At 36.7% G+C, this 131,762-nt stretch overlaps 7 protein-coding genes and 2 long non-coding RNA genes across 17 annotated transcripts; 3 read left to right on the top strand and 6 right to left on the bottom strand.

Annotated features, from left to right (window-relative positions):
- The first annotated feature begins 410 nt into the window (after positions 1 to 410).
- On the top strand, positions 411 to 4,584 carry LOC127801058 (heat shock 70 kDa protein, mitochondrial-like). The gene is made up of 6 exons (XM_052335873.1): positions 411 to 575; positions 1,832 to 1,908; positions 1,986 to 2,064; positions 2,163 to 2,729; positions 2,849 to 3,469; positions 3,709 to 4,584. The coding sequence occupies exons 1-6, from the start codon at positions 513 to 515 to the stop codon at positions 4,333 to 4,335; spliced, it is 2,034 nt and encodes a 677-aa protein (XP_052191833.1). The 5' UTR covers positions 411 to 512; the 3' UTR covers positions 4,336 to 4,584.
- A 2,561-nt stretch (positions 4,585 to 7,145) lies between these two features.
- LOC127801057 (uncharacterized) lies at positions 7,146 to 25,837 on the top strand. 2 transcript variants are annotated; one of them, XM_052335871.1, is made up of 9 exons: positions 7,146 to 7,258; positions 7,733 to 8,321; positions 8,940 to 9,065; positions 9,165 to 9,362; positions 12,513 to 12,740; positions 12,821 to 13,942; positions 14,102 to 14,389; positions 23,584 to 24,028; positions 24,743 to 25,837. In XM_052335871.1, the coding sequence occupies exons 2-9, from the start codon at positions 7,767 to 7,769 to the stop codon at positions 25,600 to 25,602; spliced, it is 3,822 nt and encodes a 1,273-aa protein (XP_052191831.1). In that variant the 5' UTR covers positions 7,146 to 7,258; positions 7,733 to 7,766; the 3' UTR covers positions 25,603 to 25,837. The 2 variants fall into 2 exon arrangements, with proteins under 2 accessions (XP_052191831.1, XP_052191832.1); XM_052335872.1 differs by lacking the exon at positions 7,146 to 7,258 and adding an exon at positions 8,692 to 8,771 and having other exon boundaries at positions 8,204 to 8,321.
- Positions 25,838 to 28,357: 2,520 nt separating this feature from the next.
- On the bottom strand, positions 28,358 to 30,988 carry LOC127802076 (transcription factor GTE7-like). The gene is made up of 3 exons (XM_052337758.1): positions 29,309 to 30,988; positions 29,009 to 29,216; positions 28,358 to 28,909 (listed from the first exon to the last, which is right to left on the bottom strand). The coding sequence occupies exons 1-3, from the start codon at positions 30,758 to 30,760 to the stop codon at positions 28,818 to 28,820; spliced, it is 1,752 nt and encodes a 583-aa protein (XP_052193718.1). The 5' UTR covers positions 30,761 to 30,988; the 3' UTR covers positions 28,358 to 28,817.
- Positions 30,989 to 34,695: 3,707 nt separating this feature from the next.
- On the bottom strand, positions 34,696 to 36,142 carry LOC127800994 (uncharacterized). Its single transcript, XR_008022920.1, has 3 exons — positions 35,981 to 36,142; positions 35,671 to 35,762; positions 34,696 to 34,809 (listed from the first exon to the last, which is right to left on the bottom strand). It is a non-coding gene; the product is annotated as an uncharacterized LOC127800994 (long non-coding RNA).
- Positions 36,143 to 50,791: 14,649 nt separating this feature from the next.
- Positions 50,792 to 52,489, bottom strand: LOC127800993 (uncharacterized). Its single transcript, XR_008022919.1, has 3 exons — positions 52,208 to 52,489; positions 51,898 to 51,988; positions 50,792 to 51,019 (listed from the first exon to the last, which is right to left on the bottom strand). It is a non-coding gene; the product is annotated as an uncharacterized LOC127800993 (long non-coding RNA).
- Positions 52,490 to 59,313: 6,824 nt separating this feature from the next.
- LOC127802614 (uncharacterized) lies at positions 59,314 to 60,985 on the bottom strand. Its single transcript, XM_052338526.1, has one exon. The coding sequence runs from the start codon at positions 60,860 to 60,862 to the stop codon at positions 59,498 to 59,500; it is 1,365 nt and encodes a 454-aa protein (XP_052194486.1). The 5' UTR covers positions 60,863 to 60,985; the 3' UTR covers positions 59,314 to 59,497.
- Positions 60,986 to 71,122: 10,137 nt separating this feature from the next.
- On the bottom strand, positions 71,123 to 85,843 carry LOC127802770 (protein RMD5 homolog). Of its 5 annotated transcripts, none has more exons than XM_052338783.1 (3): positions 85,661 to 85,843; positions 72,965 to 74,192; positions 71,123 to 71,416 (listed from the first exon to the last, which is right to left on the bottom strand). In XM_052338783.1, the coding sequence occupies exon 2, from the start codon at positions 74,166 to 74,168 to the stop codon at positions 73,014 to 73,016; it is 1,155 nt and encodes a 384-aa protein (XP_052194743.1). In that variant the 5' UTR covers positions 74,169 to 74,192; positions 85,661 to 85,843; the 3' UTR covers positions 71,123 to 71,416; positions 72,965 to 73,013. The 5 variants fall into 5 exon arrangements, with proteins under 5 accessions (XP_052194743.1, XP_052194744.1, XP_052194745.1 ...); XM_052338784.1 differs by lacking the exon at positions 71,123 to 71,416 and adding an exon at positions 71,860 to 72,169; XM_052338785.1 differs by lacking the exon at positions 71,123 to 71,416 and having other exon boundaries at positions 72,820 to 74,264.
- A 2,337-nt stretch (positions 85,844 to 88,180) lies between these two features.
- On the bottom strand, positions 88,181 to 91,614 carry LOC127802811 (glutamyl-tRNA reductase 1, chloroplastic-like). The gene is made up of 3 exons (XM_052338843.1): positions 91,173 to 91,614; positions 89,905 to 90,146; positions 88,181 to 89,649 (listed from the first exon to the last, which is right to left on the bottom strand). The coding sequence occupies exons 1-3, from the start codon at positions 91,423 to 91,425 to the stop codon at positions 88,519 to 88,521; spliced, it is 1,626 nt and encodes a 541-aa protein (XP_052194803.1). The 5' UTR covers positions 91,426 to 91,614; the 3' UTR covers positions 88,181 to 88,518.
- Positions 91,615 to 96,066: 4,452 nt separating this feature from the next.
- LOC127801974 (probable sphingolipid transporter spinster homolog 2) lies at positions 96,067 to 131,134 on the top strand. Of its 4 annotated transcripts, none has more exons than XM_052337558.1 (16): positions 96,067 to 96,435; positions 97,184 to 97,315; positions 98,318 to 98,419; positions 119,814 to 119,918; positions 120,026 to 120,101; positions 120,755 to 120,829; positions 121,074 to 121,176; positions 121,316 to 121,351; positions 122,292 to 122,367; positions 122,566 to 122,663; positions 122,899 to 122,975; positions 123,087 to 123,200; positions 127,822 to 127,941; positions 129,480 to 129,608; positions 130,209 to 130,287; positions 130,453 to 131,134. In XM_052337558.1, exons 1-16 carry the CDS (start codon positions 96,320 to 96,322, stop codon positions 130,581 to 130,583), a joined length of 1,569 nt encoding a protein of 522 aa, XP_052193518.1. In that variant the 5' UTR covers positions 96,067 to 96,319; the 3' UTR covers positions 130,584 to 131,134. The 4 variants fall into 4 exon arrangements, with proteins under 4 accessions (XP_052193518.1, XP_052193517.1, XP_052193519.1 ...); XM_052337557.1 differs by having other exon boundaries at positions 121,316 to 121,381; XM_052337559.1 differs by lacking the exon at positions 119,814 to 119,918 and having other exon boundaries at positions 121,316 to 121,381.
- The last annotated feature ends 628 nt before the right edge of the window (positions 131,135 to 131,762 follow it).

Here is a 131,762-nt window from a genome sequence, read left to right as displayed (position 1 = left end):
AGCCATGCGGTCGGTTGAGCGGGCTTGCGGCACATTGCCACGAGCTTGGGTCAAAAACTTATTTAATTTATTCCTCTCATTTCTTTGGCACAACACTTTGCTATTTTTAAAAACAACAAAGAGAATGTGTTTTTATTATTTTAAAAAATTAAAAATAAAAAATAATTTAAAAATAACAAAGACAATGCAGTCTAAATTATACAAACTTACTAAATTAATTTTAAAGTACCAAAAATTTCCTTCAAAACGTGTCAATCAGGCAAGGGCGAATAAGTAATTTAAAATTTTGTTTATAGAAAGTAAAGTAAAATGGGTTTTGGCAATCAGAATAGAACTCAACCCAGAGTTCCTCTAGAAGCTTCAACTTCGGCCCAAAAGTTTCTGCCACGCAGCCGCTCTTATGGCCTCACTCTATAAAAGTCCTCCCTCCCTATATACAGCGCCTCCAAAGTCTTCCTCAAAAACCCTAAACCCTAGCACTTCGCTCTTCCTCTGCTCGATCAATTACTCAAATGGCGACGGCGGCGTTGCTCAGATCTCTTCGTCGGCGCGACCTCACCTCCGCCTGCAAATCTGTATGTACTCATTTCTCACTACCATCGCCACATATAACGAGATCTTGTTGGCGTTGTTCATTTCAGCTACTTCTATGCGTTGATTGCGCACATTCGATACATGCTATGTGTAATTCTTCTGCTTAGGCCATCTCATCGATGTTTGTTTTCCCAGAAATTGTTGATTATCATGAAGGTCTGTTTTCTCCGGAATCCATCTTCTTAGCAACCTAGTAGTACACACTCTTGTTGCTTGTGACGGTTCTCTGTTTTGTTTACACTCATTTTTGCGTCAGTCTGGGTTTTGGTGGCATTTTCTACGTAATCGGAACATATTTTGACGGTCTATCAAAATATGTGTGGGGAAGTACCCCTAGAAATGGTAGTTCTTCGAAAAAGAATATCATTACAGATTGATCTCTTGCTAATTTTTCGTGCTTTCTGATTGTCTGGTAATTGGATGGTCGTAATTTGACCACACCATTCACTCAGACAAGCAGTATGCATAATAATACTGGTCCATGTCAAGGGCTTGAAATATTTGTACCTTTTCTGGATTATACTTACCAAGGTAGTGTTCTTTCTTCTTCCCTTCCTGTGTTTATGCTAGCAATAATTTCCAGTATGTTTTCTCCTATATTGTAATCCCTTGCAATTTTCTCTTCCTGTTAGTTATTCTAATAGAATCCCTCTGATCTGTATGCATAGTTTGGCTACTTGGTCATTTGCGTTCCGCCTCATAACTTTGACTGATTTTGGTATTTATTTTTGTTTTCTTTTCCCATGCAGTCAGATGATGGGAATTTCTTGTATTTGAAATATGGATTTTAGGACTTTTTTTTTACTGCCTTGATCTGTTGGTTCTATTTGTGTATGATACGAAGTATTTTAATTCTATTTTCATGGCTTGTTATGATTGCTGCTAGTAACATTCCCCGTGTCATCAGAATAAAGGTTGGGTGATTTTTACAGCTTTAAATCAAAGCATGGCATGATGCAATCTTTGTATGAATTGATTCCGTGACTTGACAATTTTTCTACAAGTTGTTTCAGGGTCCATCAATGGTTTTCTTATATTTAATTGTACTAAATATTATATTTTTTCCTTCAAATGTGTGGATATTATGAACGTATACATTGATGTCTATTTCTTTTATCGAATCTTGGAGCTCCAATAGTTGATTGGGCCCCTTACATGGGGATTTCTTTTTATCTGGTAGGCTCTTTTGATGCATGAAACCACATATTGAGCATTATATTCTACAACTTCTTTGCAGGTGGTGGGTAATGCCAAGTCACCATGGGCTACCTCACATTTGGGTCATAAATGGGCTTACCTTGCCAGGCCATTCAGGTATATGAGATAAGTACTGTACAGTATGTTTTACCATCTCATTTCTTTTGGTTCTTACCATTTTCCTACTAAAACAGTTCAAAGCCTGCTGGAAATGATGTAATTGGAATTGACTTGGGTACCACAAACTCATGTGTAGCGGTTATGGAGGGCAAGGTTTGATCTAATCTTGGTCTAAAACCTCTGCAACTATTTTTGGTGAGATATTTATTTTTTACATCAGCTACCTGATTTACCCTTGACAATCTCTGTAGAGCCCTAAAGTTATAGAAAATGCTGAGGGAGCTCGGACCACACCTTCAGTGGTAGCTTTCAACCAAAAGGGAGAGCTTCTTGTAGGAACACCTGCCAAACGGCAAGCTGTAACTAATCCTACGAACACCGTTTTTGGGACCAAGCGCCTCATTGGGAGACGTTTTGATGATCCCCAAACACAAAAGGAAATGAAGATGGTCCCATACAAGATTGTCAGGGCTCCCAACGGGGATGCTTGGGTGGAAGCCAATGGGCAACAATATTCCCCAAGCCAAATTGGTGCCTTTGTCCTAACTAAGATGAAAGAAACTGCTGAGTCATACCTCGGGAAGACAGTTACAAAAGCTGTGATCACTGTACCAGCTTATTTCAATGATGCTCAGAGGCAAGCAACAAAGGATGCTGGGCGAATTGCAGGTCTTGATGTTGAGAGAATCATTAATGAGCCTACTGCGGCTGCACTTTCCTATGGTTTGAACAATAAGGAAGGTCTTGTAGCAGTTTTTGATCTTGGTGGCGGAACCTTTGATGTTTCCATTCTTGAAATTTCTAACGGTGTTTTTGAGGTATGCATATTGGTACTAATAGAAGAAGCTTGTTCGTTCACTTTTTGTTTTCGTGTATCCACAATAATTCTTTCATTTGTAGGTCAAAGCAACAAAACAATAATTCTTTCATTTTGTAGGTCAAAGCAACAAATGGTGATACATTCTTGGGAGGGGAGGACTTTGACAATGCTCTATTGGAGTTCTTAGTGAATGAGTTCAAAAGAACTGAGGGAATTGATCTATCGAAGGACAGGCTTGCTCTCCAGAGGCTACGGGAAGCTGCCGAGAAGGCTAAGATTGAATTGTCATCAACATCCCAGACTGAGATCAACCTGCCATTTATCACAGCTGATGCCTCAGGAGCGAAGCATTTGAATATCACATTGACTAGATCGAAGTTTGAAACATTGGTTAATCACTTGATTGAGAGGACAAGGCCCCCATGCAAGAGCTGTTTGAAGGATGCTGGCATAACAACCAAAGATGTGGATGAGGTTCTTCTTGTGGGAGGAATGACCCGTGTTCCTAAAGTGCAGGAAGTGGTATCTGAAATCTTTGGTAAGAGCCCAAGCAAAGGTGTGAACCCCGATGAGGCTGTTGCCATGGGGGCTGCCATCCAGGGTGGTATTCTTCGTGGAGATGTTAAGGAATTGCTCCTGCTAGATGTCACTCCACTCTCACTTGGTATTGAGACACTAGGTGGTATCTTCACCAGGTTGATCAACAGGAACACAACCATTCCAACAAAGAAAAGCCAGGTGACACCTCATTCTCCAATTTGCAACATTATTGTTATCGTTAACTAGAGATTGATTATTGTTTTTTGCTGTGGACAATTAATGCAATAAGTGTCATTCTGTCTCATGGATACCAGACTTGCAAATATTCATTAAATAAACTAGTGCCCGTAACAAAGGAACTATTTGGGAACTAATGGGAGTCTGCCGTACTATTTCCTGAGTATTTCTGCGTTTCTGAATGTTATTCGTTGTGCCAGGTGTTCTCAACGGCAGCTGACAACCAAACGCAAGTGGGTATTAAAGTACTGCAAGGTGAACGTGAGATGGCAGCTGACAACAAGATGCTTGGTGAGTTTGAGCTTGTTGGTATCCCACCGGCTCCTAGAGGCCTTCCTCAAATAGAAGTGACATTTGATATCGACGCCAATGGTATTGTTACCGTCTCTGCCAGAGACAAGACCACCGGCAAAGAACAACAAATCACCATCCGTTCTTCTGGAGGCCTCTCAGAAGATGAGATCGAGAAGATGGTGAAAGAAGCTGAGATGCATGCTCTGAAGGATCAAGAAAGGAAAGCTTTGATTGATCTCAAGAACAGTGCAGATACCACCATTTACAGTATTGAAAAGAGCGTTAGCGAGTACAAGGATAAGGTTCCAGCTGAGGTCATTTCAGAGATCGAGTCTGCTGTTGCAGACTTGAGGAATGCGATGGGGAAAGACGACATTGAGGAGATCAAAGCCAAGCTTGATGCTGCAAACAAGGCTGTTTCAAAGATTGGACAGCACATGACAGGAGGCGCCGCCGGCAGTTCTGGCTCTGGAAACTCAGAGGGCGGTGAGCAACCTTCTGAGGCAGAGTATGAGGAGGTAAAAAAGAAGTAGATGCCTATACCAAGGCTGTTAGAAATTGAAAGTGAATTTCTCCTACGAGATGAGGTTCAAATTTTTTCTTAATGTTCCATTGATAGAATGTTTTGTATCTAAAACTTGGAGCATTGTTTTAGCGGAAGGTCCTAGTTTATGGGGTGGTCCTACTACACTCAATGCTTTTTAGAAACTCTTACTGATGGGTTGAAATTTTTGCAGAAGAGATTTCCTGCTGAAATCTGAGTTTACTCTGTTGTTTTCTCATTGCATTCTCAATAATTATTCGATACTAGTTTATACTCATCTTTGAATGGTGCATTGGATCTCGATAGAATTAAATAATTTTTAGGGTCTGGAATTCTTATCATTGTACCCTTATTGTCCAAAATTTTGGACAGAACAGTCTTACTTGGCTTTTTGTCCATTTCACAAATTCTAATTGAAATTCGTCCTCTTATCCTCAGACAATTATAATGTTATCTTAACAAGAACCCTAAACCCACTCATTAAAATAACCCTTCTTTTTTCATTTTACGTTCTTATTTGTTGATTTATTAGTTTAGTACTCTACAACTGAAGAACACTTTGCTTGAATTGATCAATTTGGACAGAGAAAACAGAGGATTTGTATGCTTAATAGAGCGCCCTATGTTTCACCAGCTAATACCTTCAAGCATCTGTCCTTTTTGATGGGTAACATGACACAGCAAATAGAGGCTTCTCTTAAGAAATGTTTAGGTCGTTTAGGGCAGTTACTTTAAACTTAAGAACTCAACAGTCGTTCTTTTTTCTTCTCTGAACAGAATTCTTTAATTCTTTTTTAAATATAATAATATTAATGCATGTTTTGCTCAGAACATAACTCCAGCAGAAATAATTTTTGGATAATGTTATATAATAAATTTAGGTTAAATTTATATTTTTGTCTTTATATTTTTATATATTTTTTACACATAAAAATAAGAGTGTGACGTGTACCTTATTACATCTTTTTATTTTTTTTTACACATAAAAATATATAAATTAAATTAATTCAAAATATATATCTAAAAATGTAAATGAAAAAACAAAAAGTTCAAATTACCATAAAAAATGTCAAAATATACAAATTAAATTGATTCAAAAATTATGTTTATGAGTATAATCAAAATAATAAAAAGTTCGAATAATCATAAAAAAAAAAAAGAATCAAAGTACATAGATAAAAATATTAATTTAGCCATAAATTTATTTCCTGTATTGGATGATGTAATTTATTAGAGCAAACTTAGTTGGTAACGGTAAAAATAATTTTTGTACTTAAAAGGTTGCAAACTTGAATTGTTAAACTAATATTTTAGCAAAGTAAATGTAAAGTACATTTAGAGAAGTCATGACATGATTCACGGGCTTTGTTGCATATGCAAGATGTTATAAGTGTGCATAATTACATATAAAATGAAAAATATGATTATATAATAAAACAAGGATCTATATGTATGTATTTTATGAGCATGATGTAATTTGGTAATCATATATACATATAAATCCTTCACAATTCAAATATATATTGCACGTTAGCCCACTTAGGCCCAATCCAATAATATAATGTATAATGTCTCCATGGGCATAGCTTAGCGGTTGAGACTATACACAAGTTGATCCCAAAAAATTCTAAACTTTAATCATTATATAGCTGATTAAGGTTTTATTCCATGTTCAAATTTCGTTCTTAGATTTTGTGATTAACCTATTATGTACAAATTTTAGAGCTAAACTATGGGACCTTTAAGGTAAGGGATTTCATTTTTTGATCTCAAAAAATATAATATATAATAATTTAATTAAAACAAACATTTAATATATATATATATATATATATATATATCCATGGCCCCGAGAATTGTGGAAGAGTTCATTTGCCTTGTCTGTTCCTATACTTGAAGGGGTGGGTAAAATTTTAGTTTACTAAAAAATGAACAGATTAAAATAATCGATTTAGTTAGGTTCAAATTAAGAATTGGTTCAATTTAATTTTTAAATTTAATAATTTTAATTAATTTAATTTTATATTAAAAGAGTTAAAATAATTAAACTGATTAAAATTGTCAAATAACGTTATTTTTTTCTAACATTATTTTTTACTAACATTTTAGTACAAAAATAGAAGAAGAAACTAAGATGTTTTGTTAGTTTTTTTTATTATTTTTTGAATTTTTTTCGATAGGTTTGATTTTTTATTTTTGGTATTTATTTAATTCTTATATTTATTTAGTCAATTTAATTTAATTTTTAACATAATTTTAATTATTTTATTTTAACGTTATTGAATCAACCAAATGCACACTCCTATATATTTGAGTTTACATAAACTCTAAATCGATAATCAACTTAAATTAAAACGATTAGTATGATTTAATTTTTTTATTAAATTTGTTTAATTTTATAATTTAAATATTAGACTCAATAAAGATTGATTTAGACTTCACTTTAAATTTCTAATGGAGCCAAATCGGTCAATAAAACAAATTAGTAAAATTATTAACGGTTGTCTGTTCTTATTTAGAATAAATTATTAATGGTTATTTAAGTATAAATTATTTATTGAGTATTGATATTATTTTTTAAAAAATTATATAACAAACATTTAAAATTAATAAATTATTATTATATATAATTAAAACTGAAAACCAAATTGTACCATTGGATTTATTATACAGGGATAGCAATAGCACCAATTATGAGTATAATTTTATGAATACAATAAAAAATAATTTAATTTTAAATTAATGTTAAACTCAAACCAACGCCGCCCATATATAATTATAGCATAAATAAGAGTATTGTATAAACCTTGTAAACCCTAGCTCGCTCGCTCGCTCTCTCTCTCTCTCTCAGTTGCTGTCTTTCTCTCTCTCTCTCTCAGTTGCGCGCGCGCTTACGCTCTGTAATTGTGCAGGTTAGCTCTTTCTTTGTTTTCATGGACTTTATTTTTTCCAGATGTTTTGTTGCTGAGAGAATCGGGAGGAAGAGGGAAAAATACGGTGCTTTTAATTTGTCTTTATATTTGGTTCTCATAACAATGGAATAAATAGCTGAAGGTCACTGAAGTTATGACGTCTGTATGGTTAATTCATGTTCAGTTTGTTTCTATTTCGCCCAAAATAAATTGATATCCGTTATTCGAATTTTCTGATGCTGCTGTTGTTGTTTGATGTCATAAAGGAAATAGCTGAAGTTATCTGTATTGTGGCATTTGATTTAAATGATTAAATTTTGTTGTCGTTGTCATTGATTTTGTTTGTTGCATTATAGCGGGTGTTTAGTATCCGAAGTGCTATTTGGTTTTATATTTCATGGTATTTTTCCTGCGGTTAATGCTGAATTGTCTGTTTAATAGTAGCTTTTTCTGTGTATTAATTTGGACATTTAGGGCAAGCCTCAACTGCAAATATCGATTGGCACAAATGGGTAGCAAGAAAAGAGAGTCCACTGCAGCAGACAAAGTAGAAAACCAGTTTGATAACGACGCAGGGTTGGAGCCATTGAAAAAGAAAATGAAAAGGGAAAAGAAGAAAGAAGTTGCAGATGGGCTTCATGCCCCATCAACTACACAATCTATTACACCAATGGAGAGAAAGAAGAAAAGAAAAACACTGGACAAAGAGAGGCACCGTGCTGCTTCTGATGATGTGGAAGCAAAGCCGAAAACTTTAAATTTGAAGTCCAATGAGGCTGAAGCACCTATGTCGACTTCAGTGAGTAGTAGTTTACCTGAGTTTCATATTAGTGTTTTCAAGGACCTTGCATCAGCCGATACTTGTGTAAGAGTAGCAGCAGTGGAATCATTGGTAACAGAGTTGCGAGAAGTTCAGACAGCTTATAATAAGCTTGAGAAAAAGGAGCTTGTCAAGGGTGGATTGCAATTGGAAGCAGAAAAGGATGATGGCTTGAACAATTGTGCTCCTTCTTTGAGATATGCTGTTAGGAGACTTATACGTGGTGTTTCTTCATCGAGAGAGGTACATTCTTTCTGTTTGTTTCATGGCCTCGTATACAGGATGTGCTTCTGTGGTGCCTTCGTTTTTTCTCTCTGTGTTTTTTTGTTCTTAGACACCAATAATTGCCCTTTTCAAGATAGAGGTGCCATCTTTACAGCTGTAGTACATGATGGATGAGATCTGCATGGGATGCATTGTTTACTCAGTTACTGGTTTGATACTTGTTTGGAGATTGAAATTATCTGTCCTCAATCAGATTCATTCAGATTTTTTTTCACATCTTTCATCTTTTTATGACTTTTAGATAAGTAAAATATGTCCAGGATGAAGAATTTAATATTATTGTTAGTGATATAGTTGTATATGTAAAGATGTTTTTATCTCAATACAGGTGATTAACTTGATCTTGAATGGGTGTGAGCATACAGACACTCTTATTCTAGATAACTTGCTTAATAAACTTAGTAGTGGGTAAGTTATTTTCTATTCTACTATAAAATCTATATTAGCTATCAGACCTGCTGATAGGCCAGTACTTGTTCTTTAAATTCACTGGTGCTTTTAATTCTGGACTATTGAATATCTTCTTGTGGAATGTTTTTGTCACTGGCCTAAGCATTTTCTACTATGCCTTTACAGTGTGCAAGACAAGGCTTTGCCCTAGGTTTAACTACTTTAATTGGTGCAATTCCTAGCATCAAAGTTGATGCATTGTTGAAACTGATAGTTGAACTGTTGGAGGTTTCTTCTTCAATGAAGGGTCAGGTGGGAAGGATTTCTTCTATTTTTAAAGGGGGCTTTGATGAGTTACCTCTTTTTTCATGTTAATGTGACATTTATAATTTTCTATTTGTTGTGTTGCAGGAAGTGAGGGACTGTCTATTGGGTTGCTTGTTTGCTTATGGAGCCATTGCGCGTTCAGGAAGGCTAACTGAAGAGTGGGTGTCTGATAAAAACTCTCCTTCCGTCAAAGAATTTACCAGTTCTCTTATTTCCCTTGCAGCAAAGAAGCGATACTTGCAAGAGCCTGCCATGTCAGTTATCCTGGACTTGGTGGAAAAGGTAAAACAATAAAGAAAAACATAATTGACAAAGAATGCTACTTTTACTATTTTTCCCTATTTGCTCTAATTCTTTCGTCTGGCAGTAATTGAGTTGCCTTTATTCTTTAATCTGGAAGGGATAGCTAAATATATTCACGGTCTTAAGTGATAATGTTGCTCCGTTGATTTAATTGGAATGTGAGGATAGTGGATTGAATGGAACAAGTTTTTAGTAAAAGTGGTTGAGGAGACTTAAGAAAAATTTGATGTGAGGCTGTTAGGTATGATGAGTTATAAGTGTCTTATATAGAAGATATGGCCATAGATAGAAATGATTGTCAAGTTAGAATTCATTTAGCTGACCCCACATAATGGGATTAAGTCTTGATATGTTGTTGCAAAGAGGGATGTGATTTGTGTAAAAGTTTGTAACAAAGTTGTCTGTTCACACGTTCTTTCTTTTGTAGAAAATAGTATAACTCAACATGTTTGGATATTACAGTGACTTACTCACAATTGCTTCTTTTTGCTTACTTCAATCTGTTACAAGCTTCCAGTATCCTGTTAGCTATTCATATGATTATGCAAGTGTTCAGGTTCTTATAAACCTTATATCCTTCTGTTCTGTTCATCAAATTGGTTTGGAAGCATTCTGGTTTTCATGCTGATCACATGATGTTGTGAAGGAACTTACGGGGCTGTTTAGTTATAGGGAATATTTTCCAGTTTTCTGTTTCCAATTTTCTAGTTTATCTCCAGTTTTTCATTTCCATACAAAATTTGGAAAACACGTTCAATTGTTTATTATGGAAAACTATTTTCTTATCTTGAAACCTTAAAAAAAATCCAAATGGTTATCTAATATGTTTTCAATTATTATAATACAATATATTGTTATTAATAATATTTTTAAAATATTAATGATTATATTATTGTTATTTTAAAATTAATTTTATCAACATAATATTTAAGATAATGCTAATTTTATACTTTTAGGGATATTAATTTATGTTAAGGTTATTATATTAAAATTTTGAATAAATTAGATTGATAATATTATAAAATTAACATCACCAATATATTGATTCATGATATTGTTAATATTACAATATTAATTATAATCATTATTGATATTAGTAATAATTTGTGTTTTTTTTTATTTTAAAAATTTATAAAATTGATTTGTTGTTATTAATATTTTGAGGATTTATTATTAGTCAATTTTAATATTTATTAATGTTTTGACTCTCTATAATACTAATATTTTAATATTATTGATTATTAATCAATTTTAAAGTTATGATCTTGTTGTATAATAACTTCTTTATGATTAATGATTAATCAGATTTTCTATTTATTGATATGTCCATATTATATTATTATTATTATTATAATTATAAATTTTAATATTCTTATTTTTACTACTTATTTTGATAGTAACGTAAATATAATTAATATTGATTTTGATTGAGCTAGAATATCATATTTTCTATATGGAAAATCAGGGGAAAACTCATCCCATTTTTGTGCTGAATATAGCGGAAAACATCCTAACGATATTATCTATTATTCAAAATAAATTTGGAAAGCTGGGTTTTCTGTTTTCAGTTTGAAACCAATTTTTTGCCTTTTTGTGGAAAATTTTTCCAGATGACAGGCATTGTTTTCCACAACTAAGCAGTTCTTGCATCTCTCTAGAACAGCTTGGTTGGAGGAGATGGCAAGTGCTAGCACCTTGTTAGCTAATTATTTTTCTGTTGCACTGAGGTTATTTTTGGGCGTGTATTTCAGATTTTAAAAGACCTAAAAAACCACCAATGTTGATTTTTTTTTTCTGGTCAATCATATTTTATTACCAAAGAAGGAAACCAACAAAGCAAGCTCCAGACTCCATGGACATAAAACCCTAAACTGAAGTTCAATGGACATAAAACCTAAACTGAAGGAGGAAAAAACTAGACTCCAAGCAACCTTCTGATGAGAGAGAAAAGCTATATGACTGCATGGACTTCATTGTGTATGCTTGTACCCTGTGTTCTTGGAACATGAAACCTTGCAAAAAAGCTTTCTATGGTTGGATGATAGTTTGCAAAAGCTTTCTCTTAGACAAGCTTTAAATTCTATTATTTTTCAATGAAGTTCCATTTGTTTTCATTGTGAGATGATGGAATATACTGTCTAAGAAACCTTGAGTGAATGGTGGGGACATCATAACATTTCCTTCGGCGATTGCCTTTGATTGTCGAAAACCACCGGCCACTTTGGCCGGTGGCAATTGCCAATGCGTTTACGCACATTGGGTTTGGCCAGAAGTTTAAGCTTAGATCTACGAAATTTGACCGTTAGATTTTATTGATTTTTGGGTATGTTGGTCGATGAGAATAAGGGTGTCGAGTGGTTGCCTCTGATTACCGAAAATCACCGGTCATGGTAGCTGGTGGTGACTGCTAGTGCTTTTTTCAGTATTAGCCAAAAATTAAAAATAAGATATATGAAAATTTGACCCACTTTTCTTTTGTGTATGTTAATCTCTTTTGATTGTTTCTTTAACTATTTTTAATTAGAGCGATTAATTTTTTTCATTTTTTGTTATAAATTTATCAATTATATATTTGAAACTATGGCAAAAAATATATTTTTTTGTCATGAAGTTTGTCAAGACTCAGCTATATAATTGAATTAGAGATCAATAATTGAATGATAATCTATCATGAAGCTTATCAAGACTCGTCTGCACAATCAAATTGGAGATTAATGATTGAACGATAATTTAGTTGTGTATATTCAAAAATAGATATTATTATGTGACGTTATTAAAATATGAAAATATGTTGATTGTATAATTTATTGATATATATTTTTTAATATTATATTATTTTAATTTTGTTATATTATTTAATTTTAGATTGAGTTTAGAGTTTAGGGTTTAATTTTTGCCCACACTGCCTAAAATTTCTGGCTCCACCACTGCCCCATAGTCATTGATTGGTCTTAAGTTTTTGCTGCTTTAATTTTGCTCATTTTTTCTTTTTCTTTTTTTTTTAAATTGTTTTTTTTTCTTATTATCTGTTCAACTGGGTGCTGACAATAGTTCTTAAATCCAACTTTTGGAAAGAAGAAAAAGTTCTGTAGTCTATGTAAATCATTATTGTTGCTTATGGCATTGCAGTTGCCAGTGGAAGCATTGCTTAACCATTTACTTGAAGCTCCTGGACTTTATGAGTGGTTTGAACAAGCCAATGAAGTTGGAAATCCTGATGCATTGCTTCTAGTTCTTAAAGTACGAGAGAGAGTTTCTGTAGATGGTAAAGTTTTTGGCAAACTTCTGCCTGATCCGTATAGCTCTACTGGGTTTTTTTCAGCTGATCATTTAGCCTCCCTAGCCAATTGCTTTAAGGTGATTTTCAGATTCATGACTGCAGCAACCATTTTTATTGAGGGGTAGATTTTAATTTTTTGCATTTTGGAAAATTGCAGGAATCTACCTTCTGTCAGCCCCGAGTTCATAGCATCTGGCCTGCAATGATAAATATCCTTTTACCTGATTCGTTTTTGCAAGATATAGGTTCAATATCAGGCTTAAATTCTGTTAAGAAGCACAAAAAAAATCGAAAGTGTAGCTCCGAAGAAGAGATTGAGAAAAACCTTAGATGTTTTTGTGAAGTTATTATTGAAGGATGCCTCCTCTTGTCCTCTCATGACCGTAAACATTTGGCCTTTGATATTCTGCTTCTTCTCCAACCAAGGCTTCCTGCTGCATATATTCCAGTTGTGCTGTCATACAAACTTGTTCAGTGTCTGATGGATATTCTTTCCACTAAGGATTCTTGGCTGTACAAAGTTGCACAGTATTTTCTAAAAGAACTGTCTGACTCACTGAAGAATGATGATGTCAGAAGAGTGGCTGTTATTGTGGCCCTGCAGAAGCACAGCAATGGGAAGTTTGATTCTGTAACACGGATGAAAACTGTGAAAGACTTGATGGCAGAATTCAAAACTGAATCTGGCTGCTTGCTGTTTATTCAAAATTTAATGAACATGTTTCTGGATGAAGGCACTGCTTCAGATGAACCTTCTGACCAGAGTCAAACAACAGATGATAATTCAGAGATAGGCTCAATGGAGGATAAAGATTCTGTTGGAACAATGGTGACTTCTGATTTTCTGAAGAGCTGGGTTGTAGATTCCCTCCCCAGCATTTTGAAGCATTTGCAGCTTGATCCTGAAGCAAAGTTTCGGCTGCAAAAGGAAATTTTGAAGTTTTTAGCTGTTCAGGGCATATTTTCTTCTTCTCTTGGCACTGAAGTGACATCTTTTGAATTACAAGAGAAGTTTAGATGGCCAAAATCTGCCACCTCAGGTGCTCTTTGCAGGATGTGCATTGAGCAAGTTCAGTCATTGCTGGCAAATGCTCAAAAGGGAGAGGGGTCCCATATGGGGACAAGTGTCCTTGATACTAATGATCTTGGGTCTTATTTTATGCGTTTCCTTGGTACTTTGTGCAACATTCCCTCAGTTTCACTCTTTAGGACATTGAGCAGTGAGGATGAAAAAGCATTCAAAAAGCTGCAAGCAATGGAAACTAGGCTATCCAGGGAGGTATGTATGCAAATGCCTTACATTTTCCTTAGTAGAAGATGCAAATAGAAGTATGACTACAGTCTACTCAATCATGTTCTGTATAAGTGAAAAGATTCATAATCATTTTTTTAAGCTTACTAAGACTTATAATGTACTAAGATTTATTCTCACTTGCAGGAAAGGAACTGTGGACTCAGTTCAGATGCAAATAAGTTGCATGCTCTGAGGTACTTGCTTATCCAATTGGTGCTGCAGATTCTCCTTCGACCAGGGGAATTCTTTGAAGCTGCCTCGGAACTTATTATTTGCTGTAAGAAAGCTTTTTCCACTCCCGATCTTCTTGACTCTTCTGGAGAAGATGAAACAGATGATGATGGGACGCCTGAGTTAATGGATGTCCTTGTGGATACACTTCTTTCTTTACTGCCGCAGGCATCTGCTCCTATGCGTTTGGCTATTGAACAGGTAAATTCCCGACAGATTTTTATTCTCATCACTTTTGGTACAAGCCAATTATTCCTACTTTTGTGTCTAAGAGACGTATTGATTTTGTGATTTTTTTTTATCATTTGTTGCCTTTCCTCTTGCCATGATGAATCTCCATTCTCAACATCTTAGTTTGTTATCCAAAACAAAATTTCCATCTTGGAAGATTTAGAACTGTGATAAGGATCTGCTAAGCTTCTTTAAGTTAGATTTCTCAGATATTTAAGCTGTCTATTTTCTGATATACATAGATTTTGTAGAATGAAAGAGTGTAATTGAGATGGGACCAATTTACTGGGGGGCTAAAGATGAAATAATGTTAATATTGAGGATCCAACCTGAAAGTTTTGTGGAGAAAGCACAAGCTAAAACATCCAGTACAACAGATTACCATTAACCTAGTGTCTTTTTTTTTTTTGGCAGGGGGCGTAAGTGATGCTTTCTTTCTTTAATTTTTCCTTCTTGTGGTAAATAGATGTTGGTCCTCAGATCTGTGTTAGGCCCCCGGTTCACTTGACTTATCAAAGAAGGTCCAAGGGGGAGCGATCAGGGGCAGAGGTGTAAATAAGCTGGCCAGCATAACAGTCAGCCATGTGCGTAAGGGGTAGAGTGGGGAATCGTTGGTGTGACAACCCAACTATTGCATAACATAATTCGGTTAAGGTGTAGAGTGGGGAATATGTAGAGGAGAGGGGTAGAGAGAGAGAGGTTATGCTTGTATTGAGTCTTAGGGAGATGCTTGTATTGAGTCTTAGGGAGAGTGAAGGGCCTCTCGAATGCCCAGATTTTACTGGTAATCGCATTGAAGTGGGAATTGAATTCAAATTTTAGTGTAATTTTCTTGGGTTCTTATCAATTTGGTATCAGAGTATCACCAATCCTAATGGTGAACCTGATCGACTGAGTGGGTGAATTGGAAGGGATGATGGAAGGCATGCAACGGGGTGTTGATGCTATGAGAGGAGAGGTTCAATCGGTGGAGAAGAATGTAGCGGGCTTGCTGGAACAGTTTGCTTGGATGAGAACAAGATGGGAAGAGCAGGAGAGGGAGAGGAAGAACAAGGAGAAACTGGGAGGCCAGCCGCTGGAATTCGCTCAGGATTCTGAAGCGATACCGGAGGTTGGGGTAAGGCGAGCTGAAGCAGAGGGCTTCCAAGGAGGTTGGCAACCTGAACCTCGCGATCGCCGGCTGGAGATGCCGCTTTTCGATGGAGGTGATCTAGATGGCTAGATTTTCAGGGCTGAGAGGTATTTTTTGGTAAATGGGTTGATGGATATGGAGAAGGTAGATACAACAGCTGTATGTTTGGAGGGACCTGCCCTCTCGTGGTTCTAGTGGGAAGAAAAGCGACAGAGAATGAGGACTTGGGAGGATTTCAAGCTGCTTTTGTGAAGGCGATTCCAACCCACACAAGAAGGGTCGGTAGAAGAGCATTTTTTAGCTCTTCGGCAGAGAGGAGAGGGTCTGTCTCGGATTACCATCAAAGCTTTGAGGCGTTGGCATCGCCTCTGGAAACGGAAACGCAGAAACAGAAACACAGAAACGACATTTTTCTGAAAAGGTAGGAAACAAAAACGTGGGGTAAATTGTAAATTTTAAAAATATAGGGGTTTTTTTTTAAATATAATTTTTAATATAGAAAAAAAAAATTCAATGATGGTAAGAAAGATGCTTGAGGCACAGGTGTTCCAAAAAGAAGAAAGATGGTAAGAAAACAAATCATGCTGAATCCAACTGCTGTTATGACCCCTTGCAACCCCTTTGGCATGATACTGCCATTGTGGCAATCCTCAACCTTTGATATACTTCACTAGAGGTCTGTTCCAATTCCAACCAACAAAATCTCAAATGAGTTTGTGTAAGTCAGGCTACACTGAATCCTCTAGTCATAAGCCACATACCTGAATCTAACCACTGATTTACTCAAGTTTTACACACCATACAAGATACCCCAATAAGCCTTAACTTACAGACCTCAAAATCATGTCTTATACAAAAGGGGGTATATATGTATATATATGTGTGTGTGTGTTGTCCAAAAGCCATAATATCATTACACTATATGCAGATCAAATTTACAGCTCAAAACAGTGGGCATATCATTAGCGTATTTTCTACAACAGGGAAGCTCACTGTTCTTTTCCCTCGCATGCTAACATTTCGTGAACACATTTTAGCACAAATAAATGAGTAATGGTCCTTTTCCCCTTGCCTCAAGCATCTTTCACCAAATACAAAAACACATACAAAATCACAAAAAAACACATACAAAATCACAATAGCCATAAGGGGCTATGGAAGCAGAAGGCGTGGGCAACCGAAACCGAGGGAAGGAAGCAGACGGCGAGGCGTTCTGGAAACAAACGGTGACGAAGTAGATGGCGGCGACGAAGATTGAACTAGAAGAGCGAAGATCGAATTGGAAGAAGAAGAAACCAGACGGTGACGAAGCAGATGGCGGTGACGTAGATCAAACTGGAAGAAGAAAAAGAAGAGGAAAAAGAAGAGAGGGAAGGAGGCAGATTAGAAATTTTTAGGGCAAGCAGCAGATGGTGTGTGCTGGAACTGGAAACGCGTTTCTAGCCAAGAATTTAAAATTATGAAACGGCCCCAATATTTTTAAAAATTACACGGCTCGAAAAACGTTTCGGGCAGTTTTTTCCGTTTCCGAAATGGGAAACGGTTCGGAAACGGCGAAACGACGCCTCCGAGCCGTTTTCGTGCTTCACAATTGACATCACCCCAAACAATGAAGATAAAAAGGGAGATAGAGCTGCAGCCGGTTGTGGTCCTTATTGATGGAGGAGCAACCCATAACTTTATTTCTGTGGAGTTGGTGCAGCTGTTGGGCCTAATCAGGGAGGAAACAGTAGGGTATGGTGTGATTATGGGGATGGGAGTGGCGGTTCAAGGGGCTGGAATTTGCAAGGGAGTGAAGCTTCAGCTCCAAAATTTGCAGATTGTGGAAGATTTCTTGCCCTTGGAGTTGGGAAGCTCGGATGTTATTCTGGGAATGAAGTGGCTAGCAGCAGTGGGCAAGATGAATGTGGATTGGAAAACTTTCACCATGAAGTTTCAAGTAGGAGGCATGGCTGTAACTCTACAGGGGGATCCTAGCTTGAGCAAGACATTGGTATCTTTAAAAGCTATGGTTAAAGCATTCAAGGAGAAGGGGGAAGGGATGTTGCTGGAATTGGGGACAATGGCAGCTGAATTTGAAGAAGAGCAGATAGCAGTTCCAGAATTGTTGAAAGGGGCATTGGCCGAATTTGGAAGGGTGTTTACTGCTATGGAGGGGTTGCCACCTAGCAGGGAAAGGGACCATGCCATAAACCTAATTTCGGGATCCTCACCGGTGAGTGTAAAACCCTATCGTTATCCTTATTTGCAAAAGAATGAGATTGAGAAGTTAGTGAGTGAAATGTTGGCCGCGTGAATCATTCAACCCAGTTCTAACCTATTTTCCAATCCAATATTATTGGTTAAGAAGAAGGATGGGGGGTGGCGTTTTTGTGTCGATTATAGGGTCTTGAACAAGGTAATGGTTCCAAACAAATTTCCCATTCTGGTAATTGATGAGTTGCATGGTACTAGGGCCTTTTCCAAACTTGACTTAAAATCTGGTTACCACTAGGTAATCAGATTTGGGTTAGGCCCGATGATGTTCCAAAGACAGCATTCAGGACTCATGAAGGACATTACAAGTTCCTAGTGATGCCTTTTGGATTGATGAACGCTCCGCCTACATTCCAAGCGTTGATGAATGAAATTTTCAGAGATTATTTGAGGCGTTTTGTGTTGGTGTTTTTCGATGATATCTTGATGTACAACAGTAGTTTGGAATAGCATGAATAACACCTAAGATGTGTGAAAGGTGTTAGCGGACAACCAACTGGTGGCCAACAACAAGAAGTGTGTTTGGGCAGCTGGAAATTGAGTATTTGGGCCATGTTATTTCTTATTTGGGGGTTTCAGCTGATAGCAACAAGGTGCAAGCGATGATAGATTGGCCTACTCCAACAACGGTAAAGGAATTGAGGGGGTTTCTTGGGCTTACGGGGTACTATAGACGCTTTGTGAGAGACTATGGTAAGCTAGCTCGGCCTCTAACGGATAAATTAAAAAAGAACAACTTCTTTTGGGATGTGGCTGCTGAACATGCATTCCAACAACTCAAGGCAAAAATAGTATCCTTACCCGTTTTAGCCTTGCCCGACTTTGAGAAGCCCTTCATCATTGAAGCTGATGCCTCGGGGCATGGAATGTGGGCTGTTTTGATGTGAGAACAGAGGCTGATCGCTTATTTCAGCCAAGCGTTCAATCAGTTGGGGAGGAAGAAATCAGTTTATGAAAGAGAATTCATGGCCATAATGTTTGCGGTGCAAAAATGGAGGCATTACTTGTTAGGCAGAAATTTTTTTATTAGAACGGATCAAAAAAGCCTCAAGTACTTGATGGAGCAGCGGGAGGTAAGTCCTGAATATTTGAAATGGATGGTAAAGTTAATGGGATACCAATTTGAGATACATTATCGAGCTGAGATGGAGAATAAGGCAGCTGATGGGTTGTCCAGAATTTGTCACACAGCAGCTTTGATGGCTTTGACAGTGCCTAGGGTGGTCCAATTGGGGTAGGTGGCAAGTGAGGTAGACACTGATGCAGGGCTGCAAAAAATTATCTAGGAGTTACAAGTTGACCCCTCCTCCCATCCTAATTTTCAGCTGATGGACAAGCATCTCGTCTACAAGGGACGACTTTACTTACCCAAGGGTTCCGCACTAATTCCGTTGATACTCCAGGAAGGGCATGATGGGAGCGTGGGAGGTCATTCGGGGTTTTTAAAAACATACAAAAGGATGTCAGCGAATGTCTATTGGCCAGGTATTAAGAAAGATGTGCATCGGTATGTAAGTGAGTGTTCGAGTTGTCAACAAAACAAATATATAACCTTGTCACCGGGGGGGCTGTTACAACCACTACCAATTCCTAACCAGATTTGGGACGACATCGCCATGGACTTTATTGAAGGACTCCCAAAATCTAACAAGGTGGACTCGATCTTGGTCGTGGTGGATCGACTTAGCAAATATGGTTATTTTATTGGCCTTAAACATCCATTTACAGCTGGGGATGTGGCTGGAACTTTTATTAGAGAAGTGGTGAGGCTCTATGGAGTTCCTAGGTCCATTGTGTCGGATAGAGACAAAATTTTTATGAGCAGATTTTGGGGGGAGATTTTTCGGCTATAGGGTACCAAACTCAAAAGAAGTACAGCTTATCATCCACTAACGGATGGGCAAACTGAGGTACTCAATCGGACTTTGGAGACCTACTTAAGATGTTTTGCTTCCTCCAAACCGAAGACATGGTTCACTTGGTTACGTTGGGTTGAATTATGGTACAATACCTCCTATCACACAGCTGCCAAGTTAACCCCCTTTCAAGTGGTGTATGGGAGGGAACCGCCTCCCTTAGTGCGGTTTGAGAAGGGAACTATCCATGTCTCGATGGTGGAGTAGCAGATGATTGAAAGGGATGCAATCCTAGATGAATTGAAGGCACAACTATTGAGGGCACAAGCAGTAATGAAGAAGAGAGCAGATAGGGAAAGAAGAGAAGTGAAGTTCCAAGTAGGAGACTTAGTTTATTTGAAACTAAGGCCGTACCGACAAAGGTCTTTGGCTGCTCGTGCAAAGAAGAAACTAGCTGCCTGTTATTATGGCCCGTTTGAGATTGAAAAGGAGGTAGGTCCTGTAGCTTACAAACTGAAACTGCCACCACATTGCCAAATCCACCCTACATTTCATGTGTCCCAACTATGGGAGGCTAAGGGTGCAGTGAAGGCTGCTATAGAGCTTCCCCAACAGCTTAATGAAGACCTGGAAATGGTGGTGGAACCCTCAACAGTGCTAGGAGTGCGGTCAGGTGCTGGCAAGAATATGCAAGGAGCAGAAGTGTTGATCCAATGGAAGGAGCTTCCACCATTGGAAGCCACTTGGGAGCCCTACTCAGTGATTCAGCAGTAATTTCCATTTTTCCACCTTGAGGACAAGGTGAAAGTTGGGGGAGGGAGTAATGTTAGGCCCCCGATTCACTTGACTTATCAAAGAAGGTCCGAGGGGCAGCGATCAGGGGCAGAGGTGTAAATAAGCTGGCCGGCATAATAGCCAGCCATGTGCGTAATGGGTAGAGTGGGGAATTTCTGGTGTAACAACTCAGCTATTGCATAACAGAATTCGGTTAAGGTGCAGAGTGGGGAATATGTAGAGGAGGGGGGTAGAGAGAGAGAGAGGTTATGCTTGTATTGAGTCTTAGGGAGAGTGAAGGGCCTCTCAAATGCCCAGATTTTACTGGTAATCGCATTGAAGTGGGAATTGAATTCAGTTTTCAGTGTAATTTTCTTGGGTTCCTATCAATCTGATGGGGAAATTTCTCTGCTAATTGAGAGAATTTAGGGCAGAAATTAGGGAGAAATTGGAGAGAGAATCAGAGAAAGAGAAAGAACAGGATCTGGCAAGAGAGAAACAGGATCGAGAGGGAGAAAGTCAAGAGAGAGACAGAATGTTTTTCAAAATGTACTTTGGTTCCTCTTTCATTCAGCTGGATTAGTTTATATACTAATCCAACATAGGTGGCAGTTAAGGAATTGGTGCCAATGAAGCTGCCATTTCAAATGTACAACCTATAGTAGCTTGCTATCAGTACAACTACTGTAACTACTGAGCCAAAAGTACCAAATAGCCGTAATACAAGTATTAAGTTCCTGACAATAGATTACAATTGAATGAACTCTATGAGGAAGTAGTCTTAGTGAACATCCATATGAACCATCCATGAAAGCTAACCAAGTTCAGTATTGTTCATTACATGGAATGATACTTTTTCTTGTTTTGCTTGTTTTAGTAGGCTTTGGAAGTTAGAACATATAGGAAGTTCACGCAATATTATTCTCCTCTGCCACTTGTCTGTAGTTCCAAAAACCAAAGTCCCATCAATATTTTAGGTTTGGAGGGATATCCACTTGTTTTGTTCATGGAGATCAAGAATAGGTGGAGGCTGAAAAACTTTGAAATGTGTAATGAGAGAAATTTTCCAGGGAGTTAAGAAATGAGTGAGCATAAGAGGATTGTAACTGTGATTAATTATGAGGAGAATACTAGAGGTAAGGGTAAGTAGGTTCTTGGGTTTATTGGATTGCAAGAAGCATGATGTACTGATGTGCATTAATAACATGGTAAAGTTATTATGGGCTTATAGGAGAAGCAAAATTCAGTTTTTGCTGATTTCTTAAGTGTTGAATTGGAATAAGATGATCTAGAATGTTGTCATTGGCAATGAGATGGGAATACTAGGATTTTCTTATAGAATGACTAGTGCTTATGGGAGAAACAACCACATTGGGAGTTATAGTAGTTGAAAGTGAGGACAGGTTTCTAGTGAAGAGGGAATTTCTAGTGCCATTCTTTTTTGTTATTATAACTTTTCATGGCAGATAAAAGGTTGGAGGCTGATTCTTCTGGGTGTGGTTATGGATTCGTGAGTGCATTTCAAGGAGCAAAAGATGCAATGAGAGCTTAAGATAGCATTTATGGAGGTCAAACCTTTATTATCTTTACTTTATAGGGCATGCACAAGTTGGGGACCTGTCACAAACATTTGAATTTGAAATAGTCAATCTGAGTGAATATCACGGCCTCGTGCATTCACACTGAAGCATAACATCGTGCCATCCACTATTTAGTGTGATGTTATGGCCGAGACTCCTAAACCTCCAATTCATAAAATTTATAAGCATAGGACACTAAAACCAAAACTGAATAGGCTTTTTCCTATTCCGGTTTTGATTAAGGTTTAGAGTTATTCTTATTCCTATTGTTGTCAGCTTTTCATTACTACTAGGAGTCCTTGTATTTTAAGGGACTTCAAATTAGTTACTAGCAGTGCCCTAGTTGGAGTGTACTAGGGATTGCTTATAAATATTCTCTTGTAAGTGAATGAAGGCGATCTGAATAATAAATAACTTTTTCTGCATACTTGTGTGCAAGAGATCGAAGGGTTTTCTCTAATGAGCCCTAGCTTCAACATAGGTTGGCAAGGATGGAAGTCTTTGAAGGGATTATCTGCAGATTTAGCTAATTGCCCATTGGCTCGATCCGTTAACACGTGCACACACGTTATTAGCAAAATTGCTCACTGAAGGCGAGGGCCACATAATCTGTTCAACAACACTATGAATTAATGTGCACATCCATGCACAATGGATAGGGAGGGAGGGAGAGAGACTGCCCACTGCAGAGGGGGAATTTGTCTCTTCAGGTTTTTGCTGATCCCCAAGGGTTTTCTTCTTTTTTTTCCCTTTCCTTTCCAAATAGAGTCACTTAGTGTTCTGTATTGGAAAGAAAGGTCCAGTTCCACATTTGTTTCAGACAGGACTCTACAATTTGTGTTATGGAGCCATCTTCTTCTTTTTGTGGTTGAGATAGGACTAGGACTCATCTTTTTCCTCTTCTCTTTTAGAATGTGTGCAGGTATATAAGCATGTTTCAATATGCTGCTTTTTAGGGCACACCCGCCTTTTGTATGGGCTTAGCCCCTTGGTGCCTATGCTTTTTATTATTCTTGGTAACAATAATAGCATATCAAGTCTTAATGTAACTAGGTGAGCTCAGTTACATGAATTCTAGTTGGCTAGTCATCTCTATCTATAGTCATATATTTTGCAAGGCATTCACAACTCATATTATGCTTACGAGTTAACAGTCAAGTTTTTCTTGGTCTTTTTCTTATCTCTTCTGCTAAAACTTCTTTCATTCCACCCACTCTCCTTGCATGGGCCTCTGTCGGTCATCTTCTCAGTTGTCACATGTTCAAACCATGTTAATCGTGCCTTGTGTATCTTCTCTTCAACAAGAACCACATCAACCTTATTATGAATAACTTTATTCTTTATTTATAAAAAACATTTGGCAGAAGATGCCATATGTATTTATGTTATCTGCACAATGTGGCCTAATCTGGAGCCCAACTTTTTTGGCTAGTCGTGAATGTGTTGATACTGACTTCTAGATCTCACAAAAGCAGTATCTTATTTATTTTGCTGCTTATTTTATTTCTAGAAATTCAAATCCTTGCTGTATAGTTATCATTGTTGATTTATGTAATCGTTTTGCAGGTTTTTAAATATTTCTGCAAGGATATTAGGGATGATGGCCTACTACGGATGTTGCGGGTTATTAAGAAAGATCTTAAACCAGCAAGGCATCATGATACTGACAGTGAAGACAATGACAATGATGATGATGAAGATATTCTAGGTATTGAAGAAGCTGAGGACTCGGATGAGGCTGAGACAGGTGAAACCGCTGAGAGTGATGAGCAGACAGATGACTCAGAGGCAGTAGTTGGAGCTGAGGCAGTTGAAAAAGAACTTCCCGAAGCTTCTGATGATTCTGATGGGGGAATGGACGATGATGCAATGTTCCGCATGGATACTTATCTTGTGAAGATTTTTAAGGAGCGCAAGAACCAGGCTGGGGGTGAAACTGCTCAGTCGCAGCTTGTACTCTTTAAACTCCGAGTTCTCTCACTATTGGAGATTTTCTTGCATGAAAATTCAGGCAAGTTTTATTTTTTTACTTCGATGAGAGCTAAATTCATTTCGGAATGCATTAAAATCTGTTGGAAACCACTAAGATCCAAGTGCTATCTTCTTATTTAGAATGGTATGTGCTTTCATTAAAATCCTTGGAAGCCAAGGTATACTAAATACTGGCCTAGTTGAAGTTGTAGGTTCACTATCCAATTCTATGTGTGGAGTTTGGTTGCGTCTAGAGGCTTTCAAAACAAAATTGTAACCATAAATATTGGAATAGATCCTAATATGGTCATGCACTACAAAAGTACGCATCTGCACATGCATGCAGAGCGCCTTTGAAAGTCATCTTAGTAGACTAGCTGCATCACACTTCCAGACAGGGAGAACATTTGAAATCCAAATGTGCCCTTTTGGATCTATGCAGCAATCTTAATTGTGCTTTGGCGTTGGTGGAAGAATGTTTAGCTTTTAAAGATTGCAATATTCCTACTTTTCAGTTGCTACATTATACTTTATGACAACAGAATGTAGTTCATCTTCTATTAACATGAACTTCCAAACCTATCTATCTTTATAAGCATGCATGTGTGGCTAGTGGGCATTTCACATTGTCCCTGTCTTATCTTCTCTTTCTGTGTGTGTATGCCTGTATACTCATGTACACTCTGAAAGTCTTTTGAACAATGTGTGTAATATTTTGAGGGTGGTAATTTCTCAAGTTGGCTTTCTACAACAGGGAAGGTGCAGGTTTTGAAGGTGTACTCTAACCTTGCCCAGGCTTTTGTGAACCCTAATACTACAGAGGGTAGTGAGCAGCTTGGTCAGCGAATTTGGGGGATTCTGCAAAAGAAAATTTTTAAAGCAAAGGACTACCCAAGGGGAGAAGCTGTGCAACTACCTATGCTTGAATCTCTGTTGGAAAAGAACCTGAAGTTGGCATCAAAACCATTTAAGAGAAAGAAATCTGTTATCAGTCAATCAAAGAAGAAGCAGTCAGCTTCGTGGAACAGACACAAGATGATAACATCCCTTGCTCAAAATTCAGTACTTTGGATTTTAAAGATCATTGATGCAAGAAAGTTTCCTGAATCTGAAATGCAGCAGGTTTTTGATATTTTCCGGAATGCTTTGGCGGCATATTTTGATAGCAAAAAGTCTCAAATGAAGCCTGAGTTCTTGAAAGAAATATTTAGGAGGAGACCATGGATTGGTCATCATCTCTTTGAATTCCTTTTAGAGAAATGCCGTTGCTCAAAAGCAGAGTTTCGGCGAGTGGAAGCGCTTGACTTGGTGATTGAAATACTCAAGTCACTGGTCTCTATTAGCGCTGATGAAAGTGCACGGACTGCATCAATTAAAACTTTGAGCAGGCATCTTCCGAAACTGTGTCATCTGATTGGGGAGTTGGTATCACATATGCCAGAAAAGCATTCTAGACGGGCTGAAGTGCGTAAATTCTGCAGCAAGGTCTTCCAGATTATAAGAAGCCTTAACCTGTCTGAATCATTTCTTAAAGCTTTGGACTCCAATGCCCATGCTGCTTGTGAATCTCAACTTGGGGAGTTGTTTCTTACCTTGAAGAAGGCTGAACGGTAGGAAATGAGATTATGTTTACTGGTAAACGAAGGGATATATTCATTTGGATTATTGGAAATAAACTTCAATTACCAAGGATTGACTTACAGTGTGAAACATAATTGTTATCAACAGTAGATTCAGTGGGTTTCTGCCCCTAAGTTTGCTCAGATCGTGTCTGCCTTAGGAAGATCTCATTTTCCTTTGTAAGAATCTCCTATTCTCAACATTTTATTGTTAACATTATCCTTAGTTTTGTGCCATGGTCTTTATACAGGAAGATTTTGATCACTGTTGTCACATCCTGTTTTATATTGATTGATATTTCAATTGACCTCATCCACAGCGAGAGAGAGAGACTAATATAGCTTTTGTTGCCTGCTGCTGATTTTTGATACAGCTTATTGTGGAATTTTCCCGGCTAAATTAAGTGTTGATGATAGATTGTTCTGTATAAAAACCTGTTGACCGTTGGTTACTGATTCGGTTTATGGACATATTCCATGGAAACTTGTTTTCTGACTTAGCAAACTCCGACTTGTATATCATCCTAAAATTGCTATGTTTGTCATTCATTTTCATGTTTTCTATTGTTTATGGATCTAACGTGATATTTGGGCATGACTGTCACTTCTTGGTGAAAAATTCATAACAGGATTCAGCTAATTTTGTGTTAAGCTCCTGCATTCTTTCTTCACATGCAATTGATTTTGGTTACACTGACCTGGTTTGAGGCTTTCATATACGTGGTGGTTTTTGTGCGTACTAATTGTTGGTTAGTTTTTGAATGTTAGCTTGATGGAAATATTGTGTAAGCAGCCCTGTTATTTTGAAACACTTGGAAAGTCCGTCTTTGTAAACTTCATATGGCCGATCCAACCTAGTGGGATTAGTGCCTGTGCTTGTTTTCGTTGTAGTGGGATTGACAAGTAATGAGCCAAGATATCACTGGAATCTTGCTTGCTGCTTTTGGAGTAAAAATGGGGGGAAGCCTGCTGAAATAGGAATATGATGAGCTTATTATAAATGAAGCACAGAATAAAAGGGTGTGCCATCAATGGGGATGAGAAAGGATCGTATCTGTACACAAAAGTTCCTTAAATTGGAAGAATCTTTGTGTTATGAGAATCAAGAAAAGGTAGCATGTGTGTGAGGATCGAGAAAAGTTTGTACATAGAAACATATATATATATATATATATGCGCAATCTACAAGTGGTTTTGCTTGCTAGGATTAAGGAAATGTCGTATTTGTACATAATTGTGCCTTAAAAATGCAAATCTTTTCATTTTACGAGGATTGAGAAAAAGTCGTATATTGTTTTCATTTTATTTTTAACTCTTTTTAAGTCTTTTTACATAACATTGCAAAGGTAAAAGAAATATTTTGATCCATATGCAACAATGCTTGAAGCATAGAAAGCTTAATTTAGTAAAACATTGACGTTTTGCATTTGATGATTGGGAAGTTACAATCCATATTGCATGACGCCATTCATGTGATGGAGGTCTTGCCTGGACATGTTACAGCATCCATATATATATATATATATTTCGCTTTCGACTTTCTAATCGTAATGCGATTTAATTCAATAGCAGTGATGATTCTATTTTAATCTAAGGAACAAATTGCCAAAAGTTTTATCATCTTGAAGAATCTGCGGGTAATGATATATCTTCTCCCTTCTTGGAAAGGTTTTTCAAACTCACATCAAAACTTGGAAGTGAAATTGTGCCGATGAGAGGATGCATCTGGTGGGTGCTTTGTCTCTTGCAGACTCATATTATTTTAAGAAAGTGTCCCTTCTTGATATCAGAAAAGGGCGGCAGCCCAGTGGCCTATTCCTTCACGTCTCCCAGCATATATAAAATATATCGACATCTAGAGATTCCTTTTACAACACAAATTCAAGGCAGAGGTGGAAACCCCGTTGAAGGCACGGCCATTATTTCGTCAACTTCAACCACTCTTCCATTTATAAGATGGTGCTAAGACTTTTGGCCTCAATTACTAATAAGACCCAAAAACGGAGTTCAGAATATGTACTGCTGCGACATTAATGTATGAATTTTGTTTCTAGAAGATAGCAACAGAAACCCCACTAAATTTTGTGAGCAACTGTGATACAGACCCAGTCAACCACAACTTCAAACCATCACCCAAGAAGTTCAAACAATAGGGATTGATTTGCAGAATAGAAATTTGGCCGTAGGGATAGGGGGATTCACTTTCTAGATAGATAGATAGATAGATGGTCTTTTTCAGTGCACCGGGTGGTTGGGAACCTGAGAGAGTCTATCTCTCAATGCCTACTAAAATGGGTCCACCGACGCTTGACCCCCGCGGGGGGGAGGGGAATCTGGGCACCAGATGACCATGGATTGGAGTTTCCCTCTTCCTGGGTGAGTGACATTGTGCAATTCACTTGTATTTTAATTGTTTGCTCTTTTTAACTCTCTTTAGCTGTCTCCCTTCTAAAAAGGGCCAAGTTGAATCAATGCCAACTCGCTGGCAGAGAGGAGAAAAAAAACAAAAAAGCCAAAAGTCTTAAAAAGACTGGTCACGGCGGTTCATTTACACTCCCTACCTTCCAACTCTGTGGAAACAATGAACAGTTCAGATGGTCTGAACTCAAATGGGCCGTGAATGGTTATGACCATTAAATGCCTATTTTCAACTGGGCTTCTGTCCTAAGAATGACAACGCAAGGGAGGGCCGCACCAATCAAGAGAAGAAGAGTACACGAGTGAGTGGGCAGGAAAGGAAAGCAAAGCTCTTCTGCAAGGAAGAAAAATCAGGTGTATTAGTGTTTGTAAACTGTACAAAAGAAGTCTCAACTCTCTACACATCTCTTCTTCTAGCCACTTCTTCTAATTAGGAATTCACCCTCTTCTTTAACTCCAATCACAACTACATTTCTCAAATCTTCTTACAACTACACATGGTTTTCTGCAACTGGGAGGCTCACCCAATTGCTCCCAGCTAACACTCAGCTGCCAATAATACAACCTCCTTCCTGTAGCTGTGACAGCAACCCAAAACCCACAAAGTAATTCAGAACACGCAGGCCAGGCATGGATCATTAATTCAGCTCATTTCAGCATTTCTATGGATCCGCATCCAAGTAGGAAAGAGCGACCTATACCTCAGCAACAGTCACCGCACAACATCGAATCCCCTTCTTCCCGAAGGGGAAGAACTGATTTCACATAATTGATTTATTCATCCATGGCCTCTCAAGTCTTTGAGAATTCCTTGGATTCCAGGCCCCTTGACTGTGCTTCATCTGCGTCTGAATCACTACCTGAAGAGCTCCCCGAATCAGAATCTGCATACAAACCTCGCAGTAATAAGAATTTCTGCCTTTTAACTTGCTGAAACTTCCATTTCAAGAGAGTAACAAATCTAAAGGAATGTAGGAACATACCACTTGATGAGGATGAATCACTGCTAGAGCTGCTAGAACTGCTAGAGCTGCTGGTGGCATGGGCGTTATCATGGCCACCATCATCCTTCTCAATCTCAACTGGTGGGAAGCTGCTCATTGGCATCTCATCGCCAATATCCACATCTTCATCCCCAGCGTCTCCTTTCTTCGGCTTCTTGACAGTATCGGCTTTTTCACTAACAGAGAGCTGCCATTGACCAATAAATCCGTCAGCGAAAACCTACGTTTAGAGTGCCAATTATAGATCAAAGATGGAAGCAAATTTAGCCATGATTTTACCGCATTGTCCTCGCCAGAGGCCGTTCCAGTGGCCATTGCTGAAGCTGAATTGTTCATCATGAGTGCTTGCCTCTTAGTCTTGCTCACCATCTTCTTCCAGTTCGTCACAAATCGATCAAGCTCCCAAAGGGTCTCCGTATCAAGAGCCTCAATGTCGAGCTCGATTTCATCCCCATCTTGCCCCAAATGTTGATTTCTCTTCCTTATGATCTGGACTAACTGAGGCATCTTCTCCTGAGGTAAACTCTGCAATCCAAGACCTAGCTTGTGCTTCTCGTCAATGCTCATTGGCCTCTTGTTGGGATCTTTTGCCTTCGGCTTTGGCAGCTTCCCCGGAATTGGCCTCACCACTGCCGGCTTCACAGGCTGCGCCGGAACTGGTGATGGAGTATGAACTGGAGATTGCACCGAGGGTGGATTTGACGATGTGGCATTTGACACACTGGCAGGCATTTGCATCTTCTCATGTTTTGGTTGAGCAGGAGCAGAACTTGGCCTCGGTTTCTTAGCCTTTTCAGGGGTCGGAATGCGATTCCATGAGCTCCCCTGTAATTCATCGCTGACGACGCCACGTTGCTCTCTCGGTTCGACCTCGTACTTCTCCTGTATCGGTCTATACAACTCCTCAAAACGAGCAAGAAGCTGTTCGGCCAATGAATGTACCTCATCGCCCTTTGGATTGTACAGCAGTGCATTGTTAAAGGTTAATCTCACATCTGCTGCAAAATCGGCCGGCGTAGAGTACAAATTCTTGCCAAATTTCGATTTCACTGTTCCTAGATCCATAGGGTTCTTAATTATCTGATGATAATCATGAAGCCCCAACGCCACAGCATCGACCGGCTTGTTGAAAATCCAACTGTGCTTGTGCTTCAACAACTTCGTTAACACCTGCCTGCTCACCTTCATCAAACTCCCAATCTCGTTGGCATCAAGACCTTTATTATCGGACGTCGATTGGGACGGCTTCTTCGAATCTTTGGAAGGAACAAAAGGAATCGGCCTCTTCTTCCCGGAAAGCTTCTTGCTTTTGCCAAGAGGTTGGGGCTGGAATTTCCCGGACTCGATGCGATCGTTCAACCGCCGGATCTGTTCCAGCTCCGAAACCAGTCGCTTCTGGAGTTCGATTATCTCGCTTCTGGAACACGTAGCGACGTTGAAGCTAATGTACCCGCCGGGATTGAAATCAGCGCGGCTGTTGGATTCGGTGCGGTTGAACGGCAATGCATCGTCAGAGACGGAACGTGTGACGGCCGCCGAATCATTGATCTGCCGCCCATTCGCCTGACCCGGGAGCGCGTGAAATTGCTTCTTCTTCGAAATGGAGTTAGGGTTAGGGTTAGGGTTAGGGTTAGAGTTCAGATGGTTGGTGAAAGGGAGTTTGCCCATAAATCCGCCACCGGATTGGCCCCAGCTCGATTCATTGCGGCTAGCTAGTACGGCGGAAGCCATGAAACGGACCGGCGGCGTTGAACTTCAGCGAATCTCCGGCCAAACACCTCCAATTCCGATGTCACCGAAATCATGAATCAAGAACGGCGTTCCCCCGAATCTCTCACCCTAACCTCCGATCACCGTCCGGGCAGGCGCATACACAAAAATCTGTATGTATATATACACGCATAAAGATAGCCCCAACGATGAAGTCTAGGGTTTGGATTGAGCGAGGAACAAGAGGGGATGAGCATCGCTTCTTAAAGGCGATTAGATCTGCCCGTGCAGACCCCGGGCAGCTCCTCCTCCGTCGATCTTCGTCCGATTTCCAATCCTACGGCCCGCGTTGGTTTCTCTGCTGTCTCGCAGGTGACCGGGTAGCCTGTAAAAGACGGTGGGGATCTTTGTGACTCGATGACGAGGCATCCGCTACACCGTCCGATCTGATGCGTGCTTCGTCGAAAAGGGGTATTGTGAATTTGGGGGTGAATTTGAATGGAATGTGTCGCGAATTTAGGGTTTATTAGCGTGGGCCCCGCAGAGGGTGATGACGTGGACGAGAACGTTACCCCGTGACAGCGAAAGCAACACAGTTCACACGCGTGGGGGGTAGAGTCGTAAATTCAGGCGCACTCCCGGAGGCTGAATTACGGAACTACCCTCCCAAGGACAGATATAAATGATGGTGTCGTGGACTTTGTTTTCACTTTGCTGAGGGAAGGGTTGATTTGGTAAATACCTAACTCATGGATAACGAGTTTATTCCCTAAAATAGGGTGCCCCAACATATCAACAATCCGGATTATTTATAGGAAAATGACATGTTTATAAATTATAACCCCTTTTTTTCCCTAAAATTATTATTGAAAATAAATTTTTAAAATTCTTAATGGGCATTTTTTGTAAAATTAAATATATTTTTTTTATAAATAAGAGTAAATTAACAAAACCTATAAAGCATGTACAAATAATAATATATCTCTTCAACAACCAAAAAAAAAAAAAATCAAAACCAATCTAATAAAAAAAATACGAAAAAAAACAAGACGAACATAAAGCAAATCTAAGTAGAATGATCACAACTAAAAAGAAGAAAACAAGCCTTATCAAGCCAGATAAGAATGAACCAGACCAACTATACTAGAGTTTTTGTTAGTTGCTCAGAGGTGTTTTTCTTTTTCTTTTCTTTAAAATCTATCGTCTTATTAATTTTTATAAATTTATCTATTTATTTCTACTTAAATAAAATGACTATTATCCTTTGTAATACTATTATTATTTTCTTGTCTAAATTTGTAAATCATGTAATGTAAGACAATTTAAATAGTAATATGAAATTAACGATTTAAAACTCATAAATGATGTGCGTACATTGCATACTTATTTTGTCATGATACATAATTATCATACACTTAAGTGATAGACAAAATTAAACTCAAATTGAAACTAAAATATCAAATTTAAGTATTGTACTTTACATAACACATTGTTAGGATTAAATTCAATTACGTAATTGGTATCTGATGAATTGTGGTGATGGTAGAAAGATCACTAAGTACGTTTGAGTTCAAACTATTGCAAAGGTAAGATTATGTACGTTCTTCAATTATAGTCTTCAATAATCAAATTAGTATTTAAAAGTAAGTGAAATAAATAATATCGAACCTTTAGGTGTTAGATGTCTTTATCTATTGAAATCCTACTCTTTATATAGATCGAGTCTAGAATGGGTATCTCTTACTGAAATTTTTAAATTTCGAGAGATATTTTTGTAACATAGATTCTTTTATTAACTAATAGGATATTTGGTTAGTACATATATCATGTTTCGACTAAGATATATGACACGTCATGATAAACTCGTCTCAAACTAAATTTTAAAATTAAATTTATAAATAAATATAATTTCAAAATACCTCTTATCAAATTTGCATTATTAATCTTTAAGTATAAATGAAATTAAGATGAATGATGTCTTAATGAATTTGAGATGAATGATGTCTTAGCATTTTGTGCAACTAAGCTTTCTTTACACTTACAGCTCATACCCTCATAGTGTCTCTACTTCATTCATCACTTCTCCCACGTGCTCCCATTACTATATTTAATCATTTAATTATCTTTTTAAGTATATATATTTTATATAGATTTTGTATTAATTAATTATTAAAAAATAACATTATATTAACATTTTTTAATTACAAATAAAGAAAAAAAGTTATGTTAGGTAGTTGACAATTAACCTAAAAGAATGTCAAATCATATATTATGACTTTTAAATGATTATTTATTAAAATTTTAAAAAATAAAAAATATCACTCTTTAGTGGGTGTTCGTAGGAGGAGAAGTCGATAACCTTTCAGATTATAATTTTTTTTTTAATTAATGTTGAGTAGAATTATTATTTTTTATTTATAGTGTCGAGTGCATATATAAGATAAATGACTAAAACGTCACAAATTAATTAATTTATTTGAAATTTTAAGGACCCTTAGTAATTTTAACTTAGGGTTATTTTGGTAACTTTATGTTTATAAGATTAAAATTTGACTACAATTGTGATGTCACACGTGGCAAGAAGTGTTTCTCAAGTAATTCCCAAAATCTTGTTTCATAGTACAAACTGCAAATATTAATAAATAGAGAAAATAATTCCCATTCTCTATCATGATTCTTTATGACTATTGGTGGGGTGTTAGTTGAATTCTGTAAATTTAATGTAAAATCAAATCACAAAGTTCCTATGATTTTAAAATTACTAATTTATCCCAACTCAACTTTGCATTTATGGGGTCTTATTCAATTTAATTTGTCGTCATTTTGGATGAATAGAAATTGTATTAAAACTAAACGAGTAATTTATATTGGGTTCGGAAAAAATCTAAAAGACCGATAATAATGTTAATTATCGTTTTTAAGGTAATAGTGAAAACGACGATAAGTATATTTTGTTTTAAGATAAAGTATATTTATTAGATCTTATTTGTAATATCAAAACAATTATATCGATGGATGATAAATGTATTATATTTTGAATTACTTAATCAACTCATAAAATTATTTAAATATTAAAAATACTATACAATAAATGAACATTGTTTGAAAACTAAAGGCGTGCAATTTGGTTTGAGAAGTCCTTTCCAAACCAAAGCCTTAATAATGATTTAGCTACTTCTCAAATCATAATCAAACCTCCATGTATTTTAATTAACTTAAATCATAACTTATCGATTTGGATTGTTTGAGTAACGTAAGAAATATAATAATTGAAATTCAAAAATTAGTATATACCTAACAAAATTAAAGCAATTTCATTAAATACTAAAAATCACGATATGTCGTCAATTATGTGACATCTTCTTATTAGAAGAGATATAAAAATCATATAAAACTAAAACTAAAATTAGTACATGTCGATTTACCGAACTATAAAACTGAAACCTACCACCATGGTCGATTTTTCCAACAGTTTTAAATTGTCACTGACTGCCTAAATAAATAAAAATGATTTGGTGGTTTGGATCCGTTCAATATGGGCATTAAATACTTTTTTTTGCACACCCTTACCAAATATAAATTACATTTATTGTTATATAACCATTATTTATAAAATAATGATTAATTTTATCATAATATTATTAAGAGTTTAAAAGATAACATAATCTAAATATCATAATTCAATTTAATTTATTGATACAATCATATACCAGTTTAGAAGGGTGGAATTTTTTTTTTAAATTATTCCCTATCACTAACGCCCCTTGATCCCCTACTCTAAGGGGAAAGGTAAATCAGGACCCGACAGTCCCTTAGTTTTGAGAGGCTGCCAGGTCCTGATTTACCTCCCTCCCTTAGAGTGGAGTACCAGAGGGCGTTAATGAAGGACATAATTTAAAAAAAAAAAAAAAAGAATAGAATGAGTAAAAAAAAAAAAACACAAACAATGTGTCAACAAACCCAAAAAAAAAAAAAAAAAACACTAAAATGGGCAGAATGAGCAGCTAGAACACACAAAAGACTTGAGGGGTCACAGCAGCATTCATCCAGGCGGCAGCAGCAACAGAGGGCTGCAAATTTCACAAAATTACAATCAATTAGAATTTTCAAGCAATTAAACACTAATAACATGATAAAATCCCAAATCCCATTTGGTAAGATTGACTATATACATTATTCAATAATCAATTTTGATATTGCCTATTAGGTATCGAATTGGTATCATTTAATACAAAGTGAAACAAACACACGAAATAAGTTCCATCATGCTCACATGAATAGAAACAAAGAGATATATAAATTTAATGTGATTTGTCAATGTGTGGAATGTGTTAGTGCTCACACAGGCAAATGAGAAACATAAATTCACTATATGAATGAATGATTGGTTCGTAAAAAAGATAAATTATCTCATTATCAATCTCATAACCTCAACACATTTAAATTCACAATTTTATCTATACCCTAATTAGTGTGTCCTCTCATCTTTTAATAATCACATATTTAGTGTATCCTCTCAATTAAATTATTGATTGATTACAAAATACCTACTTGTTATAATATAATATTGTCTAAATTAGAATTCAAGTTAAACTCGAGTTAATTTTAATATATGACCTTATATTCTATAAAATATTCATCATTAATACCTCTTGTCAACTTTTTCACACAAAGACATGTAAATAGTACAAAGTGTAGATGCTAAGAAAAATGATTAATGCCCAAAATCTTGGCCCAAAATGGGGGAAATGATTACTCTACCCCTATTATTGAAATAACTATTTTAACCCTTTTTGAGTGAAAATAATCACTCTGCTCTTGATTTCTGTCTAAGATTTCAAATCAAATATAAAGTTCATGCCCTAATTTTATTCCTTTGTAGGGCACTTTCATATATGTGTGTGTGGGTGTGTGTGTAATGGGTGTATTACCATCCTTCAAGAAAACCAGGCTCTCTTCTTGGAGGTGGGGGAGGAGCAACATACTGGGGGGGGTGCCATCACTGGGGGCCCTAGATAATACCCTGCCCAAATCAAGATCACCACAATTTCAAGATCCAATCATCATGAATCAAAATACCCACTTTGTTTTCTTCTCTTTTAGGGTTCTTTTCGATCTAAAGATGATCAGGCAAGAAGGGAAATTAAGTGATTAAGAACCAAGAAAGAATATTGATCTCTGCTGCAACAGAGAAGGAAGAAGGAGAGATCAGAGAAGATGGGCAGGGAGATGGGACAGTACCTTGAGCTGGGTAGGGATAGCCATACTTGGGATCACTCATCCTTCTATGCCACAAAACCCTAAAACCAGAAGATGAAGATGAAGAAAGAGGGGTGTGTGAGTGTGTGTGTGTGTGTATATATATATATATATATATAGCAGATGATGGATGTATTGAGCCTTTCAATGGGTATGGAAGAAAAGGAAGAAAGCCCTAGAAGAAAGGTATCTCAAGCTTTTCAATCTACCATATAAAATTGATTTGTTGGAATGCCATCCATCTTTCACCCTCCCCCACACACATATATATATGTTAGAAATGTTAACCAGACAGAGAGTTTTGACATTTTGTATTATTAATGGTCAAATAATACCCTTAAACTATTTCCTTACCAAAAAGTAATTATTGACAATATAGTGAATAAGTATCTGACCGTTAATTCTAAATACAATACAAAATGTGAAAACTCCCTGTCGGTGTAACATTTCTTAAGATGTAAGGACACACCTTTTGTCACTCTTTCTTTCTCCTGATTGGGTGGCTGGTTCTGGTTCTAGAGGGAGGGAGGGAACCTGCCCGAGTTGAGTACTCTGTGACTCAGAAAGGTGCCATTGGCATGAGAAGAGGCGTATATTCTACAAAATCCAACACTCAATTCAAATTGGATTCTTCTTCTTCACACAGTTCACAAGCCTTGCCCTTGAAGGATCTGTTTCCACATTTCCCATAGTTTTTCATTTGCTCTTTTTATTTTTTTTAATAACCCAAATTCCGAATTTTGTCAAATTAGTTTGACACACAACCTTCTTCTCAATTCATCCGTCAAATAAATTCAAATATAATCACAGATTATATACACATAAAATAAAATATTTAAATCGTACATTTACATAAAACAAATGCCATCAAAAGAATTTGCTTTTCTTTCTTCTTTAGCCTTTTGTTTAAGGTATTTAACAATCCACACACTTGTCAATTCTACATCAATTTAATAATTTATGAAAAAATTATCTTTTTAACACTTTATGTAACACTCATCATCAATGATTAAAATATTAACGTGATCGAAAATCTACCAAAAAATTTAGTAAATAATGGCCGATAATTCGATATTTGTATATATTCTTTTTATTAGGATGAATATAAATATATTAGTAGTTTATTAGATTTTTTAATTTTCATTATGAGGCTCAAGATATGTCCTAACATAAACTGTTAACGTTTTGCCCCTTTTTTTTTTTAAATAAAATTATTATGTATATTTTTCGATCTACTTTTTATGGGCTGAGCTCAATCCAGCAAGTCGACTCAATCACCTAAAAACCTAGTAGGCCTCAAACCAAGTTCATCGGAGCAAGATCGCACATTGCTAAAACCCGAACTCAGATCACGGGACCAAATAGGCTTTAAACGAGCTCTCAGCAATACCACTAGCGAGCTCCCGACGATGCTTAAAGTGATGATGAGTTTCCAGCAATACTTCCAACTCATTAGCCTAATTGATTAGTTCGCATGACAAGAGGGTCACAGGCTAACCGAAGAACAGTTGTGGGCTAAGGGTTATTCTTGTTTGGCCATTCAGGCCCAATCTAGCCTCACCCTCTCGATCCATTTTCTTGGCTTATGGTGGTCTCATCTTAGTCATGTACCTGCCTGCAACAAAATCATTTCAACTATTTCTGAATTTTCGTGCGCCTATCTCAGATCATATCCCCATTAATGGCAAATTCCATTCCCATTAATAAGGATTCTGTCGGCACCATTCCATTGTTTGGGCGTCTCCGTCGGCACCGGATATTCAGTCCTATCACTTGCAGGCACATGACATGTTCAGAAAGACATTTCTTCCTTTTATATACAGCCAACTCTTTTCAGAAGCAGGTATGCTCTTCTTTGCTAATCTACTTGAATGTCAGAGTACTTGCAAGTGTCAGCCGCCAGAAAACCTACCAAACCACTCAAAATCTTTGTTGTATCTACTCTCCTTCTTGGTTCATTCGATCATCGCGGACCAATAAATTATGGTTGATCAATTTTGAATGTCGACAAAAATACTTATTTATAGAAAAGAAAAGAGTAATCATCGACAATTTTTTTGATAATTAATACTAAAAATTATACAAAACGTTAAAACTTAGTGTTTAAATAATTTTTTTTAATAAACCCCTTTATATTATGATGATGGAAAGAAGGCCATTTTAGTATGTTATTTTTTTAATTTTTTGTGGTAAAAAATTTAAAAGAAGTTACATTCATCATGTATAAATATTTATTAGAAGTGTGGTTCGTGTTATGCACGTATAAATAAAAAATAAAATATTTTAAATAAAATTTTATTAGATGGCTATTGATAGATGTAGTCTAGTTTTTTTATATTTTTAATGTAAAATTTAAATTAAGATTAAAATTAGTAAAATGATAAAATTAAATACTTTATTCTTATAAAGTCATGACATCAAATCTTGGTAATTAAGTTTTTTTTTTATTTTTAAACAAGAAATATAAAATATTCTCTTAGCTTATATAATAATATCGAATAAATTACATAATTTCATAAAAAAAAAAACTCACAACAAGATACATTAATTTTATAAAAGAAATTATTAATTGTTATAATTATAGTCGAAATTCAAATTTAACTATTATTGAGAGACATTTATAATTGAAGATCTATTTTAATCGGAATATAAAGTTATATAAATTCTTTTTTATATATATTTATAAATTAAGTGGTAGATTTATAAATAGATATTTAATATTTTATAATTATTATAACAATATAATCATAATAATATTTTACTCTTTTTACCAATAATTTTTTTAATTTGTGTTTTTCATATAAAAAATTTATATTTATTTATATATTTAATTATTAAATCAAAATTAATCTTCAATCTTAAATTCTTACATTAATGCATTATCTTTCAAACATTTATAATGGTAATTATAATTATAATATTACTTCAGATCACATTATTGGTAATAGCAAAAACAAATGCCTATAATTGGCGGCATCATTTAGCAGCAAAATCAACACGCTTTTCCGACCCCACACGTTAACCAAAAAGATTATTCTACTTTCTTCTTCCTCCCCACCACAAACTTCTCTTTCCACCTCTGAAAAAGTGATTGAAAATCATATATATATATATATATATATTCTTTAAAAAAGTTAGTATAAAAAATATTGTTATTGAAGGATCATGAACGAGGAAACAAAGCATGCAACAGAAGCGTTTTAAAATCAAAAACGTTCCTCGTATTGATAAGAATTTAGGAGACTTACTTTTGCGGCGGATTACCGGACGGAATGGAGCGATGGGAGCTTCTTCGCGTGGTGGAGACGACGGCTGTCCTGCTAGCCTTCGGCTCCGTCGCATCAGAACTCAAACGCACCCTTTCGATCTTCCGGAGTATGACTCGAACTCGTGGCCTCTCTTCGGTGAAGAAGAATGAAAAACGACTTAGATGAAAAAACAACTAAAGAGAGATATATATAGGGAGAACCCTAGGGTTAAAACCCTAGTGGGCCAAACCCTAATGGGCCAAGATCTTTTAATTAATTTTCTAATTGGGTTAGCCCAATTAATTAATTAAAAACCCTAATGAACTATTATTTTATTCTAGCCCAATGGACCATTCTGAATAAAATAATTCTCTCTCAATGTAATTCATCCAACAAGCCAAATGTATTAAAAAATACATGAGTTACATCGAGCTACCCCGGGGACCAAAAGACAAATTATTCACGGCTACTAAAATGACCAAAATATCCCTGCTACCTAGTAGCTATATTTTGTCATTCTAAGTGTTCCAACTATCACCATATGGTAACACTGACCCCACGAATAATTTTGCATATGCCATGTCTTTGACCTACTAGTGTAATGACGAAAATACCCCTCTGCGTAACACCCATCATTTAGAAAGGAATAATGTACTAACACCTTTCTAAATGACTTCTACCATCCTTAGATCACTAGTCCAATAATCCGTGACTACTCGAATGTACTTGCTTATCACTGGGAGCAACCCAGAAGCACACACTCTTAAGTCACGTTCCCAGGGCCCTGGATTATTCGATTATTCTTGGACAATCACAAGGGAGTGAATCACAGAAACTATCTTGTATTAGTCTGTCTTAGCTAATTAGAAACCATACTCCCAACTCAAAAGGATATTGATCTTTGACAGACCTCACCTACAATGAATCTAAGAATATAGCTCTAGGTTCACTAGACCACCAACTAATACTCAAGTATTAGAGTACTCGTCCACGTAGTAGCAGTGATAGACTAGCTCCATGATAATTAGTACTTTGTCATTAGCTTCTATCACAGGTCCACTCTACGCATTCCAAATGCGCTTGTACAATTAGAGTAAACGGACTGTTTACTGGCTAAGGCAAGCCATCCTCCATTAGGATCTATTGCACAATGATCTTATCATGATAGAATGCCCAGTTCTATCAAAAGATCAAGAGTTATATTTTCTTGCTTATTAAGTATTCATGATTCATGCCTAACTGTGAAGAACGACCCTGTAAGCACCCCCGCCCGGATATCCCAGCCGCCCGGACTACCCGAACGGGAGCGCCTACGGGAGGAGAAAAGAATAAGACACCAGACAAAGACCACCCCGGCATGCATACACAAAAAATAAGAACAGCGGAAGCAAAACTCAATACATGCATGCACTATGGGTACCCCGCTAACACAGCGGTCACAAGATAAATAAATAAACACAAACTCCTATGCCGACATACACAAGACTCAAGAAAACACCTGGCACAGTACAAAATAATAGAGCAAATTCTACTTAGACATCAGAGTGGATAGGGATTGACGAGACTGCCTGTACACCACATCGACTCTGCCGTTAAAGCTGACTCCCTTGCCACGGCTCACGCCGCCACTACCTGGAATGATGGAAAGCAAGGTGAGTCGAGAGACTCAGCAAGCATAAAGAAAAGAAAGGCTGTAGGCTGAGTATAACCAAAAAAACTCTTCCCAAAATAAACCCCCAGGTACACACAAGCCATGAGACGCTACAACACAACAGCTCAATAGCATAACAAAATAAAAGCACATACCGGTCCTTGGGGCCCACATAAGACACTTGGCACCCAAGTCCCATACCAACCTGCCGCTGCCCTGAAAGGCAACAAATGTCTCCACAAACCTGCGCGCGCTGTCCCAGGCCGGTACTCCCGTCACCTGTATCCGTCGGTACTCCCGACAACTGAGCCATAGGCTCCCTCGGAACTGTACTCCCGTCCGAGAACTAAATACTACCAGTATCCATGCAATGCACATAGAAATGCAATGGCGTAGTGAGCATCAACGTGATACAAGGCGCCCATACATCCAGGCATCAGGCCATGCTCCGCCCACATAGTAAACCACACGCCATGCATATGCTCGCGCTGGATGCAACCTAACCAAACTAGAATGTCCGTGTCCAAGCATTCTCAATAAATGGATATCCCAATATGCATCCCGTACCCATGCGTATATCAAATCATGAACAGTAATACAATGTATCTAATCATGCAGTAAATCACATACCGGCAGAGCTAATCAGCAGTGCCCGGCACCGGTCAACGGTCAGTGACTAGGAGTGTCCACCCGACGGTCCACATCAGGGCCGTACAATAGTCTACCCCAGCGTCACCAACAACCGACCCCTGCCCTACTGCTCGATAGCTCTAACCAAACCATAAATAAATCCGAGAAAAACTGTAAATAAACCCCATAAAATCATAAATAAACTCGCTCGTCTAGGAACCTAGTTCCCAAGCTGGGTCCGGCATCATTCCCAAAAGGAGTGGGGGCGGTACAAACCCCCATAGGCTCACAACAAATAAAATGCTAGAAGTCTCGGATTTAATTTAATTAAAACAAATGAATAATACTTCAACAGATAAGGCTAAGTGCCAAAACAAAGTAAGGGAGAAGACTAAATACGAGAAATCACGGGGTCTTTCACGGGAATTGAAAAGCACGATGAGAGGGTTAGGAGCTTGCCTTTACACGGCCGTTTTTGACCCTTCTTGCACTCCCGCTGCGAAGTAAAACGTTTCCTGATAATTAATAAAATCATAAGTCCCAATTATATGTTATCAATAAACATATACTCCACTTATATATATTATTAAACCCATTCTCTTACATTCGCGACACCCCACAACTCACTGCTACCTCATCCATAATATATTTATATACATATATAACACTCCTTTGCTTATCACCTCATCAAGTCTAATTCCATCAAGCCCAATTCAATTAATGCCCACACTCCACAACTAAATGGCCGCTAAAACTCACACCTCCACATATATATATATATATATACTTACACACAGTGCTATTCACGCACCCACCCGATTCACTGCGTTTATATTTATATATATATATATATATATCGACACACTCTCACAGCAACACACCCACTCTCACAGACAAAATAATATAAATTCTCACGCACACACTGCCCACTCTTGCACACAGTATAATCATCCAAAATTACTAAAATCAAACTTTTAAATAATTTCTAACCGAACAAAATTGTTTACTCACCCGAGTAATTAATCCGCAATGAAATTTGACTAAATCCTCAACTTCTCCCAATTTTCCTCAAGATTTCCAGCCTTTACGTGCCATTTTCTTCTTCTCCCGAGCTCTCTGCTCTGCTCCAATTTAATCCAAATTTTTTGCTTCAATTTGAAGCATAAAAGGCAGCAAAATCGGTAGAAAAACATGGCCAATTTGGCCTTAAAAAGCGTGCAAACAGTGGGCGTGGGAGAGTGGCAGCGCGGATGCACCAGCGCGCGCCACGTGGCAGCCAAGGGCTGCCCACCGCCTAATCAAAACGGCGTCGTTTTGGCGCTTTATGGCTGATAAAAATCCAAAAGAATTCCTCCAGCGCGCGCAGCCGAGAATCGATCCCGCGTCCCCCCGCATGCACACGCGCACGCATAACCGCTCGGCTGGCACTCACCTTCATACATATATACAGATTTAACTAAATTTAAGGTGACTTATCGCCATTTCCAAAATTTACATTTCAGCTCCCACATTTTCTATTATTTGCATATTGGCCCGAACTTCACTTTCCTTCTTATTACACTCAAACCCCGAATTCTCCAAAAATTCTACCAAAGTAATTTAGTTAACCCTTTTATAAATACTCCCAATAATTTATTTAAATTTCCTACTTCCTCAAAATTACATAAATAAATATTTTTTTTAATACTCCAAATACCCAAATAAATTAATAATCATTTATTTAATTCCCAAATTTTGGGATGTTACAATCCTCCCCTCCTTAAAAGAATTTTGTCCTCGAAATTCGCGCTCAGTCAAACTTCTCAAGATACGCCCACACCTCTCACGATTTTACTCAACATCACCTCTGAAACATTCCATATCATCATTTTTCAGTTCCCACAACTCCCTAATCCATCACTTCTATTGGATCACGTTATGGCCACTGATACCTCAATCGGCGTAAGGATCGTCTTTAATCATAACCCAACATGGTTCGCCTATTACAACATCATAACTCAATCGATCCCCAAAGCTATCTCGACCACATACCAATTTCAATAAAAAAAACCGATTCACAGCCCAAAGCCCAAAGCTATTGTAGCTAACTTTAAGTGCATTCGGTAACGATAGGAGTGGGGCCATCCTCTTGCATGTCGAGAAGCTAATGCTCGCTAACGTGACCTAAACCTGCCACGTACTTATGACGCACTAGAACACGGAAACGATACGACATCCTCAATCAAGGATTCAACAGCAATATCCTTTAGTCTGACTTTTCCAACTGATTCTTAACCAGGTACACAGTATTTTCTCGGCAGTACTTACTCCCACAATTTGTCGCGTATGCTCGGGATCTAAAATGTCACCCGATCTCCCCTCCTAGGAATCGACTTACCCAATTGTGGGTTCCTTCTACGGCTCATTTGATAACTACCAACCCTTCACCTTGTCCTTCAAACCTCTATTCATCAAGCTATGGCGGTTGTTTACAGTTACTCGCTTTGTGCCACTTCCTGGTCAAACCGAAAGCAACGATCGTCGGACGAACAACCGTCCCCAATGTCTGCGGACAATTCATCACATATGGCCCAACTGGCTACACAAATAGCAGATAGATCGATGAAACTGGGACGACCCACAGTGATTCTTCCTCTCATGGTCTGCACTTCAGGAGTCTAACCATAACCTCGCCGATAGCTAAACTCGTACAACATTAACAAGACCAAAGGTAATTTCTAACCAAAGATGCTCGGGACACTCAACCCATACGGTCCATAAGTGCCTCCGTAATGTTAGCCACCTCAAACATCATCAGTTGGACTATTTTACCCAAAACTAAGTAACAAAGTAATGATGGTCTTCCCATTTTATGCACGACTATCCTTGTTCACCTTCAAAACACAAATGCACCCTAAGGAACACCCTTGGTCAAGCTACATCGTTAACGAACCCAAACAACATTCCATTGCTACACATGGCAGATACCGAGCTTCTAGCAAAAAGACCGACAGATAGGAAGAGAACTGGTGTCCGTTGGCCACCGGCCAACAGCTCCCTCACCCACAGTCGACTACCTGCTGTGTCTCGCTACTGCCTCACCCATTTCCTTATAGTTGCTCTTCAGTACACATGCATACACACCTTCCAATAAAAGTGACTTGGCAAGTCACGATAACATCATACATCACGTCCCCTCACACGTGGTCCTGCACCTTAACCTAAAACCAACCTATAAACATAGGATTCCTTATTTAGACTCATATCCGGCCATTAAAGACAAGCTAGACATCTCTCTAACTCTACCCAACAACCTTGGTGTACAGGAACTCGTCCCTCAAAATTGACTCAATGACGCTCTGATACCAACATTGTAAGCACCCCCGCCCGGATATCCCAGCCGCCCGGACTACCCGAACGGGAGCGCCTACGGGAGGAGAAAAGAATAAGACACCAGACAAAGACCACCCCGGCATGCATACACAAAAAATAAGAACAGCGGAAGCAAAACTCAATACATGCATGCACTATGGGTACCCCGCTAACACAGCGGTCACAAGATAAATAAATAAACACAAACTCCTATGCCGACATACACAAGACTCAAGAAAACACCTGGCACAGTACAAAATAATAGAGCAAATTCTACTTAGACATCAGAGTGGATAGGGATTGACGAGACTGCCTGTACACCACATCGACTCTGCCGTTAAAGCTGACTCCCTTGCCACGGCTCACGCCGCCACTACCTGGAATGATGGAAAGCAAGGTGAGTCGAGAGACTCAGCAAGCATAAAGAAAAGAAAGGCTGTAGGCTGAGTATAACCAAAAAAACTCTTCCCAAAATAAACCCCCAGGTACACACAAGCCATGAGACGCTACAACACAACAGCTCAATAGCATAACAAAATAAAAGCACATACCGGTCCTTGGGGCCCACATAAGACACTTGGCACCCAAGTCCCATACCAACCTGCCGCTGCCCTGAAAGGCAACAAATGTCTCCACAAACCTGCGCGCGCTGTCCCAGGCCGGTACTCCCGTCACCTGTATCCGTCGGTACTCCCGACAACTGAGCCATAGGCTCCCTCGGAACTGTACTCCCGTCCGAGAACTAAATACTACCAGTATCCATGCAATGCACATAGAAATGCAATGGCGTAGTGAGCATCAACGTGATACAAGGCGCCCATACATCCAGGCATCAGGCCATGCTCCGCCCACATAGTAAACCACACGCCATGCATATGCTCGCGCTGGATGCAACCTAACCAAACTAGAATGTCCGTGTCCAAGCATTCTCAATAAATGGATATCCCAATATGCATCCCGTACCCATGCGTATATCAAATCATGAACAGTAATACAATGTATCTAATCATGCAGTAAATCACATACCGGCAGAGCTAATCAGCAGTGCCCGGCACCGGTCAACGGTCAGTGACTAGGAGTGTCCACCCGACGGTCCACATCAGGGCCGTACAATAGTCTACCCCAGCGTCACCAACAACCGACCCCTGCCCTACTGCTCGATAGCTCTAACCAAACCATAAATAAATCCGAGAAAAACTGTAAATAAACCCCATAAAATCATAAATAAACTCGCTCGTCTAGGAACCTAGTTCCCAAGCTGGGTCCGGCATCATTCCCAAAAGGAGTGGGGGCGGTACAAACCCCCATAGGCTCACAACAAATAAAATGCTAGAAGTCTCGGATTTAATTTAATTAAAACAAATGAATAATACTTCAACAGATAAGGCTAAGTGCCAAAACAAAGTAAGGGAGAAGACTAAATACGAGAAATCACGGGGTCTTTCACGGGAATTGAAAAGCACGATGAGAGGGTTAGGAGCTTGCCTTTACACGGCCGTTTTTGACCCTTCTTGCACTCCCGCTGCGAAGTAAAACGTTTCCTGATAATTAATAAAATCATAAGTCCCAATTATATGTTATCAATAAACATATACTCCACTTATATATATTATTAAACCCATTCTCTTACATTCGCGACACCCCACAACTCACTGCTACCTCATCCATAATATATTTATATACATATATAACACTCCTTTGCTTATCACCTCATCAAGTCTAATTCCATCAAGCCCAATTCAATTAATGCCCACACTCCACAACTAAATGGCCGCTAAAACTCACACCTCCACATATATATATATATATATACTTACACACAGTGCTATTCACGCACCCACCCGATTCACTGCGTTTATATTTATATATATATATATATATATCGACACACTCTCACAGCAACACACCCACTCTCACAGACAAAATAATATAAATTCTCACGCACACACTGCCCACTCTTGCACACAGTATAATCATCCAAAATTACTAAAATCAAACTTTTAAATAATTTCTAACCGAACAAAATTGTTTACTCACCCGAGTAATTAATCCGCAATGAAATTTGACTAAATCCTCAACTTCTCCCAATTTTCCTCAAGATTTCCAGCCTTTACGTGCCATTTTCTTCTTCTCCCGAGCTCTCTGCTCTGCTCCAATTTAATCCAAATTTTTTGCTTCAATTTGAAGCATAAAAGGCAGCAAAATCGGTAGAAAAACATGGCCAATTTGGCCTTAAAAAGCGTGCAAACAGTGGGCGTGGGAGAGTGGCAGCGCGGATGCACCAGCGCGCGCCACGTGGCAGCCAAGGGCTGCCCACCGCCTAATCAAAACGGCGTCGTTTTGGCGCTTTATGGCTGATAAAAATCCAAAAGAATTCCTCCAGCGCGCGCAGCCGAGAATCGATCCCGCGTCCCCCCGCATGCACACGCGCACGCATAACCGCTCGGCTGGCACTCACCTTCATACATATATACAGATTTAACTAAATTTAAGGTGACTTATCGCCATTTCCAAAATTTACATTTCAGCTCCCACATTTTCTATTATTTGCATATTGGCCCGAACTTCACTTTCCTTCTTATTACACTCAAACCCCGAATTCTCCAAAAATTCTACCAAAGTAATTTAGTTAACCCTTTTATAAATACTCCCAATAATTTATTTAAATTTCCTACTTCCTCAAAATTACATAAATAAATATTTTTTTTAATACTCCAAATACCCAAATAAATTAATAATCATTTATTTAATTCCCAAATTTTGGGATGTTACAGACCCATCACATGAATCACTTACTTAATAGCATGGACATCTTTCCAACAATTAAATGCAATTAATATATGTGCCATAAACTGAATAAAAGAAACATCATTACCATAAATTAAACAAAACGTGTCTTTAGGGCATACATTTCCAACAGTTATAAGTATAAGAATGATTTTCTATCTAGAAGGGTAATAACAATGATTTGGAAAGCCTAAGGTGAGGTGTTTTATTAGGGGTTTGGTAACGGAAGAGAATTGGGCTGAATAAGAGTGAATAAATGATCGGTTTGATTATTAAATTAATTAAAATTTATTAATTAATTAAATTAAAAAATCAAATTAATCTATAATAAAAAAAATTAAAACTAAATCGTATAAATTGAATCGAATTGATTAAATTAAGGAAATGCAAAAAAAAAAAAAAAAAAACCAAAGTAATGAAAAGAAAACACACAAAATCGAAAAAAACGAAGTCATTTTATAAATATCAAAATAATATCATTTTAAAGTTCGATTGATTCAATTAGTTTGGTTCTTCCAACTAAAAAATCAAATTGAAAATCAAAAACTAAAATTTTGAGAAAAATTAACTAAATCAAATCGAATCGATCGAAGTTCGATCGGTTCAGTTTAATTAGTTCGGATAAATCGAACTTTTGCTCTCCCCTACTCGAGGATATTGGGTTAAGACTTGTGAAATTTAAAAATATAAAAAAGTAGAAAATAAACATATTAAGGATTAAAATGTGGATATGAGATCTTTATAAGGCAATGATGTAACTAACCAAGAATGTTATTTTTGCTTAGTGTTTCATTATCATCCAAATATTTTATAAGAAAAAGTTAACAATTTTTTTATTAATAATTAGTAATATTAATAAAATGATTTTTTTTCACTATAAGGTTTCTAATTAAAGTTTAAGTGTATATGCAAAACTTTAACCCTTTTTTCCCCCCTAAAATAGGGTGCCCCAACATATCAACAATTCGGATTATTTATAGGAAAATGACATGTTTATAACCCTTTTTTCCCCCTAAAATTATTATTGAAAATAATTTTTTAAAATTCTTAACGTGCTTTTTTGAAAAATTAAATATATATATATTTTTAAATAAGAATAAATTAACAAAACCTATAAAACGTGTACAAATAATAGGGTATTTCTTGATCAACCACAAAAAAATAAATCAAATCCGTCTAACAAGAAATAAATACGAAAAAAAAACCAAAATTAACTTAAAGTAAATCTAAGAGATATTTAGTTAGCTAAGAGGATATGTAGTGTAGATCATTTTGTTAGCTAACAGGATATTTAGTTAGTATATATGTCGCATTTCGACTAAGAGATATGTGACACGCCATGATAAATTTATCTCGAAATAAATCTTAAAAATAAATTTATAAATAAATATAATTTCGAAATACCTCTTATCAAATTTGCATTATTAGTCTTTTTAAGTATAAATGAAATGAAATTGAGATGAATGATATCTCAATGAATTTGAGATGAATGATGTCTTAGCATTATGTGCAACTAAGCTTTCTTTACAATTACAGCTCATACACTGCTCCCACGTGCTCCCATTACTATATTTAATCATTTAATTATCTTTTTAAGTAGATATATTTTATATAGATTTTGTATTAATTAATTATTAAAAAATAACATTATATTAACATTATTTAACTGCAAATAAAGGAAAAAAATTATGTTAGGTAGTTGACAATTAACATAAAAGAATGTCAAATCATATATTATGACTTTTAAATGATTATTTATTGAAATTTAAAAAAATAAAAAAATACTACTATTTTAATGCTCATTTTAATTTAAAAGCAAAATATAATGTATATATCGTATAATTTTATTTTTTAATGGGTGTTTGTATAAGGAGAAGTCGATAATCATTTGAATTATAATTCTTTTTTAATTTGTGTTGAGTAGAATTATTTTTCTCTGGATTATATCTCTTGCACGGTCCTTCGTTACTTACGTTCTTGATTTTGACAGAAAAGATAAATTACAAATAAACTTTTAGATCTTGCCTATGTTCGTGATCTACTGATACTAAATTTAACGTACCACTTATCCGTCACTTAATCTATATCCTAATAATAAAATTCTTCTTCTTTATTTATAGTGTGATAACTAAAACGTCACAAATTAATTAATTTATCTGAAATTTTAAGGACCCTTGGTAATTTTTAACTTAGGGTTATTTTGGTAACTCAATGTTATATAGGATTAAAATTTGACTACAATTGTGATGTCACACGTGGCAAGAAGTGTTTCTCAAGTTATTCCCAAAATATTGTTTCATGGTACAAACTGCAAATATTAATAAATAGAGAAAATAATTCCCATTCTCTATCATATGATTCTTTACGACTATTGGTGGGGGTGTTAGTTGAATTCTATAAATTTAATGTAAAATCAAATCACAATGTTCCTATGATTTGAACTTTGGATGGGTAGACATTGTATTCGATGTGGCATCATCTAAAATTATAAGAATATTCTTACATGTTAGTACTTTTTCCCATCACGTAAATTGTCTGAGAGATTGACACGTAATAAATCAATAATTCGGAATGGAGTTCAAGAAATCCAGGCTAGACCGCGAGACTGGCTCCAGCTTGACCGGGGTCATCAGGAGTTGTGCCTGTCCATCTCGAGTACCTTACAACGAATCTGCCTATAAAAGGCAGGGATCCTCACTAGGTATAATCAGACTCTTCAGCTCTTACATTTTTTATTACTTACATTTACTCTATTAATTTAAGCGTTGGAGTCTACTCCGGGGGACCCTAACCCCGTTACTCCATTGTTTTACAGATTCTACCACCGAGATTCGACATCGCCAAACTAGAGGTTCTATTCCCGAGATCCATTCTTAGAGGTGACACGTCGATTTATCGAACTATGAAACTTAAACCAACCATCATGGTCAGTTTTTCCAACAATCTTAAACCGTCACCAATTGCCTAAATCAAAAAAATGCAATTTGGTGGTTTGGATCGGTTCGATTTGGGCATTTACTATTTTTTTGACGCATCCTTACTAAAAATAAAGTACATTTATTGTTATTTAACTATTATTTATAAAATAATAATTAATATTATCGTAATATTATTAAGAGTTTAAAAGACAAAATAATTTAAATATCATAATTCAATTTAATTTATTGATACAAACATATATCAGTTTAGAAGGGAAGAAGTCGTTAAACACAGACAATGTGTCAACTAACCAACAAAAAAAAAGAAAGAAATAAAAACACTAAAATGGGCGGAATGAGCAGCTAGAACACACAGAAGACTGAGGGGTCACAGCAGCATTCATCCAGGAGGCAGCAGCAACACAAGGCTGCAAGGCTGCAAATTTCACAAAATTACATTCAAACTTAGAATTTTCAAGCAATTAAACACTAATAACATGATAAAATCCCTAATCCCATTTGGTAAGATCGACTATATAAATTATTCGATAATCAATTTTGATATTGACTATATCGAATTGGTACCGTTTAATACATAGTAAAACAAACACACGAAATAAGTTATGTCACGCTCACATGAATCGAAACAAAGGTTATGTCATGCTCACATGAATCGAAACAAGAGATACACGAACTTAATATGATTCGTCAATGTGTCGGTGTTCACACAAAGGCAAATGAGAAACATAAATTCACTATATGAATGATTGGCTCGTAAAAGAGATAAATTATCTCATTATCGACCTCATAATTTCAATACATCTAAATTTACAATTTTACCTATACCCTAATTTGTGTGTCCTCTCACCTTTTAATAATCACATATTTAGTGTATCCTCTCAATTAAGTTTTTGATGGATTACAAAATACCTACTTGTTATAATAAAGTATTGTCTAAATTTGAATTCAAGTTAAACTCGGCTTAATTTTAAGATATGACCTTATATTCTATAAAATATTCATCATTAATACCTCTTGTCAACTTTTTCACACAAAGACATGTAAATAGTACAAAGGGTAGATGCTAAGAAAAATGATTAGTGCCCAAAATCTTGGGAGAAAATGGTTGAAATGATTAACCTACTCCTATTGTTGAAATGACTATTTTAACCCTTTTTGAGTGAAAATAATCACTCTGCTCTTGATTTCTGTCTAAGATTTCAAATCAAATATAAAGTTCATACCCTAATTTTATTCCTTTGTAGGGCACTTTCATATATGTGTGTGTGGGTGTGTGTGTAATGGGTGTATTACCATCCTTCAAGAAAACCAGGCTCTCTTCTTGGAGGTGGGGGAGGAGCAACATACTGGGGAGGTGCCATCACTGGGGGCCCTTGATAATACCCTGCCCAAATCAAGATCACCACAATTTCAAGATCCAATCATCATGAATCAAAATACCCACTTTGTTTTCTTCTCTTTTAGGGTTCTTTTCGATCTAAAGATGATCAGGCAAGAAGGGAAATTAAGTGATTTAAGAACCAAGAAAGAATATTGATCTATGCTGCAACAGAGAAGGAAGAAGGAGACAACAGAGAAGACGGGCATGGAGATGGGACAGTACCTTGAGCTGGGTAGGGATAGCCATACTTGGGATCACTCATCCTTCTATGCCACAAAACCCTAAAACCAGAAGATGAAGATGAAGATGAAGAAAGAGGGGTGTGTGAGTGTGTATATATATATATATATATATAGCAGATGATGGATGTATTGAGCCTTTCAATGGGTATGGAAGAAAAGGAAGAAAGCCCTAGAAGAAAGGCATCTCAAGCTTTTCAATCTACCATATAAAATTGATTTGTTGGAATGCTATCCATCTTTCACCCTCCCCCACACACGAACACACACACACACATATATATTAGAAATGTTAACCAGACAGAGAGTTTTGACATTTTGTATTATTAATGGTCAAATAATACCCTTAAACTATTTCCTTACCAAAAAGTAATTATTGACAATATAGTGAATAAGTATCTGACCGTTAATTCTAAATACAATACAAAATGTGAAAACGCCCTGTCCGTATAACATTTCTTAAGATGTATGGATACACCTTTTTTGTCATTCTTTTATTATTCTCCTGCTGATTGGCTGGTTCTGGTTCGAGTCTAGAGGGAGGGAACCTGCCCAAGTTGAGTACTCTGTGACTCAGAAAGGTGCCATTAGCATGAGAGGCATATATTCTACAAAATCCAACACTCAATTCAAATTGGATTCTTCTTCTTTACAGAGTTCACAAGCCTTGCACTTGAAGGATCTGTTTTCACATTTCCCATAGCTTTTCATTTGCTCTTTTTCTTCTTTTTTTTTTAATAACCCAAGTTTCGAGTTTTTTCCAACTAATTCTGAATAATATTTTTCTCAATTTATCCTTCGAATAAATTCAGATATAATTACAGTCTATATACACAGAATAGGACATTCCATTCCATCAAAAAGAATTTTCTTTTCTTTCTTCTTTAGCCTTTTGTTTTCAGGCATTTGACAATCTGCACATTTGTCAATTCTACATCAATTTAATAATTTATGAAAAATTATCTTTTTGACACTTTAATTAACACTCACTATCAATGATTAAAATATTAACTGTGATTGAAAATCTACTAAAAAATTTAGTGAATAATGACCCATAATTTGATATTTGTATATATTTTTTTTATTAGGATGAATATAAATATATTAGTAGTTTATTAAATTTTTTGTATTTTTCAATTTTTGTTATAAGACGCAAGATATGTCTTAATATAAATTATTGACGTTTTGCCCATTTTTTTTAATAAAATACTTAGTTATAAAAAAGAAAAGAACAATCACCGACAATTTTTGATAATTAATACTAAAAATTATACAAAACGTTAAAACTCAGTGTTTAAATAGTTTTTTTGAATAAATCCTTTTATATTATGACTATGGATAGTGGGCCATTTTAGTATGTTATTTTTTTAATTTTTTTGGTAAAAAATTTAAAAGAAGTTACATTCATCATGTATAAATATTTATTAAAAGTGTGGCTCGTGTTATGCACGTATAAATAAAAAAAATAAAATATTTTAAATAAAAATTTATTAGATGGCTATTGATAGATGTGGTCTAGTTTTTTTTTATATTTTTAATGTAAAATTTAAGTTAAGGTTAAAATTAGTAAAATGATAAAATTAAATACTTTATTCTTATAAAGTTATGACATCAAACCTTGGTAATTAAGTTTTATCTTTATTTTTTAAACAAGAAATATAAAATATTCTCTTAGGTCATATAACAATATAGATAAATTACATAATTTCATAAAAAAAAAAAGAAAAAGAAAAACCCATGACAAGGCACATTAATTTTATAAAATAAATTAATAATTATTATAATTACAAGTCAAAATTCAAATTTAACTATTATTCGAACATATTTACAATTGAAGATATATTTTTATAATTGATCTTCTTGATCAGAATATAAATTTATATAATTTTTTTATATAACTATTATTGGGACACATTTACAAGGTACAATAAGTTTTTTATATATATTTATAATTTTTTAATATAAATCTATAAATTAATACCCAATACCCTATAATTATTATAACAATGTAATCATAATAATATTCTACTCTTTTTACCAGTAATTTTCTTAATTTATGTTTGTTCATATAAAAATTTTAAATTTATTTATATAGTTAATTATTAAATCATAATTACATTAATTAATGCATTATCTTTCAAACATTTATAATGGTACTTTATTATAATTATAATATTACTACTTCAGTTCAGATCACATTATTGGTAATAGCAAAAACAAAGGGAAGGGAAGAGATGCCTATAATTGGCGGCATCATTTATCAACCTTAGCGGCCAAAGCAACACGCTTTTCCGACCCCACACGTTAACCAAAAAAGATTATTCTACTTTCTTCTTCCCCCCCACCACAAACTTCTCTTTCCACCTCTAAAAGTCATTGAAAATCATATAAATATATATATATATATTCTTTAAAAAAGTTAGTAAAAAAAATATTATTATAAGTATAAGAATGATTTTCTAGCCACATGGGTAATAACAATTATTTAGAAGGCCTAAGGCGAGGCATTTTATTAGGGTTATGACACATGGAGGGTATCGGGTTGAATAAGAGTGCGAAAACAATCGATTTGAATAATAAATTGATTGAAATTTACTAATTGATTAAATTGAATTGACGAGTAAAATTGAATTAAATTAAATTAATTAATTAATTAAAAAAATTAAATTAATCAATAATCGAAAAAATTGAAGTCAAATCATATAAACTAAACTACATCGATTAAGTTGAAGAAACGCAAAAAAATAAATTAAATGAATAAAAATTGAGGTAATTAAAAGAAAACACACAAAATTAAAGAAAACGATGTTATTTTATAAATATTAAAATAATATCATTTTAAAATTCAATTCTTTCAACTAAAAAATTGAACTGAAAATAAAAAACTAGACTTTTGATAAAAATTAACCAAACAGAATCGAATCGACCGAAGTTCGGTCAGTTCAGTTCGGTTAGTTCGAATAAACTGAACTTTTGCTCCCACACTCAATGATGTTATTAACCAACAATGTTATTTTTGCTTAGTGTTTCATTATCATCCTAATATTTTATATATAAAAAAAAAGTTAACAATTTTTTTATTAATAATAATTAGTAATATGAATAAAATGAAATATTTTTTTTTCATTATAAGGTTTCTAATTAAAGTTTAAGTGGATAAGCAAACTTGCCCTTTCTATAACCTGGGAAAGACAATTTTGTCTAGACTCACCCTAACTTTATCTTTTAAAACACCGATCATAAATTAATTTATTTAAAAATTTTCAAGTCAACATCCCTTAATAGTTCTAAAATGACACATAAAATATCTCTAATGGGTTGATTTTGATCAGGGTGTTGAGTTGGTCCGGACTTATTCTAACTCGAGTTGAAAAGTGATAAAAAAAAAAAAAAAATCAAACCAAAAGTTGGATCGAATAAGAGTATAAGTATTGTTGTTAAAATCTCGATTTTACACATACGATTTTATGATTCAAAAACCCCCAAACGATTCAAATCCCATGTAAAATCTAATTTGGGATAAAATCCTATAAAATCTCGATTTTACATGTACGATTTTACGCTTCAGAGATCTCCAAACGATTTTACGATTCAAAAACCTCTATTGATTTAAGTTGAAATTTAGAGGATGCTTCCAACGTCTCAATGTCACATAGCATCTGACATTGGAACTTATGCAATGAATTGTTATATTTTGCCTCTAAATTGGAATTTAATTTAACATCGATTACATAAATTCCAATGTCACATAGCATCTAACATTAATTGTATAAGTTTCAATTTACTTGATTTAAATTATAATTTTTACTTGATTTAACATTGATTGCATAAGTAAATCAAGACAAACAAGTAATTAATTAATGGACCACCCAACCCCAAATTGGGATATTAATTGATTTAATCAATGTTAAATCAAGAAAAAATTACAATCTAAATCTAATGGAAGACATTAGAAGCATCCTCTAAAGAATTTTAAGCTATATTTTACCTCTAAATTACCTATATTTTGCCTCTAAATTGCCTATACCAACCTGCTAGTTTTTGAGCTATATTTGGGAAGTATCATTTTTTGAATTATAATAAGGAATAATCAAGTTATTAAATAATATTAATTCATTTTCTACAAAATTATATTATTATAAACATATATTTACAAAAATTAAAGGGTATTTTTAATTATCTCTAAAATCTTACGATTTTACGATCCGATTTTATGGACCCTTTGTCGATTCCACTTAAAATCCCGATTTTAACAACCTTGAGTATAAGTAGGCGCGTTTAATTAATATACAATAGTGCATGTATTGATATATTTATTCAGTCTCTCATTCAAAGTCGAATTAGACTGAAGATCTATTTTATAATTTTCAAATCGAACCTATTCTATCTTGGGTTGATAGGTTTTTCTATTTAATTTTTCGACATAAAACAAGATTTAAACATCCTTACAATTTAAAATTTTGAATTCAAATAGGGCATATCATCGATTATTTTAGTTAGTATATTGATGCTCGGGTTTCCTTTTTTTACTTAAAAGAAGGAGAAAATATTATTTAGACATCTAAGTTTAATATTTTTAGCGATACTTTATACATTGATATATTATATTATGTGTTATATTAATATAAATATTTAAAATATTAATGCAAAATGTTAATAAAAGTGTCTAAATAGTATTTTTGAAAACAAAAATATAGCACTAAGGACGGCATGTGGGCGACTTGACACCCGCTTGTATAGAAATTTATTGCAAAATTGAAGTTGAAAGTTACGGCAACTAATATGAATTAGAATTAGCAAATAATAAACCCGAAAAAGAGAAATAAAAGCACTACCGGGCCCAAGTGGGATTTTGCTGAAGTTTATATGGGCTTGGGCCCAAAGTTAAAACTTCGGTCCATGTCATTTGGGCCTCCACGCTGGCCCGATTCACCACCTAACGATATAGATTCAAAGAGTCATATAATGTGTTTCCTTGCTAGCAAAAAGGAAAAAAAGAAGACGAAGTTATATTCCATAAATGGGAAATAAGGAAGCGGTGTGTCTAAAAACGTAAGATAAAGTTTAAGGAAGAAACTCAAATCGAAAGTTCTTCCCATAGAGCAATCCTCGAAAAATTCTCTAAGGGGTGGGAGATCTTTCTAGGAGTCTCTCTTGGGTCTGAGAAGTATAATATTCGAAGAATTTTTTGTGGTATGACATGATGAGAATATATCAAATTATTGTTAAATTTTTTTCCAAAAATCAGTAATAGACAATTTTGAAAGTCTCGAATGCCCCCTCTACCTAATAGTCTCAATCTTTATCAATAGAGGATAATCTCTCCGATCAAGATACATAAGAATTTTTATATAAATTATCTAAATATTTCTCTATTTTTCTACTGATATTGACTTAAGCATAAAGGGATCGGACGAACGAGAGACAATCCGCACTCTTAATTATCTTCTGTTTTATACGTCCTCAAAAAAGACGAACACTCTCATGTATTTATACATTTATTATTGTATTTCAACGAACTTGCAAAATCGTACAAGTTTATCCGCGATTTTGACAACAATACAACAAATAGTAAAAGATATATTTACTTATATATCATGAAAATGGTTATCATATAAAAATAAAATTACTAAAAATACAAAAAAAAAATTAAATTTTCCAACACAATATTAAAATTAAAAATGAAAAAAAATATATATATAGCTGGAAGGAGTGGAAGGAGTTGTCACGTAATCAATAAGATAAAATTAATGCAAAGAAAGGACATCTAGTATTATTGGTCTGACTTTGAAGTCCATGCTGTGCCACTTGCTCCTCTAGAAGAGACCTTGCTGTGAATGTGGTAATTAAATTAGCAAGTTAATATAATATGCAAATTAAATTATGTGCAAGCTTCCTGTTAATATATTATTATTTATTAGTGTGATCCTAATCATACTTAAATTTGACAAGCTAGGGTTCCCTTTGCTAATTTTCGATCCCTCACATGGCCACCCTTTTATCTCTAATTGCGACTATATATATATATATAATTACAAATATTGAGAGTTGAATGGGCTTGATAGTTACTACCCACATGTAATATGGTGGGTGGTTTTAACCTTACGATCTTTTAATATAAAAGTTTACAATTATTTTTTATATTAAAAAATTATGCATTAGAGCAATCATGATGGGTATTTTGATGAATTTACGTATAATACAAATGTGAAATAAAAAATTGAATTTCAAAACCTGTGGGGGATGACTGATGGCAGGTGCAGAGGGAGTAAAGGCCACCGGGCAACGTCCACGCGCAGCACTTGCCGCCACCGCATCGCCCCAACTCCGTCATCAAAGAGAGAGGGTGACAGACAAGTCCAGAGTGGGAAACGGGTGGAGACTACACAAAAAAGAATTGATTAAATACAACAGGCTTGGCCCATTGGCGAGGAAATAGGTGGGGTGGTGGGCTCTTGTTGATCGGATGGGATGGGTGTGTGTTTGTTCGCCGAGAAGACGGACACCTGTGGTGTGCTGTGCGGGAGAATTCCAGCCATGGCAGCCCCTCTTTGGTCAATCTTTAATCCTATTTCTCTTCCCATGATGGCGACATCTGACCAGCCTCCTCTAAAAAGAAACTAAACCACTTTTGCTGACTGACGAAGCAATTGGTTGATTTGCAAAATACATACATACATACACACAATTATCAAACAGATGGATCCAAACCAAAGGGAAGCTAATCAATCTGATCGAGCAAGCAAGAGATAATGATAATCAAACTGATTCAACATGTATATGAAGCACAGGGTTAGTAATTGATTTGGGTTGATATGGCACATGAGGATGCATAATTGCAAGTGCTGTGGCATGATTGTTTCCCTTTCACGTGACGCTCAAGTGCGTGTTTGGCTTCCTAAAGCCAACGCATTCTCTGATGTTAAAAGATCTTTTTATGTATCACCCACTCGTCCTTCTCCTACCTTATCATCTGTAACAACAACTAATCTAAAAACCTTATCATCAAATGAAATGAATCTCAGGATGTGAAAGCAGGCTTTGTATAACAAAAGGGACTCTAAATCAATTGATTAAAATTCAAAGCAATTCATGAAGAAGAAGTAGTAGATGGTAATTAAACTCGGGGGGGTACAATTTCCACAATCATATCATATACAAATGCGAAACTCGTCCAAAGCATAATAGTGATAAGTAGAGGAACAAAGCATGCAAAATACTTATTACGCAGATTATTAGTTAATATTATCTGATCTAAAGTAGGTAAAATTAATCACATGGAGCCTTGTGGAGGTTTCACGGTGACTTTTCCGTCGACAGTCTGGGCTCCGGCGGATCTCCCCTCGACGCTCACCGCCGTGGGAATTCCCTGATACGACGCCGGTGCCGTCGCCATCGCCCCTCCCTGGGCCGTGTAGTACACCTGCCTCCCGGCTCCACTGTCGTACGCCATCGCCGTGTACCCTGCCATGCCAATTCCTTCGGAAAATCCGCCTACCTTTGGCAGCGGTTGAGGGGGCAGCGTAGATGATGCCACCGCCGTTGCCGCAGTTGGTGGTTGTTGAACGTTGTATACTGAAGGCTGGTCCCGGTAAACCTCCGGCGGCATTCTCTGGACGGCGTAGTAGCCTTGACCGGGTGGACCGGTCACCTGTCTTGTCATCGGCGCGTGATACATGCCAGTAGGAGCTTGAATCATGTAAACCTGTTGTTGTTCCTGTACTGGAGCCGAAACAGGATAGACTCCGCCGGCGACGTGCTTCTCCGGCCAATATCCCGGTGGAGAAGACATCTGTATTGTCTGCGGCGGTACTTTTTCCGGTAACTTGTGTACGTAGTAATCGCCGGGGAATCCACCGGATAAGTTATCGTCACTTTTCCTAGGATACATAGCTTGCTCTTGACCTCCAATCTGCATTCTCTGAAAATCCTGGATCTGCCTCTGCTGGATTGGATCCGCCGCCATCACGCGGTCCTCAGACGGTATTCCCCGGTCTGAAGCCAGATCATGTACTTTAGTCGACACCGTCGGCTGCGGCGGTATTCCTTTATCAAGGCCGAACAAAAAGTCTACATTGCCCGGGGGCGCCACAGTCGAAGGCACCGGAGACGACTGAATCGGAGCAGAATTCAACGCTTCCACGAACTTGTCCCTATCACTTTTCTCCTCAGTCGAACCAAAACTCTCCGGTCCCGTCTGATTTACAGGGAACAGAAACAACCTAAGCCTCGCCGGCTTCGACGATGCGCGAGACGACCGATCGTACTCGTGCATCATATGCTCAAGATCATCATCATTCGTCACCGAAATCAGCGCGTCGAGATCTTCACCTGGCAGCTGGTACTTGAAGCAGACGTCGGCGTCGCAGAGGGCGGAGAGCTTCCCGATGAGCCCGGCGAACTTGATGTGGCGGTCGACGGCCAATATCTTAGTCTCGCCACCGATGTACGACAACTGGTTGTCATGAGGCCTGGGGTGAACTTTGCCGCCGTAGCTGCACATCAACTTGACTCTGTAGTTGGCGTTCGCTGCCGCCGCTTGGTCCTCCCACGGCGGCGTGTTCTCGAAGTCGATTTCGCGCGAGCGCGGCGACGACTCTCCGGAGTCCGGGTAAGACGCCGCATAGTAGTTCTCCATCGGCGTAAAATAGCAGCGATCAAAGAACAGAGAGCGGCAGAGACTTTTTTGTCTAATGCGATTCCATCGACACAGAGGGCGCGCGCGTAGAGAGAACCGGAGAAGACGAGGGAGGATATCTTTTTATTTTGCTGCGGTTAGGGGTTCTGTTAATCTCACCTTCGGTCCTCACCTTTCTGCGCCACTGCTATCTCAATTGTTTTTATTATTAATAAAACTTCAAATTTTGAAAAGACTAATTTGACCTTAAGACACCTTTTAACTTATATATCCCTTAAATTTTAAAATTTATTCAATTAGTCCTTACATTTTTTAAAATTAAAAGGCAGGCCCAAAATTTAAGAATTAATTAAATAAATTTAAAATTTTAAAAAGTGTTCGAGTAAAGTATCTAAAATATAAGGGTATTTGATTAATTCAATTAAAAGTTAAAAAAATATAAATAAATTCCTTTTTCTTTCAAAACCTCAAATAAATCACTTTTAGAATTCATTTTTTAATAAAAACTTAATTTCTAATAAATAAATATGAGTAATGAAATTAAATAATTAACTCATTATTACGGAGACACGGATGAATGAATGTTACGTGAATAGAATAATTAAATATTTTTATTATTTTAATTACTCTTCAGTGTGTATTTTTAAATTAATTTAATTTTTATATTTTAACGTAAACAAAATATAATTTATACTTTATTATCTCATTTTATTTTTTTATATATGAAAATATAAATATTAAATTAATTTAAAAATACAAATTGAATAATCTAATCAAAATAATAAAAAATTTGAATTGATACACTAAAAAAATTAAAGTATAAAAATTAAATTAATTTAAAAATAAACTTAAAATATAATTAAAATAAAAAAATTAAATAATCATATAAAAAAATATAAAGATAAAAATATAAATTTGTCTTACAGCCGCCGCCGTTGTCCCTGATGAGTTTCACAGCTGCTCGACGAGTACATCTCTTAATTAGTAACTAAATTATAATTGAATATCAATTCTAATTGTTTAGTTAATAATTGAATATTCACTTAGATAATATAAAATTTTAATTTTTAACTCTTATGCTATAAATTAAAAAATATCAAAAAAATACTTATTAAAATTTTAAAAGTAAATACTATAATTTTTTAAAACATAAAATACTATAACACATTTACTATAAAATTAGATTTAAAAATTAAAAAAAAAATTGCAGTCACCGGATGTCGTCCAAGTATGACGGGTGACCGTAGCAAAGCCCACAAGGTGCCATGACTGAAAGTAATCAACGAGCGAGAAGATAAGACGGAAAGCGACCGTTTAATTTTCAAGCTTAAATTTTGAAATTCCCCCAAAATATCTCATAATTTGGGAGATTTTTTAAGTTAGTATGACACGTAGATGGTTGGTTTGGGTTTTATATTAATTTAAATTTAAATAGTGCAATAAATTTAAAAATTAATAAAAATTCAAATAAAATCAAGAATCAATTTCCAATAATTACTACCCCAATTTCAATATAAAAGAAAATTGTAAAATAAAGAAGGAAACATCAACAATTGTCAACCCGATCAAACGATCAATTTTAGTCTTTGACAAGAAAAATAAGATTTGTAAGAGTGGACGATTTGATTATTAAATTACTTGAATTGAATAGATTGAATCTATATTAAAACTAAATCGAACCAACTAAATAGATTCTTAAATCGAATAAATTGAAAAAATTAAACTAGTCAAAAAATCAAAAAACTCGAAAAAAAATTAAAATAACAAAGTACAAAAATAATGTTATTTTTTATATTCCAATTGATTCAGTTATTTCGATTTTTTTCCATACAAAGATCAAATCGAACTAAAATTATCAAACTTAAAAATTAAATTCGACTGGCTAACAATTTGAATAAAATTTCAATCAATTTAATTTAATTATTTTAAACTAATACACTTAAAAAAAATTAATTAATCACATTAATTTGATTTGGTTCTCCAGTTCACCAAGCCCGTGGTCACCCTTAACATAAATGTTGTTTCTACACTTAAAAATAAATGATATTCATATATTAATATATCATATTATATGCCACAAATATACAATACATTAATACAAAGTGTTACGTGTCCGGATTATTCTTACCAATACAAATGTATAATATATTATTCAAATTTTCATATGTAATATTATATTTCTTTTTTAATAAAATAATCAAAAATCCATCACAATATTTTTATTGTATTATTAAAATTATTCATAATTTATTTTAAAAATTTGAAAATAGTGGGCCAAGCAATCATAAATGGTGATCGGTCTAGACCATTTTACTATTTCTAAAACTCATAATTCATCTTGACCCTAGTCTAAATGTAAAGGCAAGTTCATCGTGACCTAAAACTCGAGACTTATCTTTTTGAATTGACAAAGGTGATTGCACAAATCCACACGAAAGAAAAACTAAACCCGCACTCTTGCAATATTTCAAACTCCCGAACATATGCAACAAGCTGTTTATGCTACTCAATGGTTAATATGACCCTATTTTACACATTTGAGTTTTCAACTCAAAAGTCGTGATTTTTTAGTTATAAAATAAATAATATTGCTAGTATTTAACTTTATATTTTATATTTTTATTTATCTTATGATAATTATTAAATTTTTAATTTTATTATAATTTAATCTCTTGTTAAAAATTTATCAAAATCATAATGTAGTATATACATAAAAGAAAAAAAAAGAAAAATACACAAAAATAACGATTTGTCCCAAATAAAAGCTATCCATTCCCACGTGACAAACTTTATAAGAAGAATTAAGTGTGTGCATAACTCATCTCAGCAAATTGCTCAAATCAAGACCAAACTTATGTAAATAGTCAAAGCGAATCAATTAAGTAAATTCTCAAACCAAATATATTAAAAGAATTGAAAATAATCAAAAAGATTAAACGGACACCAAAAAATAAAAAAACCAGAATAATAGTGTAAAAATGACGACGCTTTTTATATTTCAGTTAGCTCAATTATTTTAATTTTTTTTAATACGGAGATTAAATCAACCAAAATAACTAAAATTTTCAAATTTAAAAATCGAATTGAACCCAGCCAACTTACAGCTTTGTTAGGTTGTGTTTCCTAATGAGATCCAAGGCGATGACAATAGTTCGGGTTATCTTTAGAGGTTTTGGCCCGGGATTGAAGCAATGGTTCTTTCCTTGAAACCCCAAGAGGATCGGCCATAGCAAAGATCCAAGGCGATGACAATGGTTTTTTATATTTCGGCCCGGGATTGCTATGGCTAATTGCTCATTTCCATTGATGGCCGATCCTCTTGGGGTTTCTTTCCTTCTCGGTCAAATGCTTCTTTCCTTGCTAAGTGTTGCACTTTCCTTGTGCGTTGTGGCTGTTCGTCAATGGCGTTTGCAACACCTATTTAGTTCGGGTTGTTGTCTTCTCTTCGAGGGAAGCTTTTTAGCCATCATTGAACTCATATCTTCGTGATTTCTCTATGTTCCTTGGTAGATCCTACTGTGTGTGGAAGCTTGTGTGACTTGGGTAAGGGGTGTCGATCGATTGACAGATTTGGGGTTTGAGGGCTTCAGTTCTTGGGGCTTTTGGGCTACTTTATGACTTGGTGTCCCTATTCGTTGGTTGTTGCCTAAGTGGTGATTAAATGAGCCCAGATCTGAGCCTTGGAGCAATCTTCGTGACTGCCATTGTTGTTAAACATGGAGTTTATATTTCTATCTTGATTTGTTCTTGCATTCGGTTGTTTTGGTTTGATTTCGATTGAGTACTAACCCACTGTTTTGTAGAGATTTTCCGCAACAATTGGTATCAGAGCCTTATGTGGCTCCTGGGTTGTGCGAAATCAGAACCTAATCGAAAAAACCCTCTGGTTTTCTCGATCGATTTCACGGTAAGGGTTTTATCAAAACCAAATATGTTCTTCATCTTTTGCTTTGTGCAGGGCTTGAGTTGGGGTGAATCAACCCCATAACCGTAATCGACCATCCAATGGGGTTTCCCCTGACCGACGCATTCTAGCCTACTCGTCGACTAGCGGCAACGTGTGGGGCTGCAGCAGCGACGTGTGAGGCAACGTGTAGAGGCCGGCATGTGCCTCCCTCAACTCCAAATCTGTACCAGATCTGACCATCTTCATCTTCAGATCTCAGTTCTGAGATCTATGTGGTAACCTCTGTGGTTTCAGATTTCTTTAAGTGATTTATTTGTGCTTATTCAATTGCTTGGTGCCTTTGATTATTGCTTAGTAAATCTGTAATATCTGTGAAATCTGCATTGTTTCTTAGTGCCTCATAAATCTGTTAGGTATCAGAATTTGTTTATCATCTTTATCTAGTTTTCAGCTTGGTATTTTTGTATGATACCTTTGTGATTTACCTATGCCTATTTAAACTGCTAAGTGCATTTAAATATAGCTAACTTTGTTTGCTATTGCGTGCAATTAGTTATTTTGATACCATTTTTTGTTGGAATTGATTCTAAGTGAATCTGTTGCCTAAGTTTTAAATTGAAACTTTGTGTTTTTTGTATGTCCACTTAGGTAGCATCATATCTATGTTTATTTTGCTGTTGCCATATTGGAAATTTTTTTTGAGATTTATCTGTAGTTATTTTAACTGCTTAGTGCTTTAAAATTATGCCTAGAAAATCAGTATTATCCCTGTTAAAAAATTTTGCTCCTTGATTGAATCTATTTTGTGTATACCCATTGTTCATGATATAGTGTGAAAAACTTAGTGTTTTTTTAGGTTGCATTTCTTATTTGTGTGTTAAACATATTCTTTGTGAACATGGCTACACATTTTGAAATTGGGGTTTTCAATGGGAATGGGGACTTTTCTATTTGGCAACAGAAAATGGAAGGGATTTTAGTTCCAATAAAAAATATCAAAAGCCATTGATGGTAAATATCCTAAAAACACAACCGCTGAACGAAAAGTAGAAATAGATGAACTTGCCTATACTTCTACAATCTTGCATCTCTCTGATTCAGTGTTAAGGAAAGTAGGAAAACTTGACACAACTAAAGAACTTTGAAAAGAATTGAAAAAATTATATATTAAGAAATCCACTCTTAATAAGCTTTATTTGCTTGAAAGTTTCTTTAGTTTTAAGATTGACCCCTCTAGGGACCTAGATGACAACTTAGATGTCTTTAACAAGTTGGTTCAAGATATCACAAATTGTGGTGAAAAAGTGTCTGAGGAATATAAGGTTGTAATTCTTTTGAATGCCATTCCTGATGCCTTTAAGAAAGTAAAAAATGTCATTAAGTATGGTAGGAATACTTTAACACCAGAAATTGTCATAGATTCTCTTAGGAGTAAAGAAATAGAACTTGAAAGTGAGAGAAAATATGGTGAGGTCCACGTGATGAGGGGTAGGTCTCAGTTAAGGAGTCAAGATGAAGGTAGCAAGAAAGGGAAAGGTAGGTCAAAGTCCAAAACCCAAGAGACGTGTAAGAAGTGTTACGGTTGTGAGAAAACTAAACATTTTATTAAGAATTGTTATGCCAAGAAGGACAAACAAACAGGAAAAGAAAAAGAATAGGCTAATGTAATGACTTCCTATGACCCTAGTGAGGTTGGTGAGGTGTTCACACTCTTAGATTCAGCATTTTGAGTGTTATGGATAGAACCTCAAGCAAGGTGGAGAGTCTTAGCCAACTTATTTTTTAAAAGTGAGATCCTAACCTAAGTGGTAGGATGAGTTAGATCCTAGCCTAAGTGTGAGGATTAGAGAGATCCTAGTCTAAGTGGAAGGATGAGAGAAGACCTTAAAAACATGTTTATGCATTTGTTGCATTTCCTATGTGGATAATATGCATTTGTTGCATTTCCTATGTGAATGATATGCATTTGTTACATTTCCTATGTGGATAATATGCATTTGTTGCAAGTTCATATTTAAGCATTTGTTGCTTGTAAGCATTTGTTGCTTATCCTATGCATCTGTTGCATGTTCTGCATTAGTTGCATGCTTTGCATTTGTTGCCTGTGCTTGTTTCGTGTTGCTTGTGTGTGCTGGCCTCATTAGGAATCAAGGTGGAGATTGTTGGGTTGTATTTCCTAATGAGGCCCAAGGTGATGACGATGGTTCGGGTTAGCTTCAGAGGCTTCGGCTCGGAATTGAAGCAACGGTTCAACCCACTTACTAACAGCCCATTTCTAGAAGTCGGGCCATAAGCCCTTAACCTTTCCTTTAGAGGAGAAATGGGCCTTGGCCCATTTGCTCAAGGGAGGGATGAAGCCCATTTCCCTTAACCCCCCATTTCTCTTTGTGCCTTAGGCCCTTAATATAAAAGGGATCATTTCTCCTTTTATGAGCCCTAGTCTGTGGTGGTCGATTCTCTTCTTTTGGCGTCCTTGTTGTGGCCAATTGCTCATTTCTATTGATGGCCGATCCTCTTGGGGTTTCTTTCCTTCTCGATCATATGTTTTTTTCCTTGCTGAGTGTCGCACTTTCCTTGTGCGTTGTGGCTATTTATCAATGGCGTTTGCCACACCTATTTAGTTCGGGTTGTTGTCTTCTCTTCAAGGGAAGTTTTTCGGCCATTGTTGAACCCATATCTTCGTGATTTCTCTATGTTCCTTGGTGGATCCTACTGTGTGTGGAAGCTTGTGTGGCTTGGGTGTAACATCTCGTATCAAGCGATAAAAAGGACCAGAATAACTTATCCTGATGGACCTACGCGAACTTTCCAGGGGGGTCACCCATCCCTAGATTACCCCAGGTTAAGCACGTTTAACTTGGGAGTTCTTTGTCAACATTCAGCCCAAAAGGTATTCAGCTGGTGTTATTTCTTTTCTTACACTATCCTCGATATATACTAATTTCTCTAGGCTCTTGAGATATTACATTCTCCCCCCCTTAAGCACATGACGTCCTCATCATGCGACCTTACAACCGGTCCCAGATCTCCCCCCTTGCATGGCCAATGTGGGATTCACCTAAGGTACCTACACGCACCCCCCATAGGGGCCTACACACACCCCCCTCGGGACTCAGCCTCCTCGCTGAGGTTTGCCTCACCGCCGCGCTCAGAGGCTCGGGGGTCGGCTCTGATACCACCTGAAACATCCCGTATCGAGCGATAAGAAGGACCGGAACAACTTACCCTGATGGACCTACGCGAACTTCTCAGGGGGGTCACCCATCCCTGGATTACCCTAGGTTAAGCACGCTTAACTTGGGAGTTCTTTGCCAACATTCAACCCAAAATGTATCCAGCTGGTGTTATTTCCTTTCTTACACTATCCTCGATATATACTAACTTCTCTGGGCTCTCGGGGTATTACATTGGGTAAGGGGTGTCGATCGACCGAGAGATTTGGGGGTTTAAGGGCTTCGATTCTTGGGGCTTTTGGGCTCCTTTGTGGCTTGGTGTCCCTATTCGTTGGTTGTTGCCTAAGTAGTGATTGAACGAGCCCAGATCTGAGCCTCAAAGCAGTCTTCATGACTGCCATTGTTGCTAAACAGGGAGTTTATATTTCTGCCTTGATTTGTTCTTGCATTCAATTGTTTTGGTTTGATTTCAATTAAGTGCTAACCCACTCTTTTGTAGAGATTTTCCGCAACAAGCTTGAACCAAACTGAATTAATAATTTTGACATGTTGATTTCAATTATTTTATGTTAATGGAAATGTTAGAAAAAAGCTAGCACAATTGCCATGAATTCAATGGTAGAATAACCATCTAGGCTCTTTCTTCTTCGTCAAAAATTGTTTTGAGTTTTCTTCTAAGTTGATTTCTCAAAAAATCTTTGTCCGAATCAAAGAAATTATTCTCAACGCCTACCCAAATTTTACTGCAAATTTCATATATATATATATATATTTAATTATGTATAAAAATACATATCTATACAAAAACCTTCAAAATGTTAAGCATAAAATAATTTTTTTAATAATTATTATAAGTCAAACTAAAAGGACATAACTACCCATGCTAGCAGGGGGCATGTGAATTGAAGCTCTATGGGCTTAATTGAAAATTGGGCATATTTGGAGGACTTGTTCTGACCCTCTTTCTTTTAAGTGAATATCGCCAAACCAGCAAACAAAGATTTGGAACAACACTGCTGAAATGTTAATAAATGGTGCTACCATGAGAGGCTAATGCTACACAGTATTTTAACACTTCAATTATAACTATTTTTTATGTAATTAATAACACTTTTTTTAATGAAATTATCAACTATTTTTCAAAAATTATAAACACTTTTGCATAATGTTGTTAGTAAAATACAGTAATAAATTTGTAACTGCAAGAAATTTGTAAAATAAAAGACAGTTAGGGATGCGAGATGTCTCCCGTGTGACCCTTCCAATAATTAACTAAGTTTTAGTCAAAAAATAAAGAAGTATTTGCATAATTTTTATAGAAGTTCTTGCATATCTCAATCAGAAGTATTATTTGAGATTGTCACGTGCAAGGGCATTCGAGTTCTTTGGGATTGGTTGCTATTGATCAGCTGGCAAAGATCTCGAAAATTATTGGATGTATTCTCATCATATTGTGTCATGAAACCGAGACCTAACTTTCTTTATTTATGGAGATTAAGATTGTCAAGCAAAAGAACATCTGAATCTTTCAAGATTAATTCTTATGGATTTGCAGGTAAAGATCTCGAAAAGTCTCTCAAATGTACACCAAAGAGACCCCAAGAAGTACGTAAGAAAAGCCCCAAGAAGAGTCGCCTGAATACTACTCTATCAAAAAAGTCTCGTGAACTTCCTTCTTTGAATTTTTTTTTCTTAAACTTACATTGAATTTGGACCCATTTTCTTGGACACAACACATAATAAAAGTATTTATTTATTTTATAATTTTATAAATATCAAAATACTTTTTTTTGGGGGGGGGGGGGCTTTTCAAGCGGGTGTCACGTTAAAATGATGAGTGTCATCACTTGGAAAAGACACAATTTGGCAAGGGGCATGCGGAAAAGAAACCTGAGAATGATTCAATGTGATGAGAGGGCTTTGGAAAATTTTCTAAGTCACGACAAATATCACAATCTTTCTTGTGATCTCTGCCCCCTCCCCAGATATAAATAAACCTTTTCCAAAGTTGAGTGGAAAAGGTAAAGTGTTTGAGGTTGTCAGCGGAGGATCAATTTTTTAGGTAGGTAAAACTTTTTTTTTTTTTTTTAGAGTGATCTTTAGCCAGTGTTAGCGAACATAATTTAAAAAGAAAACCTAACCACTCAGTCATATCCTTAATTTATCTCTCATGATGATCCTAAAACGAATTCGACGAGAAACACGAGTAATAACGCGTAATCTAAAAAAAAAAAAAATCTTTTCATATGGTGGAGTGCAATCCACCCTAACACAATCATAATAATTTTTTATTCAACAAATTAATCCAAATTGATAATTTTATTATATCTTACGAGGCACAAAAAAAACATCTCGAAAATGTCATTTTAAAGTTTTTAAAACATTTTTATTTTCAAAATCTCAAAAAATATTTCTAAATTATTTCTATAATTTCAATATCAAAAACACACTTTTATCTAAAAAAAAAAGAGAGAAAAATATTCCAAAATTTTTAATTTTTCCCAAAATTTATTTTAATACATTATAAAATTTATGTTTATTTTTTAAAAATAAATATTTTTTTATAAATTTATATATTAAAAATTACATTTATAAAAAGACTCATATATATTTATTTATTTACGCATTTCTATACCTTATTTTTTCTATTTCCATTTCGTTTCTTATTTTCATTTTCATTTAAATCTATATTACCGGTACAACGAGTCATACAAAGAACAAATGGCCCACTCCACCCCATATGATCATATATATTAAAAGCCCATCATAACTCACATTATATTTTAATTTTTTTTTTGTTTTAAATATTTATCCAACCAAATTGGGAAAATTCCTTTCATGTTCAATGACTCACACGTGTAATTCTTTCATGATTTAAGTGTCATAAGAACAGAATAGAATAGAATAGAATAGAATAGATAATAATACCTTCCAACACTCTTCTTAAGAAAAAGAAGGGAGCCCAAAAGAATGCATATAGAGAGTGTTGATGAAGTAAACAAGGAAAACACTATGATTTAGGTGGCAGCTAATTAAGGACATATTTGTCTATCAATTATGGCCCTCTCTCTCTCTCTACTACTAGATCTAGATTTCAATTATTTATATTATTGGCTACTGCCAGTTCAACATCATTATGGTTCTTTGTGCTCAAGTGGGAGGGAATAAAGAAAGGAAGGATGGCCAATTTGACAGCTTTCTTACAGCTTATTAGCACACCTCTCTAATTAAAAAAGCCACTGGCAACCAGCAAGCACTAGATATAGTCTAAATCTGGTTTGCTCCAACCAATACATATATATACTCACAGTCACATATAATAATAAAACCTTGATTTCCAGTTTAAAATGGTATAAACCAACACAGATTCCACTGGGAAGTGGGAACTGTACCTGGGCAGGGGACAACCACATTTCTAGTATTGATCGAAGAAGGCCAATACAAGCAAAATTAACAAATGTTTCGCTCCAGTTTCTGCAAGAATAAGGGAAAAACAGCTAATAAATAAAAGAAATGGGCGAAACCCATATTTTGACTCCTATACTTTTTTTTTTTTTTTTTCATGTGATTATTTAAATTTTTTATTATTTAAATCTGTATTTTCTAATCAATGGAACATGTATTGTGATAAATTTTTTCTATGTCACAATTCAAATTTTTTATTATTTTAATTACACCCATGTAGTTGTATTTTCAAATTAATTTAACCGTTATATTTTGATGTGTAAAAAAAATAAATAAAATGAGATAAATTAATTTAATATTTTTTATACGTTAAAATATAAGAATTAAATTAATTCAAAAATATAAATACAAAGATGTAATTAAGACAACAACAAAAAATTGAATTGCCACAAAAAAAAAAAGAACTAGCTTCCTTTAATTAAGAATTATAAAGAATTTAAGCACTGGCATACTTTATGCAACTCGGGGTCCAGACAATTTTGAGATATATAAACACAAATGATGCATGTGCATGTATATGTCAAGTTCAGGGTGATGACTTCAAGCAGCATGAATGTACAGAATTCAATTGAGGATTTGGGAAGTCAAATTCTCGAGCAGCTTGTCTATCAATGTGCATACTGGAACAACAAGAAGTTATGGGGAGTTCATGGTGGAACATGTTCATACTGGAGTGTTAGTGATGCAGCAGAGCTTGCATTGCATCAGATTTAGCCATGGAGGTGGAGAAGATAAACACCCATCTGGTGCAGACAGGGTAGGCTGTGAAGAAGAGCAGAGACCTATCAATCACAAAGCTGAGCACTTTGTAGTGCAAGAACCTTTTCGTGCATAATGTTTATGTCTGCCTATGCATTTGAAAATCAAGACTAAGAAGACTAAAGCCGATGCAGTACAAGCAAGAAGATAATGTTCTTGAAAACAGGTAATCTAAAAAGAATTAACAGCTCCCACTCTCTTAAAGCTAGCAAACCCACACTTGACAGTTTCACACGATGTGCATTTGGCACATCCTAAGACTATTGTTTAATACACAACACTTCCTCCATTGTGAGATTTCAGGGAGGTAACACAACGCCACCTTGCGTGCAAAGAGCTGATTCCCATTGAGCAATATCCTCCATATCATGTAAACATCAAAGCCTAAACTCGATTATTTATGGTGATCCAAGTTCAAAGACAGGCATCCTAACAACCTTGAGGGCATGACAGGTTGGCTAATGAGTGTAAAGAATTCCATGTTCTCTAGTGCGAGATCATCAGAAAAGGCCACAAGATAAATAAGGGAAGAAAATCACATTTGCTTTGCAGGATAGCTTCCTAAAGCACTGCCTACAAGAAATGAGCAGCAGCTCAAGTCAAAGAATGGTAGAGCTTCCTACCCATATTCACAGCTTCACCTAGGTGCCTGGTTCTCAGAAAAACAAGCTTTCCATTTAAGACTATTTAGATGAGTTGATAACCACTCAAACATGTAAGAAAGTGAAATATAAATTCAGAAAGAATTTTTATTTACATAAAGTACACCCACAAAAACATTAAAAACCACCTGCATACCTTGCAGAAAACACCTGCCTTTGGTCCAGAGAAGAGTCATGGGTGCACATCAGAAATAGAGCTGCCTACATCGTGTGACCGTAGCCTCAACAGGGCAGTATGGACACTTAAATGGGCGTGTGCTGCTTTTGGACATTTTCATAATAGATTGCTTACAAAGGACATGCCCACACGGTAATAGCATAGGCGGGTTCTCATCACTGCCTTGTTCCCTACTAACTGGACAGACAAATATAGAGTGGAACTGGAATTCCTTACCCAAATCAACCGGCACTGGCAACTGCTTCATAGCCTGCCACTCCTGCTTCTTTACAGCCATTACATTCACCAGCTTTAAGAGTGTAGGCAATCCTTCAATTCCAGCATCAACAGCCACACTCAATGGGCTCTTATGTGACTGCCCCAAGAAACTGCAGAACTGCCACGTTAGCTCCTCGGTAAAACTTTCCCAATGGCTTGGGGACAACAACTTGGAATAAGGGGACCTCTCAAGTTTTCCTGCCCACAAGAGGCAACCCATGAGCTTCTGGACTTCATCCATGTGAAGGGAAGCAAATGGAGTAAGGCAAGTCCGAGCATAGTTCAGAGCATCTGCTTGGCTTTGTCTCTGCAAAATCTCCACAAACTGTAAGCGGTGAAGTTTCAACTCAAGATCTGAACCAACTTGCTTGAGTTTTTCACGTTGGGTAGAGACCCAGTTCAGAGCAGGCTCAAGGTTTCTATTCCTTGTAGCCTCCAATATCTGATGCAACTCTAAGAACCGAGACTTAAGGGAAATGGCCTCTGGTTCCCCAGCCTCATTTATTAAGCAGTCCGCAACATCAAACAAACCTACATGGTAAAAATGACTTGCAATGATATGGTTCACTATGTGTGTATCAAAGTCCACATTTATGCATGCTTTGGAAATCTCAGGATTGAAAATTTTCTCTAGGAATTTCAGGTACTTGCTTAGGTGTGTGTTTAGCTCCTTCTGTGATCCCTCTAGCTGATTGTGAATTGCTTTAACTTTAAGCTTATTTTTAAGATCCGCAAGAATGGACTTCAGATCAGGAGATGCTGGGTCATTGATGGACTGAATATTTGACAATGAATCATCAATTTCACGGCCAACTTGGTCTATTACATCATGGAATTTAGAAATAGACAACTTCTGCTTCTTAACAACACGATCAAATGCATCTCTAATGGTATTCAGTTCCATTTACCAGCAGAAATTGACCAGATCCTGCAAGACAGGCAAAAGTGACCACTGAATAAAAGGAATGCCCAAGCTTCTCCTCACTTTTCCACCATCCCCCTTTAAAAAAAAGACCTTGTAAGATATGAACAAAAGAAATAGACACAGGAAAAGGCATTGACCTTTCATAGATTAAAAAAAGACACTGGAAGAGCAAAAACCATTTTAAAAGGATCCAAATACACTTACTCGATGATGAAAATATCTTCTCGGGGCTATGAGTCACAAGAACCATACAACAAAAATATCTAGAAGATTCTAAACATAAAGCAACAACAGAAAATAAATATAAAAAGATGCAACTATATCATAAATGTGACATCAATTGAGGGCTAGGAGATAAATACCCATTCCACAAAATATATCCAGAAGACTCTAGACATAAAGCAATAAAAAATAAAATAAAATCAAAGCTGTTCTGTCACAGGAAATAAGTATGAACAGAGCAAAAGTTCCAAGTCTATATGTTGACCAAAATCTTAACTCAAAGTTATTGTTCAAATAAAAGGGACACTGGCACATTAGGAAATGCGAGATTGCAAACATCTTCTCAGAAGAGCTCTTGTTATCATAAGATATCAAGTCAGTTCATCACATAGGAAGTTTTAGTTACTATAATCATTTTTTATTCATATCTGACTACGAACCACAGTTTTTTTTTTTTTTTTAACAAACAAATCGTCAAATCATAAACAGGCTGGACTCAGTCAATTAACATTCAATCAAATCTTTAAAAGGCCTTGATGTTTGATAGAGTCCCTCATTTCCTTAGCACCTGATTGCCCTCATTATTCCCACAACACTACATAGTTTCCTGAAGAATGTGTCCTTACCAAATGCCATTTAGACTAGATTGCTTTGTTCATGTAAGATGGACTGTAGTTGTTTCAAAAGGTAAGCTCAAGTTTACTTCACTCAACTTGCAGTGCATACGGGAGAGTGTTCCATATGCTTAGAGGTTTTCCTGTCTCCTGCACACTAAGTGTATCCAAACACTTGCAAAGGTCTTAGTCCTGCCATACTGCCTGGTAAGAAACTCGTGAAGTGCCACTGAACTGCTTGCTGCCCCAAAATCATGAAATCCCTTTAAAGCTAAAAAGAAGTTGTATCTTACGGCTATACAAACAAATTTATTATATGACTCTGAATGTTTGGTGGTTAAGTACTGACATTTGCCACAAAAAAAAAGGGCAGCCCGGTGCTACAAAGCTCCCGCTATGCGCGGGGTCCGGGGAAGGGTCGGACCCACTTGGGTCTATTGTATGCAGCCTTACCTTGCTTTGCAAGAGGCTGTTTCCATGACTTGAACAACTTTACCATGACATTTGCAAAAGTTGAAATTAAATAAGATGAGAATGTTACAGTATATATACACCCATATTAGAAAAGACTAAATTAGAAATAGGTTTATGTGTGATAAAGTTGGAGTAGCACCTGGAAGATAAGATGTCTGATTCATGATTAAACTGGTTTTGGAATACCAGAAAAACACTAATAGACTCACCTATGAAGTGAGTAGATGAAACATAAAAATTTGTAACAAAGGAGTTGGAGAAAGACAAGAAGACTTGATGGGAAACCTTAGACATGTACTGGAATCACAGAATATATGGACCATAGTTATCAAAGATGCGCATAGGCGCAAGGCACCAGTTTGGCGCCTCGCCTGGGCCGAGGCGAGGCGGTTTTGGCGAGGCCCTCACCTTACGCGCCTAGGCGCTAGGGCGTGAGGTGCGCCTCATGAAACTTAGGTCTTTTAATTAAAACTGGCAGCCCAATCGCTCCTCACTCCTCCCGACTCCAACATCCAACCGCGCCTGCATCCTTTCCAGCTCGCCCGATCTTCCTCTTCCTCTCCCTCTCCTCTCCAGCCCCAGCCGCGCCCGCCTCCTCTCTTCCTCTCCTTTCCAGCTCGCCCGATCTTCCTCTTCCTCTCATCTCCAGCCGCGCCCGCATCCTATCTTCCTTTCCAGCTCGGCCCGATCTTCTTCTTCCTCTCATCTCCAGCCGTGCCCGCATCCTATCTTCCTCTCCAACTCGGCCCGATCTTCTTCTTCCTCTCCTCTCCAGCAGCGACCCCCTCCTCTCTTCCTCTCCTCTCTAGCTTGGCCCGATCTTCTTCTTCCTCTCCTCTCTAGCCGCGACCCCCTCCTCTCTTCCTCTCCTCTCCAACTCGGCCCGATCTTCCTCTTCCTTTCCTCTCCAATCGCGCTTGCCTCCTCTCTTCCTCTCCTCTCTAGCCATGCCTGCCTCCTATCTTGTTAATTTCCTCTCCATCCGCGCCCTCTTCCTCTATTCTCCTCTGCTCACGCTTTTCTCCTCTCTTCCTCGCCTCTCTTCTCATCTGCTCTTCAAGTTCAAGCTGTTAAGCAACCCGTTGTCCACTGAAAGTAGCTGTCAATCTCGGTTCCATTCCAGCCTCCCCTCTTCTTGGTTCCAACCTGCTCTTGTGAGTTCTTTACTTGTTTTTTATTTGATTATTTCTTGCATTCTTGCTTAATTTCTCTTGCTGGTTGCTGCTCTCTCTTTAAAGTTTATACGATTGTTGTTTTCGTGTTGATTGGAGAATTTTGTGGAAGTTGGAACTGTGTTGCAGCAGCCCAATAAATGTCGTCAACCACTTCCAAAACTAACCCGGCATGGAATTATTTTGAAGATGATCCTAATGATAGAAATACCACCACATGTAAATTTTGTCTTAAAGTAACAAAATGTGGTATATTTCGAGTGAAACAACATCTTGTGGGTGGTTTTAGGAATACTAAAGTTTGTCCAAAATGTCCTCCATCAGTAAAAAAAGAGATTGGAGAGTACATGCAAAAGAAGAAAAATAACAGGGATGAGCGAAATATGGCACCGTTAGATGATGATCTTCAATTTGGTGAAGGGTATGATGATGATGATGAGCTGTGATATAAATTGGGAGCACTGGCAGCCTTTAAACCCTCCAAGAAACGGATCAAACAACCCTCCAAACACTCCTAAATCACCTACAATCGACAACCAACACAACAGTCTATAGAAGAACAGAATTTAAGTGCAAGAACCGAACAAGAAAGAAAATATTCAAACCATATAAGAAGACAGAATTTATCCTGGTTCATGCCAATGAATTGGCACTACATCCAGCCTTCAAACCACCACCGAGCGCAGCCTTCTTTATTGATGAAAACAGTACAAGACTTATCTCTTCTCTCTCTCACGATACAAGCCTTCCCAAAAGAGTACAAAACTATAACTCAGAGCTTTCTCACTCTCAAAGCTCTCGTGAAATCAGAAGAGAACATGCGGTTCTCTATCCCTCAGCCCCCCTACCCTATTTATAGAGAATAGGGTGATAATTCCTAGGGCTGGATATGATATTACCGGTTTTGCCCTTCATTAATAACTAATTATTACAAGAAAGCCCCAAGCCTATCAACTAATTAGAACCGCATACAAGACTGCATATTTAATCTATCACTAACTCTAGACAATCCTTAACAATTCTCCACCATTTGTCTTGAGTGTGATACCTTCCATCTTCGTCCATCAAAACCTTTTGGCTTGCTCTTCCTTTGGTTTCCCGCATGATAACCTGATCATCAAATCAATCAACAAACATTAAGAAAATCAAAAAACAATGCTGTAAATTTCACCAATGGATCACCTAGACAATACTTTCAGCTGCACTTAACTAAACCTGCAACTCTCATTAGAATTATCTACCTCCTCACAGATCTTCCTAATGAACATATTCCTAACATCAATATGATTGGTCTCTACAAGGTGTCTACCTACACTCCACCATAAACCAAATCCATACTCAATGTTACTCATTAATACCAAAGTGTCCAAACCTTCATATAGCATCACAACACAATGAACCTCTCCCGGATTGGCCTTTCCACTGTTAGACTTTATTCCTAGCCCCCATATCCGGCCTCTTAGGCTTTACCACTGTCTTTCTCTTATGTTCGCTTCAAACAAACAGGACTGCTCATCACTACCTACCAGTCTACCAAGATATGCTTATGATTGGGAGACCTAGGCTGCCTTAAGCTGTCCTATTCTTATTCCAACCTCTATGCCTTATCATTCCAGCTTCTCCTCCTTCCAACAATCTCAAAACACTGAATTTACCACCTCAGCTACACCTTGAGATTCCCATTGGATAACTATCAATGAAGCTGCCTTACTCTTCCTAGGCATACCATTGAAATTGACACAGCTACTCCTATGCACTCAATTTTAACCCCTTGGACCATCATAAGAGACTCCAATTCTTATAATATTTTGGCTTAGGAATTACTTAACTCATAGAGAGACCTTCTAAGCAATAAACCTTGCTTACCTTTCCCTCTAACCTCTAATCCCTTGGGCTACACTATAAGATCACTTTTCCCTTAGTTTAAATTTCCATGGATACTCGCTGATTAGTGACACCTATTTGACCCAAATTAAGCCTTCATGTACTGCTATAACAAATGGCCATGTCTAGCCATTTCCCTAGACTTTTCCCATTTCCCAGCACTTCCTTAATTTACAAATAGACACTTCACAGCACTCCACCTCTTTAACCTAAGGGATCTTTCATCTAAGTCCAAGCCTCTCCCCAAATTTACATGGCTCCATGCTATTCATTTGGACATGAGTGCATCACCTTTTCTTATACAAGAGGTTCTATATCCCAGCCTATCCTTAGCACTCAAGGCAGTGCATAAGCTTCTTAAACCCAGACATTTCATACCTCACTAGAACCTAACTTAAGACCTATCTCTACCCATCCTAGGCAGCACTCTAAACCTTCTATTCCCTTGCTCATTTCCTGCAAGATGATTCTATTTCCCTTTCCTTGCTTAATCCTGATTTTGATCAACATGGGCTACATCATACAAGACAACACTTGCACACACCCTTTTCCCCTCATTGTTTACAAGGACCCTCACTGCAAGGGCCAAAGCTATCTTAAACACTAGCTTCCTCCCTCTCACAATCTAACCCAAGTTTACACAATGAATATGATCAAAACAAAATTCCAGATTTCCCTATTGCTATACCCTGGTTCATAGGTTAGTTTAGGACATTCCCAAAGGTGTCTCCTTGCCGTTTTCTTTACACAGCATCCCAAATTTCATCCATTTCCCTTAGCATCAGCTAATTTCATGTCCTATTGGTAGAGTTTTCCCACATAGGTAAGAACCCTAGCTTTTGAAAGACCTAGGCATACCTATTCCACAACTCTACTCCACCTAACCTTTCATACCAGAAGCAATTTCCAGCAAGCTTCCTAAATTCCAGCAAGCTCATATACGCTTGGGAATTCCTTAGGGACACACCATCACCACTAGGTTCACTTCACCTAGCTCCACCATGAGACAAGGCCTAGATAGGTTCCCAAAACATCCTAGAAACTGATTTCTAATGGGATTTACTGATTTTGGAGACTTCTACATCTGGAGACTTAGACAAACTACCTGGTTTCTAATCCTATACACCTGCAAAATTTCCCATCTCCTAATATCCCTAGAATTAGATACCTCTCCTAGTCCTTGCTCACCATTGTGAGCCATCCTCAACAAATGACACAGCCTAACCTTATCATTGGCTATCCTTTAGTGACTGCAGCTTATCCATATATAAATGCAAGCATGCACCACATAGGGTTGCTACCATCTCTCTAAGAGATCCTTGCAACTTCTTAGGACTTCAATTCTCACTATCTAATTATTCTTAAGGACATTAGGCTTTTTATTAAAAACAAGGACATATTTTACAGCTTCTAATAATCTGGAATAGCTCCACCATGCATCCTATTCTCACATCTCCAATTATCTTGGCCTTAGATTGATGCCTAGACAAACCATTTCCCCCCGCCACCATGACTCTATGGGTAAATACCCATTTCCTATGAGAAGTACACCCTAACCCTAGGACCTATGCTATTTTTACTGCATACCTAGAAAGACTATAGGACATCCGCACTCTCATAGTCAAAACCACACATGGTGTCTGAACATTCGGGGCTGGTTCTTTCTTGGGATTCTTTCTTCCTATTTGGGCAATTCTTCTTCATATGCCCTTCTTCATGGCAATGAAAGCATTTAATCACTCTCTTGTCACTCTTAGACTTAGACCGAGACCTACCTTTAAAACTAGGGTCTTCGTTTTCTGTTCTAGAGTTCACTGCCAAAGCTTCTATGGCAGATTTCTGGGACTCTACTTTGTGGTGCAAATCCTTGGAATTCAAAGCTCTTATCACATCATCCAGGGTCAGCTTATCCCTTCCATGTTTCAAGATATCCACAAAGGTCTCATAGGACTTAGGAAGAGAGTGCAATAAGACCAAAGCCTTATCCTCATCTTCATACTTAATATTTATATTCTCAATATCCAAACACAGTTTATTAAAAATGTCCATATGATCTTGCAACCTTTGATTTTCACTCATCTTGAAAGAAAATAATTTTGTTTTCAAGAACAGCCGGTTGGAGAGGGTTTTAGTCATATAAAGAGCATCTAACCTATTCCAAAGCTCCTCTGCGGTTGACATCTTTGACACCTCCCGCACTACTTTGTCTCCTAGGCTTAGAATAAGGGTGTTAAAGGCTCTTTTGTTGGTTTCTTTTCTCCTATCCCTGATTTCCTTTTTCTAGACTTTAGTTAGGGTTTCGGGCATAGGCTTTTCAGCCTCTAAGGCTTCCTCCAGTCCAAGATTTCTGAAAAGGGCTCTCATCTTCATCTTCCATAGGCCAAAATCATTTTGGCCATCAAATTTCTCAACATCATACCATGCGGCAGAGGCTATAGAATCCATTCCTGCGAGTATGTGATGAAATTCTAAGTTCTTGATGTTTCTTGATGAGAGGCCCGGCTCTGATACCAATTTGATATAAATTGGGAGCACTCGCAGCCTTTAAACCCTCCAAGAAACCGATCAAACAACCCTCCAAACACTCCTAACTCACCTACAACCCACAACCAACACAACAGTCTATAGAAGAACAGAATTTAAGTGTAAGAACCGAACAAGAAAGAAAATATTCAAACCATATAAGAAGACAAAATTTATCATGGTTCATGCCAATGAATTGGCACTACATCCAGCCTTCAAACCACCATCGAGCGCAACCTTCTTTATTGATGAAAACAATACAAGACTTATCTCTTCTCTATCTCACGATACAAGCATTCCCAAAAGAGTACAAAACTATAACTCAGAGCTTTCTCACTCTCAAAGCACTCGTGAAATCATAAGAGAATATGCGGTTCTCTATCCCTCAGCCCCCCTGCCCTATTTATAGAGAATAGGGTGATAATTCCTAGGGTTGGATATGATATTACTGGTTTTGCCCTTCATTAATAACTAATTATTCCAAGAAAGCCCCCAGCCTATCAACTAATCAGAACCGCATACAAGACTGCATATTTAATCTATCACTAACTCTAGACAATTCTTAACAAGCCGCCACCTCAAAGTAGAAAAAGACCCAATGTATCTACCGGAAGTGGAAGCGGTACTAGTAGTGTTGGTAGTGTTAAAGGGCCAACACAAAAGGGTCCACTTGATGTTTTTCTTAAAGACCCAGAAGTTAATATGTTGAAAAGCACGGGCAAAGGAAAGCAAACAAGGTTGGGTGATAATGATTTTGCAAGAAAAGAGTTAAGAGCTCGAGTTTGTAGAAACTTTGCACGATGGATGTATGATGCAGGCATTCCATTCAATGCAGTGACATATGACAATTTTAAAGTATTTATAGAAGCAGTTGGTCAGTATGGTTCGGGTGTGAAGCTACCTAGTTACCATGAAGTCAGGGTTCCCCTTCTCAAACAAGAGGTGGAAGCCACTCGTGAAATGATGAAAGATCATGAAGAGGCGTGGGCCAAATATAGATGTTCTATTTTGTCAGATGGCCGGAAAGACAAGAGAGAAAGGACATTGAATAACTTTTTAGTCAATTCTCCCAAAGGAAGTAAGTTTTTGGAGTCTATTGATGGTTATAGCTATTCAAAAACTGGGAAAAAGATGTTTCAATTATTAAGTAAATGTGTGGAAAAGATTGGAGTAAGAAATGTGGTGCAGGTGGTCACCGATAGTGCTTCAAACAATGTTTTAGCAGGTATGAAATTCATTTTTGTAATTTGTATTATGTTTATAAATAGAACAATTTGAATATTTATTAGATGTTTATTATTTACTAATATCTTGTTAATTTCACTCTAAATAATAACAAGAAGATTTTTGGAGGCAAAATATTCTACGTTGTTTTGGACACCATGTGTAGCTCAATGCTTGGATTTAATGTTGGAAGACATTTTCAAGTTGCCTAATATGAAGAAGACATTTGAGAGAGTTGTTATGGTGAATAATTACATCTATACTCTTTAGGGTCTAGTAAACATGCTTAGAAGGTTTACTGACAAGAAAGAGTTGTTGAGGCCTGCAAAAACACAGTTTGCAACTGCCTTTATCACTTTGGGCATGATGCATAGTTTGAAAAGCAACCTTGGAAGGATGTTTACCTCCGAGGAGTGGATGACAAGCAAGTGGGTAAAAGAAGCAGGGGCTAAAAAGGTTATAGAAGTGATTTTGATGCCTTCATTTTGGAACAATGTTGTATATGCTTTAAAGGTGGCTAGTCCATTGGTGCGTGTACTGCGCTTAGTGGATGGTGAGAAGAAGCTGGCTATGGGATACATATATGAGGCCATGGACAGGGCCAAAGAAGCGATTGCTAACTCTTTTAATGGGGATGAAAAGAAGTATGTACCCATTTTTCAGATCACTGATAATCGATGGGATGTTCAGCTTCACCACCCCCTGCATGCTGCTGGTTGATACTTGAACCCAGAATATTTCTACAAGGCTGAACGTATAGATCCAGAGATCATGGTTGACTTATATGAATGCATTAGAAAGTTAAATCCAGATGTAAAGGTTCAAGACCAAATTGATGCGGAGCTTTCGATGTATAGCAAGGCAAATGGATTCTTTGGAAACTATATGGCTATTAGAAAGAGAGCTGAGAAATCACCAGGTACACACACACACACACACGCACGCATATATATATTACATTATATATATAATCATTCTAGATAATAGATAATAATTAACACATGAATTTTGGACAGTGGAATGGTGGTCTTCATATGGAATGTCAACACCCACGTTGCAAAATTTTGCAATTAAAATTCTTAGCTTGACTTATAGTTCATCTGGGTGTGAACATAATTGGAGTGTGTTTGAAAATGTAAGTGCATTGTACATATAACACTTACAATTTTTATTAGTAGTTGGTTTGTTTCATGTAGCTTATTCTTAGTATATTTTTGCATAAATTGTTGCAGCTTCATACTAAACGGAGAAACAGGCTTGATCAACTTCGTTTAAACGACTTGGTGTTTGTGAAATACAATAGAGCATTGAAGCGTCGGTATCAAATGTGTGATACCATTGACCCTATCATATTGACCCACATTGATTAAAGCAATGAATGGTTGACTGGAAAACTTGATGAGGAGAATGACAAAGATGATGAAACTGTTTTTTCAGATGACGTTGGGGATGGGTTGACATGGAGTAATGTCGTTGCAGCTGCAGGAGTTGGAGAGCCTAGTTATCAATTTAGAATTAAACAAACTCAATCACAATCGGGTTCAACTTCGGCTTCGACTTCAAAACGGCGAGTAACTCAAGAGATTGAAGAAGAGGAGGAAAGTGAGGCAGAGACTGAAGATGATGAAGACTTGGAAGAGGGAGAAGAATTGGGAGATGAAGAAGAAGATGAAGGGGTGATTAAAAGGAATGATGAAGATCTTGACCTTGATGTTGATGATCACCTTAATGATGATTGATTAAAACTTCTTTATATTGATTGTGGACTTGTAGTGTTTATGCGTTTGTTTAGAATTTTACATTATGATTGGTACTTGTTTGAGTTTGAGACTTTAAGTTTGAACTTTGATGATATTTCTAGTTTAGAATTTGCATGATGAACGAATCAATTTTGATGTTATTAGTTTAGAATTTGAAGATAATGAATCATGAATGATATCAATGTGTTATTATTGATAATTTGATAATTGTTTGTGATTTTACAATATTTTGAGTTTTTTTTCTAAAATGTGTGCTCGCTTTGCAAAGGCACGCCTCACACCTCGCGCCTCAGGCTCCAGGACCCTTTGAGCCTCGCTGTGCCTCTCGCCTTTTAGAACTATTGATATGGACATGGATAGGGATTATTGGAAATCTAAAATTCATGTAAGTGACCCCAAATAAGACATGATTATTGTTGTTGTGTGTCATTCCTCCACTCCACCACACCCCCGGCCACCGCCCCCCCACCCTCCAAAAAGAAAGAGAGAGAGGGGGGAGAGAGAATCGCCACTTTATTATGCTCATCCATATCCATATGCATGGTAAGACAAAAAAATCCATGGTTCTTTGACTTCTTTCATTGTAGGTTCTCTTACTCTAGAGGCCAACAAGAGCCAACCAACAGGGAAGAACAATTGGCTCAGGAATGAACCAGTCCAGAGCACACTTGCAGAGCTACCCCTTGGAGACTCGTCAACAAGAACTGACCAGTACTAAAAGTTTTTTCTGACTGAACCTAACAAATCAGCAACCAAACCAGCAAGAAAGCATGTGAGTTCAGGCTGTATTTTCTTTTCTAGTTTCACAGTCTTCCTAGCAGCCAAACAGTGGCCAATAAAATTTGATGAAGCTTGTAACAAGGCGTGCTCATGAGTTTGGATAGACCTGAAAACTGACCTGAAGCAAGGTAATTGGGCCAGTTTGGGTTAGCTTTTTTCCAGTTCAGATCTAGATCCAAAAATATTAGACCAAATTGACATCAATTTCGCTCTAAGTCCATAACCTCAGGCCTATATGAAAATCTGCCCATTTTATACCCTCACTCGATACTAACATAAAAATTGACCAAAATTTCCCCTTTTTTATTTCAAAGATGGGCATTTCTGGCATGGTGTTCTGTTAATTGTTTGTAAATGAGTTACTCAATATAGATTTGTTATACACATTTAGGTTTTCAGCTGAGCTGCATAACCTTGCTTCATGCACATATTCACTGCTACATGAAATTATTTAGAAGATAAATTTTGGTGTGATTGTACAAGTCCTGGAACCAAGACCCAACCTGATCATACACGATTTTAATAGGGTTGAGTTGGTTCAGTTCTGCCTTGTAATCAGGTCGTCTTGGGTGCCAAAGAACATAAACCTAATCATGATTAGGTAGAACCATGTAATCATGCAAAACCCAAACAAACCCAACCGACAAACGCTCCTACCAGTAACTTTGTAACAATAGAACTTGAAATTCCTAATTTGCAAAGACTATTTTAACAGACAAGAAAAATCAAACAGAGTTGGAAAACATGGAAATCAAAAGGACAAGCGTGCGAAATGAAGATAGAAATGATAAACTTTCAGGGAAGTACGAGAAAATTACCTCAATCAGATCGAATTTTCGCTTGCAGAGAGCGCCTTGCAGATAGAGACACTGCGAAGCGGGTTGAGGGATTGGGTGCCAAGAAAGAAACAGAAACCTCTCGCTAGGAAGCGAATAACGCGTGCCCAATTCGATTATTCTCAAACTAAAAGCTAGCCTTCGTCGAATAAAAGCATAGTATTTTGAATTTCACTTGGAAAGATCTCGAATATTCATGGGTTTTGGTAGATTGATAATCCTTCACATTTAGTAAAAGGGTAAAGACTTTTCGGAATATTTAAAATTTTAAATTAATTTATCTTATATATTTTAACATTTTTTAATGTGTCAATTCAAATTTTTTTGAATACATCCCTAAACTTGTATTTTTAAGTCAATTTAACTCATATATTTTCATATATAAAAAAAATATAAAGTGATATGATAAAATATATGTCATATTCTGTCCATGTTAAATTACAGAGATTAAATTAATTTGAAAATATAAATCCAGGAGTATAATCAAAATAATAAAAATTTTAAATTGTTATACGAAAAAAAATATCAAAATACCTGAGAGTGTAGGTCTAGAAGTGTAATCAAAATAACAAAAATTTTGAATGACAAAAAAATGTGAAAGTATATAAGTAAAAATATAGGTTTGATCGATAAAAATTTAGTAATTTATCAATTTATTTATTTCTTTTAGATTCAACAATAGCTAAACTATTATTAAACGGGGGAGAGAGAGAGAGAGTATGTAATTGTAGCTAGTTTATTATAGGAGAATAAGAAATAGAGGAAGAGACACAAATATAAAAGTATTTTTATTATATTTAATTTTTTATTTTTTTAATTAATTTGGAGTGTTTGAGATTTGCCTCGATTAATTTTCAGGAAGAGATAATCTTCCCCCTGAATATAGATAAAGTTATAGAGTTAAAGATAATTTTTTGTTATTTTTTAAATGTTAAGAGTATGAATCGATTATAATAATTTGTTAATTACAAATTTATAATTACATACATGATCAAATTTAAAATATATATATATATAATTAATTCATCAAAAAAATATTCATTCGGTAAATACGATGATTAAAATTTGTTATTTTTTTTATCTAATGTTCAGGACAAGCTATTAAAACATTTTAAAATTTGTTTTCAACTTATCCTGAAGTTTTATTTTTATCAATTCACCTCCTAATTTTTAAATATATCACGATATGACTCTTATAACAGCTAGTATTTAAAGAGTCAACTGAAAATAGGTATAGTTTCAATTAAAATTTAACCACGTCAATACGTCACAACAGATTTTTGAGATTAAGAGGAGAATTGTAAAATCAAGCCTTTAGAATAAATTGAAAGGAGGACAAAAGTTTAGGGATTTGTGTACTTTATAATTTTATATGAACCGATACGTTTGTTGTGAATCAAAGTTAAGGGACCTAACCCTTTAAATAGATACAAAAAATTATATAGTTCCGTACAGAGGCAGAATTAAACTCATGACTTTATGGTATCTCAACTTCTCAATTACGATATTATTATTTATAGATCACGTGATCAAATATCAAACTCATGACCTTATGGTATCTCAACCTCTTAATTGCGATATTATTATTTGCAAATCACGTGATCAAATATTGTCTGGGTATTTTAAATTTTATTTTAATCAAGATATATAAAAGGCATTTAAAAAAAATACTTTATCAATAAGGTTTAAAACATCAAAACAAGGTTTTTGTTTATAGAATAGTAGCCATATAGATACCACGTTGTTATGCTTATATATTTTTATAATACAATTATTTAATGACATTTATTCAATATCAAATTTACAAAAATAAAATAAATTTTCCGTTCATTAACGTCCATGCATGTACAATCTAAATACATGATAATATATAATTAAAATACAATATTATGTTTGTACGATCGTATAATATTACAGTTATATTGAATATTTTCTCATCAAGCAAAGATAACTAGTTGATATATGAGCGGATGTGCCACGAGGATGTAGATAGCTGGACGCATAAATGTGATGGACAAGTTACATGACACCATGTGGAAGATCCCTTAAAATATCTGCCATCCAGAGCAATGCGACTGTCATGTTATGAGAAAGATTGTGACGTCAATTCTGAAAGATTCTTAGTTGGTGGAAGATAATGAGAGACTGAATCAAATTTGTAATTATATCCCAAGGACATTTTTGTTTTTTTGTACATAAACCTAAAGGCTATAAATAGAGGGCTAAGAGTTTTCACAGCTTCTCCTTCGAGCTCTTGAGTTATCTTCCTCTTGTTTTATTGTTCTGCTCTCTTTGGGTTGGTGGTTTCAATGTGGCTAGAAGATCCCGACGAGGTGCGGTTCAAAGAAAAGGTTTGACTTATTCATCACTAGAAGGGTGATTGTGAACTAAAGCTGACATGGTTAGCTTGGTGGGTTCTAAGGTTCTGCTCTTCCTCCTACGAGCTTGGAGCTGAAAACTGAGGAAATGAAGAACACTGGACACAAATAACATAATCAGGTCTAAATCCAACATGAATCTCGTATTAATGAAAGTGATTAAGTACAAGGAGTTATAGTTCGGCTGGCGCCACTCATCAACAGTATGAAAAAATTGTTAAATATTGGGGTTTTCATTCCCTAATTGCCAATGAGTCTACCATAGAAATTTAAATTCCTACCACATGCAGTCCATCCCAACAGTTTCACCTAGTATTCCAAATCTATAATACAGCCCAAAGTCAAGCTAAAGCCTCAATGAGAGGCCAAACAAATCTGCACATCATTTCATCCGAATGACAAAAATATGGTTAGAGAGCTCACTCTTCAAATTGGGGATAATTGTCAACCTCTTTGAAGAGGTTACTTTTGTGTCTGTTCGATTTTGGATCGAATTTTCTGCTCCAAGACAGATGTCTCTGAATCAAGCTCGAAGATTCTGTTAAGGGCATGCATATTCTCAAGTATCTCATTCAGAGAGCCGTTGTCACTGCCATCGCATCTAAGATGCTGCATTGGGCCATGAAGGAGTTTGTTCACAATACCCATACTAAGATCGTAAAGAGCTTGCTTTTTCTTTTTTGGGATGTCATCACCTATCTTGGGCAAACACCTTTCTAGCTCCGCAGCCCTGATTCGTTCAGCATATGCCCTGAGTTTCTTGATTGTTGGAACAGTTTCAAGGGAATCCTTCCAAGCTTCAAATTGTTTCACTTCCTCCATTATAATTGCCTGAGCCTCCATTGCTTTCCGTAGCCGGTCCTCCTTGTTAGCTGCCACAACTTCCCTGAGATCATCCACATTGAAAAGGCATGCACCTTCTAGAGTCGAGACACATGATCCCACATTTCTAGGAACAGATATATCAACAAACAGTCTCCGTCCTCCAATTTGGCAGCTCGCAGGGGGCAGTGTCCGAACATGCTCTTTCAAGAACAAAGGCTGGTCAGAAGCGGTACTAGTGAAAACAACATCAGCTTCAGCAGCACATGCCAGCAATTCTGAAAGAGGTTTGTAGATAATTTCTACATCCTTAAAGTCCTCACAGATGGCAGCGACCCTATCCTCAGTTCTGTTGACAACCACTATTTTTGTGCACCTTTTGGCAACCAAGTGTTTGATCACGAGTTTCCCCATCTTGCCTGCTCCAACAACCAATACTCTGGTGTTGGCGTAAGATACTTTTGGGAACTTCATAAGGACAAGATCTACAGCAGCAGAGCTTACAGAGACAGACCCCGTGGATATATTAGTTTCAGTTCTTACCCGCTTCCCCACGGTGATTCCATGTTTGAACAGGCCACTAATTTTCCTACCAAAACCAGGTATTCCCTGTCCAGATTTCACTACTTGTTTTACCTGAGCTAGAATTTGACCTTCCCCTATGACAACAGAATCAAGCCCAGATGATACTTCAAACAGGTGCTTTGTGGCATCTTTGTTGTATAGCAAAAACCGGTGCTGACAAAGCTCCGGGACAGGAACTCCACTGATCTGCCAAAAGAAAGACAACAGATGGTCATTCTCTCCATAACCATCACCTGAAAAGTCTATACTTTGAAACCTCGTGAATGGCTCAAATGAAGGTGAAAACCTAAATAATTTATCTATAGATGTAATCTAATTCAAAAATCCAATGCCAAGTTATTTAACTGAAGGTAATTACCCAGCATTTTATGTTATTATTTAAAATTTATAATTATTTTAGCCAGAGAGAGGGGACTGTTGATCGTGCAAGTGTTATATTACCTTAGACATCCATTCAGTTACTTCTTTAACCCCACGATGCTGTGACAGAGCCACCACGTATATCTCCATTCTGTTACAAGTGCTAAGAACAGCAGCTTCTTCTATATGATTCAAAGCAGATAGCTCACTGATTGCTTGAGGCCATTGCGCTTCTGGAATGGAAAGTTTTTCACGTATTTCAACTGGTGCTGTGTGAATATTGATTCCTATAACAATAATGCCGCTCTTTTCCTTTGTATATCCTGGGTGAGAAAAAGAAAGTAGCATGTGAACATTGGAAGAAATCAGCCGTCTATGAAAATTTCATGTGGGTTTTAATGAGGATTCAAAACTATTACAAAAGAAAACAAAAGCACGATAAACTTTTCTTTCGGCTGCTTTTCAAGAGATGGTAAACCAGGAATTTCTCTTAAAGCCAGTGGATTTGCACAAATTTGTGCAGCCATCTTGCAATCCTCACCTTCCCATTTCAATGGATAAGAACAAAAAAACAATTGATAGCTGAACTTCATAAGTAAAATCTATGAATTACACTGCACTATCCCCATAATGGGGAAAAATAATTGCAAAGTGTGCAAAAACCCATTAAATCCTCCACCCATGTAGAAGCAACCAAGAATAAACTCCATAAGTAAAACAATATCTCCCATTTGTTGCTATAAGAAATCAGTATTTATCTTCTTGTTTATAGGAAAACCGAACAAAAACAACTCTCTACTCGACTTTTTTCCAATGGCTCATATGCACTACAAATGGAGAAGTTCTTCCAGACAAGCAGCATTCATGCTCCCATTTCTGGCTAGTTTCCAATTGACAGACAGTTCAGCTGCATTAGTGCTTTTAAAGGATAGAACACATAACTTTCGACTCCAAGACACAATTCCTTGCTGCCAGACCAAGAAACATCTATTTACCACCAGAAATCACATATAATTTAACTAGTTTATGAGTCTAACAATCTAGAACGAATTTGCAGCAAAGAAGACAGAGAGACACATAGACAGCTAGAACCTGTTCAACAACGCAATAAGAACAAAATGACATAGCCTAGTGGACCTCAAGCTCAAGCGATTTGCCTCTTTTTCTTTTTCCATTTCGAAATTCAGGTTCCTAGAATTTGTCTTAACAGATTATAAACTGGACTAAGAAGGTGCAATTATAGAATAGGAGACCAACAATCTTGCGACGGCAGAGCTGAATTTCTTCACTCTTGGTCTTGGATAATCAGATACTAACAGAAAAGAATTAACATAGGAGACGCGACTCACTGTTGGCGGCCGATGTCTTCAACATCTCGAGAGGCGAAACGCTTAAGCCCTTGGATCCGACGATCTTACCGCTACCGCGAGCCGAATCGTCGGAAGCAGCCTCGCATCTGAACAAGGATGCTCTCGTCGAGAGCTTGTGGAAGACATGGACGCGATAAGGAAGGGAGGCGCGGCGATGGAGAAGGCGGCAAACGGACTCCGGCTCCGGCGTCGACAGCGCAAGAGAGGCTGCGAAGCCGGTGGAAGCTGCCATCGGAGCGGTGGTCTGCGACAACAAAACTGCGGCGATGGGGCTTCAAAACCCTCGTCATATATATGGAGGAGAGTTGTTGGGGAAGGGAGGAAGGAGCTTCAACGAAAGCTTCAAACGTGGGGATCTCCCAGTTTGGTATTATGGTGGCAGCGGCTACGTTTGACCAAAGCCATTGTCGCCTCGCTCGCTCGCTTGAATTGTTCCACCACACCGACCCCATCAACGCGTGGAAAGCATGGGCGACGACATATTATATATAATTAAATATTTATGAATAATTATTTATTATATTATAAATAATTACCGATAAATAAAATTTGATCTTTATTGCCTTACGAGTATAAAATATTTATTGTTGTATAAATAATAGCACTTCATATTAACGGATGTCACGTCTCACATTTCTTTTTCATTTCGTTCAAAAAGTTGTCTACTCACTATAAAAAAAATTATCCGATTTGAGGATTATCAACCGATCATTAATGAAATTTCATCCAAGATTAAAAAAAAACAAGCCTAGTCAATGATCCCATTCACTCGTTGACAAGCTTCGATACAATTCAGATATAAATATATTATTTGATTTATTCATTATTAATATTTATTCTTTTTAGGGCATATTTGTTAATCAATATATGGAGTGAAAAAAGTCAAGATATGAGATATATTTCAGACTTTTATCATTTCCAACATGTTTGTTAAGCTCATCTAAAATTTTTGAAAAAAATCATTAATGACTCCTTATCTTGATCTTTCAATATATGCTTATCTCTATTTCTTTCAAGATAAATATATCTTGGTCTTTATAAATAAGAAAAAAAAAAAAGACATTTGTGTCATCTAGTGCATTTTAAAAAATATAACAAATAATTTGATAAAAATTTTGGAATGTTTTCTAATCTTATCTTAATCATTCTATATATTGATCCGGAATACATTTCAATCTTATCTTAATGTCTCTTATTTTGATCATTTTAACAAATGTACTATTGATACTAAATATTAACTGTCGAATTCTATTTTGGGAGATAAAAATCTCCCTTTTACGAAACTTTGACGTTGGGTGTCATGGGCTCTCAATCCTATTAACATCATATTCTATCTATAATTTTCTTTCTTGTTTTTAGTCAAATTTATATTTATATTTTTATTATTTTTTATAATCATTCAAACTTTTTATTATTTTAATTACACATCTAAATTTTATTTTCTAATCAATTTAATCCCTACACTTTTATGTGTAAAACAAAAATAAAACAATATGATAAAATACACATCACATTCTATTCATATTAAAGTATATGAATTAAATTGACTTAAAAATATATATTTATGTGTGTAATCAAAACAATAACAAATTTAAATTATCAGGTAAAAAAAGTCAAAATATAAGAATTAAATTGATTTGAAATATAAATTTAATGGTATAATCAAAATAATAAAAAATTTGAATGAATAAAAAAATAAACAAATTTTTAATTTTATAAATTAATGGTTTTTAAAAATTTATTCTAAACTGACCTAGTCGACATAAGTTAGCGTCCGGACCAAACTATGTATATAAATATTATATTTTGAGTTCCTTATAATGCGTTACATGAATGCATCAGTTGAGTGGGGGTGGCCGTGGGACCCCCCATTCGGCCAACCAATTTAATACAGTGTGTTGGTAATAATGTAACATCATTATCAGATCTTATGAATACATCATCTATTCGAACATTATTTAAACAATATGATGAAGTTGGAAAGATCTTTAGGTGGGACGATGCACAATGCACAACTTATCCAAAATTATTATGTTATCTGTGTCGGATAAGATAACGTTTATCTAATGTAGATAAAATTGAAAAGGAATATCCATCCTCTACAAAAACCTCTTTATATATTTATGTCGAACAAATTCGACGCGATCAGAGAATATTTTTGTTGCCATAAAAAATTGAGTTAAGGGTGAAAAATATTTAGATTAGATCATAATAATCTAGTCAAATCGGATAAAATTATCAATTTGATTCGATTTAAGTTATAAGTCAATTCAGTTTGATTTTAAAATTTGATAATTTTAGTTATTCGATTCAGTTCTGTCTCTATATTAAAAAATATCAAAATAATCGAACTAACTTAAATACTAAAAAATGATATTTTTTCTCTCTTTTTTTTGTATCATATTTGTTCTTTTTTTATTTTTCTATTTGATTATTAATTTTGTCGACTTGTTTTGATTTTTTAACACATATTTGATTTATTCATTTTGAAACTGAACCGATCAAAGTGCTCACCCTTATGCAATGTTTCATCATTTCGTACAATCTCAATCAATCAAGTTAATATTCAAGAATGAGTAAGGATAAATAGTAATAATATTTTTGAGTAATATCAATTTGCCTATTGATAACTTGCCCATTAAATAAATTGAGTTTGCAATCACTAACTAAGATTCCCAACAAAATCCCTAATCTAGATTTTTGAATTCTATGAGATTCATAAAATTCTTCGTACTTGAACATTGTCATCTAGGAAAGATGAATCTAATAAGACACGTGTTACAATCAATCTTATTAGATGTGTGCTTAATTTTGACTTTGATAAGACAAACGTTACAATCAATTCCATGAGATATGTGCCTAACTTTTGACTTGTGGAACGTGTAATCTCCCACCTAATATTAAAAGAGTCTTTATCACACAATATAAACATGACAAAAATAAGATGCACATTTGTTATAATTATAATAATATATATTTTGATTTATCAAAAAATATAACTACGTTTCATGGTGTTGTTTATCCCAAAATTATCTCTCATTCATATTTCTTATTTTTGTCCAATGGATATAAATATATTCATAATTTAAATATTAAATTATGGTGACCATATTTATCATATACTTGTATGGCATTCAATATTAAAGTTAACGAAGTGATAAAATTAAATATTTGGCATGGTTTCGATACACTAAAATGACTTATTTACTTATATAATAATAATATATATAGATAGAAGATAATCAATTTGACCTCAAATTAAAATATTCTGATCAAATGCGTATTAGTCATTATAGTAAATTTTTTAATATCATCAAACGATAATTTAACGTTAACAATGTAAGGTCTATCCCTAATCAAAATAATTTCATGTACTTGTAAATGTGCAAATTAAACTCTAAATTTATATTCAAATAGCCTAACATAATTTCAATTAATATTTTTGAAACATGCGAGGAATTGGGCACCAAGAGAAACTTAAACGAAAACGAGAAAATACAAAATGGAGCACACAAATTCACGTGGTTTGATTCAACCTCAAATCTACATTCACGAGAGGTGAAAGAGAGATTTTACTATATCAAAAAATATAATTATAAAAATAATAGCAGTCGCGAGTCGAAACCTACAAAAAAAAAGCCTATGATACTAGAGATTTTCACTACATTGTAGTAACACTTTGATTTTTTCTCTTTGCGAAACAAAAGTGTTTTTCCTATCAAAACGATTAACCTCAAGCAACTTAAGGAGATTGGCTTCAACCATCTCTAAAATTATAGTAAAATTTCACCAAAAAAACTCCAAAAAACAACGATATCTTGAGATTTTCTCGATACTTTGACAAATGAGAGATCAACAACCATCAAATCTCTATGAAACTTTGATAGATGATAGATTGACATTTGAAAAATTTATCTACGGTGTTCATTTTCTAGTAAGATGTTTTGAATCTAGCAAACTTATCGCAACACAACCAGGAAACTTTTCTTCCCTTGATGCGAAACCCAAAACGCTCCAATATTAGTTTCTAAAGAATTGGTCACCAAAAGAAACTCAAACAAAAGTAATAAAATATAAGAGACATAAGTTTACATTATTCGATATTTATTTATAGCTACATCCACATACCACATTAGAAAGTGACACAAGTTTGTAAGGAATTAGGCTACATAAACGATAGTAATTGATACATATAGAAACTCTATAAAAGTTAGCCCTTATATAAATGTGATCGATAAATAAATAGAGCCTAAAGAGTACAAATCACAATTGACGAAATATAATAATTAATTTGACTGTAAAATTAAAGTAAAATGACTTATTTAAAAATTCATTCCGTATTATAATACAAAACATATTTTTTTAGGACAAATAATAAAAAAATTCAATTTTTTTCATAAATTTATAAATTTATTCAAACGTTTTATTTTGTCAATTATATCCAATAGGTTTAATTGAATGCAATTTTATCCAATACCTGAAATCAATTTAAAAGACGTGTGTCATTACTGACGTGCCAAGTCATATACCATAAAAAGTTATATATATACAAGTGACATTTATATGTATATATATGAGTGAGACCCATATATATAATTTTATTTATTTTTATACGTGTACTCATAAATCTTCTTGTATATTTTTATAACAGATGGCGTGTTACATACATGTCTCCTAAATTGATTTTAGATGTTAGATAAAATTATACTTAATTGAATTAATTAGGATATAATTGTCAAAATTATAACGTTTAAATAAATTTACAAATTCTCGAAAATGTTTGAGTTTTTTTTTTTTTGTTGTTGCTATTTGTCCCAATCTTTATTTTATATAAAGAAATAAAACGTTGAAACAAACAAGGAACAACTGTCGCTTGTTCATTTCATATTGGGTGAGAATCAAACGCATGGAATATGAGAATGAAAAAGAGAAATTCCAGGAGAAATTATAGGATAACTTCGAGGAGATGTAAATCGAAAACCGAGCAAATCGAAACCCTTTGAAGTCACATGTAATCTTCTCAGCAAGCTGTAAAATCAATTTCCCAGAAAACTAGAAAAGTTTGGAGGAAAAACACACTCTTCCAACCTACCCGTCAAAATCATAAGTATAATTACTCAACTACGATGGCGGAAGAAGCAAGGCCGAAGTCAGAGGTGGCTGTTACTGCAGAGACGACGGACATGGGGAGGATTTCCAATGCATTTTCGCCTCCGAAGCCTTCGTGGTTCACCCCTAAAAGGTGGGTTAGTACTTGTTTGGTTGCCGAGAAAATTGCCGATAAACACTATTCGGATTCAGAATCAGTTAAACGACTCGGCCCTGTTCGACCCTTTATCCAGAAATTAAGAGTTCGTGGATATATTAATTATGGGTTTTGTTTCAGGATCACCATCATCGCCTCTTCTTCTTTTTGTATTCTTTGATTTTTCCTCCATGGGGGAGCCCCAAGATACTATTTGAGCTTCCACACCGATGAGATTGGAAGTTATAGTATTGTGTTTTACTTTTGATATTTACCTTGAATTTCGCTGCAAATGAATTGATGGGCTTGTGGCTTGAAGGGAAATCTCAAACCACGCATGGTAGAAGTTTGCAGTTGATGGAGATTTTTCAATTAGAGTTCATTTAAGTTATTCCGTCTTTGTGGAATTGGGTTTATTTTGGTAGAGATAGTCCAATCTCGAGTGTCTAGCTTGCTGTGGAGAGTGAGAACCCTGTTTATGTGCTGTAAACAGCGTGGTTTGTAAACCCTGCCTATGCGGTGAAAACATTAGTGTTCTGTAACCACATTTTTTAATTTTGTGGAGCTTAATCCCGGCGGACATTAACCATTATGAGCTTATTTTTATTTTTTGTAGTATTTAATTTACGAGCAATGAAAGTACCCTGATTCAGGTCCATTATAAATTTGTTGTTGCTGATTTTTGGCCATTACTAGTTGACACTTTGGTTTGATTGGTGTTTTTGTCCTTCTGTTCCCATTGCAGGTTACTCATAATCTTCTGTGTGATTAACTTGTTAAATTATTTGGATCGTGGAGCAATAGCAAGCAATGGCGTAAATGGGAATCGTAGAACTTGCACTAAAAGTGGCACTTGCACATCTGGTAGTGGAATCCAGTAAGTCGTTTCTTAAAGGTCTATTTTATTTTATTTTTTTTCATTTTAGTGCTATTATTGTCGTTTTATACTATTTTCTTTCCTTATCTTCAACAATTCTATCTGTGTTGGGCCCTGGTACTTGTTTATTGGTCCATTATATTTATTTTGAAAATCACACCTGAACAGTGTAGGAATTAAGACTATCTTTAAAAGTCAACCTAGACTTTTAAGCATTTCATATTATATTATTGGGTTACAGGTCTGATGTATTTCTCTGCAAATTCCTTTTGGATTTTATAGATTTCAGTTAGTTTTGTTTGTCTCCGTTAGATGTATGGTTCCATTCTCTTCTGCATGCATCACCTTTGCATCATCCACGTGCCTCTTTACAAGTTCTGACTTAAAATTTTAAAAAAATAAAAAAAGAATACTGTTTCTGTTATTACGACAGAACTCGAATCCTGTTACCTTTTACAGTGACCTACTTAACAAGAACTTTCTTTGTTCACCATTAATGGGAACATTATTAACAATGCAAAATGACTGCTTGTCAAAGATTGCCACCCACTATCTTGATTGGAGCACTCATTCAAAGCAAGAAATTGTCGGTTGTTCTAGAGGTCTAGATGCTACACCTTTAGGATTTCGTGTGATTGCCAGCGTGGATTCTGTGGACATGGTGGGAAACCATTAAACAGGACATAAGCTAATGGCCTTACCAAGGATATGACCATGTGTTGAGGAGGCTTCTGATTGTTGTTGGAGTATGTGGCATGTTTGAATTTTAATGTGCAGTTTAATAAATATTCCCTCCTCAATTTGGTGCAATTTCACATCCGTGAGATTACCAGTGTGGTTTACAATATTCAAATCTTGGTTATACTTTCTATAATCTGTCATCGAATGATTTACGAGCTTCTGCATTTTGAAAAATAATTCCATAATAGTTTTCATTACTTTTTTGTGCACTTAATTTTTTTTCCCTTTTGAGACATACCTTCAGTATCTTGTGGAATGTAGGGGAGATTTTAACCTGAACAATTTTCAAGATGGTGTTCTATCTTCTGCTTTCATGGTTGGACTTCTTGTGGCATCTCCAATATTTGCATCCTTAGCAAAGAGGTACAAGATTTATTCTGGTGTATTTGTTACTGTAACATCGATATTCTGAAAGAGACCTTTTCAAGCTCAGGTTTCAATCTTTCATGACACTAAAACTCATATATATTGTTGGGCAATGTACACCTGATGGGATACTGTGGCAAGGGTAACTGATTAAGCTACTGTGAAATGAGAATGTAAACAAGCCATGATTTAATTGGACTCTGGGTAAAACAATCATATAGTGGATAATATGATTAGTGCTGAAAGAAAAGCCTCAACCGACTGTGCTTAAAGATTTACAGTTCATGGACAAGACATAAATTTTAAGAAATTACATTTTAATAAGTATGCCATTAGTGTCTTGGCTAAGGCAAATATTGTCTTTTTATTTTGTTGAGCTTAGATGAAACTTAATCATCACATTTATTATTGACCTGGTATTGCATCAACAGTCGTTATTACATATTGGACAAGTTCAATTAGATGTGTGTCACGATCCAAGGGTCTCATTGTAATTTTTTTCTGAAAATTCAAATGTATGGCGGGATCGAACAGAGTTAGTTGCTGTTAGCATTACTATTATTCCCCTTGATTTAGCTGTAATTGCAGGGAAGAGCCTATATAAGGCTGAGCCACACAAGGATGGGATTTCATTCGTGAAATGATATTGAATTCCTTCCCTCTCAAATTCTCTCTCTCTTTCTCCTCTCTTCTTTTCCTAATTGTTTTGTAAGTGCAAGAGCTGATCATCCTTGGCTGTGATTTTGGCGAAGAGTGGGTGTGATTCAGTCATTTCAGGTCGGTGACAACTTAATTGCAATTGTACAAATACGGTGGATCAAATGGTTGAGGGCCCCAGATTGAAACAATTGGAAAACCGCATGGAAGCGATAGAGTATGGGATGTCCCAGACTTAGGAAGTGGTTTCTCAGAGTAGGGAGGAGGTGCGGGGGCAATTCACGATGAATTGCGGGAGGATATAGCTGCTTCTAGGGATGGAGTTTAGAGAGAGTTGTGTTAGATTCTCGGTCTAACGAGAGAATTCTCAATTATTTGAGAATGGTTGTCGTGAGGGAATTGGGGAATGTAGGGGGAAAAGGATTGAGAAATAGGGAGAGAGAGAAACGAGAGTTGAGAGGAAGAGAATTGGGAGGGAAACTGATTTCCAAATTCATTCAACATGTCAGCTTAGGTGCTGATCAGCATTATTTATACTGATCTGGGTTGAGTTAGGCGCCAAAACAGTTGCCTCAACTTGCCCACATGCGTTTACAACTGTCTTACGGCATGCTAGAACATTCCTCCAGTTATGCCAAATAGGGTCTTATTATTACAAGAAATAGCAGCCTAATTATAGAGACTACTTAGCTAACTATCGTAATAATCCCCGCCCCTTAAAGCATTTATTGTTCGCAAGAAATGTGTAACAAGCTTGCTACATTAGGGAATTGCTAGAGGAGTTATGGCAAATATTCTCAGGTGTTGTTGTCCGTGTGGAGAGAGGACCACTAGACTAACACCTGAATGAGAGGGGCTCTATTTCGATGGATTACCCTTTTGTCTACAATAGCTGTGGGTACTGCATCTGTCAGGGTTTCTTTCATCAAAGGAGGCAATGTGGGGGTGGATCTTTGTGTTCCAATAGCTCTCTTGAGAAGTGAGACGTGGAAGACGGGATGTATCCTGACATCTTTTGGTAGTTGTAGTTGAAACAAGCCTAAAAATAATCAGAGGCTTGAATAAATTCCATAAAACACACATGAAAAATATATATAGGTTGTGTCCTACTTTTTCTCCTATAAAGTAGAAGAAGATTTTGGATATCTATCTCCTAGAAAATAGGATAAACTATCTCTTAAAACTTAGGAAATAAATCTAAACTTTACAACAAGATTTACAACATGAAAACTTTTATCCGCAACTGTGAGTTATCTAACTAATATAATCTTCAACTGTGAGTTATCTTTTTTTTTATCCGCATCTTTGACACTCCATAGCTTTGAAGTCTCTTTAGCGTAGGATCCTCTAATTCCGTCCAACACTCCCCCTCAAGCTAGAGAATAAATGCAAGTCATTTCCAGCTTGCTAATTAATGATTCAAACCCTAGTTTTGCAGCTACTTTTGTGAATACATCAGCTATTTGATCAATGATAAGAATATAAGACAAACTGATCCCACCTTCTTCAATCTCCCTTTTTATAAAACTTCGGTCTATCCTCACATGTTTATCCGGTCATGCTGAATCGGATTTTTCACAATGTTGATAGTTGATTTGCTATCAAATCCTTGTCGGTAGAGTTAAGGGTATCCCCAAGTCTTCCATTAGCCTTTCTAACCAAATTACCTCGCAAATTCCTTGAGCTATGGCTCAGAATTCGGCTTTAGCACTGATTGCTTCTTGCTCCTCCATGTAACCACATTTCCCCATAGCTTAGTGCAATAGCCCGAGGTTGATCTACTGTCCTCACGAGACCCATCCCAATCTGCATCCACAAAGCTTTCAATTCCTCTTTCCTTAGTCTTCTTGAACATTTAGCCCTTCCCAGGTGTTCCTTTGAGATATCTCAAGACATGAAACACAGCTTTCAAGTGTCTTTGAGTAGGATAATGCATATATTGGTTTACTATACTTATTGCATAGGCTATGTCCGGCCTAGTAAGTGACAAATATATTAGTCTTCCAACCAATCTCTGGTACCTCTCCTTATCTATGGGGGTATCATCCCCTTCCTCATCAATTTTCTAGCCCTTTTCTAAGGGAGTCCTAGCAAGCCTACATACCAGCATTCCTGTATCTTTTAGTAGATCCAGGGTGTATTTCTACTGTGAAATGAATAAGCCTTCCTTGCTCCTAGCTACCTCCATTTCTAGGAAGTACCTCATAATTCCTAGGTCTTTTACCTCATATTCTGCCCTCAATTGTTGTTTCAAGCTTTTAATTTCTGTAAATCATCCCCTGTCACAATAATGTCATCAACATAAACAATTAGTATAGCTTTCTTTCCTCTTACCGTGTGTTTTATAAACAAGGTATGGTCGGCTTACCCTTGTTTATATCCCACTCGGTTTAAGGTCGTGCTAAATTTCTTGAACCAGGCCCTTGGAGACTACTTTAATCCATATAGGGACCTCTTGAGCTTACACACACCATCACAACCAGCTTCTTGTTCAAAATATGTCTCCTTATCCAACTCACCATTTAGAAATGCATTTTTGATATCAAATTGAAACAATGGCCAGTCTAGATTAACAACAAAGGAGAGTAATACCCGAATGGAATTAAATTTGGCCACAAGAGCAAAAGTCTCCTCATAGTTAATCCCATAGGTTTTTGTAAACGCTTGGGCCACCAATCCAACCTTATGTTCTTTCAATACTTCCATTTGCATTATGCTTCATAAAAAAACCCCATCTACATCCTACTACCTTTTTGTTTGAAGGTAGTTTTACAATATCCCAAGTATTGTTTTTAACCAAGGCATTCATTCATAGCTTCTTGGACATTTTTTGGAATTCTAATGCTGTCAATTTTTGTAACAAACCCTTTGAACTGAGGGGATAATTTAGTATAAGTCATGTGATTAGACATAAGATACTCGACACATGATCTTACCCCTTTTCGTAGAGTAATAGGCATAGCCCAATCTAGGTCATCCTTGCTTGCTAGCACCACTGTCAATGCTATAAACTTCTGTGCTTTCCTTTCCAGTGCTGTCCTTTGGTGGACCAGCCTCTAAGAGTGATGGCTGACCATGCTGAGACTGAGAATGGCCTTTAGGTTGTCTTGAGTACACAAATAGAGGGCTATCAGCTGCTGAACAAGGATTAGGATCAGAAGAGGAAACAACAGGACTGGGAGAAGGGGTTGTAGTTTCTGGCTTAGAGGGAGATGAATAACCAAGATTAGAGGGATGTTATAAACCATCTAGAACTAGAAATATTTGGGTGTTTAGATGGTCCCCAAATATTATTGTGGATCAAATGGAAAGGTGTAGATGGCTTATAGGATTTAATGGGATGGGGAGATCAATAGTGTTTTGCAAGAGTACATTGCTCACATGAGAAAATTTGATCTCCATTAATGAAAATTTGAGGGTACAAGAATTTTAAATAGGGAAAATTAGGGTGTCCTAATCGTTTATGCCACAATAGAACCTTAGCATCAGTTGTGACTATTTGTGGAAGAGGTTGAAGCATCCTCTGTCAAGTAGAATAGGCCATCCCTTGCCTTAGCACTGCCAATCATCCTCCCCGATGCTTGGTCCTGAAATAAGCAACATGATGGAAAGAAAGTGATACAACAATTCATATCTTGAGTGATCTTATTGATAATAAATTGCATTGTAACCCTGGTACATGTAGGACTGATTTTAACTTCAACTCATAAATACACATTATTCCAAGTCCTAGGGCAAGTGAGGTTGTGCCATCGGCCATAGAAATATCAATAGAAGTGCTTCAAGGAGTATATTCAGTCATTGAGGAGGTTGAACAAGCCATATGATCTAATACACCAGTGTCTATTATCCAAACATTCTTAGGAAATCTTTTTGAAATTAGAGAGTAGGGAGAATTACCTTGCACGGTAGGAGATGCTGTAGGAAGACTTGGGGAAGCTGTACCTTGATTGAGCAGCCTATATAAGGCCTGAATCTGGTCCTCTGTCAGGTTGAGATTGGTGTTCTTCCTAGTTTCTGTTGGTACATCTGCTGTGTAAGTAGATCGTATAATCTCCCTCTTGTTCTGTGGCTTCCAGTTAGCTGGTCTGCCATGGATCTTCCAACATGTCTCCTTGGTGTGGTAAGGTCTTTTGTAGTGGTCACACCCATATTGGCCCCTTCCTAGGCTCTTTGGTAGGTTATCTTCTTGTTTAAAAATAGCTAGAGTCGAATTTTGATGAGCTAAGGAAGGCTCACTTTGCTGATTGAGCATAACCTTACATCATCTTTCTTCTCTCATGACTTCGGAAAAACTTCCTTGAGTGATGGTAGAGGCTTTGTACCCAAGATCCTTCCTCTAACTTCATCCAAATTAGGGTTAAGTCCATGTAAAAAATCAAACACACGATCTTTAAAGATCAATCATCTTGCTGTGTCTTCTTTGCATTCCCAATCAACAATATAGAATAGATCCATTTCATGCCATAGTTTGACCAAAAGATTAAAGTAATCAGTGACATTTAGAGTACCTTGTCTCGTTATTCTGATGGCTGACCTAATCTCGAAGCATTGGGATGAATTTTCCAAGTTGGAGTACATTTTTTGGACTGAATTCCATATTTCCTTTGCAATCTTGTAGAATAGGTAAGTCCTACCTATTTCAAGCTCCATCAAATTTATCAGCCAGGCCATTATGGTGGAGTTTTTTGCCTCCCAAACACCACAAGTTGCTGCTGTGGTTGGTGGAGGAGGAATAGAATCGGTTAGATGATTTGCTCTTTCCTTTGGTTACCAACATCTCGGATTGAAACCATTCTCTGAAATTACTCCCATTCAGTTTGTGATGAGTAATTTGCAGAGGATGGTGATCAATTGGATTGGTGGAAAGATTTGTTGTAGTAGACGGAGGACTAAGAATGTTTGGAGAGTTTGTGGCTGATGCTTCAGTTAGGGTAGGGTTTTGGTGAGCTTCGGTCATATTCTTGTGCAAAACCTTGATTCCAATGCTACGAGTAATCAGAACCTGGCTTTGATACCATGAAACAAGCCTAAAAATAATCGGAGGCTTGAATAAATTCCATAAAACACACATGGAAAATATATACAGGTTGTGTCCTACTTTTTCTCCTATAAAGTCAGAGAAGATTTAGGATATCTATCTCTAGAAAATAGGATAAACTATCTCTTAAAACTTAGGAAGTAAATTTAAACTTTACAGCAAGATTTACAACACGAAAACTTTAGGATTATCTAATTGATATAATCTTCGATCGTGAGTTATCTTCTACACTCCTCTAATTCCGCATCTTCAACACTCCTTCTTAGCTTTGAAGTCTCTTTAGCTTAGGATCCTCTAATTCCGTCCAACAGTAGTTGGTAGGCTACTGCACCTATCTTCTACAAAATAACGAATGGCCCATAGTACTTGGGGCTCAGCTTGGCGGTGGACTGCCTGGTCAGTGACTTGAGGTCCTGCTGGTTGAGCTTCAAATAGACTTCTTCCCCTATTGAGAACTCCCGTTCACTCCTCTTCCTATCTGCCAATTGCTTCATTCTGTTCTTGGCCTTAACCAATTTTGCTTTTACTACCCTCATCATGTCCTACCTTTGCTGCAAATAAGCCTCCACTATTGCCACTGTAGTGTGTCCTCCTATAGTTGGAAGTAAGTTTGGTTTGTAGCCATAGGAAGCCTCGAAGGGGGTTATCTTGATAGAGCTATGGTAGCTTGAGTTGTACCACCATTGAGCTACTGCTAGCCATTTGTGCCATATCCTAGGTTGTAAGAAGCTTAGGCACCTTAGGTATCATTCCAAACACTGATTAACTTGCTCCGTTTGACCATCTGTTTTCGGATGGTATGTATTTGACATTAGAAGCTTGGTGCCTAATGTTCTCATGAGTTCCTTCCAAAAGAGGCTAGTAAATACCTTCTCTCGGTTTGATACTATAGACTGTGGGACTCCATGCAACTTCACCACATTTTCCATGTAAGTCCTAGCCACTTCTTATGCTGTAAACGGGTGGGACAACCCTATAAAGTGGCTGAACTTAGTGAATCTATCTACCACAACCAAAATACAATCTTTTCCCTCAAATTTTGAGAAGCCCTCTATGAAGTCCATTGTTACATTGGTTCATGCATGATTTGGAATGTCCAGGGGTTGTAGGAGCCTGGGATGGGCCACAGTCTCATGTTTGCACCTTCTACACACATCACATTTCAAGATATAATCCCATACATATTTCCTTAATTAGGGGTAAAAGAATACCTGTTTAACCTTGCGATAGGTATTTTGTATGCCCGAGTGCCCCCCACCGGTGATCCATGCAGTGCATGCACTATTTTGTCCTTTAGCTCCTCACAGTCTCCAATAACCATCTGACTCTTGTACCTTATCACTCCATTGACCAATGTATAGCCTGGTTTGCTGTTTGCATTAACACTTAGTTACTCTAGTAATTCTTTGGTTCATTCCCCTTTTTGATAGTTATCAGTGACCTCTTGGAGCTAATTTGGCACCACAATGGTTATAGCTGCAATCATCCCCTCCTTATGGCAATGAGACAATGTGTCTGCTGCCACGTTTTCTTTCCCCTTCCTAAAGTGAATCACATAGTCTAGCTCCATGAGTTTGACCATACCCTTTGTCTGTAATTGAGTATGCAGCCTTTGTTGTAACAAAAAATTCAAGCTTTCGTGATCTGTTTTGATCACGAATCTTCCCCCTTCCAAATAGTGCCGCCACTTGTCTATCGCCATTTGCACTGCCATCAACTCCTTTCCATAAATGCTAAGACCTTGGTGACTAGGTGCCAGGGCTTGACTGAGAAATGTCAAAGGCTTGCCCTCTTGAGATTGTACTGCACCTACTCCAATATTACTAGCGTCTATTTCTAGTGTAAATGGCTTGCTAAAGTTAGGCAAGCCTAGTATGGGGACCTCACTAACCTTTTTCAACTGCTCAAAAGCTTCTTTCGCCTTGGGGTTCCACTTAAATCCTTCATTCAGTAGCTTAGTTAAGGGCTTGCTGATTGTTCCATAATTTTTCATATATCGCCTGTAGTAACTGGTAAGCCCTAGGAATCCCCATAAGGCCCTAATGTTGAGAGGTTTAGGCCATGTCACAATTGCCTCTATCTTCTTAGGATTTGTCCCCACTCTAGCCCTTGAAATGATGTGCCTAAGGTATTCCACCTGTGTTTGTGCAAAAGCACACTTGGACTACTTGATGCACAACTGATGGAATCGCAAGATCTCAAATGTAGTCCTAAGGTGGGATAGGTGTTGATCAAAAGAGGGACTACAGATTAGAATATTGTCAAAGAAAACTAATACGAATTTTTTTAGGTAAGGCTCGAAAATTTGGTTCATAAGGGCTTGGAATGTAGCCGAAGCATTTGTGAGGTCAAAGGGCATTACTGTGAATTTAAAATGCCCATGGTGTGGTCTAAATGCTGTTTTTGGGATATCATTAGGGTCCATTCTAATCTGATGGTACCCTGAATGTAGGTCAAACTTGGAAAACATGGATGCATGCTTAAGCTCATCGAGTAGGTCTTCAATGATTGGAATGGGGAATTTGTCCTTAATGGTGATGGCATTGAGCTGTTTGTAGTCAACATAGAAGTGCTAAGTGCCATATTTCTTTTTAACCAATAGGATAGGGGAAGCAAAAGGGTTATGGTTGGGGCGTATAATAGATTGGTTCAACATTTCTCTGACCATTTTTTTAATTTCAGATTTGAGTTTGGGTGGGTATTGGTATGACTGGATGTTTACAGGTTCCACATTGGGCAGGAGAGGTATAGTGTGGTCTAATGAACGTTTGGGTGGTAGTGTCTTAGGTTCTACAAAGATATCTTGATATTCAACCACTAATGAATCAAGGAAGGCTAGTTCATGTACCTTCCAGGAGGGTTTATAGCCTCCTCCCAAGTCTTCCTCCAGTTGCTCAGTGACTTCAATTGAGAACAGTTGGGCCACTTACGGTATCTTTTTCTTGAATAGTTGCTGCAGCTTCTTCCCCTTCATGATTTTGCATGTTCCCACCTCCATGTTTCCCTGCAACACCATTCTTCTCCCTTCCTTCTTGAGTGTCACCTCCATATTGTTAAAATCAAAATTGATTGGACTCACCTCTTGCATTCAATCCACCCCAAGTACGATATGACATCCCCTTAATCTGAGTAGCCTTAGGTTAGCTTGAAATTCCTCCCCTTGCATCTCCCAGCAGAATCCTAAGCAAGCGGATTTGCTGATCACTTTATCCCAGTGGCTACTGTCACGGACGAGGGTCGAGTACTGGCCATTGGGCACCTCATCTTCTTAGCTATCACCTCATCAATAAAGCTATGAGTACTCCCACTATCTATTTAAACCATGAGAGTACTGTTCTGCACCTTTCCTTTAACTTTAATAATCTTGCTATTGCCTACTCCCTTGATTGCATGCAAGGAAATAGCTCCATTGCCTTATACCTTCTGATCTCCTATCACAACCATTTCTTCCTCTTCTTCTTCTCCTCCCTCAAGCAACAACACTTGTTTCCTACACTGGTGCCTTGGTGTGTATTTTTCCCCACACTTGAAACACAATCCAGCTAGCCTCCTCTGTTCCATCAACTTATCTCTATTTTATTTTGTAGATTTTGGGAAGCTGGGGGTAATGTTGGATACCTGACTCTAGCTCCAATACTTACAGGTTCCTTCCCCGTAGGCCTTCCCCCATAATGTATAGCTCCTAGTAGTAATCCCTTGTTTTGTCGTCTCTGTTTCTTCAACAAAGCTTTAAACGTCATCTCTTGCAAGGAAGGCCCCCTCTGCTGCCTCTTGCACCATTTTCGGCCATAGCACCTACACTGCCGACCTCAATTCATCACTTAATCCCCCCTATGAAACTAGACATGAAATACTCTTTGGTTAAATAGGGGTTCCTATTCAGCATCATGAACTTCAGCTCCTCAAACTCCGTTTGGTACTCCAACACCGTCCCCTCTTGCCTTAGGCAGTTGAATTCTTGCATTACATCCCATTAGCTTCTCTCCCTGATCCTTTCACACAATCCTTGTGTGAAGTCCTCCCAATTATAACTCTCTTTTACTTTGGACCAACCTTAAAACCACATGTCTCTTGCATCACGGAGGTAGGCCGAAGCTAGAGCCACCATCTGATTCTCTGCCACTTGATGGATCTCAAATAGCTTCTCACATCTCCTTATCCACCATCGGGGCTTAACTCCTTCAAATATCGGCAATTCCAGCTTAGGTACTCGAAATTTGGAATGGTGCGAGTGAGTTGGCATCCCTTGCCTCCTCTCTGACACAAACTCTCTTATCGTTGCCAGATCTCCTTCCAACTCTGACAATCCAACATTATGGTTACTAGTGCCAATTCTAGGAAGAATTGGCTCTGATCGCTCTTGGGTGGGAAATCAGGTGAAATTCTTACTTGAGGTTGGCCTGAGAACATTAACACGAACTATTGTAGTTGATCGCACAACATTTTCCCTTGGTCCCTCACTTCCTACATTTCCTCTGATCTGCAGACGCATATCTCCTCTGAGTCTTTGCCAATGCATCCAACTTTCGATCCATCGTCGATCCAACCTTCTCCTCTATCGTATCCACTCAGTCTTGAATTTCCGTCATTGATGTTGAGACTTGATTGTCAACCATTGCTTGATCAATTCATAAATTCCAGCCAGGACTTGCTCTGATACCAATTTGTCAGATTTCCAAATTTCGTTAGGAATGGTTGTCGTGAGGGAATTGGGGAATGTAGGGGGAAAAGGATTGAGAAATAGGGAGAGAGAGAAATGAGAGTTGAGAGGGAAAGAATTGAAAGAGAATTGGGAGGGAAATTGATTTTCAAATTCATTCAACATGTCAGCTTAGGCGCGGATCATCATTATTTATATTGATCTGTGTTGAGTTAGGTGCCAAAATGGTTGCCTCAACTTGCCCACATGCGCTTACAACCGTCTAATGGCATGTTGAAACATTTCTCTAGTTATACCAAACAGGGTCTTATTGAAACAAGCCTTAGAAAACTGTGAATGCTTGCCTAGATTGATATTAAGAGAGCTTGAAAAATATATACAGGTTACATCCTAATCTTTCTCCTATAAAGTAGGAGAAGATTTAGGTATTCTATCCCCTAAGAATTAGGATGAACTATCTCCTAAATTTTAGGAGATAAAACAGAAATAAAATACAAATTTACAATAATATCTACAACTTGAAAAGTAATTAAACAACTTTAGGATAATTTGATTTTAATCTATGCTCGAGAGTTGATAGGCTTCCACTTGGAATTTCAATTTCATCCAACACTTCCCCTCAAGCTGGTGAATAGATGCAAGTCATTCCTAGCTTGCTAATTAAGGACTCAAAACATGGTCTTGCAACTATTTTTGTTAAAACATCAGTCACTTGATTAGTAGAAGGTATATATGATAGACTTCTCCCTCATTCTTCAATCTCCCTTTTTATAAAACTTCTATCTATTCTCATATGCTTCACCCGATCATACTGCACCGGATTTTTCACAATACTGATAACTGATTTGCTATCACTAAATACCTTTGTTGGTTGAGATAAAGGTATCCCCAAGTCTTTCATTAGCCTTTTCAGCCAAATCAGCTCACACATCTCTTGAGCTATTGCTCAGAATTTAGCTTCAGCACTGTTTCAAGCCACCGCCGATTGCTTCTTGCTCCTCCATGTAACCACATTCGCCTATACCTTGGTATAATATCCTGAAGTTGACCTGCTGTCCTCTCTAGAGCTTGCCTAATCTGCATTGACATAGCCCTCAATTCCTCTATTCTCAGTTTTCTGGAACATTAAACCTTTCCTTTTAGGTATCTTAGAACATGAAACACATCCTTCATGTGCCTTTGAGTGGGAGAATGCATATATTGACTGATTACACTTACTACATAGACTATGTCTGGCCTAATAAGTGACAAATAATCCCTACTAACCTTTGGTATCTTTCTTTTTCTACCGAAATATCATCATCTTTTTCTTCCATTTTCTAGCTCTTTTCTAAAGGAGTTCCAGCTAGTCTACAAGCTAGCATCCCTGTATCTTTTAGTAGATCAAGGGTATATTTCCATTGTGATATGAACATCCCTTCTTTGATTCGAGCTACCTCCATGCCTAGGAAGTATCTCATGGTTCCTAGGTCTTTTACTTCAAATTCAGCCTTTAGTTACCTCTTCAAGTTGTCAATTTCCCATAAATCATCACCTGTAATGATAATATCATCAACATATACAATTAATATAACCATTTTCTCATTTCCAGTGGGTTTTATAAACAAGGTATGATTTGATTGTCCTTGTTTATACCCTAATCGGTTGAGGGTCATGCTAAATTTTTTGAACCATGCCCTTGGGGACTGCTTTAATCCGTATAAGGATTTCTTTAACTCGCACACACTCCCACTATTAACCTCATGTTCAAAATCGGGGGGAAAGCTCATATAGATCTTCTCATCCAAATCACCATTAAGGAAGGCATTTTTAATGTCAAACTGGAAGAGTGGCTAATCTAAATTCACAGCAATAGACAGTAACACTCGAATGGAATTCAACTTAGCAACCAGAGCAAATGTCTCCTCATTATCAATCCCATAAGTTTGTATAAATCCTTGGACAACCAATCTAGCCTTATACCTTTCAATACTACCATTAACATTATATTTCACAATAAAGACCCACTTACATCCTACCACCTTCTTGTTCGGGGGGCAGTTTCACAACATCCCATGTATTGTTCCCCACTAGGGCATTCGTTTCCTCCATAACTACATCCTTTCACTTGGGATTATTCATGGCACTTTGAATATCCCTTGGAATTTCAGTGCTGTCTACATTTGCAATAAATCCTCTGAATTGAGGAGAGAGCTGTGCATAATTTAAATGGTTAGCAATAGGGTACTTGACACATGATCTTACCCATTTCCTTGGAGCAATAGGCATGGCCCAGTCCATATCATCTTCCCTGATTGTACTGCTATCACTATTGTCTTCCCCTTTTTCATTTGATGGCCCAGCCTTTGGAATAGATGGTTGACTTTGCTAAGGTTCCAGATGGCCTTCAGGGTGTTCGAAATAAACAAGCAAGGGGCTGTTTGGGTCAAGCTAGGGGTTGCTATTTTGGTTTGAATGGGAAGGACAATGAGGCACAACTATTGTTTCAGGTTTAAAGGTAATAGGAGGATTAATAGGAGGAGGGTCTGGATTAGGATCTGCCAGTGTATTCTCAGGTGTAAAAGATGAAGATGCTCCCCCTTAAGAACATACTGGCAGTGGAAGGTCATGATGAGATAAAGGAAAGATAGGATTCGGGCTGTGAGGAATAGGCACCTCTTGAGAACAACCGGATTGATAGAATGGTAAATCTTCATAGAAAGTAACATCAGTAGAGACAAAGAATTTTTTGGTTGTAAGGCAGTAACACTTGTACCCTTTTTGAGAGGGTGAGTACCCAATAAATATGCATTTTTGGGCCTTGGGATCTTACTTTGTTCGTGTGAGGTTGTTGTTGTGCACATGTGCAGTACACCCAAAGACTTTAGGGTCATGTTTGGAGAGATAGGGAGCATGAGGATGTATTATATCACATAGGATGCTGCGAGAAGTGTGGAAGTTCAAGGTTTTAAAGGGAAGCTGATTAATCAAATAGGTAGCTGTGAGAACAGCTTCCCCCCAATAGGAATGAGGAACATGAGAGGTAAATAGTATAGCTCGTGCCACTTCTAGAAGATGCCTATTTTTTCTTTCAGCCACCCCATTTTGTTGGGGTGTGTAAGGGTATGAGCTTTGATGAAATATTCCATGTTCAACCAAGTAATGAGTGAGATCATTAGAAAAATACTCTCGACCATTATCAGTAAGTTTGAAACATATTCAAAATGAATCGATGGAATCTTTTGAAAATGTTGCTAGCTTCTGTTTTTTCCTTCATTAGATAAACCCAACAGGCTCTAGAGTGATCATCAATAAATGTGATGAACCATCTAGAGCCGGTGATATTAGGGTGTTTAGAAGGATCCCAAATATCACTATGTATCAAATGAAAAGGTTTTGAGGGTTTATAAGACTGAATAGGATGATGAGATTTAGGCTGTTTAGCAAGAGTGCATGATTCACATGAAAAATTGTGCTCTTTATTGATAAAAATTTCAGGATACAAAGATTTAAGATAAGGAAAACTAGGATGCCCTAAACGTTTATGCCATAACAAGACTTTGGCATTAGAAGTTACATTTAGGATTGATTTATTGGTAGGAAAGTTGAAAGGATCTCCTTCCAGATAGTAAAGACCACCCACAGCCTTAGCACTGCCAATCATCCTCCTCGATACTTGATCCTGAAACAATCAATAGGAGGGTGAGAAAATTACACTGCAATTTATATCCCAAGTGATCCTACTTACGGATAAAAGGTTGCATTTGGCACACGTAGGACCAATTTCAGCCTTAATGATGATACACACTGTTCCAAAACCCATAGTAGGGGATGTTGTGCCATCAGCCATGGAGATATTAATAGGTAAAGTGCACGAAGTGTAATAAGTTATTAGGGTTTCAGAACTTGCCATATGGTTAGATGCACCCGTGTCTACCACCCACACATTTTTAGGAAGTCTATTTGAATTTGAGTAGTAGAATAGAGAGTTACCTTGCAATGCTACAGATGTTGTGGGTTGAGTAGCAATACCTTGATTGAGTAGCCTGTACAGGCCTGAATTTGTTCATTAGAGAGATTTAGGTTGGTACAAGTTTTAGGTTCTGTAGGAGTTTCAACAACATATGCTGATCTTGGTATTTCCTTCCTATTTTTTGGCTTCCAATTGGTATGGTTTCTTATAAAAATCACACCACAATTTGTTCTTTCCCTAATCTTTTGGAAAGATTTCCCCCTTCCTAGCAGTGGCCAGTGCTGAGTTTTGATGGTTTCAGTGTGTTGAAGCGTGACTTTTCGCCTGCTTTCTTCCCTCCTAACTCCTGTAAAAACTTCTTTAAGGGTTGGTAGGGGTTTTGAACCCAAAATCCTTCCCTTGACCTCATCCAAATCAGTGTTAAGCCCATATAGAAAATAAAAATCCTATCATTTTCTACCATCTTATTGTACTTTTGGCTATCTGTAGGAGATTCCCAGCTAATAGAGTGAAATAGGTCCATTTCATGCCACAATTCTACCAAAATATTGAAATATTCAGTAACACATAGATTACCTTGTTTGGTAGACCTTATGGCTTACCTGATTTCAAAGCATTGGGATGAGTTTTCCAAGTCTAAGTACATCTCTTGAACTAAATTCCAGATCTCTTTTGCGATTTTGTAGAAGAGATAAGTCCTGCCAATTCTAGGCTCCATTGAGTTTATCAACCATGCCATGATTGTTGAGTTATCTGCCTCCCATACGCCATAGCTGGCTACATTTGTTGGTGGAGTAGGAGTAGATCTTGTCAAATATCCTGCCTTACCCTTCCTTTTAATCACCAACATCACAGATTGAAACCATTCCCTTATGTGGAGTGATTTGCAAAGGGTGATTATCAATCGGGACGACAAGAAAATTTTGCTGAGAAGGAGGAGGAGGAGGAAGAGTGCTCAGAGAGTTGGTAGCGGAAGCTTCTGTTAGGGTAGTGTCAGGTTGTGGGTCAGCCATGGTTGAAACAAAGAAAGATTGAAAAATAGGTAGAGACTTGTTATGATCATAAAACAGGCTCTCATACCATGAAACAAGCCTTAGAAAACTGTGAATGCTTGCCTAGATTGATATTAAGAGAGCTTGAAAATATATACAGGTTACATCCTAATCTTTCTTCTATAAAGTAGGAGAAGATTTAGGTAATCTATCCCCTAAGAACTAGGATGAACTATCTCCTAAATTTTAGGAGATAAAACATAAATAAAATACAAATTTACAACAATGTCTACAACTTGAAAAGTAATTAAACTTTAGGATAATCTGATTTTAATCTATGCTTGAGAGTTAATAGGCTTCCACTTGGAATTTCAATCTCGTCCAACACTTATTATTACAAGAAATAGCAGCCTAATTACAGAGACTACTTAGCTAACTACTATAACAGGTTGGCAAGGCATCGAGAAACTTTGGATCAGCGGATCAACAATGTGATTCCTGTCCATGCTCCCTCAATTCCGGTTACCACCGGAATTTCCTCCCCAATAAGTCCTGGAGTCTGACATATCCGACAAGGAATTCTTCCTAGGTCCCAAGGAGTAGCGGAGGTTGGGACCTCACAATGTGAAGATACTGGAGACCAGGTAAGAGAATTTAATTCTCTTAGATCTAGCCAAGGGCCTATGCCAAGGCTAGAGATTCCCCTGTTTGAAGGATCCAAACCATATTGGTGGATTTGTAGGTATGAGAGGTTTTTTCAGTACTACAACATTGCTGAAAATCAGAGGATTATCCTTGCTACAACCTATCTAAATGATGTGGCTGATGCTTGGTACCAAGGATGGTCTAAATCTAAGGGAATGGGGGCTAGATGGATTGATTTTGCAGAAGAATTATGCATCTGCTTTGGGGAGAGGAATATGGTGGATGTTATTGAAGAATTCAATAAGCTTAGGCAAGAAGGCACGATCACTGAGTATCAGGAGAAGTTTGAGGAGTTGGGGGCGTTGATGTGGAATGCTAAGCCTACTCTTACTGATCAATACTTTGTCTCTAGTTTTATTAGTGGCCTTAAGGATGAATTAAGGTCCATGGTGAAAATGATGAGGCCTGCCACGGTGAGAGAAGCGGCAAAGAAGGTGAGGTTACTGCAGTTGACACTAGAGGCAATTTTCTAGAGGAACAAACTCGTGCTAAGAGCAACCCTAATTGTTGGCCATTTAACAAGGGGAAACGCTAAGGCTCTATTACCTGCTATGGCTTCGGGTGGACCTAAGGGGGGCTCTAATCCATCTGCTAACATAAACACTGCCTTGGCACAAGAGGAGAATGTTGGGATTATCTATAGGTGTGGTGAAAAATATAGCCTTGGGCATTCAGTGCAGGAGACATTTAGTCAATATGGAAGGGGAGGATGAGGATGAGGTGGAAAATAATGAAGAAGAAGAGGAAAAGAAAGAGTGAAAGGATAAAGGAACCATCTGAGGAAGAGCAGGGTCAAGAGGGGGGAGAAATCTCCTTTCATGTACTCAAAGGAGGCCATACTAGGAAGATCATAAAGGTAAGAGAAGTGGGAAAGAAGAAACTAATGGTGCTTACAGATAGTGGTAGCACACAAAGCTTCTTGAATGAAGCTACGGCCACTGAATTGAAGTGTAGGATGACTCACACCAGCCCATTGTCAGTGACTGTGGCGAATGGACACAAAATATATGGTTACTGTAAGTGTGCTGATTTTAAATGGATGATGCAAGGACATGAATTTAGAGCCTGATCTAAGAGTCGTCGAGCTTGGAGGTTGTGATATTGTGTTAGGGGTGGACTGGATGAGCACAATTAGCCCATTAACGTTCAACTCAATAAGTTGGAAGTGATTGTTGAGATGGAGGGAAAAAAGCTGACACTAATAGGCAGCTTGGAACAAGGAGAATGCAAACTGATTAAGGGAAGCAAGTTGCAAAAGCTGATAAAAAGCAAAGGAGGGCAGATCTCACAACTCTATTCAATCCATGCAGTGGAGAGGGAAGGAACAGCAAAGGAGGAGGAGGTTCAAACAGAAGGGAAGGAGAAATTCAGCCCTTGTTCTTCCCAGGTGCACACTTTACATAGCTTACACTTACTCTTGGAAGAATTTAAGGACCTATTCACTGAGCCTAATTCCCTACCTCCCCAAAGACCTTTGGATCATGCCATACCTCTCAAACCCCAAACCACTCCAGTAAGCATCCGAGCATATCGATATTCACCCACTCAGAAAGCAAAAATTGAGAAAAAAATTTCCACCATGTTAGCTACTTCTTTCATACGGCTTAGCCAAAGTTCCTTTGCATCCCCAATGTTACCTTGTGAAAAAGAAGGATGGCTCTTGGAGATTTTGTGTTGACTGCCGTCAACTAAATTCTCATACCATCAAAAACAAATTCTCTATTCCCCTCATTGATGATTTGTTAGATGAATTAATCGAGCAAAAGTTTTTTCCAAACTAGACCTCAGGTCCAGATACCATCAAATCCGGATGAAACCCTCAGACATTCCAAAAATAACCTTTCGTACTCACCAAGGCTCGTATGAATTTGTTGTCATGCCTTTTGGACTGACAAATGCTCTAGCCACCTTCCAAGCCCTTATGAATCAAATCTTTACCCCTTACCTTTGAAAATTTATCCTAGTCTTCTTCGATGATATCCTAATATATAGCTCAAACTTGGAACATCTAGCCCACCTACGAACCACATTAGATGTCCTTAGACAAAACTAACTGTATGTTAAGCTATCTAAGTGTATCTTTGCTAAAAATGAGGTGGGCTATTTGGGGCACATCATTTCTGGAGAGGGAGTTAGGATTGGCCCTAGTAAGGTCACAACAATGGTGGAGTGGCCTAAACCGTTATTTGTGAGAGAGCTTAGAGGGTTTCTGGGGTTGACCGGTTATTATAGAAAATTCATAAGGCATTATGGGGTGGTTAGCAAACCATTGATTGACCTGCTTAAAAAAGATGGCTTCCGATGGAACCCTCAAGCAGAGGTAATCTTCCTGGCACTCAAGAAGGTCATGACTCAAGCCCCTGTATTGGCCCTTCTTGATTTTTCCAAACAATTTGTGGTAGAGACAAATACTTGCAAGAAGGGGATAGGTGTAGTATTGATGCAAAAAGGAAGGCCCATAACCTACATTAGCCAAGTCTTGGCTCCAAGGCACCTAGGGTGGAGTGTTTACGACAAAGAGTTACTGGCAATATTGAAGGCAGTGAACAAATGAAGACATTACTTAGAGGGCAATCCCTTCGTGATCAAGATTGATCATGAGAGCTTAAGGTTCCTATCACTACAAAGGTTGTAGTCTCAACTGCAGACGAAGGGGGGTCTCCAAGCTTATGGGGCTAGACCACACCATACTTTACCGCAAGGGAAAGAAAAATGTAGTGGCTGATGCCCTTTCCAGAAAGGAAGACAATGGTAATGGTGGGAGTTGCTACGCCATTACAATAGTGGTACGTGAATGGGTGAAGGAGATTGTGCAGAGCTATGACCAGACGGATTGGGTAAGGGAACTTATGCTCCAATTGGTTGTCCAACCCTCGGGAAGTCAGGGATATTCATTATCCAACAATCTGATCAGGTTCCAAGGAAGAGTCGTGGTGGGAGATGACAAGGAATTGAAGGAGAGGATCCTAAAGTCACTCCACTGCTCACCACAAGGGGGGCATTCGGGGATTAGGGCCACTCATCACAAGGTGAGGCAATTGTTTTTTTGGCCAAGACAAAAGAAGGATGTAATAGAATTTGTGTTAGCTTGTGAGATGCGTCAGAGGTGTAAACACGAACAGGTATCATACCTCGATCTCTACAACCCCTGGAGGTTCCAGAGTAGGCATGGGAGGGGATTTCAATGGATTTTGTAGAGGGATTTGCTTAAGTTTGAAGGAAAAGATGTGATATTAGTGGTGGTGGATAGACTGACCAAATTTGGGCATTTCCTCAGCCTCACACATCCTTTTTCATCCCAGGAAGTGGCCTAGATCTTTTTGGATTCGGTGGTTAAGTTGCATGGGGTCCCTATGTCACAACATTTATTCCATATTAGCGAACATTTTAATTTTTTGTTGTAATTCGTAGCTGTTACTGTGGCATTTACTAGCTATTGTTGTAGTTTCTAGAGAGGTTGTTAGTTGTTTGTTAGAACTTAGCTGGCCACGTGTAAAGGGGCCTGAATAGGACAAAATATGTTGTTACAACCGTTGGGCAGGAAGGAATCTCCTGTGGTAGCACCTACCCTACTGAGTATATTGCCTCTCAACTCTCTCTTAGAGAGGCATGGAAAAGGATATGAGAATTTTCTGAGTTCTTCCCTACATCTCTCTCTCTCCCTGAACTCTTTTAAATTATCTCCCTTCTTTCTCTTCGTTCTTCTGTGAACTCGTTGCATTCTTCATTCTCATTGGATTAGGAATACCGACGTTCGTTCCCGTGACACCCTAAGTCGATTGTACCTGATAAGGACAAAATATTCACTAGCCATTTTTGCCAGGAGTGGTTCAAGAAGCTAGGGGTGGGGTTACACATGTCAACGGCCTATCACTCTCAATCCAAGCCAAACGGAGAGGGTTATCAGTGTCTAGAGGCCTATTTGAGATGCATGTGTTTTAGCAAGCCAAAAAGCTGGAATAGGTGGCTGCCACTAGCTCAATGGTGGTACAACTCATGTTTTCACAGTACCATAAAGAGAAGCCTCTTTGAGGCAGTATTTGGGCACAAGCCTCCTATCCTACTAGCTATAGCCAACTCTACTACCAACTTAGCAGCAGTGGAGCAATATTTGCAATAGAGGCAAGACATGCTATCCATCCTTAAGAAGGAGTTGGCCACAACATAGAATGTGATGAAGCAGAAGGCTAACAAGAGAAGGAGTGACAGGGCCTTTGAGGTGGGGGAGAGGTTCTTACAACAACCCTTCACAACCACACCTGTGGCCAAACTCAGTCCTAAGTACTTTGGGCTCTATGCCATTTGAGTCTAAAGTGGGGAAGGTGGCCTATAAGTTGAAGTTGCCTCCTGAGGTAAATGTACACATGGTGTTCCATGTATCACTACTCAAAAAATCCTTTGAACAGGGTGCTCCCACTAGTTAGCAATTGTTAGCCATGGAAGATGAACTGGAAGAAACAATGGAGCCCAGGGCTATCCTAGATAGGAGGGTGATCTATTAAGGAGTAGTGCCCCTGACCCAAGTATTGGTCCAATGGTCATAGCTACAACCAGACCACACCACTTGGGAGTACCTACTGGAGCTGCTGAAGCAATTCCCTAGAGCTACAGGCCTACTGTAAAATTCTTGAGGACAATAATTGGTTTTGAAGGGTGGGGGAATGTCACTACCCAAGGGTCTTATTGTAATTTTTTTCTGAAATTCAATTGTGTGGTGGGAACCAACAGAGTTAGTTGCTGTTAGCACTACTATGCTGCCCCTCGGTTTAGCTGTAACCGCGGGGAAGAGCCTATATAAGGCTGAGCCACATGAGGATGGGAATTTATTTGTGAAATGATATTGAATTCTTTCCTTCTCAAATTCTCTCTCTCTCTCTTCTCTCTTCTTTTCCTAATTGTTTTGTAAGTTCAAGTCTCATCAATGAGGCTTGACAGTGTGCTCCTTAAATATTATTATGCATGAACAAGGAATTTTTGTATGAACAAAGACTTGGTCATTGTTGCATATTGGACAAGTTCAATTAAGTATACTCCTTAAATTTTATTATGCATGAACAAGGAATTTTAGTATGAACAAAGACATGAAAAATGAGAATAGTGTAATGCTTGTGCTTTTATGGCTAGCTTTCTTTTGGGTTTCCTCTGGATTGTGCGCTTTTGTGTTGGATTAATCTTAGTGGAGCCTAAATTTCTTGTTCCTTGATAATGCTGGAACTTAAATTCTGGAAAACATTTGACCTTAGGCATCTCTGTGTCAAACTATACCATTTAGAATCCAGAATTGAAATCTTTCTTTTTAATCATTCGGGACATGGTAATAGATTTTGACTTGTTCCAATAAATGTTATTTGTTTATGTTTTCACTTGTGTATGAAAATTTGCAGCGTCAATCCATTCAGACTTATTGGAGTTGGATTGTCAGTTTGGACTTTGGCCACTGCTGGTTGTGGCATAGCATTTGATTTCTGGTCCATCACTATCTGCCGCATGTATGTTAGTACTTGGATGATATTAAAGTTTCCCTAGTTCTATAAAGGGACAGTCCAATAATTAGCTTGCTTTGGGGTCTGACCTTAATTTCATCTATGATTTTTAGGCTAGTTGGGGTTGGTGAAGCTTCTTTTATAAGTCTTGCAGCCCCCTTCATTGATGACAATGCTCCAGTTACTCAGGTTCTTACTTTTCTGTACTATGCTTGATATATAACATCCTATGGTTGACACTGGTTGCTCACTGATGGTTAGAATGCTTTATTGTCCTTTAGTGTTGCATAGATGGGATGTTGTTTTCTTTATCTTCTTTCTTGGGGATCAGCCCCCTTCCACTTAAAATTTTGGGTTCTCGTGCAAAATAATCGAGTCAAATTTTAGCATGTCACTGTATTTATTTTTCTTTTATTTAATCATACAAAACCAAGATATCTTGAGGTGTAGCTCTTGCATGTTAGTTTTTCTTTTTATTGTAGTAATGGATATTTCTTGAGAATGCCTTTGTCTAAGCATCAGAAGTAGATATGGTATGATGAAGCCATGAAAGAGCAAATAGTTATCCAAAAGAATAGATGGGAGGACCAGATTGTGCTATGCCCCCTGCTGGTTTTATCCAGAAAGATTAAAAAGCAAAAAGACTTGATTCATAATTTTTACAGAGATTTCAATTGTAATTACTATTATTTTGACTTCTAGCATACACATTCCCCCCCCCCCCCCCCCCCCCCCCAATATTGACCTGGACGTTGTGCTTTGACTTTATTCATAGCTTCTCTATATCAAATAGATGTTGCATTGGCAACATTTCATCTACTCACATGCTTTCCTTTTATCAGAAAACGGCATGGCTTGCAATATTTTACATGTGTATACCAGCTGGAGTTGCACTTGGCTATGTTTATGGTGGATTTGTGAGTAACTTACTTGATTGCTATATTCCATTTGATATTTTTCTCATAAAACATTTTATTGCCCCAAAATTTTAATTTATTAGACACGTGTAATGATACTGCAATGTGCATGAACAATGTGGCTATTCTCTTGATTTGTTTCTAAGCATTGGATCTACCTTCAACTTCACTTATTGATACTACTTAGTTGAGTCAAATGGTATTTTCCATTTCTTTCTTAAACATATTTTTATTTTTGCTATAGGTTGGAGGCCATTTCAATTGGCGTTTTGCATTCTTTGGTGAGGCCATTTTGATGTTTCCATTTGCTGTTCTAGGTTTTGTAATGAAACCCTTGCAGTTGAAAGGTGCATGTTGCTTTCTTTTTTCCTCTAAAATATTATCTATTAGCATTTGTCCTACATGGTGGGATAAAGGCTTGTGATTGTTGTTATTTATTAGCCTTTATATGCCTTTTTTTTTTTTTTTTGCAATTCATGGATGCAGGTTTTACTCCTGCTGAATCAAAAAAAGCATTGACAGGTATAGAGGGAGCTGTCTCTGAAGTTAAAGGTGTGGCATATTATGATTATCATGTTGAAATGCTTCCAGAATAAGTTGCCATTTTCCTCTTTTTTGTTGACCACAGAATTATAATTTATAGAACAATGTGGAGATATGTGTGCAGTTAAGAACATCTACGTTTAATCTTTATACAGCAAGCACATATCATTGAATGGCTTGGACAATTTTCTCTGCATAGAATAATGATGATGACCAATGGGAAAACTTAACTGGTGGAAATTCTGATTCGATCCACTTACATGAAAAAGAAAAACTTCAAGTGTATTAAACTAGATTTGGATTTGATAGTATCATGGTATTATATATTCTTGAATCTTATGTAAAACATATTAATTGCCAAGGTGTGAGCCTGAAGTAAAAGTAAGAGGCTTTTGCACCGTATATGACACTGTCTCTACTTACAGAAATAAAAAGGAGAAATTATTAATCTATTTTGTATTCTATTATGTTGAATAAATAGGTTATTTTGACAAATTGAAGGAGTGTCTGGCATTTGTGTAGTTGCTCCTTCTTTGGCTTCTTAAAAGATTCTCCTAAATCCTAATTATAAACATATTTTAATCCAGAAAATATATTTTTTTGTTCTAGTTAAAAGAAAATATGTTTCTTTTATAAAATGATGATGGAGTATCATTGTGTATGAGATCAATCATAGTTAAGTGATCAATTGCGTGTGAATTGTTACTAGTGATGCTTCATCTTTTTACCAAAGCTGAAGTTTTTATGTTAGACATATCAACCAGAAAGGTTTCTCCTCCTGTCAAGTGATTCCAATTTGAATATGAGTTCGTCAGTGATACCAAGGATTGTAGCTTCAAACTTTTCTCATTATTAATTATTTGAGTTATAATATTTTTTCTTACCCTTAAGACTTGGTTGGTACTTCTTATAACAACAGATGACTCAACTAGTAAAGTTGACATGCTCTCCATTAAGGTAGAGGTGACTGATCAAAGCTTGAAAGGACCTTCCAAGTGAGGACTCTGCTCTATGTGCTCGTGATAAATTATTTATGTTAGAATTTTGTTTGACTTGAATTTATGCTGCGCCTTCTTCATGCAATTGGCATCTGTGTTGTAAGGATTCATGCTTTTAACCTTGCTGTGGCAACTATGCATACTCAGTAAGATAGGAATCTGGATTTGATTGTGTTGGATATAATTTTGATGCAGGTCAAGATGTAGATATGTGAACCTGGATCAGTTATCAAGATTTTTGAAAGATATGAAAGTGCTTTTACTTGAAAAGGTTTATGTCGTTAATGTTCTAGGTATATGCCATTCCATAATCTTACAGCAAGCTTTAGTGCTAGCTTTTTGATGTAGAAAAGTTACTATAGATAAGTTTTAAGTTGATCCTTTAATTTGCTCATATGTATGACATCTAACTACTGTTAACCTGTCATTTAGGTTTACACTGTGTGATATAAAATGTGTTACTTTAGTAACTATGTGCTATATTCCATTGCTTGTACTGATTCTTATATCATGAATTGGTTTTTGCAGGTTACATTTCGTACAATTTTGTTATAGGAGCATATTCATATTGGGGACCGAAAGCTGGTTATAATATATATAGCATGGTATAATTTGAACAACTTTTGAGATGCTAAAACATTTATATTTCTTGATGTGTGAGATGCTAAAACAATTGAATTAATTCATTTTGTTTTAAACTTTGGAACTTTTGGCAGAGAAATGCAGATATGGTTTTTGGTGGGATTACAATTGTCTGTGGAATATTGGGCACAATAGCAGGAGGTTTAGTTCTTGATAAAATGAATTCAACAATTTCCAATGCTTTTAAGGTGAGATCTTGAAGTAGTACGATTTAAGTATTACCCCTCTGAAGTTCCACATTGATTTATTTAATTGTTGCTTTATGATTATGTTATCCATGTCATGGAACTGCTGAACTGCTGCTTGGTTTCACATATTCCTTTTAAGTAACTCGAACAATCTGTTTACTGTTGCATTTAAGTCTCATGTACACTTGACAGAATAGCTTCTGATATCATCAGCTTTAAGGAGCATGCATAGTTTGTCTCTAATATAAATACAGGGGTTTAAGGGATATACTGTATTTTAGGGTTTCTCTCTTCCGCCATCTACATAATTTGCATCTCTCTCTTGTTCCTTCTTTTATTCTTCTTTCCTTTTTATTGTGTTGAGATTTTAACTTTGGTTGTTGACTGGCATTCAGAGAACCAAAATCTCGTTTTGCCTCGTGTATTATTTTCAAAACGCAATAAAAGACAGAAGGAAGATGTACAATTATAGTTAAAATTATTCAATCCATTAGACATTGAATCAAAGTGAAACTTGAGTTTGATTCATGGGCACACTTTAGCGCTTAACTAATAACATATAAATGGTCTTGTCTGGCTTTTAGTTTTTGTCTATGAACATGTGTTAAGTTTAAGTTGAATAGTGTTTATGGCTGAACAAGCAGTAGCTTGATAGTCCACAATGAGCTATTTTGTGAATTTTAAGGTATACTTGTTATCATTGTTGTTAATTTGGAGGATAAACCAGGATATTCAAGTCTATTTACTTGTCATACACAGGCTACATAATCTCTTAGTTGTAGCAAGTAAACCTTGTTTTTAAGAGCCAGAGCTTACCACTTGCACTACACTCTAATTGTTTCCAAAACTAGGTATTTTAGTAGTCTTTTCTCTTATCAAACTGTTTGAATTATCAGTGTCAATTTTATGTTACAATTTTCCTTTCCCCTTGTGCAGAAGTGCCCTTCTTTTTCAATTTTTGGGTGAAAGGAAGCTGTTTTGAGGTCAGTGTTCGAAAATTCGGCCTAGGTGGCCGCCTAGGTGTTGGGCGGCCGCTAGCCGCGGCGATTTAGGGCTGGTCGGCACCCCTAGGCGCCAGTCTGACTCTCGGGCCACGGTGGCCGCCTGGGTTGCGCGCGGCTTGGACCGCCTAGGTCATGCGCGTCCTGGGTTAACCTTATTTCCCCCTTCCCTTTCTCTATTTCCCCTTTCCCTCTCTCTCTGGTCGTTCATCACGGGTCCTCTCTCTCTCTCTCTCGCCTTCGATCTCCTCTTGGTCGTTCGCTGCCGCCATCGATCTCTTCTCTTGGTCCTGCTCTCTCGTCGCCGCCGACCTCACCTGTTGGTCATTCTCTCTCGTCGCCGCCAATCTCATCTGTTGGCTGTTATCTCTCGTCGCCGATCTCGTCTTCCTCTGGTTTGTATCCATCTTCCTCCGCCTCCGATTATTTAGTAAAAAACATTGAAGAAGCTGCAGCAGCAAGTTTGCGTTGCTGCTTGCTGCAACAAGTAGCACCAACTTGCTGCTTGTTGCAGCAGGGAGAATATTAAGAAAAAAAATATATATATTCAATTTTTTAGGCCCCACCTAGTCCCCGCCTAGGCGGTGCCTAGGCGGCCTAGGCGCTAGGCGCCAGTTTGCCGCCCGACTAGCGCCTAGCGCCTTTTAGAACACTGTTTGAGGTATTATTAAAAGAGAAGGGGGTGGAATTCAAACAACAATTGTATGCACTATAGGATTACACCAGTCAGTACAGTGGGGATAGGCACAAGATAGTTTTTCTTTACTTTTTATTTTATTTTTAAAAAAGGAACAAGATAGATCTGGAAAGACAACTATTTGCTATGTTTTTCCTAAATCAATACAAATGGCATTTGGCAATGATCGTTTGAATGCTGACTATGAATGAGATAAAAATGATGGCTGCCTGGCCTTTCTTTTTTGCTATATGGCTTATCTACCAAGTTCACTTCTTCCTTGAAGCTTCCAGAGAGTTAGGTGCAATCTGGGCAAACAGTATCCTGGGTGAGGAATTCTAAGGGGCCATGTAACTGGGATGTTTGGATCTCATCCTCATCTGTGCCACTAATTAAGTAGTTGGGTGTCGTTTAACATAATATTTGGAGTTCTCTACTTGAGTTTTGTGTAATGGAGTGGCAGAGCAACAAATTTTTGTTTCTTGATTCGCAACAACAAACATTCACAAGCCTGTTATGACCCTAGGGATAAATCAGTAAATTGGGTGTAATGCATAGACTACTTGTAACTGTTAGTTACAGCCATACATGATTGTACCCGTTCAGTTATGCTTCACAACTGAAAGGAAGAGCCTATAAAAGGCTATCATGTAAGAGGATGGGAATTATGTTGTGACAATACATAATTCTTTCCCTCTAAAATCTCTCTTTCCCTCTCTTTCTCTATTTGAATTCTCCCTCCTTCTCTATTCCTCTCTCTCGGATCTCTATAATTCTAGAAAAGCCAGGCCTCAGATCGAAGGCTTAACAAAGCCTTAATCTCACTAATTTTTTTCATTAATAAGAAATATTATTTATTCATTGAAAGGAACCAAAGGCAATTTGGTTTCATGCTTGGTAGTCAACAATGGAAGATATATACTTGTTGAGGCACCTGATGGATAGATCTAGAGATAAACAAAAGGATTTACTTGCGGCACTTACAGATTTAGAAAAAAGTCTATGACAGTCTCTTGAGAAGTCTTATAGAGGGTCTTAGAGAAGAAAGAAGTACAAATTGCTTATACATAGGTTACCAAAAAAAATGCATCATAGAGCAAAAATGTGTCAGAATATATGGAGGAAGTATTGAGGTTTTTCTCTTTACAATTGGATTTGATTGAAGATATTTGTTAAATCTCCATCTCTTTTTCATAATAATAGATGAACTCACTAAACACATACAGGCAGAGGTGCCTTGTCACGTGCTTTTAAATGACATTGGCTTGGTAGATGAAGCAAAAGAAGGTCACTTTAAAGTCTAGAGGTTTTAAGTTGAGCAGATTGAACCTAATTGTGAAAATTGAATATATTCTTCAATACTTCATTCGTACAAAATACAAGTCCTCTTATAGATAGGAAGGGTTTACAAAGGCTAAACAATAGGAAAGATTTGACTACACACAAATAGGAAGTTTCCTAAACAATATAGGAAAGTTTCCTAAATACTGATTTAGAAATTTCCAAAAGCTGAAGATATGATTGGCTTCTAAATTAAGGATGACTAACAACTCTCTCTGAGATGCTAGCCAAGTTTCCTTTTTTCTTTCTTCAGGAACCAACACTAATTATATGGAATTTAAGTTCATTAAAACATTAGTGTGTATGATGTTATGTTAAGATATCAGGATCAAGTCCATCCCAAGAAAATATCAATTCAGATATCTTGGATCTTTCATCTAAAAAATAGAGAGATTAATGAGAATCTTACCTATAGAACTAAAACATTATGGTTAAATTGGAAAACTGCATTCCATTTTTTATGTGAGTAAAATTTTGTTAAATCTAGTTGGAAAAATCTTTAGGATGTATATAACACTAGCTTTGTTATATGAGCCAAAATATGGTGCAGTAAAGCACTAATATATGCAAAATATGTGTATAATGGAGATAAAGATGTTACAAATGAATGTGCAGCCATTTAAGGATAGATCTCAAAATGAGGTTCTCGGAAAGATAAGATGCATGAGACGTGATTAAGATGATTTGATCATATCTCATGTGAGAAGAAGATTTGTAGAAAGTTCTATGAAGAGAGTGGATGGAATGGAAAAAGTCTTCAATAAAAGAGGTAGAGGGAGACCAAGGAAAACAAAGTGGAATATTCTTGGGTATGATATGAGGGCCTTAAAAAAGATATAGTCATAAGTAGAGATGATAGATAAGTTAGAATTCATGTAGTTGATCCCACGTAGTGGAATTAAGGTTTTATATATTGTTATTGAAAGAACCCAAAGGAAAGGAACCTCTATATATGGGAATGTGTACAAAGAAAAACTAAAAAGGACATACTGTTCCATTTATGCAACCTTACTGTTCTTTTTCTTTTTCGCAAGTAGGCTATTTTTACAACTTAAACCTATGACCTTACAGTCTCAAAGGAGCAACCTTACGGGTGCTTCCTAGGCTCTCCCTCTATACAAAAAAAACTAAAAGAAACTAAACACCCTTCTGAAAATGAAAATCTGCAAAAAAAGGAAGAGAAAAATAAAGGATTCACACAGAATCCTTATTAACCAAATCTCAATTTTCTGTGTGAGCAACTCAACCTTGCAAATTTGACAACTTTACTGATTCAACCAAGAAGAACTAAAGGTTGGGGGACTGAGATTTATATTATTGATCTTTTCTTTTTCTTTTTATTTCAGCCAAGGAAAAGTCTTTCTAAACTTGGAATACATGAATCATCCCCTTAGAATGAATTTACATTATTCATAAATTTCCTCCAATGGTAGAAAAACTCATCAAGGAAAACTCAGTACAAGTTGGAAGGAGCATTATGCTAGTGTTTAAATGCTAATATCACATTCTTCCATCGTTACTTGATATCCTAGAGGAAATTTTTTTCCCTTTTATATTGCACTAGCATAATTTGTATCATTCAAGTCCTTTTGCACTTTTGCAGCTTCTCTCTGCAGCAACATTTCTTGGGGCTGCATTTTGCTTCAGTGCTTTCTGTCTGAAGAGCCTTTATGCTTTTCTCGTTCTTTTCTCCATTGGTGAACTACTTGTCTTTGCCACTCAGGTAATTTACTAAAGCATAGATAATATCGTAGTCACTCATTTGCTATTGCAATTGACTCTTCCATGCTTATTGGTTTAATATTGAGTAATTTTGTAGATAGCTTGATCAGCACAAGCATTACCATTTTCAGTAAATAAGTTGACTTGCATGGCTGGGGAGAAAATGATTGGCGAGCTAGAATTCACGTAGCAGACCTAACATAGTGAGATTAAGGCTTTATATGTTGTTTGTTGTTGTATGGCTGGTGGCTGGTGTTGTCTGTTGACTTGTTGGATGGTAACCTGCATCTTTTACAGTGAAAACATGTTTGGATTTTGATGTAAATTATTTAATGTTGCCTTAGGAAAATGCAAAATACAGTCTGTCGTTATTTAACAATCATAAAAATTTTGTTATGCACAAGACATTCAAATGTTATTGCATGCTCTCCTGCAATGTCTCACAGACCTTCAGTGGTGTGTATTTCATGCCTTTGTTTCTATTTGTTTGTTTTAAGTTTTATGCCTTTATTCATATCTCTATCCTGTTGTGTCATTTTATTTAGTTTTATTGCCACATGCTATAGTAGTTAGGAGATGCTTTACTGCAGTCTAAGGTTGGAATGTAGCATAGTTGGGGATCTGTGGTGGGGAAGCAGCTAGTAGAGGGTCTTCCTTGAATGGGGTCAAGCAGGGTGCACAAGTTGGTAATTGTTTTGTTTATTTATATAATCCATGTAATGTTTCCTTCTTAGAAAAAAGGAAGAATTAGAAGAGACCCAGGATTTCAACTTTGCTGAATATTGAGAGCTTTGTGAAATGGACGGATAACAATTGCAAAACTCTATAATTAGTATCTTTCCTTAATCAAATCCATTTAAAGTGCACAAAATTGGAAAGAATATATCCAATTTAAATCTTGGGTTTACAGGATATTACAAGTTGTCTGCCTACTTCATAACATTGCTATCGTAATATTTTCATAAATTATTATCAGAACTTGTAACCAGGTTTCCCTTTGGATTTTCTTTTGATGTCTGAAAGTGTTCTTGCAGTCCAAAACCCTTCTCTCTCTGCATAATGTGTAAAAGTACAGGATTTAATTTTTATTGCCCCAAACTTTGGCTGCATTTTATTGACAACAAATTTTGGAGATTTTTTTGTAATTCCTGAATTTTTTCCTCTATTCAATGTATTGCTTGCTTATTATTATACAGACTCAGTATGCTACTTTGCATTTTCTTGTAAAAAAAAGTTATTTGTTTCAGTTCTGGTATGAGTGTCATGTTTCTGCTTTAATTAAAAGTGGTTTGAGTCTTACATAGTTATTTGTTTGTAATTTTCCTCTTTCACGCCTTTTTTATTATTGGTTAGAGAACTTTTCCACATTGCAACTGAATGGTCCTGTATAATTATTTAAGAACACCAGCAGTACATGGTGAATTTCTGCTTGTTTGAGCTGAAAAGCCTTGTATGCCTTTGTTGTCAGCCAACTATAATGTGTGCTTAAATTCTGAACACTTGGGAAATAACATTCTATTTATCTATCCACTGTTGCAGGGTCCAGTGAACTATATATGTCTCCATTGTGTCAACCCAAGTATGAGGCCCCTTTCTATGGCTATGTCTACGGTAGCAATTCACATATTTGGTGATGTGCCCTCCTCACCACTGGTTGGGGTTCTCCAGGTTTGCATCCATAGCCTCCATAGCTTGCATCTTGTAAACTGATGAAGTAACATTCTATGTATAAATATTTGCTAAACCAATATATTATATATTTACTTCTTTTATTTTTGTCTCGGTTTGTCAAAGAAAAGGGCTAGTAGTGGCTTGTGTTGTTGAAGCTAAGATGGATGAACATTGGTTTTTATGGCATCACTAATTGAAACCAACTCCAATAGAAGTTCTGTGATGTAGCTAATATTCTTTCATGTTAATTCGTAGATGAATATTGTTAGCGCCTTTGATTCATGGGGAATACGATTTGTTATATCATTGTAGAATTTGGGTTTAATGGGTTGGAAGATTGAGACCTTTACACGATATATTGAAGTCTAATTAGAGAAGAAAACAATTATATTGATTGAGATATAATGGCTCAGACACCAAGGAGGGTCTGTCGCACTAGTTGTCCTGCTCCTACCATTTTTTTTCACTCAGCCCAAAATACTTATTTGCATTTCGAGAACCCTTTTAGCCTAGGTAGGAGCTGATACAAACTTAAAACCCCTATATGATTGCTTTAATCTCTTATGATATGATGGCCTAATTTGGATCATATTTCAGGATAATGTGAACAACTGGAGGGTGACCGCTCTAGTCCTGACGACGGTTCTATTTCTGGCCGCCGCTATATGGTTTATAGGTAATTTTGCTAATTTTTACTTTCTGAATAAGGAAAGCCACCTGAAACCATTTACTCTTTGAAAGCGTCAGCAAAGTTGTTGTTTGGTTATTATGTATCATCTTCCCCAGGATCTAAGCATGTGAACTGGCAGTAAGATTTTGTTTTCTGTGTAATGTTTGGCAGGGATCTTTATTCACAGTGTGGACAGATTCAATGAAGATAGTGAGCACCCAGTAACAACAACCGAGAAGACGAACACGATGCCATTGCTCGAAGGGAAGACTGCCGGAGAAACAGAACATTGTGGTGCCTGATGCCTGACGGGTCGTTCCTGTAAAGTTGGAGCTTTTCTTGCTTGCAGATGCTGTTTCAAACCGCGATTAAAATGTTTCTGTTTCGTCGATGAAGTTGGCAATGCGCATCGCGGGGTTTTACATCGAAACTGTTGAACAGGTGCAAGGAAACGTGGAGTAACCATCAATCAATCTTGGGTTTTGGAAGCTAGTTTTGAAGTTTTTGATCTTGCTGTTGGCTGCAATGGCTTCTGGCTGCTGAAACAGCATATCATGTAAATAGTTTCAGGTTTCATGGATGTAAATATGCTAATTCATTCTTTGATACCATAACTGAGTCAGGTTGAGCTGAGTAGCAAGTTCATTGAACTTGGCTTGGTCTGGTGTATGCTTCAGCTGACTAATGCAATCCTCTTCCTTTATCCAGATTCAATGAAGATAGTGTTAAAGTAGAATTACACATCAACCACTGTAGTAGGCGAGCTAATATGAATTTCAAATTAAAGTTGTATTGCTTCCCATCTCAATGAATATATGAATTATAGGGTATTTTTCACGGTCTCTCGAACAACAAATCGAGCTTTGTCTCAGAGTATTTTTCTGCTCTTTTAGCTTATCGAGCTTTCTCTTGAGCCACCGTTACAGTCTTTTCTAGATAAGTCTCGCTCTTATGTCTCATCTAGCTTTATCAACTTCTTGTCGAGTTTTCTTGACATAAAAATTTTGATTGTTGTATTATAGTAATAATAATTTATTGAGAAGTTTTAGAAATGATCACAAATAGGATAATAATGGCTTACTAAATGAGTTTTATTTACTCATTTAAAGATAAAATAACTACAGAAAATTTATATTTTAAGTTATAGAGATAAATTTTATTTAAATATTTACAAAAATAAGTCTTAATTACCCATTTAAAATTGAATTAGGTTTGAAAAATTTGTATTTGAAAGATATAAATATATAAAATATATTTTGAATATTTACTAAATAAGTATGTATATAGGTAAATGGGCAATCAATAACTCTAGTTACCCATTTACAAAATAGTTGTGTTTTTGTTGGATTCAGTTCAACCAAGATATAACCCTAATTATTCATTTAGTAATAATTTTTCATTGACATGTAACCCTAGTTACCCATTTATGAAATGGTAATGTTTTCGTTAGACCCGGTTCAATGAAGGCATAACCGAACATC

Source organism: Diospyros lotus, chromosome 5, assembly GCF_014633365.1.
Source record: "Diospyros lotus cultivar Yz01 chromosome 5, ASM1463336v1, whole genome shotgun sequence".
In the NCBI taxonomy this organism is placed as follows: domain Eukaryota; kingdom Viridiplantae; phylum Streptophyta; class Magnoliopsida; order Ericales; family Ebenaceae; genus Diospyros; species Diospyros lotus.
The sequence above is the reverse complement of the archived record's forward strand: the minus strand, read 5'-3'. Positions and strand labels throughout refer to the sequence as shown.

What these genes read in the sequence shown, in the direction of transcription:
- LOC127801058 (XM_052335873.1), top strand. Translation starts at nt 513, where the DNA reads ATGGCGACGGCGGCGTTGCTCAGATCTCTTCGTCGGCGCGACCTCACC. An exon ending in TCACCTCCGCCTGCAAATCT is followed by an intron (nt 576 to 1,831) that starts GTATGTACTCAT and finishes ACTTCTTTGCAG; the next exon opens with GTGGTGGGTAATGCCAAGTC. An exon ending in TAGCGGTTATGGAGGGCAAG is followed by an intron (nt 2,065 to 2,162) that starts GTTTGATCTAAT and finishes CAATCTCTGTAG; the next exon opens with AGCCCTAAAGTTATAGAAAA.
- LOC127801057 (XM_052335871.1), top strand. Translation starts at nt 7,767, where the DNA reads ATGGGTAGCAAGAAAAGAGAGTCCACTGCAGCAGACAAAGTAGAAAAC. An exon ending in TCCTGGACTTGGTGGAAAAG is followed by an intron (nt 9,363 to 12,512) that starts GTAAAACAATAA and finishes ATGGCATTGCAG; the next exon opens with TTGCCAGTGGAAGCATTGCT. An exon ending in TTTCTTGCATGAAAATTCAG is followed by an intron (nt 24,029 to 24,742) that starts GCAAGTTTTATT and finishes TTTCTACAACAG; the next exon opens with GGAAGGTGCAGGTTTTGAAG.
- LOC127802076 (XM_052337758.1), bottom strand. Translation starts at nt 30,760, where the DNA reads ATGGCTTCCGCCGTACTAGCTAGCCGCAATGAATCGAGCTGGGGCCAA. An exon ending in CCTCTGGCGAGGACAATGCG is followed by an intron (nt 29,217 to 29,308) that starts GTAAAATCATGG and finishes GGTCAATGGCAG; the next exon opens with CTCTCTGTTAGTGAAAAAGC. An exon ending in TGATTCATCCTCATCAAGTG is followed by an intron (nt 28,910 to 29,008) that starts GTATGTTCCTAC and finishes GTTTGTATGCAG; the next exon opens with ATTCTGATTCGGGGAGCTCT.
- LOC127802614 (XM_052338526.1), bottom strand. Translation starts at nt 60,862, where the DNA reads ATGGAGAACTACTATGCGGCGTCTTACCCGGACTCCGGAGAGTCGTCG.
- LOC127802770 (XM_052338783.1), bottom strand. Translation starts at nt 74,168, where the DNA reads ATGGAACTGAATACCATTAGAGATGCATTTGATCGTGTTGTTAAGAAG.
- LOC127802811 (XM_052338843.1), bottom strand. Translation starts at nt 91,425, where the DNA reads ATGGCAGCTTCCACCGGCTTCGCAGCCTCTCTTGCGCTGTCGACGCCG. An exon ending in GAAGACATCGGCCGCCAACA is followed by an intron (nt 90,147 to 91,172) that starts GTGAGTCGCGTC and finishes TTTCTCACCCAG; the next exon opens with GATATACAAAGGAAAAGAGC. An exon ending in TAACTGAATGGATGTCTAAG is followed by an intron (nt 89,650 to 89,904) that starts GTAATATAACAC and finishes TTCTTTTGGCAG; the next exon opens with ATCAGTGGAGTTCCTGTCCC.
- LOC127801974 (XM_052337557.1), top strand. Translation starts at nt 96,320, where the DNA reads ATGGCGGAAGAAGCAAGGCCGAAGTCAGAGGTGGCTGTTACTGCAGAG. An exon ending in TTTGCATCCTTAGCAAAGAG is followed by an intron (nt 98,420 to 119,813) that starts GTACAAGATTTA and finishes GAAAATTTGCAG; the next exon opens with CGTCAATCCATTCAGACTTA. An exon ending in GTTATAATATATATAGCATG is followed by an intron (nt 122,976 to 123,086) that starts GTATAATTTGAA and finishes AACTTTTGGCAG; the next exon opens with AGAAATGCAGATATGGTTTT.